General features: G+C 34.2%; 6 protein-coding genes across 12 annotated transcripts; 2 read left to right on the forward strand and 4 right to left on the reverse strand.

Moving 5' to 3' along the window:
- Window positions 1-10,789: 10,789 nt before the first annotated feature.
- On the forward strand, window positions 10,790-11,466 carry LOC148266065 (uncharacterized). The gene is made up of 2 exons (XM_088219887.1): window positions 10,790-11,150; window positions 11,259-11,466. Exons 1-2 carry the CDS (start codon window positions 10,853-10,855, stop codon window positions 11,318-11,320), a joined length of 360 nt encoding a protein of 119 aa, XP_088076013.1. The 5' UTR covers window positions 10,790-10,852; the 3' UTR covers window positions 11,321-11,466.
- An 892-nt stretch (window positions 11,467-12,358) lies between these two features.
- On the reverse strand, window positions 12,359-19,965 carry LOC110825449 (nuclear pore complex protein NUP50A-like). 2 transcript variants are annotated; one of them, XM_022055900.2, is made up of 2 exons: window positions 19,830-19,965; window positions 12,359-14,125 (listed from the first exon to the last, which is right to left on the reverse strand). In XM_022055900.2, the coding sequence occupies exon 2, from the start codon at window positions 14,056-14,058 to the stop codon at window positions 12,652-12,654; it is 1,407 nt and encodes a 468-aa protein (XP_021911592.2). In that variant the 5' UTR covers window positions 14,059-14,125; window positions 19,830-19,965; the 3' UTR covers window positions 12,359-12,651. The 2 variants fall into 2 exon arrangements, with proteins under 2 accessions (XP_021911592.2, XP_088076840.1); XM_088220714.1 differs by lacking the exon at window positions 19,830-19,965 and adding an exon at window positions 19,695-19,813.
- A 1,062-nt stretch (window positions 19,966-21,027) lies between these two features.
- Window positions 21,028-35,264, reverse strand: LOC110817907 (coatomer subunit beta'-2). 3 transcript variants are annotated; one of them, XR_015819408.1, is made up of 26 exons: window positions 35,109-35,263; window positions 34,496-34,516; window positions 34,335-34,396; window positions 34,030-34,084; window positions 33,219-33,255; window positions 32,782-33,107; window positions 32,545-32,676; window positions 32,305-32,453; window positions 31,595-31,663; window positions 28,047-28,197; window positions 27,858-27,923; window positions 27,217-27,405; window positions 26,146-26,286; window positions 25,982-26,056; window positions 25,648-25,824; window positions 25,454-25,545; window positions 25,247-25,363; window positions 24,563-24,677; window positions 24,373-24,444; window positions 23,993-24,189; window positions 23,815-23,908; window positions 23,521-23,627; window positions 23,081-23,207; window positions 22,723-22,940; window positions 21,975-22,042; window positions 21,028-21,462 (listed from the first exon to the last, which is right to left on the reverse strand). XR_015819408.1 is itself a non-coding variant. In XM_088220716.1 (26 exons), the coding sequence occupies exons 1-25, from the start codon at window positions 35,109-35,111 to the stop codon at window positions 22,023-22,025; spliced, it is 2,736 nt and encodes a 911-aa protein (XP_088076842.1). In that variant the 5' UTR covers window positions 35,112-35,264; the 3' UTR covers window positions 21,028-21,462; window positions 21,975-22,022. The 3 variants fall into 3 exon arrangements, 2 of the variants coding, with proteins under 2 accessions (XP_088076842.1, XP_088076841.1); XM_088220716.1 differs by having other exon boundaries at window positions 22,799-22,940; window positions 35,109-35,264; XM_088220715.1 differs by lacking the exon at window positions 21,028-21,462 and having other exon boundaries at window positions 21,564-22,042.
- An 8,993-nt stretch (window positions 35,265-44,257) lies between these two features.
- On the reverse strand, window positions 44,258-57,748 carry LOC110822633 (uncharacterized). Its single transcript, XM_022052787.2, has 9 exons — window positions 57,222-57,748; window positions 56,009-56,218; window positions 55,754-55,856; window positions 55,291-55,370; window positions 55,128-55,205; window positions 54,704-54,795; window positions 45,189-45,300; window positions 44,676-44,801; window positions 44,258-44,594 (listed from the first exon to the last, which is right to left on the reverse strand). Exons 1-9 carry the CDS (start codon window positions 57,495-57,497, stop codon window positions 44,475-44,477), a joined length of 1,197 nt encoding a protein of 398 aa, XP_021908479.2. The 5' UTR covers window positions 57,498-57,748; the 3' UTR covers window positions 44,258-44,474.
- Window positions 57,749-81,726: 23,978 nt separating this feature from the next.
- On the forward strand, window positions 81,727-92,380 carry LOC110807996 (RNA-binding KH domain-containing protein). 2 transcript variants are annotated; one of them, XM_088220720.1, is made up of 7 exons: window positions 81,728-82,502; window positions 84,402-84,836; window positions 85,436-85,687; window positions 88,478-88,864; window positions 89,037-89,110; window positions 91,215-91,326; window positions 91,427-92,380. In XM_088220720.1, the coding sequence occupies exons 1-7, from the start codon at window positions 81,867-81,869 to the stop codon at window positions 91,562-91,564; spliced, it is 2,034 nt and encodes a 677-aa protein (XP_088076846.1). In that variant the 5' UTR covers window positions 81,728-81,866; the 3' UTR covers window positions 91,565-92,380. The 2 variants fall into 2 exon arrangements, with proteins under 2 accessions (XP_088076847.1, XP_088076846.1); XM_088220721.1 differs by lacking the exon at window positions 88,478-88,864 and having other exon boundaries at window positions 81,727-82,502.
- Window positions 92,381-94,427: 2,047 nt separating this feature from the next.
- LOC110807978 (GATA transcription factor 28-like) lies at window positions 94,428-110,070 on the reverse strand. 3 transcript variants are annotated; one of them, XM_022033303.2, is made up of 8 exons: window positions 109,926-110,070; window positions 108,783-109,181; window positions 107,406-107,492; window positions 107,189-107,322; window positions 106,569-106,700; window positions 105,698-105,803; window positions 95,154-95,225; window positions 94,428-95,049 (listed from the first exon to the last, which is right to left on the reverse strand). In XM_022033303.2, the coding sequence occupies exons 2-8, from the start codon at window positions 109,089-109,091 to the stop codon at window positions 94,987-94,989; spliced, it is 903 nt and encodes a 300-aa protein (XP_021888995.1). In that variant the 5' UTR covers window positions 109,092-109,181; window positions 109,926-110,070; the 3' UTR covers window positions 94,428-94,986. The 3 variants fall into 3 exon arrangements, with proteins under 3 accessions (XP_021888995.1, XP_021888996.1, XP_088076849.1); XM_022033304.2 differs by lacking the exon at window positions 109,926-110,070 and adding an exon at window positions 109,363-109,851; XM_088220723.1 differs by lacking the exons at window positions 94,428-95,049; window positions 95,154-95,225; window positions 105,698-105,803 and having other exon boundaries at window positions 106,565-106,700.
- Between the last annotated feature and the right edge of the window lie 12,934 nt (window positions 110,071-123,004).

A 123,004-nucleotide genomic window follows, 5' to 3' on the forward strand; every position in this document is an offset into this window, starting at 1 on the left:
TCATGAGATCATGAAAATGTAACCACACATTGTGGTCATACACCCACATGAAAATTGTTGATTTTGTGTGATTATGATGTAGTGATGATGGCCACTTTGGAAGGTGTAAATATTCAATTTTGTTTACGTTAACCTTCTGAATTCAACCAGCTGGGAGTATATTCTCTTAGATTCCCATTAAAGGAAGCCTACATGAAGGCTGGTAATCTATACATACACACACACATGTATACATACACATGTAAATTAATACTTCGACCAGCTGGATTTGATTCCAAGGGGAAGCCTACAGGAAGGTTGGTAATAATAATAAGTGCTTCTTGACGACAATTAGATGGCTCACTTAATTCTTCATGTGTTTAATTAAAGTTATTTTAAGATCATTATCTCAATATATACATATACATATACATATATATGCTGTGTAAATGAATACTAATTTGACCTCATAAATTTTTAATGTAAAGTATATGAGATATCATGAAATTAAAGAAATTATTATATATATATTCATGACATGGTAGCAAGAGGAGCAAGAAACAGAAAATATTTAATATTAATTTTTAAAAGATTATTTTTTTGTCTATATTTAATTATTTTATAAAGACATGTTAGTAGTCATATGGGTTATAAATAAAAATATAAAAATAATTTCATGTGCTTTAACTTTTTTTTTTTTTTAATGTTACGAAGATTTTTGTAAAGGCAGACAAGCCTTGTAATACAAGTCTACTAAAATAGGAAACCAAGATGAATTTTCAACATTTAAGTTAATGCAAATGCTTTCCTGATTTCGCACTTGGAAGGTGCGTATGGGCAAGTTTTGTTTATAATACACTTTCAAACAAAAGAATCAAGACATACATATATATATATATATATACACATACATACATACATTTAATTTATATGTGTTTATAGACTTTGTACAAATCTATTATAAATAGGAAAACATCTCCAAGTTCTAAGGTTGTAATATATTCAATCAAAAGATTGATTATCCCTTTAACAGAGGTTATATACTTGTATATATAATACATCAATCAAAATATTATTAGTTGCCTAGGTAATAGATATATATATATATATATATACATACATACATATATACATATACACATATTATATTTGTTAAAAACAGATAATACATTTTAAATTCCATTTAATTATTATAACTTTATGAAAAGATATTTACATGCCGAAAATAAATAATTTTATTTTTCATTTAAAATTTAATTATATTTATGTTATATTTCCATTATGGTACTATACAATTAGAACTTGAAGAAAAGACTTATATATTATATTTTAGTGGATATAACATATATATTTTATTACAATAATTTTTTTGTATTTTATTTTGGGACGACGTGGGTGAATTATTACTGTATTATACAGTAATGATGTAATAATTATTTTATTTAATAAAATAATTTAAAAAAAAAAAAAAAAGTCTGATCACGTTACTATTTAGTCTTTATAGGATTTTTTAATTTTTTTTTTTTTAATATATAGCTTGTGTGAAAGGTATTTAAATTTGTATTTATATATTTTGAATAATTTTAATTTCTGTATGTTTAAAAAAAAATTAATTTAATTTTTAATTATTAATATACAGTAACATTGTTAGACACGTATCACATTCTAACTAGATCAATATTCATATTAAATATTATGTATTCAATAATATAACATATATTGATCCAAAAAAAGAAACGTTAAGTACAGTTAATATACGAACAACCAATTATTTTATTATAAAAATTGAATCGGTTCGATCTATAGTCATAAAATCCTTCTAAAAATATCTATTAAATTCGTTCGATTATTTTAAAGAATCAAAACTGTAAGTTATTAATAGAATTTTCTGTCGACTCTGTAAAATATTCGTTTATACAAGAACTTCAAAACACATTGTAAACTAAATTAACGTACAATGAATAAAGAAGATATAAAAAAAATAAATGTATATTATATTAAAGAATGAATTAGATTTCCAACAAAAAGGGTTGAATATGTTTTAGTGTTAGTGGATATCTTTGTATGACAGCAGCAAAGGGGGAAATTGGTGGGAAAAATAGAAAACTGTGGGTTTGTTGAGAAGGTCAACACAGGAAATATGAATGCCCATTAATTGTGAAATAAAGAAAATGCTACACACCGTTTTATGTCAAGTCCAGAAGTCAACCCCCACAATGAAATAGGAAACTTTTCTTTTAAACAATTAGGAAACTACTTTTTTGTCTTTATAAAATCCAAGATAATCTAATCTAATAAGTTTTAGTCATCCAAAAACACACTTTTGATATTGTCTGAACACACAAATCCCTATCGGGAAAGTGAGTGGTTAGTTTCCTAATTTGCCTTCCACCATTTGAGACTCACAACATTGTAGCACCTCTCTCTTGACTAGTCTCACTTAATTAATTAATTTATACCTAAAACGTCTTACCACCATAAAGTTTGCTACTTGTTTTCTCCAAATTTTATTTTAATGTATAGGAAGATAGTGGTTTGAACTTTTCTTTTCTTATTTTTTTTTCAAATAAAAATAGAGATAGACATTATTTATATTTTTTTTAATTATTATTTGAATTTGATCAAAATATTAACACCCTAGCAAACCTTTTGAAAAGTTTTATTTAGATTACGATAATTGAATTGAAATACAAACGAAATTGATAAATTAGATTTATATTAATAAAATGAGTTAGAAAGTGGGCGATGTAGCATCAAAAATATTCAGCAACGTTATAAAGCAACTATATATGTAATGCCCAAATTTAATTTAATGAAAATTAAATTAATTTATAATTATAAATTTTTTAATTTTTTATTTTAATTTAGTGAAAAATTAAAAGAAATTTGATGGAGGATGAAATTGAAAATAATTTTGAGAAAAAATGGGTGAAAATTTGAGTTCTGATGTATTTTTGAAAGAAAAATCGAAAATTGGAATTCAAAATATAATTTAAGAAAGTTGTACCACATAGGATGCCCGGTCAGTAGCCTCAACGAACCAAAACGTGACGCGTGGCAATGGACACTGACGCGGTACCATGCAGGAGGCCACGCGGGCGATTCGCATGCCCGCGATCGAACGGCCCAGATCCGTTCCCGCACGCACGGACGGCCCGGATGCGTTCCTTCTCCAAATGCGATCGGACGGTCAGATTTAAATAAGATCAACGGTCCAGATTCACTATCTATTTAATCGTGATCGGACGGTACAGATCAAACGTGATAGACGGTCTAGATTAAATAGAGACGGATATAAATAACTCTCTTCATACCAAACCCTAACCCTAGCCACCAAACCCCACCACCCCTCCACCCGCGCGCAGGAACAAAACACCCAATCGCAAAGTGAGTCGGCAGAGTCACCGCATCGAAGAACCCCGCCGCCAGTGAGTTTTGATTTTTCAATTTTTTTTGGGCCAACCGAAGTCTCTTAACGTATTTTCTCGCAGGGATTAATGCAAAACCAGCCAATTCGGCCGAAAACAGCCAACCCGAGGCGGACCGCCGTCATCGGAACACGGTGAAGCCGCCGCGTTGGAATTCTGAAATTGGCAAAAAAGGGGTCCTGATATTATTTTTTGGATTTTTTGGGATAGTTGTAGGTATTTGTAACGCGTTTTAATCTTCGAAAAAAAAATTCAGGGAACCCGGGATCGCCAGTAGGTGCAATCAACAACTTAACTTTTCGGACATCAAATTGAGTAAGAATCTCTCACCATATTCTCTGCTATGGAATTGAAGTCAAATTAACAATAATACGGTATTTTGTGCAATTTAAAAAATATCTATAATTAATTACGGGTTACTAATGGAGGCAGAACCGAAAATTATTCCCTATTGTTTTATTTTACAATATGAGTGCATGATAATGTCTGATTGATTTATTTTATGGTTTTGAATGTATGTATTTCTGCCTTATGTGACTACTGTTAAATTGAGAAACTGAGATATAATTGCATTCTCTAATGCATGTTTTGTTTATTTTATGTGATTATGGTTGAATTGGAAAACTGAAAATTAAAGGTAAATGGGAACTGTGTGATTAAGTGAATGAATAAAATGACAGCTTTACTGGATATCTTGAGAGATGGTGGACGGACCGGGTGCATAGGGAACCCTACCGTGAACGTTGTCTCATATCGGATGGAGTATTGAGACTTGATAATTTGGCGCCCATACCGGACGAGGTATGAGAACGGCTCGTTTCACTCTCATACCGGACGGGGTATTGAGATTTAGTAATTTGGTGCTCATACCGAACGAGGTATGAGGACGGTCCGTTAATTGAAAATGTTAAAAGAAAGGGTTCACATATTGTGGAGACATCTCTATGAACCCCCATGCCTACCAGTAGGCTGATAAATAATAGAAGTGTTATTCAAATCAATTACATATGAAATCATGATCTGAGTTATGTTATTATTTCTATAAGTTATTTTGTAAATCTCACTACGGTAAGTAGATGGTAAAAGATTCTGTTTATGATAAATGAATTTGTTTAATTAAGAGCTCCATTAGTTGTTTTGATTTTTCTACCAATCTTCATTTATGTTTTGGTGAGTAGTGTGATATTCTTATTAGGCTGTATAACTTGTTCTTTATTTAACCATTTCAGATCAAAAAGATTAAGATTCAGAACCCGATCTACAAGAAGGTTGCGAGTAGGATACCAATTTTATTTATTTTTCGTTTATTTCCTTTTTTTTTTTTTTGTATTTCGTTCAAAAGGTAATTCTCGTAACACTATTTGAGACTTTAAGTTTTTTGTGTAAGAAATGTAAACTTTAACTATTTATTTCGCTTCCGCACTAAATTCATAACCGTTCAATATAACACTAAAAATATACTTTTATATATATTTTAAGTAGCAACTACTTCCGAGTTTAAAACTAATGATATTTTTATAAGAGATTATTGGAGAAATCTTTTTGAACCTTAAATCACAAATTTTTTTAATTTTAGAGAAGATAAACAAATCTAAAGTAAATTTACTCTTGGTTTCCATTTTTTGTGTCATGCCTTAATAATGTGTTATTTCATTTTATTTAACATGGGTAACTCGTTAGTTTTATAAAAATTCAATAAGTTATCTACAGTCTCTCGTAGTATTCCACGTAACAAAATATAAGGTTCTTACCTTTCAAACCTGAATTAATGTAACTTAAAATAATTATTAAATGATTTTGCATTCAGATCTAATAGTTTAACTAACTTACTTTATGACAATCAAGCTATCATATATACAATTTTTAATATGATTTTTCATGAGGGCACCAAATATATTAAGATTAATTATCATTTTGTTAGAAACCAGTCTGGTCTCGGTATCAATTAGTTGATCTATTTGGCAAGCTTGTTTTTTTCTCCTTTATTTTTCCAGTTGGTATCCAAGATGACCATTCATAATCTTTTCAATCCATCTTGAGGATGAGTATTAGTGTTGGTTAGTTAATAGTTAATTAACAACTAAACTAATTAATAATCTCTCAATAATCTTATTTGTATGTATACTCTTTGTAAAGGAGAGAAATAACAGTACACGTAAAAAAAACTAGTTTGCGGTGATATATAGAATTATATATATATATATATATATTTCAATGTAGCATGTCATGGAAAATGACAGAGAGACATATTCTTGTGTTGTGTGTGTTTAAAATAAAAAGAAAATAAAAGAGTATTAATTAGAAGCTAAATAAACCTCTCTTTTAACTTTTCTAAAAAAATATTTTCTTTTTTTTTTTGATAATTCATGGCCGAAAACAAACAATCAGAAGTTGAAAAGACTACTCTGAAAATTAATTTAATTTAGATTCTATTGAAATCAGAAGCCACAAGGGACAAGGACATGGACATCTCGCACTACGCGGCGACAAGCAAAAGCTCTAAAACTAAAAATAAAAAATATACTTGTGTAAGTATTAAGCAATTTGTTAGGGCAAAATATATATTATATTATATTATACATGCAATATGTATATGTGTGTGCAGCCACAATTGATGAACCAGAATTTAAGCAGAATAGCTTTTGGGTATGGCCTTTTTTTTATCTTTCTCTCTTTCTCTCACTCAAAAGGTGAGAAGAATATTCTTTAGTGGGTGTTGGGGAAGACTTTGATAGGTGTGTGCCATAACTGGGAATATATTTGAATTTGAGTTGCTACAAATACCTAATCATGCCAGTTTCAAGGGTCATCATTCATGCATCTTTTTGAAAGACAGAAACCCTATATGTCTTTCTTTCGAGTAAACTTTAGATTGATATGTGTTTTCTAGGGGGAAAAGTTAAGTGATTTTAAGAGGGTTCATCCTAAATCTTTCGTTTCTCATTTAAAACATTATTCTTATAATGAAGAAGAAACCCTAAGAAGCTAAAAATTCCAAAAGCTATGTTTGCTCTCTTCAAAGCCCTCTCGAATTGGAAACTATAAGACCAGTTTAATAATGGCTAAAGTCTTGATCATAAAAATATTTAGCCAGCCTTTGGAATTCACAATCGCAAGACTTGTATACGTTTCTTTCTCTTCTTTCCCTTTGTCTTAAAAATCTTAAAGTAGATTTACATTATTAACATAAAAAGAATTAATTATACATTAATTTAATGTCCATACATTATCCTAACAATTACTACCATTACGTACCTTCAAAACATAACTGCTTATATATATATATATAATATTTACATATTGGTGTATGGAAATTTGGAATAGAATATCTTCCTTGCGTATGAGTTTATAAAGTTTGGACTGTATTTCAATTAAAGCAACATTCACACCTGCACACAAGGTAACCCAAGCCTTTCAAACTCTTAAAATCTTTATTCATAAATCTATATATATTGCATTGTATTAATGGGTATATATATATATATTATATTATCTGTATGGGTAACAAAAAAAAGGGAATGGTTTTTTCCTAAAGCGAAAGATAAATATACCACAGTGATCGGTTGACATTATAGTGGGCGATGATAGTACACACATACATATATACATATACATATATATACATATATATATATATATGGGGTTAGATTGTGAGAGCAGTTGGGGGAAAAGGGAAATAAGTGGGACAAGTTTATTCTTTGGAATATACCAAGTTATTGGAAGTATGTGCAACACTTTATTTGCATGTAATCAAGTTTCTGGGTTTATAATCATTACCCTAATTGACTAATCATCTCTCTCTATAATCCACACCAACTTTTACTCCCCACCACCTTTACTTAGTCATTTCCTATATATATATATACATATAATATGTACTTTTTTTTTTTTCCCTTCTTGTAGGATATATATATATATATATACACACATACATATAATATGTAGTTTTTTTTTTTTTTTTTTTTTTTTCTTCTTGTAGTATTATATATACATTCACTAGTTTCTTTTTACCTCCCACAGTGTTCAAAACAATTACATACAATCAGATTTCACATTTGGGCCAACAAACTGTAACAGGCCTGTTACTGCTTCTTCACTGAAAAGCATCCTACAACATAATTGTTACTTTGAGAATAAGAAATGTGAAATGTATCTATTTCTTTCTCCATCTCTAAAACAGTTAAGTATATAAATATATATGTATATATCCAGATAAGAAGAATTGGAAAATTTGTGGGAGGATCAAGACAACCTGACTGAACACTCTAAACCAAATAATTAAACACATGACTTTCGCATTTTGAACGTTCATAAGATCTTTTGATATAATAAATGTTTTGATTCATTAAGGGTAAATAACTATTACCTCATCGGAAAAAAAATACTTCTGAGCTATGGTACATCGCCATCGTAGCAAATTTATGTACTTCCACATGTTTCGATTACATTCCACTTCTTTCTTCAAAGTTGTTAAATAGAATTTAACAGTTCCGCGTTTGCATCTGTTTTAATTTTGTTGAGTTAAAAGGAAGAGAATTTCGTCGTACTAAAAATAATTGCAAACAACCAGTACATATAGAAAATCTTATCTTTTATGTAATAGTAAGCTCATTTAATATAAAATTTATATATTAACGTATATACGACGTTATAACCATTTGATATAGTTGTTAATTCTTATAACCATTTGATATAGATGATGTATGAGAAAGTGTATAAGTAAATGAGTTCATTGGATTGACTCGTGTAGATCCTATGCATGGAGTGTTATTTGTGGTTAATAAGCACGATTAATCCAACTAGATAATTGGCTTAGGGAATAGTAATGATATATGATCTATCTAATTACGTAGTATGTTGTAGATCACTAAGATTAATTAAAAATCTTATTGCTAATTTAGATAATTGAATTTAATGGGTCATGTCCGTTAGTCTAATTGAATTGTTTCTAAACTTTGAGTTACTAGAGAAGGTCAATCATAAATATAAGATGGGATTAATTAATTCTAAGATAATGAATTCGATTATGAGTTTTAATCAAGTATAGCTCGTTGCATACATGAATTAATTGATTAAAATTTTTTATCAGTTAAGTTAAAATTATGATTAGAAAACTTAAGTTAATTTTTATTCATCAATCTCTAAGTAACAATGAATGGATTCAACTCTAAACATTGCGTGAAAGAAAGTTTAAGTAACGATCAAAATGATATATATTTGACAAATCATTATGTTTATAATGTATTTAAAAATATTTATTTTAGTAAATTTACATGGTTTGACCGATAATACTAAATTTTTATATAGAAAAAAATATTTCAATTAGATTCTTATTTTTTTTTTAAAAAAAAAAAAGGTAATAAATCAAACTTGAAGATCTAAGAGCTTTTGACTATGATAAGCAAAAAAAAAAAAAAAAAAAAAAAAAAAACGAGCGAAAATAATTTTCTTTAAGGTTAATGTAGTGACAAAAGAGAAATCATTTTAATTTGAGATTCTCTGAATCAATTTTAGTAATAACATGTGAAATTACTTCAGTTTTTATTTTTGGAGATAGTTGAAAACTTATGGTTGAAATCAAAACTTAAAGAACTCTAGAGGATGTAAATACAATGTATATCATTTAAATGTATATAGTACGGGTTCATTTTATGTTTACATGATTGTTTTATCGTCTAGATTTATACAATTACTTTAGTATATTCATGGTGCTTAGGTTTTAAATGGATTAAAATAGAAAAATGAGATTTGATGTGAAAATTTTATGAATATGTTTATTTATTACAAGACTTGAAATTTTTAATTCGATAGTTGGTAACTAGTAATAATAGGGTAGCTATAAAAATTAAATGTCTCACAAGCAACCAAATTATATCCTTAAGTATTCATTTCATTTACGGACTAGCACAATGGAATGTTGTCGAAATTGTCTACGTTATTCAAACAAGAAGAATAATGTGATCCGAGGTTCGTAATTCAAAGAAGCGTAGAGCTTATGGTTGAAATTAAAATTTAAAAGAACCCTTGTGTACAGAGTATTATTATTTATTGACATCCTAAATAGTTGGACATTTTATTAGATTCTACTAAAATAAAAATATAAATTATGTTTAATATGTTCAAACAAGAAATTCAATTAACAATTAACTAAATGAAATTTTTGTAGATTTTACTCCATCTATCATGTTGCATGCATTCACTTTTACTTAAAACATATATATATATATATATATATATTTAAAAGAGAGTATAAGAAAAGTGCATCATTCAATGATGTATGGGCCTTTGATCCAATTGATACAATTAAGACTGTAATGTAATCTTATATATTGATCTTAATTTACTCAAAGTTTAATGGAGACCCTTTTAATTTAATCTCCAATAATTAAAATGTCCTAATTGTTTTATATCAACTTTAATTGAATATATTAAAAGATTAATTAATTAAAGTAAATACAAATATAGTTCTCAAAATAGTATGTAATAAGGTTTTTTACTTTATACAAGGAGTGATGGATTCTTATTATATTGTTCACCTATTTATATGTATTTTGAGCCAACATTTTATGGTAATGAATGTAAGTCACTATAAACTTGTAGCACTAAACATAATACTCTCACAAGTACAATTAAATGAAGCATTAAATCTAAGAACTGAGTAAACACAATTGATATGATAATTTCTTTGATTAGATTAAACAACTATCAAGAGTTCTAAAGCCTAAAATGCCTTCACCATCTTCAAGAAATATTAGAAAGAGATTTTTCAAAGAGAGGTTCAAGGGAATAATGAGAAAGGAAGAAGATTTTTTAAAAAAAAAAAGAAGCACCAAGCTAGTGTGTTTCTCTCAAATGAAATCTAATCAATTAGCCCCAAAAGAATTTCTCTCCTCAACTTCTGGCTGCAACCAAGTTTTTTAAAAGTTTTCTCTAAACAATTGGAGGTAATTAGGAGCTTACAATTTGGAATTGCAACTTGAAAGAAACTAAGTATTCTGTATGAACGCAATCGACAATTTGATTAAGATGTCATCATTTTAAATCTAGTTATGAATTATCAATGCTAGGATTTTAATAAGATTAAAATCAATTTAGGTTCTAGCTATCTTCCTTCTCTTGTTCTCATACTTCATCACACCCACCTCATAGATACACATATCTTCCTTTCATAAGCCCAAAAGCAAAAAAAAAAAAAAAACAAGAACAAAAGATTGGTGGGTGTATGAGTATTTAATGAAGGGTATTTTGGATATATACATATATATATATATGGGGGTGGTGGGGGAGGAGGATAAATTTTAACCACCCTAATTCAGGAAGTAAAAAGTGAAGAGGTCACTAAGTTTGAAGCACATGAGTAATAAATTTTTACTTGTATAAATAGAAGAAAAGGATTAGCATATATATACAGATAGATACATGTAGATGAAGCAAATTAAGAAGAAATGAAGATGGGAAAATATAGAGTTGAGTGTGAGCGGCTACTAATAATTGGCATGTTGGTGATAGGATTTAGCAGTAATTTTCTTCAAATATCAGCAGCTGGGACAGTGTCTGATAATTTCTCAGACTGCTACAAAGGTTGTTTCATCTTATGCATCTTCTTCAATTCACCATTTTCATGTTCTCTCACCTGTTTAAGAAACTGCATATTGAAAACCTCGTTGATGGAGACTCAATACTTCTGCAAGCTGGGATGTGCTTCTTCCTTGTGTTCTAATCTCAGCTCCAAACAAAACCCAAGTACTGTACTTTCTGCAACTTTCTCTTTTCTTTTCTTTTCTTTTCTTTTCTTTTCTTTTCTTTTCTTTTCTGGAACTAATGGGTGGTTCTTGTTTTGTTTTTAATCAGGTGAAGAGAAGGTTGGAAGCTGTGTGGATTCTTGCTCAGAGACTTGCATCAAAATGAAGTGATATATTTATTTGTTTCGGTATTCAGGTGAGATGTAATGTGGAAATTAAACTCAAAATTCATAAATATGTAAAGTTTTATTAGTTGGCTGTCTTTTTGTTTGCATAACCAAATCATCTAATGAACAAATTTTTAAGAGTTTTGAGTATTATGAGGTTCATATAAATATATATATACACACATAGGTGCATATTTTTGTGTTATATATAATGAAGAGAAAATAATTGTAATCCAAATTGATTCACTATTACCTTCTCAATTCTTTGTCAAAGAAAATCAAATCAGATTTTTATGTATGACTAGTTTGGATTTTAGAAAACCAGATGGAATGCGAGTATATATATATTATTGAATGAGTGAGTATATATATATATATATATAATTCCTACTGCGATCTGTAATTTTAAATACACTATTTTCAAAGAATTTGAGATAAGAAGTTAGTGATCTATAAAATGGATTGACGATTATATTCCAAGTATAAAAGTTAAAAAAGGGTCACGGGCTGGCGGTTCTATCAGGAATTTATGTATTATTTATTTTGTTCTTTAATAATGTGATGCAGAATCAATCCCAAGGGGACATGAATAATTCATAATTTTAACATATTCAAATATTTAATTTTTTAATTAACCAAGAAATTAATTACTAAAATTTTTAGAACAATTAATCATCTAATTTTAATTTTAATTTTAATGATAAATTAGTTAAGAGTTTTCTCTTAATTAATTAATTACACAGAATCAAGTCTAAATTAAAGTTTGTCTTCTTCTAATAATTCTTCCATAAATGAGTTCCATTTAACTTTTATCCTTTTTATGGATTAGATTTAGTTCTCATTTAATAATTAAACTTTTTAATTAAATATATAGATACATAATTTCATTTGAATACATCATAACCCATTAACATATTTTTGTAACAATCAAAAAGAGTTAAATATTATATTATACTTTTAAACAGAAGCAGTCAACACATAACTAATTTAATATGCAGCAGTAACTTTTATGCATCTACCCCCAGAACAGGGAACGACTATATATCACAGTAAAAAAGTCATGTTCATGGTTCTCATTGCTATGCATTTCCAAGGTTTAACCCCCCAAAAGTACATTTGGAATATTTTCCAGCTTCATGTTTGCTTACACCCAAAGTCTAACAACAAAAAGGATTGGACTCTGTTAACTATCTGCTACAATAAACCATAAGGAATACTTCAACTCTAAATTCGACCTGTCATTTTCCGCCAGGTAAAGAAAAAGAGAAACAAATTCGAAGGGCAATTCAATCGTCCAAGCATGAGTGTCCGAGATTCTTCAATTTGACGCCTTTTCTAATCATCAGAACCCTTGGGAGAATTTTCCGGTGTCTTGAGATCTGCAGCCGTTGTTCCAACTTTATGTGCCTCAACAGTCACACGGAACTCTTCAACTATAGAAGCATCCTTTAACTTCAATGCAAATGTAGAAAGACTGCCTTTCCCTTCACTAGTACTGTTTACGCAGGCAAAAGTGATGCCTCTCTTTTCCATATTTGTGAGTTTCATCTCTGGGAAAATATTTGCATTCAAAATCAACCTATAATTTCCCTTAGCTCTCATAAGAAGCCTAGCTTTTTTTGAACCCGTTGTAGCAACATTCACCTTAATCTCTCCCTTGCCGCGCTCCTTCCAGCCCCCATTTAGATATTCAAAGAGGACTGAATCAGCTGAAAAAGCCACTCGCTCTTTCTCTTCTCCAGTCTCTACAGTAACCTCCGACATGGATGGAAAGCCACTTCCCTCACTCTTTGACCCAACAGAAGCTCCCGCTGCACTAAACAGGGAGGAGTTTCCATTGTTTGAGAGGCCAAAACTGAAAGAAGGCTGCTCGTTTTTCAATCCAAAGAGAGATCCAGTAGTAGTACCCATTGCTGAACCATCCTTTGAAATAGACCCGAAGGAGAATGTGGAACTAGAAAATCCAGTTCCGGCAAGTCCTGTGAAGGCATTTTGGCTACTTGAAAGCTGTTGGAATGAGCTCAATGGGGCACCATCAACATTTTGTTCTGCATTATCAATGTCATTATCTTTCTTGTCGGCATTCTCAATCTCATCACATTTTACCTGCTTTTCACCATCTACCACAGGTTCCGGGGACTTCTCAATCTTATCAATGTTCTCCTTGACATCAACACTCTCTTTATCAGTTTCTGAAGGACTGATTTTCTCATCCTCACCCTTTCCAGCTTCCCCAACAGCATGTTCTTGAACATTTTCTGGAACTGCTTTCTCACCTTCATCCCCCTGAGTCTCATTGCTCGCATCTTTAGAAACAGCTTTCTCACTAGAAGGTAGTATTTCAGTGGAAACATCCACTTGGGTTTCTTTTGATTCAGCTGGCAGTTCTTTAGATTCAGCTCGAGTTTCTTTGGATTCTACTGGGATTTCTTTAGATTCAGCTACGGTTTCTTTAGACTCAGCAGTATGTTCTTTGCTTTCAGCAGAGTTTGCACTGGATTCAATTGGAGCAACCAGGCGAATCCCAGCAAATGGATTTGATGACGGAGCTGATGGGTTCTGACCACGACGGACTTTGACCATTCTTCTACCTGCCAGCACCTCATCACTAGCCCTCTTGAAAGTTCCAGTCTCCAGTTCACCAGAATCACCCTCATCATCAAGACCTGGGTTATCCCGAGAGATTTCCCTTCCAGCAGCCCTCTTCTTTGAAGGTGGAAGGGCACTTTCCGATTCTCCCATTGCAAAGTCAGCAAAAAGATCAAGCAGACCCTTTTATCTCAAGAGAATGAAGCAAAATATGATATACCTGTATACCATCAGAAGCGGTTTTCTAATGTGATGACAAGATCTTTAGAGTTCAAAGGACTAACCAAACTTCAAGCAAAAGATAAAAAAGGACTTAGCACGCAGAAAATAGAAATGAAAGGGTTATCTTCTCTGATGGGCATACAAACAGTTATCTGTTACCCCTATATCCAGAATCAACTTGATAAAAATCTTAAAACCATGACATGGATGGTAAGTCCATCCACACTCATGTTTCAGATCATATTTAAAACGAAAAGTTAGTCAAATAAGCATCAGTTCAGCCAAGTAAAACCTACACTTGGAACACCTAAAATACTTGCATATTGCCAATGAAATTAGAAAAATATAAAATATATGAAAACCAAAATAAGGAACATCTGAGGGTAGAAATGTACATGGTGCACTAATAAACCAGCAACTTTCAACATTCACATAAATGACAATATGGACTCAAGACTCAACAAAAACCAAGCTTCCTTAAAACTCGGAAAATGTCAGCAAAAGAATTACTCGATGTAGGAAAAATTGAGGCTACTTTGCCTATTTAGGGATTTAGCAACAAAGCTACAACTCATAGATAAATTTTCTTAGACATCAAATCTAAAAAGTTGACTGCATCATACTTGATGATTTTATTGCTTGACACAACTTAAAAATTGATAAACACTCAAAAATATTTTATTGAATAACTGACATCTGTCTCAATATTGATATTATAAAGAAATTCATAGTGTTCCCTGAGTAACCTTTCCAAGCAGAAATAAACTAAGAAATAATACTACGACTATAGTTAGAAAATACTACAAAGAATAGAATTCTAAAGTTTTTAAAGTTATAATAATTAGACTCCTAATAGTGCAATAGTTTATATTTTTAAAGAACTATAATTTCTAATCAATTTAGATAATTAAACCATCATGCATAATTCTTCCCTGGTTGAGAAGAGTTGTCCACAAGTTTTGAAGTGGTAAATAATGTAAAACACTGATCTTTGAGTTATGGAACTTAGGTAAAATTCGTACTCGATAATTCTTTTTGATACCGAAAATAATGGAAACACAATTGTTTAAAAGTCTGATATCCTTGTGAGAGGATGAAACCAACATATTAACCAAATTTGTGGTTCAACTTCATCCTTGAGTTGGATCACTAGATCCAATTATTGGATTAGGTTCCTCCTTATACTCATATAGTTCCCTTTAGGTAGTAAAAGGTAAGTAACCTCAAAATCTGTACTCTTACAACGATGTGAGTTCTTGTTTCTTGGCTTAATGGCCTCCTTCTCTTTATCATTTTCATTAATATATATTTTAGGCCAAGTATAAGATAATAAGTTTTGGTAGTCTCATCATGTTGAAAATGTCGGGCATAAAGCAGGTCAATCTAGAAGAAAGTGTGCACATTATAGGAACAAATCACACAAAATAGAATCACTATACGTACTATAACAAATAAAAACACGACTTTGTTGAGTTACTAAAGTGCTCAAATTATTTGCATTAAAAGATTAAGTCATTCAACTGCAAAGATTGAAACAAAGGTTCTTGAAACAATTCTCGAGAATAAAAAATTTTCTTACCTTTATTTCGACAATGAATAAGGGTTTAGAAAATTGAAGAATACTTCCAACCTTTCTTTACTCTAACTGCATAATTGAACTTAATTACAGTCAAGAAAGACTTATCAATGCCATATCTATGAATTATGCTCATTCTCTTCCTTATGATTCCACATATTTAAAATTTTCCCATAAAACTAAAGTTTTGAATCTTAAAAAAAGGTCCACAAAAGGCTGAACTGGTGGCAGTGAACCGGTTTGGTCGAAGTCATAAAACCACAGTGCAACTTTGTTGAAGAGGAAGGCCAAAATGAGAAGAGTAAGCCAAAAATTATTGGCAACTATTTGGAACTGCAAAAACAGGAATTGAAGAGGCCGAACTAATCTGTGTGAACTGATTTGTGCAAATTTGGTTTGAAACTTAGAGCATGAAACACAATGCTTACACGAGTGTTAATGTATATACCGAGGTTGCGCACCAGGTTCAATCACCAGATAACGTTGGGGCTCAACATTATGCTCTGCTTAAGATGTGCTTAAGATGTTGGTGCAGATCACATAACAGTTTGAGGCATGATTACAGGAAAGTCCAAGAATTATAGAAGCAGCGGCAAGCTGAAAGTGCGACTGCAAATTGTATGTTTCTCAATGGAATTTCACAGTAATGCTTTAGGGGTTCAACAATCAAGAGTCTCTCATGCCAGTGCTAACAGCTCTGTTGATGATCGCATGGTAGTTGTCGGTGATTGCAGCTGGCAGCTTATTTTTGGACTTTAGGGTTTACGATTTATGTTTTCATTTTTTATTTCCATATTTTTGCTAATAAAAGCAAAAGCAGCCCTTTTCCATGAGCACTGACCCACACCTTCTTGATACGCAATTATTTTTCTTACAAATTTTTCCATGAGATTAGTCAAGGCAAGCACAGGCAATAAAGCAAGAACATGCTTTAGGGAATTAAAAGTTTGAAGTCCTTATAGCCACTAGGGTTTTGCCAAATATGAAACACCCTTTTATGAACTTATGGAAATAGCCCATCAACTCTAAAAGCCCTCTAAACTGTTTCAAATTGTTTGGTGGTGGTCATTGCTTGACTGCTTCCCCTTCCTGTCATTTGTTTTTACCCCCTAGGAGCAATTAGATACCTGAGGCAAGAGTAGTCTGAAATACATGTTTACTTTGTATGGCATAGAAGGCATTAGTCCTCAATAGCTTAAAACACTTCTAATGCTTCTTGTGCTTCCCGAGGCTCTTCCAATAAACAAGTATGACATCAAGGAAAACAATGAGTTAATGATCTAAAAACACCATTCATAAGAGCCCGAAAAGTTGGAGTGGTTAAGCGGAAAAGGCATTACCAAGAACTCATAACGGCCTTCATGTGTTCCAAATGTCTCTTTTCAACATTTCCCTTTGCCATACGAGTTTGGTGATAACCAAGACATTAGATCAAGCTTTGAAGAAATAGTTGCAACCCTAATTTAACCAATAATTTCTCAATTAAAGGGGTTGGAAACTAGTCTTCCACCAGCCACTTGTTCAACTCTCTCTCGAATTAATGCGCATGCACCATGTGTCATCCTTTTTTCACTATGGATATAAGGAACAGTTATTACATTGATTTATCCCTTCCTCCATGAGTTCCTTCACCATTCCTTTTACTATGTCCTCTTGTTCCCAAGTTTGCTCATATGCTCACTAATTTCCGAAGATATATGAAGACAATCTAGTGATTTCTTGATATGTTTGGGGGTTCGGGGGCAACACCTAAGTAACTTCAGAAACATCTTCATATTGCTTTAACATTGTCCATTTTTGGCAAGTAATTCTTTCTCCTGTTTTTTTTCCAACTTTCTACTGTATTTGCACACAATAAACGTGAGGCACTAAACTTTTTTCAGTGACTTTGCATTTTGGTTTCAAAAATTTGTTTGATCACCATAGTAGAAGCTCTGTAAAATTGGAGCTACCTACCTCCTTTATAAAATGTAAGTATCATTCTCTTGAAATTCCAAACAATGTCATGAGAAACTTAAAGCCATTTGAATCCAGCACTATCTTTGCACACACCCCCACAATGGTAATAATAGTATACACTTCTTATTACATCATCCAACAAAATTCTTGCAAGAATATGTACACTCCAGCTTCTCTCCACTGGCCACTTCCACCAATATTGGTGTCATGGGACTTAATAGACAACCTATCATCTTGGTTACCCAAGTATGAATAAAAGTGATTACCTCCAGAATCCACTAACATATGTAATGGCACCCTTTTAGGCATTCCCACAATTTTCATCAAGTTGTATTCATTGGGACTTTTTTGTTCACACCCCTTAATGGCATATGCTGACAAATGAGGATCTTCCTTTTTGAATTCAGTGTACTTTATTCTTTCCTCCTCCGCTACACTTTTGCATTCTCCATTCCTCCTTGTCAGAAGTTTCTTGTTCTTGCACATGTGATCTGTATGGTACTTCTCATGACAAAAATAACAAAAACCCGTAGTTCTTTGGTTCCAATATCTTGAGTAGATAATTTCATAGTCTAGTGTTTGGTGTTGATAATAGGCCAGTCTGTTACTAGAAGATGGATAGATCATTGTGCACTAGTTAGGCGGTAAGATCACCTTGTTTGGTGAAGTGCGAAATCTATATATGGTAACTGTTGATGATAAGTTTGGACAGGATTTGAGCTTAGGAATAACAATTGGTGGTTGAATGGTTCATCTTTAGTTGAATAGGATTGGGAATGGGTATTTTGTTTGTATTTGCGATAAGGCTAAGGTGAAGAATAGTAAGAAATGTTGAATTATAGATTGCTTTGTCGATAACAAGGTGAAGTTAGTACATCATCTTGCAGTTTGGATAGGGATAGGAATTATGTATATTTAAGGTTCGTTGGGCACTTACTAATGCTTGAACTTCTAGTTTCAATCCTATTAGGAAATGGTTAAGTTAGGATTCAGTTAAGGAACACCCTGCATAACAAGATATCAAAAGTTCCAAAATATTTTTGTTAAGCAGGTAATAGCTTCAGATTTTTGAGTTCCAGGGTCTCCCCAATTCTTGCATTCAAGAAACCTTAGTATTCATCCCACTTCAGCCACTCATTTTTCCTTAGTTCTTACATTTACTGCCATTCTAAGGCTTTCCCATCCAAATAGCAACAACTATCTTCACTTTCCATGTAAGGTGGGGTCTCTTACATCAAAATACATTCTGCCCAATACCCCCCATCACCTAAAATTTTCCCTCTAACATCTTGGAAATTCTACCTTAGGTTAGTGGAATCCCCAATTCTGTTGCAACTACTTGTTTCCATTTCAAGTTTAGGTATCCATTATTACCTAAGTTCTCTTTTTCCCTTCTGTGTTAAACTCCCTTCTGCAACCCAGTTTCCTAATATTATTCACGTTGATCCTTGCCCAAATTCAAGAATAGTTATCTAATATTATTCATGCTATCATCTGTTTTACACACAACTTAATGGATGTTTCTTCTCGAATTCGCTACTGGTTTCATCAGCTTTCTGTGAGACTCTATCTAATATTTCGTCTTGCCACTACTAAAATTCTTGAGACTTCTGTGCCCGTGTATCCATCATTGTTGCCCAAGAAGGTCTTGGATACCAATGATATAGGTTAAAAAAAAAAAAAAAGGAAAGAAGGTTTTACATAGAAACATTTTGGAAACCAAAATAAATCTTTCCTGTGAATTTAAAGCGAGAAGAAAATTTTAAAAAATAAAAAGTCCACGGTAGAATTAAATCCCCATTTCTTCGGAAACGAAAAGCACAGTGCAACAAATAAGAACAAAAAGGAGAAAATCTAATCATTTCCTTAGTTCAAAAAGCTTTCTTCGCTACGTTCTACCAACCAAACATCCCATACGAGCTTAAAATCTGGAAAGCAAAACAAATTTTACATTTCGCGAGCTGGATCACCAGAAATGTCACGAGTAGAATCATTTAACAAGATAATTACCAATAAAACTACATAACTGTACCTCGATTAAGTAGACAGAAGAGAGCAAGTACCGAAGCAAACGAGATACAAGAGAAAGTAAAAGCGAAATTGCAGATGTAAAGGAAATGTCGAGATAATGAAAGGAAAGTAGTAGGATTGGAATAGTAAGAGATACCTGGAAGCTAAGCGAAGACAATGGAAACAAAACCCTAGCGCGAGAGCGAGAGCAGGAAAGTGTGAGAGATCTACAGATGAAAAGAATGGGTTTTAATATTTTAGGATTATTGTCTTTTTTTTTTTTTTTTCATTTTCATTGGGCCATGACTGTAATTTTAGAATATTTAATTAATTATAGAGTTTTAATTTTAATATATTGTTTATAGTTGGTAAATAGATATTTTTTATTACTTGTAATTTTGCTATAAATTAGTTAAATAACATAGTCTTAAAAAAATTTAAAAATTAGATATGTAATCTAAAAAAATAGTAAAACCTTTATAAATATATAATTAATTTAGATAAATTATAAATTATAATTAATTTTATGTTACGTCTAAATAATAGAAGATAAATGTTGAGATTTTATTATGAATACGGGAGTTTAGAAAAATTGCTGGGGGTAAAGATAATTTTTTAAAAAAAAAGGAAAGTAATGGACTCTGACTATCAATTCAATGAGTAAACTGATTAATTTATCATTCTGTGAAGTAGAAAGGGAGACACGACGACGACGATGACGACAACAACAAAAACAAATTATTCTTTATATTTTGTTGTAATATTTTAATTTTATCCACATTAACTTTTAATTTTTAAATTTTAAATAAATTAGAATTTATTATCATTTTTATGTTATGAGAAGGAAAAATAAAAAAAAATAAAAAGATAAAGAAAAATTCATAAAATAGCGAGAAAATAGAAAAGAATCAATTCAAAAACAAGTGAAATCAAATATATTTGTCTTTTTAGTCACCTGAGTAAATTTTCAATTCAATTCAAAGCTCTAATTTACAAAACTCATTCTGTGACAGGCCAATTTCATTATTTAATTTATTTAAATTATAAAATCTTTTCTTCTCGCTAAATAATATAATCTGATTATACCCCAATGTCAATCTCTATAAACTTTATAATATTATTCTGCAAATTCACATCCATACTATAAGATGATAGAAATTATACTAGAATGACAAAGGAAAAATATTGATTCCATTCTAAATTCCATCTTTGGTTATACATTCTAAATCTTACCAAATTTAATAAAATCTAAAATACTAATTTCACGTCAAACTCAATCTGAGGTCAATTATTATCATCTCCTAATAGGACTTAAACCATCCCATAATAAAAACAAATATAAATTCACAAATAAGTTCCACTTAACTTTTTATATTTGCTCCAAAATATTTATTATCTTCTTCGACTCCTCTGCATGTCAGCTATGCACAGGCCAAACCCGAAAATAAAAATAAAAGCAAACTACAAATATCTATAAACCTTAAAAAAAAAAAGGTCAAATTGTGAATCAAGTTATCAGTTTATGCAAATTTTCTTCTCTACATTCACAATGGCACAAGAAAAATTTTGGTGGGTGTCAAAAAGAAAAGGAAAATATAAGGGACGGATCTGAAAAGAATATATGCTAGACCAACAATCAAACAAGCTACTACAACTCGCAACTGAGCCTAAGTAAGGTGTTTCTGCACTATACGCTCAACTGACAAAACTCAATGCGCTCCAGAACCAAACCACCAGGAAACACAAACCGGTTCCTGCAGCCAAACTCTTTCTAGCCTCCAGCAGGAAACCTGATCCATAATTATTCAACAGTAAATTTTTTTTTTTTTTTGAAAAAAATACCACCAACGAAAATTATTTCATAATACAGAATATTACATACAATCAAAAGGACTATTCAAAGATATACATTCTTTTTTGAAATAGCTATTGAAAGAAACACATAATAGAATGTTATGTCCATGAATTTCTACATAGGCTCAAAAGTTATTTGCACCCACATCCATAAAATTCCAGATTAGCTCCAAACTACTTGTACAAAAGAAACCAGGATGACATTATGCACAAATTATCATGTTTTACGCAAGCTATAACACTTCCAAAAAGTTCAGTTCTAATGGTGCACAAAAAAATTCCATATTTTTAGCAAGTTTGATCTTCTGGTGGTACAGATGGTTTTGCTGCAAGGTGAATTTCTTTGATTCTCACTACAAAACTATTCAATGTTTCAATGTACTCGTGCTGTTGGAATTTGTGATCCCTGATCAAATCTTTATAGGTCATCTAATAGTATTTTTCTCACCTGAATCAAGGGCCTAATGCCAACTGGAACCGGACTGTCTTCAGCGAGCTAATGGTGTGGTGTGAGCACTGCCAACAAAAGAGGAAAAGAATAAATAAATCATAAACAAGAACCAAGCGACTCAAAAAAGAAACTACAAAGAAGGGTGGGCAGGCGAGATAATCTCAGAATATATAGCACTCAAAAACCATGAACGAGAACAACCAAAAGATTTTTAGGTCAAACAAAATGTCGAAAATTTATAACAGTAACAAGCTAGAAGGTTCTCACACATGCTCCATCAGTGCTACAAGGAGAATAGGACTGTAATCCCATTGGCATCAGGTAATGCAAATTTTTTTTGACAAGATATCAAATGACTACAAGTAATTAGGCATTTCTTATGTCAATCACATAACTAATGGAACAAGATTAAAATGGTCTTACCAAAGGCCGTATAGATTCCTTTGTTTTTTTCTAATTTTTTTCTATTGTTCAGTCCAGATAGATGTGAAAGCAGCAGGAGCTATGCGACAATATTTTGATCAACAAATGCTGGTACATATGGAACACAATTTCTAAATACAAATACATGCAAAACCTGTCATTGTTAGAATCAAGAACTACAACTAGAAACCATTATCTGTTGCCTTGCCTATAAAAGAACTAGTACTACAGAGTACTAAGACTTAAATAACATTAAAAAAGTTAACCAGTAGAACTTGTCACAACAGGAGTTAGAGATGGCATTTTAGAATCAATTAATCACCAGAGACAAAATTTCGATTTTCACACTGCCCCAACCAATTGCTTTTAGGCTGACGGGGTTCCTTCATTATTCGTACCCCACTCTTCTTCAGCCTCGTTACCATTAACGAGTACAGCTCCATCTGTAGAATCAGCATCCACAACAACAGCCTCCTCTTGGCTCCCATCTTCTCCATTTTGTTCCTCGACATTCGTGTCATCTCTGTTTTGTTCAGCACCCTGCAGTGAGTAAACACAAATTTCAAATGCCCAACATGGTATGAATTTTCCCCATGGATGAAACAATGATAACTTCCAAATCATTAACAAGAAGCGCAACATTGTCTCCTAAACTATATTAAGAGCTTAGGGTAATATACCTCATGATCAAAATCACCATTTTCAAACGGTCCCTCTTCAATTTGCATGTTTCTAAAAGCTTCTACAAGGGTCATGTGAGACCTATTCGCATGGTTTAGGTAATCCTCTGCAGGTGGATAAACACCCCTGCAAATCAAATAAGAGCACAATTAACACATACATTCAATTCCTGTGCTTACAAAATTTAAACTACACATGGCTTGATTCAAACTGTTAGGGATTATCAGAGGCCAAAACCAAGTTAACGAACACCTGAGTAAGTAAGAAACAATGTCCTAACAAGAAATGGACCAGGGACAATTAAAAAGGGGAAGTAATACATCTATATGAGAAATATCTGGAGCAAAAAATCAGCACAAACATTCATGCTTAATGCAGTGCATTTAGAAGCCAACAAAAGAACTGCAATATGCAAAATACATAAAACCAGTACAGGTACCTTGACTCTGCCACTTTAGATTCAACAGAAAGAGCAACTTGCCAATCCTCGAATAAATTAGGATACTCTTCTGGATCGGCCAAAGATTCAGCAGCTTTAGGATTAACCTGTTAAAAAAGTCAGTAAGGCAATATTTCCTTGTAACAGATAATATTCTACAACTTTTGTATCTCAAACAGCAGAAAATGCAGGAGATGCCAAAAAATTAATAAATAGCACAATGAAGATTCATAAAAGATTGCACAACAAGTTTGCAGCATTAGACAAGATAAGACATGGCAGAAAATGAATTACCTTGTTGAGGTCCTTTCTCCAAATAGCCACAATCTCGGAAACCTTGCTTGGAAGATATGATCGTGCCATTAAAGCAGCCTCAGGTATCCGATTGCTGCAAAAGGGAAGCTTCAATATATATGCGCTATAATCACCTGAATTAGCATTCTTTTGTGTCAAGTGATCGAAATGGAGTTACCTTTCAACTAACAACTGAAGACAATCTTCCAATTTACCCAGCATGAATAAGCAAAGGAAAGCGACATTGTTCTTTCCTTGCTCTTTAGCAAGAGATGCAAGTTTTGATATCCCTTCAGCGTCTCCTAAAGAAGAATATAGCAACAACAGACCACTCAAATCCATTGCATGCTTCATGCATTCCTCAGCCATTTCCAACTGCAGTAACAAAATTCATGGTAAGTACAAAAGATTCAGAGTAAAAGAAAAGATTCAGTTGAATGAGAAAGTCATCAGAGTAAGAAAGTAACAATTTGCTTTATCATCCATTTGCCTGTTTCAACAATTATTTCACATTTGTTGGATAGCAACACATTTGGATGAGATTGGAAGGAAGAATACCTTTCCAGTGGACATAGCCAATTCTCCCAACTGCTTCCATTTAGATTCGCTCTGCACTTCCAAAGCAATTTCCTGCCAACAAGGGAAACTTGTTATATCCAAAATTCGGCCAGACAGGGAAATGCAAAATGCTGAAAAGATCAAGAAGTCTCATAGACATTCTAGCCAATGTAATACTCATAGGACTCACCTTTGCAACCTCTAATCTGCCCAATTGTACGGCAAGGTCAAATCTGTAATCAGGGTCTGTAGCAACTTCTAAAGCATCTTCTATCATACCTCGTGATTCCAGAAAACGTGCCACACTAGCAGTTAAGAATATCTTTAGAAATTCAATAACCTCCTCAATGCAAATAGTTTCCATGTCAAATACTAATAGATCTTTTTACTATAAGTTTCATTCACAAGGGAGCAAGGGGTGCCTCCACGTAAAAAGGAGAATATATTTTAGGTGAGTCAAAAAATCTATCAGCTACATAAATACTGGTCACTGGGATAGATCAACCATACATGACAGTATGCCATCATAAAAAAGAAAAAAAAAATTAGTCTTTCTAAAGAGCCAAAAACATATATCATTACTATCATATTTTCAGGAAATGCATAAAACATCAACAGTATTCTCAATCTAAATGAAAGCCATGTTGTCAATCAAAAGCACAAAGATATTAAGAAAAAAAAATCTTTAAACACCAAAAAAAAACACTTGAAAGCTATAATATGAACCTTGCAATGATTCAGGTAAAAAAAGATAATTTTAAGAAATGCTATGATGCCCTTAAGGTATAAGCACATGGACAACCTAATGGAAACAGACCCAGTGCATTCTTCAGAAAAATAAGACAATTTACCAATTGTAAACTAGCACGTATACCTATTATGATGCTCTTTGGGAATTGAAGGTAAAACTTCACTAGCTCTTTCCAAGTCTCCACGCATCACAAGAGTCTTGTACTCAATCAAGCTAAGAAGTAATGTGTATCCCATAACACTGCATGATGTAGAAAGGAACAATAAACTTAGTAAACAAAGATCCAACAACAACAGCTGAAAACAAAGATAAATTACCAAATAAACTTACTTGAACTCTTTGTCTATCAGGTACACCCGACTTTGACTAGCAAGATAACCCAACAAGTACATAGGGCGGTCCAAATGATACATTGTGGTTACCTTGAATCATATAATATTACCAAACAAGAGGCAAACATCAAATCCATCAAAATGGACATGTCTTAGTACAGAAAGCACTTCCAGAAGGATGGAATACAATACCTCACCACCAACACAGTAATTAAGTCTCCATGAAGAGTTGTTATAAATGAAGCAATCCCCAACCCATATGCCCGTCCTGACCCGTTCATTGGTTTCATGGAGTAGTTCAAAAGCATCCTCGACACCTTGTTCATCAACTGGCCTCCCACTATCCAAATAAGAAGAAACTATGTCGCGCTGCAATATTAACATCATTTCAGTTCCACAAAAACTCTGAAAACCATTGCTTAATATCAAAAAGATATAAAAGATATGATGAAAAGAATCAAGTATCCTGCACAACTGAAGAAGGAAAAAAAATTACAGCTCTGATAAGATTCATAAGAATTCTCACATTGTATTTCAGGATGTAGAACGACGAATCGCTAGCAATTGCCACTAAATCTCCACTATCAGCCCAATATAGGTTCTGCAATTTCCATGAAGAACAATAATAGTATAAACAGGAGGCAATGTAGCAGGAAATAACAAAAATGAATTAAGGATTTTACCACTTACTTTTACAGTAACATCAATCCGCCGAATCAACCTGCATTCAGCCCAATCATAGAAACAAATAAAATCATTGGAGCACATTGCCAACAAGGTTCCCCCAAAAATGCGCTCAGCTGAAAACGTAGGCCTCACACTCCTCTTCTCCTGAATATGACACCTCTGTTAGCAACTACATTGTCGAGATAGATATTGGATATATATTTATCCAGCAATACAGAACTCAAAATGAAATCTGCTAGCCCCAAAAAAGCTTCCATATCCAATAACTATAAACACAGGATAATATTTTTTTAAAGAAATAAAAAGTGTAAATATATATATTCTGAAGAAGGTCAGTGTCTGCCCTCAAACAACTGTCATCAAGTGAGTAAGGACGCTTCCTTATCCACTAAGAGAGTGTAGAGAGTGACAATATAAATATATATATTAACAGGGTACCAAAAAATAGGGGGCACCACCCATTACAAAAGCTTTAAAAAGTAGCTAGTGCGATACTGGCATTCCCAAAATCCTCATCACTAACCACAGGATAATATCAAATTAATGCAGATCATACTTACAAATTACCAAGAGAACAAGCATTACAGTGAATGAATGTCAACCCATTACCAATCAAATCATCCAAACGCATATTTGTTTTTTTAAAAGAAAAGCAATGGCTTCATGTTGGAGTGCCTAGAAATCGTTCTCTTCCAGCCTATCTTTAACCAACCAAACACTAATGGAATCAAAGAAACAAGTTTTGATCAAGATAGAGTGCACAATAGGTGTATGAATGTCAACTCATAAACCGACAAAGATAAGTGCAGCCAATGTTCTCTAGTCCTATGCCAGGAAATTCAAACCTCAAAAGATGTCCTGTTTTCTCTACAATTGCAAAAAAGAAGAGGTGGGGAGGGGGGAAGGAAGAACAATAACCCTTCTGCAACTCTTGTCAACCGCAATATTACCCAAGCCCATATCTCAGCTCATGTCCACTACGGAACCCCCAACTATCCAATAAGGGCAAATCCAAAGAATTTTTGTTAAATAAATAATCCAAAGAATATTTTAATGAAAAGAAAGTAAAAAAACCTGGAAATTTTTACTGAAAATCTTGATCTTTGAGGAGCTTTCTCTGACAGCATATTCACCATCAGATGACCACACAAATTCCAGCGCTGAACCAAATGACCTATTTCTCCATGCCAAAGCTGTATAAATGATGTATTCACCATCTCCACATACAACAACAAACCTCCCATTTGGGTTGTGTTTTAAGCTCTGTACATAACATGAAGAAAAAGAAGCAGAAAGTCACGTATACAAGTATGCACTTAGTTATAACAAATAGAGCAACCCATTTTAGAATCAAATCTTCCTCAAATCACAAATTCCTTAATTTAAAACAGTGACAAATAATTGATCAATACACATAAAATAGTTTTCCATTATCTTCTTTAGACAGCTTTCTTAACATCACTTGATGTCAGTCCATTGAAGCTCTGGAAACTATTTATGGTTATTCAACAGAAAAGAGAAGCCTAAACTATAAAGAATTTACTATAAGTCTACAATGCGGAAAGTGAAAGCACATCCATCTGTATCCTTCCAGTATGTTCAATTAATTATCATGAGAATTTGCATAATGAGAATAAAAAAAAAACAGAAGCAGTAATTTCATGACATGGTACATCACTGAAATACTAAAATGCAGGCAGCAGAATGCAACTCACTTGTGGATAAAGATCACAGGTTCCCAACTCCTTCACGGCCAAAGGCAACCTCTCTCCATCAGTAACCTAAGATGCAATCAACACACCAAAAACGACTATTATGTTAATCATAAACAAAATAACATTTAACATTGTAATTTCCAGTTCTCTACAAGAGATGGAATAGGTTTAATAAATTCCAATCCAAACCTCAAAATCTGCTCCCACACTCTTGATATTAACAGTTTGGATCTCATTGTGCTTAGCCCATATGATCTTCCCACTGTTATCCATGCTAGCTACTGGTTCCTCGCGACCAATTTTAACCATAATGGTTCCTTCATCATACCCAATCACAATCCTTGACAAAAAATAATTGTAGAGTTAGTCCTAATGGAAGAATACAAAAAATGCTGGAGAATGAATATGAACTAGAATTCTAAGCCCATTATGTAAGCTTAGGACCTTAGTAGATTAAGTATTTTCTTTATACCTTAAATTATTTTGAAGTATTTAGCTTTCTATTAGGATTCTTTAATTATACTTAGATTAAGATTTTATATTTAAACATAACGAAATATATTCAAAATCTCAAATTTTAGATCAAGCCTCGAGTAAATAAATTACCGTGAGAGTTTTCTTAATACTTTCATTTTGATTATGTGGTGCAATCAACTCTTAGCTGTGATGTTAAGAAATCTTCCCCTTTGAGTGTGATGCCTAAGGGATCATAGGTGTGAAAAGTTGAATTTTCTGCTATTTCCAACCCAATATTAGGTGTGATATCTAGGAATCCTAAATTTATCCCAAATGCCTAAATAGATAAAGTAACCCTAATTTGTCCTACATCATTTAGTATAACAGCTCCAAAGTTCCTGTCACACAAAATCTTACATATCCCATAACACTGAAAACCCTAGATCCAAACAGTCCCAGTGTCTTGGAAGAGAAAAAAAAAACAGAAAACACAGTAAAATCCTCCTCATTGACACTAGAGACCTCCAACCAACCCATACTTAAAGCCTCATCACAAGAAATGCCAAAGCATCCGACCCTTGCCCTCTGAGACCCAAACCAGTGCTGCTCCATCATATCCCTATTCCCAGCCACAACACCTCACACCAATAATTGATCTATAACCACCACTTCAATCTAAGTCAACCACTAGAACCCTAAAATCCTCCTATGGATGGAGACCCAAGCATGGACCCCATGTGCGTGTGATCTGAAACTGAACTATCCAAAATCATGCTTTGTTTCAACCAGTTCATCCTAATTTGACCAAATTAGGTTTGACTAAACCGGCTCTGCCTCCTCCAAACCAGTTTTCACTGGTTAAAGGCGGTTTCCAAGTATTTTTTCGCATGCTCTTTCCATGTTTGCAGTTTATTTTACCAGAGTTGCACCTCAATATCCTCTTCTGCAACAATTTTACATACATAGAGTATTGGGGAAGAGAGTGAGCAATCTTCGTCAAAGGATATATCTGATACTTCTTTCTTGTCTACAGTTAAGCACAACCATATAGTTAAAAGTGAAAGAAAACTAGAAGCATTCTCCAACTTTAACCCAGCTTATTGAGGAAATAAAAGAAACTTGTCATTCACAATATGGATTAGTGTGTCAACCTTGTTCTGATCTCTCCAATTGAATGGCTTGATCTTCCAATGCAACAACAGCTCAATTTTCCAACACAACCATATTCTCGACCAAACAGACTAGCGTGGATGGAGACTACTAGTATTTTAATAACTCAAGAAAGTTTTATTTCTAATTGCCTTGGTGCCTATAGTGAATCAATCTTATAGATGCAGTTCCTAGGATATATTTTTCTATGTTGACCTTGACTTCATGATCGACATGTTCAGCATGAGGAGACTACTAATACTTCTCATCTCATGCTTGGTATGAAAAATATAGTTTTGAAGCCCATGACTAGACAAATGCATAAATACTGACATCAAGATTAGCTAGTTGTTAATAAAAAGAAGAAAGAGGGGGAAAAACCACTTTAAAAGTTGGAATAATAAATATCAAGTTTTGATCAATCTAATATAGAGGAACAAGAAAAAGAATTCCATGAGATGCTAATGACAATAAATTTTCATCTGTACTTTCATTTTAAAAAAAAAAAAGACAATAAACTTTCATCTACATAAGGTTCAATGAAAGAAGGAAGCCAAGGTACAGGTTGACTCTGTTGATGTTCATACTCCTATCCACTTTGTGTCTTTGTTGTTTTTACTTCTAGCAAGAATGACCAAGAACAAAGTTTACCAGAATTTTTTGAACATCTCCCTGATTGTAAAATTTGACACTTCGAAAACTCAATTTTTTTAAATAAGTATGGTACATATCATTAATACAAGCACTAAAGGGGTGTCAACCCATATGCAAAAATATTTACATGACAAAACCAAGTGGAGAACGACAGATAATGAATAGGAATTACATTCTATTGAATCTGAAATTTTATTTTGATGGCATGGGTAAGATTAGGACCTTACTAGCTTAGCATTTCTATTTACAGTTTAAATTCTATTAGTTTTCTTTTAGCCTTCTCCAAATATTAGTTAGATTAGGATTTTATATTTAAGCATTATTAGTACCTTTTTTATCTCACTTTTCAGATCAAGCATTGACTAAATAAATTATATGAAAGTTCTATAAATGGTTTTTTTTAAGAAATAAAAAGTATAGTATGGTCATTAATTCACAAGTATCAAAGGGGGTGCTACCCACATACAAAAAATTTTACAAATTAGTAAGTATTTCAACAAAATCCCCAAAATCCTCTATAGAATGAATAAGATGCCCCATAACCGAAAAGCCCGAATACTGGAGCCATCTGTTCCTAACTCAACCAAACTCCTCTTCCACTCCCCTGAAAAATCCTCTTGTTTCTCTCCTTGCACACCACCCATAAAATAGTAAGAGGAATGAGATCCACATATTTTCTCCCCTAACTACTATATTTCTAGGCCAAATCTTGTCTCTAGCCGAACTAGCTACTGCCCAGCTAATCTCCAACAATCCATAAACTACATCCCATAACTTATATGCGATAAGGCACCAAAGTAGGATATAATTACAAGATTTAGCTTCCCTCTTATAAAGATAGCAGTCATTCACCATAATCTTTCCTCTTCTCATTAATTTGTCAATAGTCAAGACATAACCTCACCTCGCCTCCCACGCAAAAAAAAAAAAAAGAACAAAACAAAAAATTCTGGGAGGAGCATTCACCTTCCACATCTGTCTGTGACTTCGTTCTTTACCAAGTTTTCTAAATGCTTTTGTTTTGATGCAATCAACTCCTAGCAATGATGCTTAAGGAATCATCACCTAAGGGATGATGCTCATGTGATTCTAGGTGAGACTCCTAGTTAATTTTCAGCTACTCCATCCTCATTCTTAAATTTGATATTTTAAGCTTTCCTAAATTTATCCCCAATCCCTAAGTAGACAAATTAACTCTAATTTGTTCTACATCAAAAATTTAGTTATAAAACTAGAACATGTTAGATAAACTTAGCAACCTTTTCAAGGATAACTTCTTTTACAAACAAATCAATGAGAAGAAGGAATAATAGTAAAACTTTCTTGTGCAAACAATAAAATACTTAAGAAATAATTTTATTTCAAAAAAAATATTTAAGAAATAATTGAATTGTGAAACTAATATAATATATCTAAGGACAACAATTGCCCCATATTTTGAACCATGAAAAGGAGGGGAGAAAATAAACCACACTTACCGACGTGAACCTTTCATGTAACCGATGGCCCAAACTCTCTCAAGACCATAATTCAATGTATTTTCAAGCCTGTGAATCAATGGAATTGTGTAAAATTTTAGATAATAATGATAAGGATTTGCATATTTCTATCTATGCCTAGACATTTAAAGGAACTCAAAGGATGCTACACTTTTAACATGTCCACCAAGATTGAATTTACTTCAGATTGCTCAAGCAAAAACTACTTTGGCATCACGTTTAAATAAACTAGATACTGAAAATGCTCAATGACAGATGGTAGATTTCACTATTTTGTGAACTACTCAGTTGTTTATCACTTTTATCTTATATGTCCTTAATACAACTGTAATATAAGTGAAAGAACCTAAAACTCAAATTAAATTGAATAACATGTTAAGAACATTTCAACAGAAAACAAGGCAGAAAGAAAGAAGGATAACATCAAACATACTTTGGGGAATAAGTTATTTAAAACTATGTTGCGACACTCAGAACTTCTTTTTAAGAATGTCTTAAAAAAGGTAATGAACATTTTGTATTATAATCACCAATTTTACAAAATTTAAATTTACAAGAACACAAGGAATTTTTTTTTCAAAAGTAAAAGTAGAAGACTGAAATACTAAATTTCACATAATATTAGAGATACTGCTCCTACAGAAAATAAAAAACAATGGAACTATGAAACTTTGACATTTCAGAATTACCTATATGTGGTAGCATGCCAAATGCGAACAGTACCATCCTCAGAACCTGTAATTATAATTGGAAGCTCAGGATGGAAACAAACTGCGGAAACATTATGTGTGTGGCCTTCCAGTGTTTGGACACAACTTTTAGTTTGATAGTCCCAGACCTGCATTCATAATGTTATCAACAAATAATTTAGAGCGAACCTATACATGCAACCAAAACATAGCTAACTCCAACAGAACATGGATTCTGACCTTTGCAGTGTGATCATCTGAACCTGTGATTAGATAAGGCTTATCACCACCTGTGAAGTAATCTACACAATTCACTCCTTTCTGATGGGCATCCAATGTAAAATTTGGATCTGGGGAGCCAAGATTCCAAATCTACATATGGAAAAAAAACAGAGAGAAGAAAACATACTTAGCATCGTTATCTTGTTAAATCAAGAAGGCTTGATTGACAATTCCAAATAAAAAATGTGTTCAAACCTTTATTGTACGATCAAGAGATGCACTTGCAAAAGTGTTCGTGTCTTTTGGATTAAAAGTCACTTGCATCACGTAATGGGAATGTCCCTCAAAGATCTGAGTACACACCCAACCCTTCTCCCAATCCCAAAGCTTTATGAGCATATCATCAGATGATGATAGCACATATGGAAGGGTCGGATGGACAGCCACACACCTAATATAATCAGTGTGTGCCTCAAATACTTTAATTTTATCCATTGTATTGTAATTATATACGCGAATGAACATATCGTCAGCTCCAGCTACAACCCATTGTTTTCGCGCAACAAACTTGGCTGACCTGACTGCAGTTGCAAGATTTGGCTTATAAGGAATAACTTCAGCAAGAAGAAAGATGAAATATCTTGCGCAACCTGATTGGGCAAAGATACTAAAAGTAAAGCAGATAAATGTACCTGGTAACTCAGTGACCTCAAAAGACTTCGCCATGGTCTAGAAATACATCAAAGAGAATTCAAGTTCAGTACATTGTAGAAAAAGAAAAACAATGAGCTTGCATTTAGAGAGAACAAACTATCTTATTTCTTATTAAATGCAAGATAATCAGTAAGTGTAAAAAATCTTATACAACTAATAATTCCACAAGTTATAAATAAAACCATTGTAAGTCATGAAATACAGTAATTTAAAAGAGGATTTGAATCATAATAAAGCATAATATCAGTATGTTTTCAATTAAACAAAAGGACAATTCTAGGTAATATGAAGCAATTACTTCTTTGGACTTGATGGAATTGCTGAAATTGCAAAATTAAGCAAAAGTAGCAACAGTTGTAGAGAACTCAATTTGAAGATTATGGGTTTTAACTTATCATTGTTTTCCCAGCCACTAAATGAAAACTAAAGCAGATTTAGATGATTTTACAACTAATACAGCACTGTTTATGACTGCTCATAGTATAACAAGGTTTTGACTAATTTTTTAGAGAGTAAAAATCATAAAACAGACTTAATGTTTTCCAACGAAATGATGCTGTTAAGATGATTTACATACTCAATCAAGAATTTGAATCAAATGCACAAGAATAAGCTTTTGATTACAGCTTACAGAAAAAGAGCCATAATGACCGTCAGAAGGTAATGCTAAAAACACCAAAAATGAAAAATTCGGCCACTTTTCTAGCTGTGGCATTTTCAGTATCAGGGATTATTTACTAGAATCAAAAACTGTTAGAGCACATAATATGTCATTCATTATATCCATACCTGTGTCTGGTAGTTCCAGATACATACAGTTCCAGAATATAAACTTGCAAGAATCCTGCAGCATTGTATTAAAATATGAAGACCTTTAGGAAACCAAAAGCTTTAGAATTATATCAGTCATCACCACTAGAAACATGAGAGTAGATATAAATATGTACAGACAACAGTTATATGCACTCACACACACATATAGCATTTCCTTCTCAGTACTAAAAGTAAAAAAGATAAAAAAAAAAAGGAAATATACAATCAGTTTGGGACAAAAGAGAAACTAAGTAAAAGTTATTCTTGCAGATAAGATTTACCATGGCTCTGTTGGATGGAGATCTACAGATTTTACCCGTTCTGATCTTTGAGCAAGTTTCCTCTGATCCAAACATAATTATAAGCACATTACTTCCCCAATAAAAAATACCAATTAAAAATAAAAGAAATAAGATCTAATGAAAGAAACGAGAAATAATACCTTAATGTTGAGTCTGAGAGGCTGTTAACACAAAAAAAAATAATTTCAAGAAAATTTCAGTCAGTAGCACATCAAACACCAGATCCCTTATTAACTAAACTCCCGAAGGATAAAATTGCATTTATCAGCCAAAATGAATCTTACTAACACTAATCAATCCCAAAATCAGTTAATGAATTACTATCCTCCATCTTTCTCCATTTTCTCCGCAACCAAACACCACATTAACTATATTTTTTCGACTAAACAAAATTCTGACGTCCGAACGTAAATGTACAAATGATCGTGAGATTAAGTATCCTGAATGAAACATCAGATCTCTACTAAACTCAAGTCCCTTGCAAATCATTTGCTTGTTCGCGAACCAAATCAAGTAAAATGAAAACGTTTATAATGACATGATCCTCAGGAACCAAACAGGCTGCAACTAATTTCCAACCAAGTCTCTGATTTCGATTTCAATAAATCAATAACAAAATTCATATAATGCGTTCAACTACGCGGTAAGAAAGCTACTCTCTGGTTCAATTATGCGAGAAATAAGATATTAACACCAAATCGAAGAGAATTTGAGGCAGATCTAAAGTAAAATTAGATAGATCATATAACTCACCATCTTTGAAGATTAAATCTTAAAGAGTAGACACTTAATTCAAATCGCGGCTTGTTCAAGCGCTGAGATCCAGAGAGAGAGAGGGGTTTTTGGTGGTGGAATAGAGAGAGCTCTGTAAATACGATATGGGAGGGGGATGCTTCGTATTGTAAGTTAAGCTTTAAGACTAAGGAGGAGATTTACGAACATGCCACTGGTTGAGTAATGATCCAGTGTGTGACGTCCCATGTGAGTGACTTAAGTTCGTTGATGCACCGTATGATTTGTACAAAATCAACGGCTGAGATTCAATTACTAGCATCCGACGCTGTGAGCTATTTGGCGTGTTGAAGAGAATTTGATTGACTCTGACTTGCCACGTTGGCACATTGATGCCACGTCAGCTCAAATATATGCTATGCTGTCTTTAATTTTTTGTTCTTTTAAATTTTTTGGACGCATGGTATTCTTGATTATTGATGTCTTTTTGCTAATTTTAATTTAAGATTAGGATTATAATTTTATTATTTTTTTAATTAGTTACATAATATTAATTTTAATAATAAATTTAATTTTAAATTCTTAATTAATATAACTTTATGAAATAATTAATAAAAAAACTTTCAATTAATTAATTTTAAATGACTACAAAAAGATAACATAAATAAATATATTAAAAAATCAAATTATTCTATGAATCTAAATAAATCTATTAATTGCATAAATTGAGTCTCATTTTAACAATATGCCTAGTATCTTGTAGCCAAAAAAAAAATTATAATATAAATTTTATTTGTATAACTTGTTACTAAAAAGTATGTTCTAAAAATATAATTTCTCATCTAACAATAAATCAATAAATTATAAAAAAATTATGAATCAAATGTATATATTTTTACTTCGTAATATTTTTTAAATACAATGTCTTTATCATAACTTTAATGATTTTTATATAATTAAAATTAACGAACGATGAAAATAAAATTTATTAACTCAAAACACTAAATTTTAATATCAGTTAGGTAGAAAATGGAAAGAGAAAAAAAGTAAATGAATAACAAGAAGAAATGAAGTTTTTGAATGATTTATAGATATATGTGATGTTGCGTGTTTGGAGTTAACTAAAAATAAAATTTTATTTTTTATTTAGAAAATTCAAATAGATAAACATAAATATGTATGTAATGCATTAATAATCAACTAAAAATGAATTTTTACTTTTATTGAAAAAATTAAAATAAGTAATTATTATATAATATTATTACATTAATTTTATTTTCTAATTAATAACTATTTTAAAATTTTAAAAAAATAGCTTTACTTTATATATATATATATATAATATTTTCTTTTCATATTAAATGAATTTAGAAACTGTGAATGAGAGATTCTTGGGTAGTGATCATAAATATTAATTGTTTATGAAATAAGATGGTGTTATGTGTATATAAATTAATTTCTCTTTCCAATTTGATTAACCAATATCTAAAAATTCAAAAAAAAAATAGTAATGCTTATGTATTTATGTTTAAATATAATTATTAGAATAATAATTTTTACTATCACGTGTTGGATTAATAAAAATTTTGAAAACATAAAGCTTTTTCAAAGAACAAGGAAGCCAAAAGTTTGGTTAAAATCAACAAAAAGAGATATACGAACAATGAAGAAGAACAAAATTTGAGAGATATTGAACTATTAGAAGAAAAAAAAAATTAATTGGAGTTAAGTCGATCGATAAGATAAAATTGAACTTTAGTCATTCAGTTCAAAAGCATAAAATTAGATAAGTCGCAAAGGATTACTCATAATTTATTATAGATTGATTACAATGGAATCTTTACCTTAATTGCTTTACTAGATACAATTTGAGTTTTAATCGTCCTATAACCCAAAAGAAATACAAAGTTTATCAATATAGTGTTCAAGTTAGCATTCTTGAATAGATTTTTGTAAGAAAGTATTAATATTATATGGAGCAAACAAATGATTTTGTGAAACCCAATAAGCATCTCAAAGATAATATAATCAAATTAACAAGTATGTTAGAGATCAAAGATTTAAGAAGAAAAAAAATTAGCTTGCACCATATATCAAGACCCAAGGTGTTATTTCAAATACATATATATATATATATATCAAGATCCAAGGTGAGATCAAGACTCAAATTGTAACGATCTCAAAATTTCAAATGAAATAAATCATAAATTAAGTACGGAAGAGAAATAATTAGTTAGGGTTTACATTCCTTATACAATAACTAAAAGTACCAAATAGTGTTATAAGAATAACTCTTTTGAAGGAAATACAAAAAATTAAAAAAATAAACAAAAAATAAATAAAACTGGTATCTTACTCGCAATCCTCTTATGGATCGGGTTTTAGATCCTGATCCTCTTGATATATATGTATATATATCAAGATCCAATGTGAGATCAAAACTCAAATGTTTTCAATTTTCTAGTTGATTAATGCTTAATGTTCTAGTTTAACATAAAAATAATAAATGATAATTTTAAACTAGTTAAATAACATTATATTTTAGAATTTACTATGCATCCACATTTACACTATTAATAAGTTACTTAAGCAAATATCTCATCGTTAAGATTTTATATTATTTATTTAAAGATAATAATTATATTATTTGACAATATAATATTCATATGATACTACTTAACGAACTAACTATATACATTTTAGGTATATGATAATGTCTAATACTAATTAAAAGTTTGAAAATTTTGATACTGTTTCTTTCATATCTTTTTGATATATTAGATACATGGTATTTATAGTCATATATCCAGACTTGCACTTAAAGAATAGGAGATTAAAAAATCAGAAATTATACAGAAATCTAATCACAATAAATTAGGAGATAAATATGATAATTTAATCTCCACTAATTATGAGATAATTCTGATAATTTAATCTCAACTAATTAAGAGATAATTATGACAATTTCCTACACTCCCCTTCAAGTTGGTGCATAAATGTCTTGCATGCCTAACTTGTTTAAAACTTGATGGAAGATTTTACTTGATACAACCTTGGTGAGAATATCGGCAAGTTTATTTTGAGATCGAATATGAGGAGCTTCAATTACCCTTGCTTCTAGTTTATCTTTAATAAAATGTCGGTCAATCTCTACATATTTTCTTTGATCATGCTAAACAGGATTATGAGTTATGTCACATGCGACCTTGTTGTCACAATGTAATTTCATAGGAAATGTTGATGTAATCTTAAGTTCTTGCAATAAATTTTTAATCCATAATAGCTCTCACATACCTTTAGCCATACCTCTATATTCTGCTTCCACACTAGATCTAGATACAACTCCTTATTTTTTGCTTCACCATGTAACTAGGTTTCCCCCAACAAACGTCCAGTATCCTACAGTTGAGCGCCTATCATCAATTGAACAAGCCTAATATGCATCAGTATAGCCTTCAATAAATATAACATCTCCCTTAGTGAACATAATTCCTTTACCCAGAAAAGACTTTAAATATTGTAAGATACGTATCACGACCTTCATATATTCTTCACTTAAAAAGTACATATATTGACTTACAACACTAAGAGGGTATGCCAAATCAGGTCTAGTATGTGAAAGATAGATCAACCATCCTACCAGCCTTTGATAATGTTCTTTATTCGCAGGAATCTGATCTGAAAATGTACCTAACTTGATATTTTCTGCAGCAAGTGTATCACTCAGTTTGCAAGCTAGCATGTCAACTTTATTCAGTAAATTGACTATATATTTTTGTTGTGATATGGATATACCATGTTTAGATCCTAACACTTCGATTCCCAAAAAATAATTTAATGATCTGAGATCTTTCATTTTGAATTCACTAAAGAGATAAATAAAGCTTTCCTTTCAATAACATCATTTCCTATCACAACATATCGTCAATATATATATAATAAGTATTGTTAGCTTTCCTTCATTATTTTTTTATGAAGAGTGTATGGTCATAATTACTCTATTGATAACCAAATGCCTTTATTAACTTTGTAAATCTGCCGAACTAAGCTCCCGGTGATTGTTTTAAACTGTATAATGATTTTTTTAGTTTACAAACTTGTTAACTTCCTTCAAACTTGTTACTTCCTTTAACTTGTACCTTACATCCTGGAGGTAACTCCATATAAACTTCTTCTTGGAGATCCCTGTGCAATAATGCGTTTTTTACATCAAATTGATGTAGTAGCCAATCAAAATTCACAACTAATGATAAGAGAATACGTACTATATCTATCTTGACTACATGCACAAAAGTTTTATCATAATCAATCCCATATGTTTGACTGTATCATTTGACAACAAATCGAGCTTTAAATTTGTCAATATCACCATCAGCTTTGTATTTTAGTGTAAAAACCCATCGACATCTGACAGGTTTTTTGTTAGCAGGTAAATCAACGACCTCCCATGTTGTATTTTTTTATAGGGATTTCATCTCTTCGTTCATTGCATCCTTCCACCTGGGATCTTTTATGGCTTCCTACATATTATTAGGAATATGTAAAGTAGATAATTAATTTACAAATGATTCACATGCCTTTGATAATTTATAATAAGATACATGATTATTTATTGGGTATTTAGAGGTAGAATTAAGAACAGACTCATAACTAGCTCTAGGAACTCCTCTTATGGTACGATTAGGAAGTCCATGAAGTGAAGGTTCAAGGTTTATATGAGAATTTGCATCTGATGATGAGTCGTGAGGAATAGAAACATCAAAAAGAGACAATTGTTGTTGTGATACTTCGGGTTCAACTATATTATAATGATCACATTGTTCAAGCTCAAGTACTGTTGGCTCAACTGCTGAATCTATTTGTTCAGGTGATTCAAGTTCAGGTTCAATGCGTTTTACTGGTTTAGGAGGTCCAAGTTCAATTAAAGGATGACTCATGTCCTTATTTTGATAGCTAAGAAACTGTAAGTCAATACTTTTTTGCCATTGACTTACAATTGAGGTTGTAGGAAAATACATTTAGTTTTCATGAAATTGTACATCCATAATAACATACAATTTATGAGTTGGTGGGTGGAAACACCAAAACCCTTTCTGATGGAGACCATACCCAAGAAATACACATTGGAGGGCTCGTGGTTCAAGTTTATGGTGACTATTATTTGGTATGTGTACAAAAGCAGTACAACCAAAAACTTTTGGAGGCAGTTTAAAGAGGGTGGTGAAGATAGGCTGCAGTTTAATGTCTCAAAAGGTGTATGAAAATCCAAGCTTCGGGATGGAATATAGTTTATCTAGTAAGATGCCATAGTAAGTGATTCTCCCCAATAATGAAGAGGTATATTGGCTTTAAAAAGTGTAGCTTAAACCATTTCTAGGAGATATCTATTTTTTCTTTCTGCAATTCCATTCTATTGAGGGGAATAAGGGCATGTGGTTTGATGAATTATGCCATGATAATTTAAGAATTACTTTAACTCATGATTAACAAACTCTCCACCATTATTAGTGTGAAAAGCTTGAACTGAAGTTTTATACTAAGTAGCAACCATTAAATAAAATTATTTAAAGAGTGAGTAAACCTCTTGTTTTGTTTTCATCAAAAATACCCAAGTCATGCGACTATGATCATCAATAAAAGAAACAAACTATTGTGCTCCATTCAAAGTTAGAACTTTTGCAAGACCCCAAACATCAGAGTACACAAACATAAATGGCAAAGAATTTTTGTTCGAACTTAGAGGAAAAGTAACTCAGTGGCTCTTGGCCAATTCATAAGTTTCATATTTAAATGATGTTGAAGATGTGTTTGAAAATAATTTAGGGAACAAATGCTTTAAATATCCAAATGAAACATGTCCAAATCGCTCATGTCACAACTAGATATTAGAAATAGATCTAGAACAGGTTAACTGATAATGACTAAGCCAATGTGTTTACACTAGATGTTGTGAGATCAAGATAATAGAGCTTTCCGTTTCTACTACCACACTCAATCGTCTTTCTTGTCTTGATGTCCTTAAAAACACAATATTGAGGCCAAAAAATTATGACACAATTCAAAGAAGTTATGATTTAAGAAACTGATATCAAATTATAATTAGGAGAATGAACTATTAAAACAAAATCTAAATTCATCTTATATAGAGAAAATGAACTTTTACCAATAACTATGGCTTTAGTTCCATTGGCTGTAAACACAATAAATTTTTCAGATGGTTTTGACTTTAACAAAAAGGTAGTATCAAATGACATATGATCAGTTGATCCATAATTAATAATCCATGCACAAGATCCAATAGAAGCAGGGTCGGTAAAAAGCTTACCTTGTGAATATGAGGAGGTGTGTAAAGCTGTAGCATTAGGTGGAGATACTTCATCTATAATGATAGAAATAGATGTTGCTATTGAAAGCTTGTTTTTATGTTTTGGAGCCTTAGAAGGGTCCCACCATTTAGGATACCGAATCAAGTCATAACATCGACCTTTAGCATGTCCCGTATCTCCACAATGAATACAATATCTAAATGAGCCAGACTGTTTATTTCTAATATTAAAACTTTGAGATGTCGTCCTTGACGAGGGTGGAGCAGTACCATTGTTAGCCTGACGTATAGGTGGTTTATTTTAACGAGCTAACATGACAACAAGATCATAAGCAATCAGGTCACCAATTAGGAGAGTTCGACAATTTGCTTCACGATGAACATATGCATATGTGCGCTTAAGATCCAAACTTGGGTTCATGCGAAGGATTTCTCCTCGCACCTATTTAAACTCTGTGTTAAGACCATTCAAGAAAATATGTATCCTCAACTTCTCAACATATGCTTTATACACAATAATATCATTAGAATCTTTCATTTTAACTTTGTCATGATAATTAAGTTCTTAAAATATTTCAACTAGTTCACCATAATATGTAGGAAGAGAACGACCTGATTGACGAAGAGAAAAGACACGTTGATTAAGAGCGAAGATTTATGTTTCATCTGATCCATCATATAATGCCTTAATAAGAGCAGTCGGAATTTCACGTGCAGTACGTAAATGGAGATACCTCTTCATAATCTCTGGTGTTATGAATGTGAGTAACTAGCTTTTGACTTTTTAATTTTCAGCATACCATTTGGAGAAAGATGGGTCATTTGTTTCGGGCTAAGGTGAATCACCAATGATATAGTCAAGTTTCTCACGACCAACAATGTGCATTTCCGTGATTTGGGACCAAATGTCATAATTGGTTTCGGTGAGGATTATACCAACATTGAAGCCTTAATTTTCAGATTGGATATGTATAACACGAGAGGATGATAAAGTGGTTGATTTGGTGGTGTGTTATGTTGATTCAGTAGCCATGGTTTGTAGGGATGATTTAGTTGGTATGGTATTAGGGATAATTCATAGAGTTTGCAAGGACTTAGAAACCTGCTCTGATACCATGAAAGTTTGGGAAATTTGATATTGTTTCTTTCATATCTTTTTGATATATTAGATACATGGTATTTATAGCCATATGTACAGACTTACTCCTAAAGAATAAGAGATTAAAAAATAAAAACTTATACAAATATCTAATCACAACAAATTAAAAAATAATTCTAATAATTTAATCTCCATTAATTAGGAGATAATTCTGATAATTTAATCTCAACTAATTGGGAAATAATTACGACAATTTCTTATACTAATTAATCATTAAATATGTATTAATGCTAATGGATTATCTAAATAATATATAAATATCACTCGCTATTAGTTAAATATTTAATATGTTATGGTAATCCAAGTAGATATTTAACGTTATTGCCAAATATGTGGTTATCGGCTAGCTTGATTACATAGCTTTTTTTTTTCACTTTAAGTAGTTGTCATGCACCTGCAACATAGTTGTCATAATGGCATCTTTTAACAACTCTTAATTAGAAGACATCATCTTTCTTCCCTTCTCGAAGTCTTCCTTCTTTTGCTACCCTTTCATCTTCTTTTAATCATTTGGCGAAACAACAAAAGGAATATGTTTCTTGTCTATTCTTTACACAAGGAAAGAAAGAGAAACAAGCGAGTATAAAAAAAATAAACTGAGAGAGAAAGTAGAAGAAACTTTGTCTAATTATTGCCAGTGACAGTGACGTGGCATTTGATGGCTCTTGTTCCAAGATCAACCTTACTTGATCATAAAACATCATTCCTCAACATGTCTTTTCCCATTTTCTCCCAATCCTCAATCTCTTTTGCATTATAGACTTTATCGCCAAGATTTGAATTTGTCTATTATGCTTTTAGCATAACCATTTTTCTCTAAACCAATATTTCTGTCCCAGTGCGACAGTTTCAAAAAAAATAATAATAATTTGACCCGACTAAATTTTATTTGGTTTTGGTTTAAACTCTCAACGGTCTCTTACAACACGGATAAATTTTTACAGGTTAAGAATTTTGTTATCATCCCTAGTTAAATGTACTTCATAGTTGAATGTATGATAATCACCAAAACATAACACATATTGAGCAGTGCAGTTGAATGGATATAATATGATTAAGGCTAATAGTTCACAATTGAAAGTTCTAGTTTATCGAAATTTTGATTTCACTGAAATTTTAATAAACAGGTCACTCATTTTAGACTTATTTGCTAGTCTAAAAAACACCAAGTTCGATACACATATATTTCACTATTAACCCAAAAATATATATCTTCCAATTTTCTTGAAATATGTGGGAGATTATTGCAAATGATAAAAATTAGTCAATAAATATGTATCTAAAAGTCTTGTTAGTATTTGGTATTAATTTAGATATAAAAATCAATTTAAATATTTGAAACTAAAACCATAACAAGTGTTGTTCATCACTGTTAATTGTTTCATTTTGAATGCATATAAATAGAGGAGCAAACTTTTCTTCTAATCATCAGTAAGAGCAAAACCTTCCCCCGCCTCATTTTATTAGAGATAAAATACTCACTAATCGTTTTTCAACGGAGTAATTATCTTCAACTCTGACGAATATGTCCTCAAGGACAATTTTTCTACACGCTTTAAAAAAGTCGGAGATATAGTTGCTTACTTATTTCATAACATCGCGAGGCAAAACATTGTCACAGTATAATTCTCACATTTTCAATTACTAGATATTTTTGTGTAGATATTTATTAATATAAAATTAAAATTAAAAGAAAATATTATCAGTCCATTTTATAATTTTACAATATTACATCCTAATAAAGGATTTTCTTTTTTACTTTTTTGCTTACCTTAACTTTTTCACCCATACCCAGACTTAAACCCTGATCACTTCTCCCCTTGGCAAATAAAGAAAGAGTTGGAAGAAGAAAATAGGAAACCACTACTAATCCATTATAGGAAACAACAAAAAAGAGTAGGAGTCATGACTTCCGCAGATTTTGCACTTGACCCATCTTTATTAATTTCCAAAGAGCAGTCTTGGCTTGTTCCAAGGTTTCCACAGGATGTCCTTCTTCAAAAGATAACCTGTGTACGTTGAACTGCCAAAAAAAAAAACAGAACAAAAATTGAGATCTAAAAGCTAAATGCAGACTAGTCGTTTAAAAACACGCAGCTCTTACCTGTGCGCCCTGTCGGACGCGAATGTCAACCCCCTTGCTATCGATTGATATGAGAGCAGCATCATCCACCTCGGATTCAGTGGACAAGAGCTCTTTAAGAGGCTTTGAGAACAGCAAATTAAGTTCCTAGAGTAGAGCAAGTTCAGACCCAGTTAAAGACTGCACATATGAGATTAAAATCTAAACAAATAAGTTAGACCCAGTTAAAAGCACCCAGACATTAGCTATAAAAGTCTGGACAAACGAGAAAATCTGAAAATTATATAGTGAAATCCATTAAAGTTGCTTAATTAATTACCACAACATCGTCTATTCTTTTAGAACGGGAGAGCAACTTCAATAATAGTGAGATCACGCATGGCTAAAAACAGGGGAGGAAACCATTCCATATACTCAGAAAATAAAATATTGTTGCTTCTCCAGTCAAGTTGGTCATGGAAAAGTAGAGATTGTAAATGGCAAAAGGAGAAGACAGCTTCACTACATTACGACAAAAAACTCAAAAAAGTTTACCTTCAGATATTGCTCGCCTCCATCAACTGCAATCTTGTCAGGCTGAAGTGCTTCATATTCCTTGACATCAACCCAAGCAACAGTGCCAAAGCCTCCAATGAAATATATGTCACTGCCGACCATTCAATTATCAGTCTTTAAGACACCATGAAACAGATGCACAACTAACTTGCTACAAAATGATCTTACATATTATTAAAAAGAAGTGTAAAAGAATAAACCAACAGAAAAATAAGCCATGCATGTACTATTGTGGCAATCTCCAGGAAGCCTCCTTTCAAATTTTCTCGTGTACTTCTGAAAGAAACTGAATTATTTCTATATTGATAATGAGCATATTTTATGAATATATGTAGCTGTTACAAAGAGAAAAAATAAGAAACTAGTTATAGCAAACCAAACCAAACCAAATAAAATCTCTCATATGAATGAGACATCCTAACCGGTATTATATGTTTTTAGGAAGATTAATTTCTTAATATTAAGACAAAAGATTGAGAAATTTTCCACCCCCTCAAGTAAGTGGATCATGCTCGCTTCTTTTGCACCCACTGTCTGTTTTTTGCAAATGCCAATTAAGGCTATAGGCAATATTTGGGTTTCTTTGTTGCTTTATATGAGCAATATACAATTATTGGTCCCTAAAAGGAGTCAATTCTGGTGTTGGAGGACAATGTAATCATGTGGTGGTGATGTACCACTTTCTGCCTTTCCATAAAGATCATCTTACTTGCATAAAAGTCCACTAACTACAAATCAATCCACAATCATGCTGCACAAGGTTGTGGGTAATGCAAATGACAGATTATTGCCGCAAAATAATTTCATAGACTTCTCAACTAATCCTTACATCTTCAAAAATTATCTTGAGCAATAACAATTCACAAGCTCCTTGCGCCATCACCTGAACTATGCCTTTGCATTAATTGACACATAAGGGGTACAAATCAATCCACGTTGCACGGCGTTGTGGGTAATGTTAATGAGAGATTCGTGTCGCAAAATAATTTTATTGACTTCTCAACTGATCTTTAAACCTTCAAATATTATCTTGAGCAATGATAATCCACAAGCTCCTTGTGTCATCGCCTGAACTATGCCTTTGCATTTGATTTAGTGATCATATTATGCTTCTTACTCCTCCAGGCAACAAGATAGTCTCTAAGAAAAAGTAAAGAAATCTGTAAGAGACCACTTACTGACTTGCAAGCCTACAAAATGAGCATTTGAATATGCCTCAAGGATCAATCCGGTATTCCTTTTGAATATAGAGTTCCTTTATCAAAATTAGCCTTCAGGTAATGCGTTATTATGTAGATTATATAAAGGCGAACCGCTCTCGAGCGATGCATAAATTGGCTAACCACAACCTCTCTCGAGCGATGCATAAATTGGGTAACCATGCTCCAGATATATGCAATATCTGGCCTTGTACAAAAAAGACATAAGTTTCCCCACTCATCTCTGGAACATCTCTCTATTTCCAGCTAGATCTTCATTTGTCTTTCCAGTATGTAATTTTGCTAAATTGGTGCAGAGACAAATATACATAATAACTTCCATGTCTCCCTTATGAAATCTGTTACATACTTCTGATGTGAAATAAAGATGCTTTTTTCGAATTAGCTACTTTAATTTCTAGAAGGTACTTCAACTTCTCAAGTTCTTTTATCTCAAAATCTCTGGTTAGACATTGTCTTAATACTTCATATCCTTTATTTTCATTTTCTGCTATAACTATGTCGTATATACCAAGAGAGTCATGTTCTGCTAAAAAAAATGTATGATCTCCTTGACTTTGTACTCGGCCACAAATAGTACTCCGATAGATCTTCCAAACCAACCTTTGCCAATTGATTTAGACCACACAATGATTGCTTCAGATCTGCACATTTTATTCATGAGAGGTGAATAAGCACAACCCACTTAGGTAGTGTCCTAAAGAGACTGGAAGGACCTTCTATGTTTTTCTATATATCAATCTCTTGACAAGGCTAGCAAAATAGCCACTCCCATTGCCACTCTCGCTACTCCTACTTTAATTACCATCATCATCACCACCCTATCGCTGTCACAATCACCCTCATTGTCACTAACGCTGCCACCATCATTTTCATTGTTGCCATCACTGCCACAATTGCTGCTAATATCACCACCACCAGTGCTCCATTTCCATTTCCCATACTGTCACTGCCAGTAATGTACCCATTGTTTCCGCAACCACTCCTTTCGTCATCAGCATCCCCACTGCCATTACACAAGCCGCCACAACCTCCTCAACCGTTATCGCCAACCACCACCCCCTCCGTCACTATCATTATTAAGTACCGTCGCTACCACCCCTACCCTCACCCTCATTGTTAATGCGGCCATTACTATCCCCATTTTAACTGCTATCATTTGCTACCACTGCCAGCATCACCAATGATCAAAATACTCCCTCAGCCTACTTCCCAAGCAAAGAAAGTGATTCTAGGTGAAGGTTTGAAGAATGGAAAATTCTCTTCTACTTGTCTTTTATTTCATTCTTGGTGGTGCTACAATTTATAGAAAATAAAGCAACAAAAATAACAACTTCCTAACAAATCTTCCTAACAAATTTATGAAGAGAAGGAATTGCAGAAATGGTTATAACCATTCTGAGATTCTTTCCACTAGACAAAACAGAAAAGAAACTAATTTATTTTCCTATATTTTCTATACTCCCCCACAATCTAGTTTACATAAATGTTAAGTAAACCTAAATTGGATACACTATTATCAAAGGTTCCTCTTGGTAGAGCTTTTGTTAGGATGTCCGCAACCTGCTGACTTGTTAAGATATGCATAAGGGTTATAGTTCCATCTTCTAATTTTTCCTTGATAAAGTGTCGATCGATTTCTACATGTTTGGTTCAGTCATGATGAACTGGATTCTTGACCATGCTAATGGTTGATTGGTTATCACACTAAACTTTCATAGAGGTACTATTATAAACTTTCAGTTCTACAAGTATCTTTTTCAACCACACTCCTTCATATATTCCATGAGCAAGTACTTGGAATTCAGATTCAGCACTGCTACGAAATACAACAGACTACTTTTTATTGCGCCAAGTTACCAGATTGCTCTAGACATAGATACGGTATCCTAATGTACATCTTCTATCGGTTACTGATCCTGCCCAATCAGCATCAGTGAAGATTTCAATATTTTTTTTTTCTGTTTTTTGAAAGAACAATTCTTTACTTGGAGTCATTTTTAAGTACCTCAGAATTCGATATACAACTGTAATGTATTTCTCAGTTAGTTGATTCATGAATTAGCTCACTGTACTAATTGCAAAACTGATGTCAGGTCTGGTGTGTGCTAAATAGATGAGTTTGTCCACCAGTCTTTGGTACCTTTGTTTATCAACATTTTTATCACTAATGTCAAATCCAAGTTTCACGGTCGGATCCATAGGTGTGTCAGCAGGTTTACTTCCAGGCATTCCGGTTTCTTTCAGGAGATCAAGAACATATTTTCGTTGTGATACTGAAATTTTCCTTTTTGACCGGGCTACTTCCATATCAAGAAAGTATTTCATCATTCCAAGATCTTTAATTTCAAACTCTTTAACTAGGAATTATTTAAGTCTCCAAATTTCCTCAATGTGATCTCCTGTCAAAATAATATCATCTACATAGACAATCAAGATAGTTTTTTTCCTGAGGTGCAATGGTTAACAAAAAGTATATGATCTGATTGGCATTGCCCATACCCTTCTTGTTTTACTGCTTTTGTGAAACGGTCAAACCAAGTTCTTGGAGATTGCTTCAGACCATATAGTGACTTTTTGAGCCTGTAAACTTTTTGAGGATCATCAGTTAATTCCAATCCTGGTGGGATATCCATGTATACTTCTTCTTCTAGGTCACCATTCAAAAACGCATTCTTTGCATCTACCTGACAAAGTGACCAATCAAGGTTAGAAGCAAGTGACAATAATACCCAGATTGTATTATACTTGGCTACTGGAGCAAATGTTTCTTGATAGTCTATCCCATAAGACTGAATAAAGTCTTTTGCTACTAGGCGAGCCTTGCATCGATTTATACTCCCATTAGAATTGTATTTTGTTGTAAAGACCCACTTGCATCTAACCTGACGCTTTCCTGTGGGCAGATCAGTTAACTCTCATATCCCATTTTTCTAAAGTACTCTAATCTCTTCTTGGATAGTAGCTTTCCATTCTGGTATTTTCAGAGCTTCATGAATAGACTTTGGCTCTGGTGAATTACTGTCTAGCCTGCACACAAAGACATGATGTTCTGAAAACAACTTACCAAATGAGATATAGTCCTGTATCGGATGTTTGGTGCATGTTCGAGTCTTTTTTCTCAAAGTTATAGGCAATTCATTGTCAATATCAGTAGCAGGGATAAATGTCTCATTACTTGTAAATTTCTGAGTACTTGGAGCCGGAACAGATTTATGGCAAGGCTTGTCTGATTCAGGTGCCTTCCCTCGGTTTTTGTTCCTTCTAGTGTAGAACATAACTCATTATTTGCAGGAAATGTATTTTTTGTTCCTGACACTGACTCAGGTTCTTTCTGTGTGATTTTTGGTGAAGTATTAGTGATAGGTTCAGGTTCCAGGGGGGGATGAATAGAGATGAGATATGCTAGCATCCCACTATTAATATTCTTGAGTAAAGTTCTCCCCCTGAATATCAGTTGTGGGATAAAAGGGTTGATTTCAAAAAATGTAACATTCATGGTGTTATAAAATCGACATGTACCTGGAACTAGACACTTAAATACTTTCTGATGGGCAGAGTAGCCAACAAAGATGCATTTTACATCCTGTGGATCAAGTTTCCCTCAAAGATGTGGGTGAATATGAACATATACAGAACACTCAAAAACTTTGAGTGGTAGGCTATTTACGATATGTGATTCAGGAAAGGTTTGTGAAAGTCATTTATATGGTGACTGAAAATTGATAATAAGGGAAGCCATCCGATTTGTCAAGTAAATAGCAGTGAGTATAGCCTCTCCCCAAAGAAATTTTGGGACGTGAGTGGTAAACATGATTGAGCGGGCAACCTGCAGGATGTGTTAGTTTTTCCTTTCAGCTATATCATTTTGTTGTGGAGTATAGGCACATGAGCTTTAGTGAATAATGCCATGATCAGTGAAATATTTCCCAAGAGAGGTTTTGAAATATTCACATGCATTATCGGATTTTAAAACTTAAATATTGATATGAAATTATGTTTAGATCATGGTATTGAATATTTTGAAAATAGGTCCAACTTCAGATTTTTCTCTCATAAGGAATATGTAGGTAATTCTTGTGTGATCATCAATAAAAAATATAAACCACCTAATTCCGATAATGTTAGTGACTCGGGAAGGTCTCCATACATTGTTATGAATTATTACGAATGGTTTAAAAGATTTATATGGTAAACTAAGAAAAGAATTGCGAATGTATTTTGAAAATTCGCATACTTCACATTAAAATGAAACAGGATCTTTATTCTTAAACAGTGAAGGAAACAATTTTTTTATATAAACGAAATTTGAATGTCTTAATCGATAATGTCATAACATGATATTTTGGTCATTATCTGAATGACTTATAGAAACAGAATTTGCACATACTGCATTTTGAGTTTGTCTCCTAGAAGTGTTTACTTGAAGAAGGTATAGTCTTGAAATCATACTAGCATTGCCAATCATCCTCCCCGAGTCCAAGTCCTGAAATTCACACAAATTATAGACAAATTTAGTAACACATTTATGCTCTCCATAAAGCTTGCTCATTGATAACAAATTACAGTCTAATTTTGGCACATAAAAGACTAAATGAAGTATCAAATTTGGAGATAAAATTATGGAGCCACATCCAGCCACTTTGGAGATAGACCCATCAGCAATTTTAATCAAAATATTTTCTTCAGATTTGCGGTAATTTTGGAGCAGTGACACATTTCCAGTTATATGATCCGACGCTCCAGAATCAACCACCCAAACCTGCTTTGTTAAACACACAGAGAAACCATGAATTTTACCTTTGTGTGCCACTGATGCGTTGATGGGAGGTTGATAATTTTTCTGGGTCAAAATTTTTTGAAGTGCTTCCAGCTGCTCGGGACTAAAGGGGCTACTCTCCACAGAACTCAGAGAGGCTTCTCCAGCGGACGCGTGATTGCCATGGTGGTCGATTTCTGGTCTGGGCAACTTTCGGTCGACTGATTTTCCATGGAGTTTCCAGCATTTGTCACGGACATGGCCAGGCTTTTCACAGTGGTTGCACCAAGGCCGACTTTTCTTCCCCCTCGGGTCCTGAGTTCTCATCGAGAGTGCGGAAGCATTTTCGATAGATTGGGTGAGTTGCGCATCACCCATCATCACTCTTCTTCGGCTTTCTTCTCGTCGAATCTTGGAGAAGACTTCGTGAATGCTAGGTAATGGTTTGATGCTAAACACCCGCCCTTGGATTTCATTGAAGGTGGCTGTTCAAATCTAGCAGAAATTTGAAAATATGTTTCTCCTCTACAAATGACCGAAAAGTTCTGACGTCCTTGGGACGGTTCCATCTCCTTTCTTCGAAGGCGTCCAGTTGTTGCCAGTTACGAGATAGAAGATTATAATATTGAGTTATATTTAGTTCACCTTGTCTCAGTTCGTGAAAGGTGGACTCGATTTCGAAGATAGTTGATGTATTTTCCTTGCTGGAGTAGAGTTCCCGAACTGTCTCCCAAATTTCCTGCGCAGTCTCGTAGAGAAGGAAATTTTATGCGATGTCGGGCGTCATCGAGCTTATGAGCCACGACATCACTATACTGTTGTCAATCTTCCATATTCGAGCATTTGGGTCGTTCACTGGTGGAGGTAAGAGTTCACCAATGAGATACTCTTCGCGACCTTTGCCTCGAATGAAGAGTAATATTGATGATGACCATTGAAGGTAATTGCTACCATTCAGCTTATGCCCAATGAATGATGAGGATGGTTCAACCAAGCCATGGTTGGTAGGAGAAGGATGGTAAGAGCCCGATGAAATTTCGGGTGGAGAAGATGGTAGTCTCCCGAGGCCATTTTTTGACTGCGGCTCAATCGGGATGATTATCTTGGATCAGAGTTGCTCTGATACCATGAAGGTTTGAAGAATGGAAAATCCTCTTCTACTTGTTTTTTATTTCATTCTTGGTGGTGCTACAATTTATAGAAAATAAAGTAACAAAAATAACAATTTCCTAACAAATCTTCCTAAAAAATTTATGGGGAGAAGGAATTGTAGAAATGGTTATAATCATTCTGAGATTCTTTCTACTAGGCAAAACAAAAAAGAAACTAATTTATTGTCCTATATTTTCTACACTAGGAGTCTTCATTTTCCATTTCTGCAGTGATGGGAATTTAACATCCACAACCTCATTCTTGACCAAATATTTATAGAAAGACCCCACCAAAAAAGACCCATTCGGATTGAGTGTCCAAATTGGTTGATTATCACTCTCTACTAGAACCATAGAAACAGAGCTTCCAAAACGGACTCATATTCATATACTTCTCAGTCATTCAAATTCCTTAAAACCTCCACATGCCACTCCCTCCCACTCCTGAGCACTCCAGACACCTCCTTTATCGAGGTAGCTTTATGCTTGGTGATCGTATATAACTGCGGAAATTTATCTTTAAGTGCTTCCTCACTAAGCCATGGATCCGTCCAAAAACTAATTTTCCGTCATTACCCACCCTCCATCTAATACTCTTCTTAAAAAATGTCCTTCCCATGCATATTTGTTTCCACACCCCAATCCCGTGCGATCTTAACACACTTCTAGGGTAAGAATCCCTTTCCATTCTACCAAACTTTGCTCTTATAACTCTACGCCACAAAGTCCCATTCTCATTCAAAAACCTCGTAGTCCGCTTAATCAAAAGTGCTTGATTCATCTTAATAATCAATCTTACCCTTAAGCCTCCTTGATGCAAATGTCTTTCAGAACATCTCATACCATCAAGTGATATCTCATTCTTTTCTTCGAATCACCTTATAAAAATCTACATTTGATTGCTTCCAATTTCTTTGCAACACTCATTGGAATTGTTATTAGAGATATATAAGACAATGGTAAGTTAGATAGTGTGCTTTTGATAAGAGTAAGGCGTCCTCCTTTGAATAGCAAATTCCCTTTCCACCCTACCAATCTTCTCTCAAGCCTGACCATAATTGGATCTCATATCTTCATATCTTTGTATTTTGCACCCAATGGCATACCCAAGTAGTTGATCCGAAGCTTTTCTACCTTATATCCCAAAACTTTAGCCAATCTCTCCATGTTTGCTCCTCCACCCAATCTCACCAACTCAGATTTGGCAAGATAAATCTTAAACCCTGATATAGCTTGAAAGCACAATGAAATACATATTAGATTAAGCAGAACGTTCACATCCAATTCAGAGAAAACCAACATATCATCAACAAAGAATAGATGAGTGATCGCATCCGCTTGCTCAGCAACGCCTACTTTTAGCCCCCTCAATAAGCCCGCTTCCTTTGCTCTCATCATAAAGCTTCCATTGCAACAATGAACAATAACTGAGATAATGGGTCTCTGTCTAAGACCCCTTTTAGCTTTAAAGAAAGATGATGGTTCCACCATTCACTAGTTTCACAAAAGAAGTCGTTGTAATGCAAATATTGACCCATTTGCACCACATCTCTCCAAAACCCAATCTCACCAACATCTAATCAATAAATCCTGGCTAACATGTTTATATGCCTTCTCCATATCAGACTTACAAAGAATCTCATCTCTTTTATGATATAATAGATCATCACAACTTCACTCGCTATCAATGTTGTGTGCATTACTTGTCTTCATTCCACAAACGCATTCTAATATTCACACATCATCTCCCCCAACACCTTTGCCATCCATCTAGCTAGCCCCTTTGCAATGAACTTATATACACTTCCGACCAAACTAATAGAACTGAAGTCCTTGATATTTAAAACAAGGAATATCCCTGTCTCATTAAATTTAGAGATTTCACGAATATCGCTGTCTCATGAAAATCTCTAAAGGTCTCTAAAATATGTTCCTTCATCAAATGTCAAAACTTCTGTAAAAAACCTATACTAAAACCATCAAGTCCCGACGCTTTATCCTTGTCACAGTGCATACTTCTAGCACCTCACGGTTTCTACCACCCAGTGTTCTAAAAATAATCCCACGCAGACGAGGTCTCCACTCAAACTCCTCCAGGTACAGTCTACCAAAAAAGTCTTTAATGTCCTGCCTCAACTGCTCAATACCTTTAAACATTCTATCCTCCTAAATAACTACTGTGAACAACCCATTTCCCTACCTTACCCACTGACTAAACAAAGCCTTATTATTATGGAAACTTCAAATTGAACTTATTGTGGTTCAAATGCAGCATAGCCGATTTTAACATTTCCAAAAGTAACAAAAAAGATCTCAAGACACACATCATCATATTAAGAGAGGAAAACAAGTTGAAAATAAAACCTGATGTTCTGCATCCTAAAATAGTAGAAATTTCCCCACTGTTGGGTAGGCCCTTGTTGATGTTTCGCTATATACTGCTTATGTGCCCACTCCTGGCAACACAACCAGCTCTAGGAGTTAGAATGAAAAATAACAGCATTCTCAAACACAGCAATAAGAAATAGGTAACTAGAAATCCCAGCATTCTAACATGAAATACCTAATTTTCACAACATAACTCATGTTCGAGGATAACTTGTAAAATCCCAATCAAGTATTCAACAGGCAGGAGAAGTAAAAGTCAGAAATACCCTACCCCCCACAGACACCATGAAGAAAAAAACATTCTTTTTGAAGAGGTGAAATTAAGCTAAAGAGATCCTTTTAACATTATTAAGGTCATCTTAAGTTCATTACTAATACCGAATTAATAGGAGTAAGCAACCTGTTGATGTTCTGCAAGTGGATAGACATCACCAAATATCGTTACCCTTGCATTGGATAAGCCACTCCATCCCGGTATCTGTAAATATACAAATGAATACATCCAGATGCGGGGAACAAAACTAAACAAATTATTCCATCAGATTAAAAGAAAGTAGAATAACCTGAACAACAAGAGTGCATCTGGGGTCTGCCAACAAATTCCGTGTGTGGATGGCCAGTGGTGAGAATGAAAATATTGGATCTGGATGCCAAAAAGAGTAACTATGAATCTTATCATCTGATAAGTCTAAGTATGAACTATATATCATCTAATCACCAAAAGGATGCCTGCCACTGTTTCTCAAAGAAAAAAAATCTGCCATTGCCCAGTTGTTCTACTTATTTGGTTTCTCCAAACAAAAAAAAAAAAATCTGTCATTTCCCGGTTGTTCCACTAAGCACCTTGCAAACTTCTCTATAAATCTTCATGCAAGAAAAACAATATCTGAAGTAATAGAAAAATAAATTATAAAGATCCTCAGCTACATGGCAATCCACAAAGAGTTAAACTCTGGAAATGAAACTTCCCACTGGTGGAAACAAAATTATATTCAATATCAACTCTAAAAAGTTTTGATCCCTTACGCCCAGTCGAATCTGGTGCAAAATCAACCAGAGAACCAAAGGGGTATCCTTGTCGTCTGTGGTGCATTCGAGACATAACAGTGCACAAATGAGCAAATCGGGCCTTAAAATATAAAGAAAGATAAAGTTAGATCTTCGAATTTTATCAGAAAGAAATAGAATAATAGAATAAATGGGAATCTGTTATCTTAGGAAGTAAAACCAAAAAATGTCACAAGAGAAGACAGCATTTCAAATGCAAATAATGGCCTTTACCTGCTCCATCAGATTGCGGACTGCCAAGGCTGGTCGAGGTAGCCCATGAGCTGAGGTTGCACTTTGAACTCCGCCAGAAATTGGAGTTCTAAAAAGCCCAGCTTTTGTTCCCCCACCGAACCCACAAACATGTGGAACTGCCAGAGATGCCTCGACATCTATAATTTCATTCATGTCCTCATCACTACTCTTGTTGCTATTTACATCATCCTTCACAATACGAAAGAGGTCATCACTGTTAAGCTGAAGTACCCTTTGATATACAAAACTTTAGAAAAAGGTCTAGTATCAGAAGGAGGCAAGAGGATGCTAGTCATGTATAAAAGAATAGATGTTAGGTACAAGTCAGAAGATCTATGAGGTCCACTAACTATCAAACATCAAATATAAGCAGAATTCTGAACTGTAGGTTAAAAGTCTAAAGCCGGTTGTTTCTAACTCTCAGATATCTTTGATATATATAAACTTTTCCAGGATTTGGGAACAGATGTTCCAGGCATCACAGAAACATAACAATAGGACAATAAACTCATCAAAGATTAAAACATTCATGTACTTAAGGTTCTATTTGGAGTCCCATAAAAGTAATGAAAAGATAACAATATCAGAGAGAAAAGTTGCAATCCTTGAGCTTGTCATACGAATTCAATCGCTCAGTTATTCAACAGTGATAAACATAAACGTCCAAAAGCACTTGCAGTCAATTGAAAAGATAAAGAGAATGAGTCCATCAAAGTCAGAAGAACTGTCATGTCTTTCTAAGGGCAAAGATACTGAGGTTATCAAGATCTTTCACAACATAGGGAGAGTTTTATAGAAGATCAATATAAGGAGGAACCTAAGCCAATAATTGGAATTAATGCTCAAGGATGAAGTTGAAGCGCAAATTGGTTACCATTTTAATTTCATCCTACCATTAGGATTTCACACTCATAAACAGTTACGTGTTTCTATCATGTTTGCTGCTGAAGAAAATGACCAAGCAAAAAGGCTGCTATGTTTTTATGGGAAAGCTCGAACATCAAGATTTTACATCATTTGCCACTTGTCTCCAACTGGGGAAGGATGATGCAGAATGAGTTAGCATTAGATTTCCTAAATGAATGCATCATCGGCACAAAAACGACAGCATAAATACACGGATAGATATGTCCATATAACGAATACAAAAATTTTAAAAGAAAAAAGGACACACACACAGAGGAAGACTTACTAGAGATAAAGAGAAAATATTGCCAGAAACTGACTTAAATGCATCTGTAACAGGCCCGTTTTCTTCACCATCACCTGCATCCTCACGCGTGAGAGCCCGTACACGAAGGCCAAGGGAAGTAGAACTCCCGCAGTGGAATCGAAAAGACCCGATTCGTTTATTTATTTCTTTAATCAAAGAAGATGTAGACGGGGAAAGAGAAGGTAGAGGAGTGTTGAGAAGAGGCTTTGTCTCCATGAAATTGGAGACGAACACTGAGCTTGATAAAGACTCCATTAAGGGCAAAAAATAAAGAAAAAAGGAGGAGTTTTCAGCTGATAATTTGTTGATTAAATTACAAAATAGTAACAAGGGTTTATGGAACGTTCGATTGCGGTTGTTTTGTTTTGTTTTGTTCTGTTTGGTTGAAGGAAAAAAGAGGAACTTGAGGTGAGTTCAAGAGATTACCCCGCAGCGCCGAACTCAAGTATGGCGGCCATGGAGGGTTTTGCATTAAAAAAGAACGGAATCGGAGACGGCTACGTTAACGGTTAAATTTATTACGGGTTGTGTTTTAATACTATATTTAGGAATGTTTATAAAGAGGTAAAAAATCTTATTGACTATATTATTTGAAGGAAATTATACATACACATTTTCTTTTTTTTATAATGAAATTATTTTAAGCTACGGTAAAAATTAAAACTAAAATCTGTTTATATTAAGTTTACATAAAAATTATATAAAAAATAATTTTATTTTCTAATAAATATTTATACTTAAAATCTTAAGAATTATTTTCATAAAACAAATAATTTTTGTTTTCATAGTTGTAATTGTGTTTTTTCAACTTAAAAAATAGAAGATTATAAGTAACACAAAGTTATCATGTCGAATGTAGAATCATATAAAATGTTATCAGTATATTTTTATGTAATTATTTATATTTATTAAAAATAATACATTTTTATTTAATTATAAATTGTGTGTCTATTTATTTTATGAAATATTATTTTTATTCATACACAATAGTAGCATAGGAAAAGAAAACTACGGTTTTCAAATTAGCATGTCTCTAAAACAATCACAACCAATAAATATATAATCAAGTGGCAATGTTCATCTATATAGATGGATGCGCACTATATATTCTTTGTAAAGATATTATCAATTTAGTTAATCATTTATGTAGTTGAAATATGATTAAGTGTATAGGTGATATGAAACTCATGTGAGCAAAGGAAGAATTTATGAGGTTGATGTTTTATGGGAAAGAATTAAGTCGAACGTGACAAAGATATAACAATCATATAAATAAAGGAAGCAAATTAAAAATATCTCTGCCCAAAGAGATGAGAGAGAGGAACACTAAGAATTATATATACCTACTAAAAAGATGGCATCGAAGCAAAAAATGAGTCTAAATAAATAGATTTTTAGTGTCTTTAGAAAAAAATAATATAAGAAGTAATCAAGTGAGGCAAAAATCTTGTTGTAAGTAAAGAAATTAATGAGAGAACAGCATGGTAAGGATTATATTTCATAAAAGAACTTGAATTTTTTGTTATAATTTATTTCTTAATATTTTTATTTGTTTCAACCATTTAATTTTTCTATTTTATAAAAAATAAATTTAAAATAGTTAGATTATGTATAAATATTTTAAATATGGTCAAAATACTAAGACGATTACTATATTATTTTTAGATATATAATTTATTTTATATGCTATTTGTTTTATATTTTAACTCCTGTACTTTCAAATTTTTTTGATTCAGTCATTAGCCATTAGTGCATATTAATTTTATTAGGAGATTTGTTATATGACAACGAGTTGAATATATTGTTGTTTTTCATTGAATAAATATTCATATAAATACTCGTGACATCTAACATGTAAAAATATTTTAATTTTTAATTATTTTAAAGATAACAAAAGATTGAAAACATAAAACTTTTTTTAAAAAATCTTCCGTAGCATCAAAGCTGTCATCAACCACCTTTCTCTCTTTTCCCTTCCTCTTAACAACCTTCTTTTCATCTTTAACACCATTAACTCCACCTCAACATTAAATATGATAGCTTTATATACATACATACATGTGTGCGTGTATATATATATATATATATATTCAACCTTTATCTTTTCTTTAACATTCCATTCTCTTTTTCTTCTTTCACGCACACAAAGCCTCCCTCTTTCTCTTTTTTCTTTTTTGCCTTTTTCTCCTCTCAACTTGCTTCTTCCCCATTCCAGCCTGTTATGATCCGCTATGTAAAAGCCTAAAGTATAGGTAATAAAATAATACTAAAATTTATTAAATTGCAGAAGCAGTTTAGAGTTTTTGTTACATTCTTTGTACAGTTTAATTAAAATGTTTAATAGAGTTACAGAAATGCCCTTAAAGAACATAAATAAAAAAAGTGAAATAAAGAAAACTAATGTGATCAACCTCTGCTCGAAACTAGAAAAACAGAGAAACAATCTTCTAGCTAGTTTTCTTACTATTTAAGATCCGAATCTTGATTGTCCTGATCTGAAATGTTTAATAATAAAAAGCTACATTAACTCAATAAAAATATCAACGTTTTACTACTGATATATAAAATTAAAAGTTTGTAAAAATCGTAAAACAACTAATAGAGCTCATTTTTCTTTCTTAAATAAGTTCATTTAACTAAAAATATTAATTTTCTCATTCACCTGTTAAGTTTTCAAATGCCATTTATGAAGATAAGAATCAGAATAGTAATTCACATTACCCATTCTAAAAAACTAACAGTAATTAACCTTTATCATTTACTTACTTGCTGGTACCGTTGGGGTTCTATAAGAGTCCCCACTATATGTGGACCAAACATCCATTTAGTTTATCAAACAGCCATCCCCATACCCTGTCTGATAATGGACATAAAAAATACAACCACCTCAATACCCTATTTGGTAATGAGCGTAATCAAAATAATTCTCAACCCCTTTTGGTATGGGACTTCCTTACCTCGTTCGACTGAGGTAACGTCCACAATATGGTTTACCCTATGTAACAAGTCCGTACACCCTTTCCTATGACACCCAGTAATCCTTTTAATTTAACAATGTTACTTACACATACAAGTTTTCGTTACTATCTAGTCACCAAATACGTGCAAAACTCATATTTTGCAATTACAAGAAAACAAAATCCATTCTTCAATACTTGTTAAGAGACAAGACCATAAGTGAGGATGAGATATAATATCATAATAGAATAGGGACACCATACGTTGAGATAACATAAAAAGTAAAATAAAACAATTAATTAATGAAGCGAAATAAACTAAAATCCAACGGATCAAGAAACGTGATTAAGACATTAGTTGTAAATTGATATAATAGAATAAAAATGAAAACAATTTAGATAAACTGAATAGACAAGAACAATAAAAATAAATTAAAGTACACTAAGATAAAGAGAAGTGAAGATACACAAATAAGGTAACATAACAACAAATAGACAATATGGATAAACTATGGACAATTATAAACTAACCGGTCATTGGTTCAATCGACAACCTGTATTTAATTAATCAAGGGATCACCAACCATTTATAATTTTCTTTTTATTGTTAATTTGACTTTAATTTAACCATAACAGGAGAAAGAGTGATGGATTCTTACTCTGGGTCGATATCTAGAATACCACATTTTTCACTATACTTTCAGGCAGTTCTCGGTTCCTAAATTTCTTGAATTTTTTTGCTAAAATCAAAATTTATGTCAAATAACGTGGAAATACGTGAAAAATGGCCCAAAAAGACAAAATCTCATCGGGAGTCGGTTTAGGGTTCCAGCACGGTAGTGCCACCGTGCTCCGCCGCTAGTTATGCCTTTTACGGTGCCTTTTCCCTCGATCAGGCTGGTTTCAACCGATTTTGGGTGAAAATCTATTCATTTCGAGGTTAGGCAATGTCTACCGGTAAAAAAAGAAAGACAAGCAAAGCTTACTGGTGGTTTTGGTCTCCAGGGTGGCAGTGAAGCCTCCTCCTTCGCGGCTCGTGGTTTTTTCAGTCACCTGTACCAAGAAAACACATTAGACGGCCTAGGGTTGAGAAACAGAAGGAACAAAAAAGGGTTTCAGGCTCACCAGATATTTTTTAATTTTGGGTGCAGTGGTTTAGCCGAGCTCTATCCTCTATTTCTAACTTTTCCTCGAATTTTCCTGCATCAAGAAAGGTTTTTGGTAGCTTAGAATGGAAAAACAGGACGAGCGGGAGAAAATCGCACTTACCGGCTGATTTGGGTCTTCGATGCAGAGGCGACGATGTTTGGCTTCTCCTCCCGCCACCCTTCTTCTTTTTCTACGGCGAGCTGGTGTTCGGTTAAGGTTAGGGTTTTGATGGAAGAAGAGTTTAAATACTCCCCTTCTCTCGATCTGGGACGTCCACGCCCGCATGGACCGATCTCAGCTGTCGGATCCCACTTATTCGGGAAATAAACGCGGGCAGTCCAATTGAAAGTATGCAGACTGTTCACTCGCGCCTAATGGCGGAATAAATCTGGGTTGTTCGTACACACGAAAGTGAATACAGGCCATTGAATCACTTAGCACGTGGATTGCTTGCATGGCCTCTCGCATGGAATGCGTGCTAGCATGTCTACCACGCGGCGCACGATGACTGGTTGTGTTATTGATGTGGCCGTCCTACATGGTCGTTTTCCCCATTTTTATACTTTTGGCCTAGTTTTTAATTTTTTATTTTAAATGAGTCATTCCTTATTTCTAATTTCACTCCTTCCTTTTAAAATTATTTTTAACTATATCCCAAAATACATATTTCTCAAAAAATTATAAAAAAAATTAAACTTAAATATTTATTATTATTATTGAAATTAATTTATGTCATTTTGAGTCTAAATTTTGGGCTCGGAGTGTTACAATTCTCCCTCACTTAAGAAAATTCGATTCCTCAAACTACTGCCCCCCTAGTCAAATAGTTGAGGATATCGGGCCCTGAAGTTTGATTCTAATTTTCAGGTGGCCTCGTCCTACGAGTGATTTTGCCACGGTATTTTAATAAAAGGAATTTTTTTGTTGCGAAGTACTTTATTCTTTCGGTCCAAAATACTAACTGGTATCTCTTCATAAGATAAATCCTCATAGAATGGAAGTGGCTTGTAGGACAAAATATGTGAGGGATCAGGGTTGTACTTACATAACATTGACACATGGAAGACATTATGAACTCTGCATAGTTTTGGAGGTAGTGTTAGCCTGTAGGCAGGTATCCCAATCCTGTCAAAAATCTCAAGTAGTCTAATGAACTGAAGATTCAACTTTCCTCTCTTTCCAAACCTGGTGATACCTTTAAAGGAGGATGATCTTAAAGAATACTCGATCGCCTTTTTCAAATTCTAAATCTCTCATTCGAGTATCCGCATAACTTTTCTATTTATTCTGGTTCATCTGAATGTTTTTCCTAATATTAACAATCTTCACTATGGTATCATCTATAAAATCTAGGTCAATCAATTTCATGTTGCCCATCTCTTCCCAACTGATTGATAATCTACAAGGTCGTCCATACAATGCCTCATATGGAGACATTGGTATGTTTATCTGATAACTGTTATTATAGGTGAACTCTATCAAAGATAGATGGTCATTTCAGTGCCCTCCGAAATCTAGAACACAAGCCCTGAGCATATCTTCCAGTATGTGAATAGTTTGCTCTAATTGTCTATCTGTCTTCGGGTAGAATGTTGTGTTAAGAGACAATTTCTTCTCCATTGCTTGTTGAAGACTTGTCCAAAACTAAGAAGTGAACTTGAGATCCTTGTCTGATACCACTGTCACCGGAACTCCATGTAATCTGATTATCTCCCGAATATAGATTCTAGCTATCTTGTTTAAGGGATCAGTCATTCTGATGGCTAAGAAATAAGAGGACTTAGTAAGTTGGTCAACAATCACCCAAATCGCATCGTATCCTGAGTGTGCCTTACGTAATCCTGCTATAAAGTCCATGGTGATATGTTCTCATTTTCACTCCGGGATTGGTAGTGGTTGAAATAGTCTGCTTGGGCATTGATGCTCTATTTTGATCTGTTGGCATACAAGAAACTTGGAGACGAAATTTGCAATTTTCCTTTTCATCCTACTCCACAAGAATCGGGGCCACATGCTTTGGTACGTCTTAGTATTTTTTAGATACATGGTGAATTTCGAACTGTGAACCTCTGTCATGATATCCTTTTTCAACTCACTATCATTAGTAACACACAACCTATCCTGGAACTTGAGCAATCCATCCGTAGAGACTCAAAATTTTGAATTCAAACCCTTTTTTGTGTGCTTTCTAAGAGCTGTTAGAGTTGGATCGGCCGGTTGAGCCTCTTTTATTCTCTAGATTATTTCAAATTGTACTACTAAATGGGCTAGATATATGGCCATTTTCAATTCTTGGAGCTATATCTACTGTGTAACTTTTATCATCATGCACTCAGAAACTATTATGTTAGCTAACATGCTTGCATTCTTCCTGCTGAGGGTGTTGGCTACTACATTACCCTTACCCGAATGGTACATAATCTTACAATCATAATCCTTAAAGAGTTCTATCCAATACCTCTGACGTATGTTGAGGTTCTTCTAGGTAAATATATCCTTTAAACTCTTATGGTCTGTATAAATTTTAAATGTTTTCCCATATAAGTAATGGCGTCATATCTTCAAGACGTGGATAATGGCGACAAGCTCTAAGTTGTGGGTAGGGTAATTCTTTATGAGTTTTTAACTGTTTGGACCCACAAGTTATTATCTTCTCGTGTTGCATCAGAACACAACCCAGGTCTTGGTAAGACGCATCGTTATATACTATATATCCCCCATTCTATTCAGCAGAGCTAAGACAAGTGTGGTAGTTAGTCGTTATTTAAGTTCTGTAAAGCTCTTTTCACATTTCTCATTCCACTCAAACTTAATATTTTTTTTTCGTAAGTCGTGTCAGGGGCAGCTATATTTGAGAATTCTTCTACAAACCTGCGATACTAACCTGCCATACCCAAGAAGCTTCGAACTTCCTTAATCGAAGTCTGTTCAAGCTAAAACTCACACTTACTCAAATTTGTATTGAGTTTCTTTTCCCTGAGAACTTGTAAGACTTGAGTCAGATGCTGAGCATGTTCCTCTCTACTCTTAACATAAACCAGGATATTATCAATGAATACTATGACAAACTAATCTAAGAATGGCCTGAAGACTCTGCTAATCAAATCCTGGTCATAATCAAGAATGACTCCGACACACCAAGGGGATATGTTATGTCGGATGAATCCATTATACTGCAACTCCTTAATTTATTTTATCAATTCTTCTATTTCGACACGACTCATTTGGTTGGGGCAATCGAGATGCGTTCTGTGCCAGGCTGACTATATATGGCAAATTCGAATTCTTGATCTACTGGCAGTCTTGGTAGTTCATCAGGGAATACATCTGAAAAATCTCTAATAACAGGAATATCTTGAATGCAAGTATTTTTTTTAGGTTTGTCTAATGTGGAAAAGAATAGCTGAGTTAAGGGCATTTGATAAATAATGTGGTTTCTACGTTTAAACAATATCTAAAATTTTTATTAATTTGTGAAAGACTCTTCGTTTGGAATGTTGAATATAAACTTCTTATAAAAATAGTACACAATAACGTCATACAATGCTAACTAGTTCATTGCCAGAATTACATCAAAATCCCTCGTGTCAAGTACTATCAGATATATGCTCAATTTCCTACATGTTATTTCTATGATACAGGCTTTGCATATAATATTTTCCAATAATGTCCCACTCCCAGTGTTGACACAAATAGTATAGAATCAAAACTTTTAGATAACACATTTAAATTTTGAGAAAAAGTATGTGAAACAAAAAAATGTAAAGCACTAGTATCATTTAAAACATTTACAAAGTGGTTGCAAATAGTATACGTACCATGTATCATGTCTAAGTTGGCTTCAGCATCCTGCAGGGTGAGTGTCTAGATTCTTCCCTAGACTGCGAGTCTAGCATGATTCTGATTTTGTAGACACTCTCATGCATAATGTTGGACACTCCCGCATATACGATAGGTGTTGTTGAGGCGATAGTAATATCGGTCTCCATGATCCTTACCACAATGCTGGTAAACCTTGTCGCGTCCTGTTACCAGGGCCTAAGAAGGAGTTTGAAGTGCGGGCCTTGATCTCATGTTCTGCTAGTTCAGTATAGTAGGTACTGGCCTGCGATGTGGGACCGAGGGCCTGGAGTTGTCCACTGTTAAGGGAAAAATGCAGAGGTTACTTTCTATCAACTATGTCTTGCTCAAGACTGCTGAATAAGTGCAAAGCTCGAAGATATACAATTGTTGTCTAATCTCAAGACGGAGACTCCACTCAAACCTTCTTGTCGTTCTCCCTTTATCTGTTATGCTCTCAGGAGAGTACTAGCTTATCACCAGGAATTTTTGAGCATCTACTACTGATGAATTTCTTTAGACCAGGTGTGCAAACTCCATCTCTTTCAGATGTCAAAGGTGTTATGGAAGGTACTCAACATTAAAGACTATCAGAAACTATTCCCAAGTAACTGGAGTGGGTAGAGTAGTCTGCTTCAGTTGCCACCAACGCTCTGCTTCACCTACGAGCATGTAAGTGGCAAGAACAACCTTCTGTTTGGAAACTACTCCAAGTATCGCGAAGGCCTTCTCTATCTCTGCTAATCAGTATTCAGCTTCTTCAAAAATGGATGCTCCTACAAAAGTAGAGGGATTAAGTCTCTTGTACCTCTCGATATAGTCCAGGTCCATCATAGGTGGAGTTGGGTCCTACTGAAGGGGAATTTGATTATGCTAGGAAGGAACTAGGTGGCCCTATGATGGCACCTGGTCGTATGGTGGGGGAACCATATTGTACTGTAGTGGTGTTGGATGATACTGTAGAGGAGCAGGGTTGTACCATAGTGGTATTGGATACTTTCAGTGTGGAGGTGCCTCATACTATGGTAGTGGTAGAAGGGGATCAAACAACTCCCTTCTCTTCTCTCTATCCTGCTGGGCAGAGATAAATCTCTCAAGCATTTCGAAGAGCTGATCAACATCCTTTCGAAGCAATCCTTTTCGGGTTGCTCTATTTAGCGAGGGTCTTCCTCTCCTTATGTTCTTGTACCTACATTTCAAGACAAAGATTTAAGATTCGGGTTGCATTGAATTACTCTAACCTTATGTGCAAGAAATGGTTTCGAAAAATGCGACTCTGATACCAACTGTAAAAGTTCAAAATATGGGTAATAAAATACTAGTAAAATTTATTAAATTGCGACAGCAGTTTTGAGTTTTAAGTTACATTCTTTATAAAGTTTGATTAAAACACCCAATAGGGCTATGAGAATGCCTTTAAATAATATAAATGAAAAGACTGTAATAAGAAAAGCTATGCATGGATTGAACATCCATTCAATTTATCAAACTGTCATATCATACCTTGTCCGGTAATGGGCACCAAAAATACAACCGCTTTAATACCCCGTCCGGTAATGAGTGTAATAAAAAAAATCTCAAACCTCTTCCGGTATAAAACTTATCTCACTTGGTACGCGGATTGCCCGAGTGGCCTCCTGCGTGGAATGCATGCTGGCGTGTATGCCATGCGGCGAACAATGACTGACTGTGCTTCTTACGTGGTCGTCCTACATGACCATTTTTACCATTTTTACAGTTTGGCCCCAGTTTAAAATTTTTCATTTAAAATGGGTCCTTTTTTATTTTCAATTTAACTCATTTCTTTTAAAATTATTTTTAAATATATCCCAAAATGCATATTTCTCAAAAAATTCTAAAAAAAATTAAACTTAAAATTTATTTATGTTATCTCGAGTCTAAATTTCGGGGTCGGGGTGTTGCATACTATTCCGTTATAGGAAATCCACCCTACTCATTATGTAATCTCAAATCAGCTCAAGATTGGTACAAAATCTTTTAAAAAATTGATCACCAGGTATATTAAGGTTAAGAGCTTGAGGAAATCTGATGACTTTGATTTTAATTCCGATGAAGATGAACCAAGCGCGTCAGAATTTCTGGTGGGAGTGTTAACCTTCATGCTCACTAATGAACAACTAGTTATGTACTTCCTATGCAATAAAATTCTTAGAGAAAAGACTAATCTCATCAACATGTTGATCGTTGAAGCTGATGTCTACACCTCTCCCCCAGCTGGGTTGCTGTGGGAACACCACCCCAAATTCACTGATGGTTCTCGCTATTACTTCATCATGCGTCAGAAAGTCTCTACAAACTATAAGGAAAATAGGCCAAGACGCACTATTGACTGCAGATAGTGACACTTTAACATAGGTAATAGAAAGATAATTACAATATTTCATATTCTTGTTGTCTTCTCTTTGAATTAGTTTTATTGGTGATGAGAACATTTTATGATCCATTATTCTGTTATAGAAATTCACCCCAATCATTGTGCGATCTCCAATAAGCTCAAGATTAGAAAACAAATATTTCAATAAATTGATCACCAGATAGATTGAGGTGGAGAGCAGGTGGAACTTTGATGACTTTGATTTTGATTCCGACGAATATGAGTAAAATATGTTAGGACTTTTGGCAGAAGTATTAACCTTCGCACTTACTGATGAACAACTAGTTGCGTAATTCTTACCCAACTACATTCTTGTAAAGAAAACTAATCTCATCAATATGTTCATCATTAAAGCTGATGTCTACGCTTAGCTAAGTTGCCTTGGAAACACCACCCCTAACTCACTGACAGTTATCGCTATTACTTCGTTAGGTGCCAGAAAGTTTTTACAAACTGTAAGAGAAACAGACCAAGATGCATCATTGACTGTGGATGGTGACGTTCTGACACCAGCGACAATGAGAAAAATAAAATGTTTCATATTCCTATCATCTTCTTTTATGAATTAGTTTTATAGGCGAGAGGAGCATGTTATAATTCGTTATTTTGTTACAGGAAATCTGTCCTAGTCATCGTGCAATCTCGAATCAACTCAAGATTGATACAAAATCTATCAAAAAGTTGATCACCAGATATATTGAGCTGGAGAGCTAGTGGAAATCTAATTACAACTTTGATTTTGATTATGACAAAGATGAACAAAGCACTTTAGCGTTTCTGGCGGGAGTATTAACCTTTGTAACCACTGATAAATAACTGACTGCATACTTCCTACCTAATAAAATTCTTGAAGAGAAGACTAATCTCATCGACATATTCATCGTTGAAACTGATGTCAACGCCTCTCACCCAACTGGGTTCCCCTTGGAACACCAATCCCAACTCCCTGACGATTATCACTATTATTTTGTTAGACACTGGAAAGTCTTTACAATCTATAAGGAAAAAAGGCCAAGACGCACCATCAATTTTGGATGGTGGCGTTTTGACACCAGTGACAAAGAGAAAAATAAAATGCCCAGTATTCATGTCGTCTTCTCTTGGAATTAGTTTTACAGGCCAGAGTAGGTGGAAATATGTTGATTTTGATTCTGATGAAGATGAACAAAGCACGTCATAGTTTCTTGTGGTAGTGTGATGTAATACCCGTTGATAACACACCTAAACCAGAAGAGTGCACGAAGCGAGTAAGTACCGATGAACTTCCGAGAAATAGGAAAAAGCAATTGTGAAGCAGCGATACTCCAAGCTACTCTGTTCCCGATCAATTATCAAATAACGAGACTGAATCCAGGCATTGTTCCCGGCCTAGGAGGAAACGACATCAGAAGGCACTAAAAATTTGAAGGGTAACAGACTTTATTGCTGAGGAACAACTTGGCTCGAAAATCCTAACTCAAGATGAAAGCCCAAATGTAGTATGGGTTTGGGTACCCTAGGGTACAAATGTGTTGCAATGCACGTATAGGATACTTGACCTGCACACCCACCGGTGTTCCCCGGTTCCATGGTGAGGCAGTCAGAGCGATCCTATACTCTGCAAGAAAATGGGAGACATACAACCTTCTTCACGCAGGGATCTGGAGGCCCACATGTGCACTGGATATGCGGCCTAACCCGAACGGTTCTTGAACGTGTACGGATCACACGAATGCCGCCTACTAGGCCCGTGCGGAACCAACTGCGTGCGGGCAGGTCCACAGGTTGAACGCACGCATCCCACATGAACGAGCCCAGCAAAATGGCCCAAGCCACTAGCCCACACCCACCTGCGCGGATAGACCAGCCCAACCCAATCCGGGTAGCCTAACTGGCCAACCCCTTTTTCTTTTTATTTTAAATTATTTATTTTATTTAAAATATTTTTAAAATTGCTTTTGACCTACTTTTTAAAACCCATGTATCCAAATTAATTTTCACATGGAATAAGGATAAAATTAAATTTAATATTATTTTAATATGAGTTTATTTTTATGATTATTTAATTAAGTGGGATAGAATATTTATTTTATTTTTTAATTATCCTATATTAAGATAAATTTTATCTAAATATTAAGTTTATATTTTATTATTTATCTTAAGATATTTGTACTCATGTAGATCACCCGGAAAATGCTATAAATAGACCTTTGCCCCTAGGTTATAAAATACATATTTGAGAATAAATTTGAGTAAATTCTTGAGAGTTTTGACTTTTTTTCTTTTAGCAATTTTTACTAAAATTAGTTTTTTCAAGTTCTTCAATAAACAGGAGTCTTCAGAAGTTTTGTTGAGCCAAGGAGCGGTGATCAACTTATCTGTAAGTCTGTGACATTTCTCTTTTCCTTATTTTATTTCTCTAGTATTTATTTTTTATTTTTCTTTTAGGATTGCGGATTCAATTAGAGGGAAAGATTTTATTCTAGATGGTTATTGTTTTGATAGTGCATATGTTGAGTGGATTTGAGGAATAGATTCAATCCTCCCTATACCCTCCCACGTCATTTGGTATAAAAGCTTTAGCTTCTAGAAACCCAAATCTATTTTTATTTGGTTTAGCATTTTATTCTTAAATTAGCATTTAAATTTATTTTATTGTTAATTCGTATTGCATTCTGCTTGAATTCATATATATCCATTCAATTCAAGTAGTTTGTATTATTATTCAAACAAAAATATTATCAAAATACCAAAAATATCTCAATTGCACCACATAAGGTAACTAACATGTTTGTTTGCATTTTGCATCACAAAAGCATAATAACTGCCTAATTAGTTATCGAAAATCCTTTGAGAAATCAAAGGCAAAATATGTTGCCTAACTGGTATGACCCAAAACTTTTGTTTTCATTCTGCACGCTATCTACATTTAATTTTCGAATTGCATTCTGTAATCTGCATCAACATTGCATAAAAAAACTTGGTCGGTCGTAGAGCGTAGCTGAAACATTGGGGGCAGTATAGAAAAATATACCTATCGATTATATCTATCAGGATTGTTCATATCCCTATGCATCAGTCCAAATTGTCATTCTTTGTGATTTACGTTTTGTCTTTATTTTATTTTTGTTGCATTACATAGCTAAAGCAACTAATTGATACTAGTTATTTAACACACAAGAAACACACCAGTCCTTTCTCTGTGTGCTTATTTCTGAGCTTCCATAGAAATCAGAATCTTTTAGGGTTCCTCGTTGTGTCGTAAGGACTAACATTCAAACCCGATTCAAGTGATTCTGATTCTGAATACTCAACTCAACATATGAAGCTATCAATTGAGAGATTACGAGGTAAACACGAGCGAAGGTGAGAGAGAAATATTGTTTTTATTAATTCCTTTGCAGGAATTCCACAATGTCTCACCAAAGCACCAACAGCCACCCAGACACCTTAAAAGAAAGAGTCATGGACATGTTCACCCAGTTAAGTGTCCAGTTGGGAAACATGGCTGCCCGCATGGATCCCCAGGAGTGAGGCGAGCACCCTAGTTGCGCTTGACACCAAATAGTGCACAACGAGATAGGATTGTGTGGCGACAATGTTGGTGACAGACAAGGAAGTCGTCGCGAAAAGGCAGACGGAGACCTCCATGACTTCAGGTTCTAAATACTAGCCTTTCAAGGGAAGAATAACCTCGAAACCTACCTTGAGTGAAAATAGAAGGTCGATCACATTTTCAGTTACCACAACTATAGTGAAAAGAAAAAGCTCAAGTTGGCCACCACTGAGTTTACCGATTATGCCTCAGTATGCTGGGATCAGTTAGCTCTTCTCCGAGAATGGGATGGAGACTTGCCTATCACCACATGGCAAGAATTGAGATCCATCATGATGAAGTGGTTTGTGCCAGCTCATTTCGATAGAGATATAAATATGAGATTGCGGCATTTGACCCAAGGTTCTATGTTATTGGAAGAGTATTATAAAGAAATGAAAATAACTATGATTATGGCCCGAGTTGACAAAAGTCTGGAAGCCAACATGTCTTGGTTCTTGGAGGGTCTAAATAAGATATTACCAACATCCTTGAATTCTAAAACTATGTTGACTTAAATGAAATGGTGCATAAGGCCATTAAGATTGAAAGACAATTGAAGATTAGAGGAACTAATCAGGGATATGTTAGTAATGGTCCCAAGAGACATGAGAGATGGACTCGAAGGGATGACAGTAAGAGATTGGATGACAATATGGGAAAACAACCCACTGGGAATCCAGCAGTTAATCCTAAGGCACCACCAATCACCAAAGAACCGTTTAATATTTCAAGTGTTTAGGAGTGGGGCATACTACATCTTAATGTCTTAATCAGTGTGCCATGATTTTCTGATATGATGGAGATATCGTCAATGACCACGAAAGCAGTGATGAGTAAGAAGATCTACCACTGGTGGACATCGAAAGTATAACTCGACCAGTACAAAGAAATGTATTTATGGCTCAACGAGCACTCAATATACAAGTTAAGACCAAAGGCAATAGTTACCGAGAGAGTATCTTTCATTCCAGCTACATGATCAATAGAAAAGTCTGTAGTGTGATAGTTGACGGAGCCAGTTGTGCTAACCTTGCCGGTGGATCAAGAGGGGTTGAGGTGTAGGTGGCACCCTACTCCCTACAAGTTGCACTGGTTGGATGATAGCAAAGAGATCCACATCACCCAGCAGGTATGTGTCCCATTCTCAATTAGTGACTACAATGATGAAATATTATGCGATGTAGTTCCCATGAAAGTAGAATACCTGTTGCTTGAAAGGCCTTGACAATATGACCGTGATGTCAGTCATGCCGGCAAAAAGAATCAGTACTATATCTGAATGGGTAATCACACCCATGTCTTTACTCCTTTGCTAATGAAGGATGTTTATGAGGATAAGCTAAAAATTAAAAAGTCATACGAGGAGTTCACTAAAAGACAAGCGAAGTAGGACCCCAATCCGGATCAGGACCAAAATTGGTTCTTCATTCTAAGACAACACGAGCACCAGGTCGGATGTCTGGTAAATCATCTGTCCTCATTGGCATCAAATGAAAAATTTATAGTCTTTGCAGATTTGAGGGCAAATTCTCTCGAAGAAAGGGCAGATGATGCAATACCCGCTGACAACACACCTAAGCTAGAGGAGTGCAAGAAGTGAACAAGTACTGATGAATTTTTGAGAAATGAGAGAAAACAATTGCGACGCAGCGATACTCCAAGCTATTCTGTTCCCAACTAAGTATCAAATAATGAGGTTGAATTCATCAGGCACCGTTCCCGGCCTAGGAGGAAATGACACTAGAAGGCGCCAAAAACTTGAAGGGTAACAGGCCTTATTGCTAAGGAACAACTTGGCCCGAAAATTCCAATCCAAGATGAAAGCCCTGATGTAATATGGGTTTGGGTACTCGTGGGGTACACATGCATTACAATGCACATACAAAATATTTGGCCCGTACACCCATCGGTGTTCCCTGGTTCCATAGTGAGGTAGTCATAACAACCTTACACTCTACAAAAAAACCAAAGTCAGACAACCTTATCGAAGCTGAGATCTGGAGACCCACAGGTGCGACGGATATGCGGCCCAGCCCCCATAGTTCCCGAACGCGCACGAACATCGTGCACAAAAGCCTAAAAGTGCACACGCATGCGACTCATTAGGCCTGCGTGGAACCAATGGTGTGCGCGCAGGCCCACGGGCTGAATGTGTGCATCCTGCGTAAACGAGTCTGCAGACGCCCCAACAAAACAACCCAAGCTACTAGCCCGCGATTCCGGCGGGCTTCCTCTCGTGCTACCCGCGTGGACCGGTTGGCTCAGCCTAATCCGGGTAGCCCAACCGACTGACCCCTTTTTCCTTTTTATTTTAAATTATTTATTTTATTTAAAATATTTTTAAAATGACTTGGGACCCACTTTTAAAACCCATATGTCAAAACTAATTTCCGCATGTCTTTTTAAATGAATTTCAAATGGGATAAGGATAAAATTAAATTTAATATTCTTTTAACATAAGTCTATTGCTTAAGATTATTTAATTAATTTATTTAGGATAGAATATATATTTTATTTTGTAATTATCCTATATTAAGATAGAATTTTATTTAGGTTAATAGTTTATTATTTATCTCAAGATTTATGCAGATCACCCGGGAAAGGCTATGAATAGACCTTTACCCTTAGGTTGTAAAGCACACATTTGAGAATAAATTTGAGTAAATTCTTGAGAGATTTGGCTTTCTTTCTTTTAGCATTTTTTGCTAAAATTAGCTTTTTCAAGTTCTTCTAGAAATAGGAGTCTTTAGAAATCTTGTTGAGCTAATGAGCAGGGATCAATTTATCAGTAAGTTCATGACATTTTTTCTTTCCTTATTTTATTTCTCCAATCTTTGTTTTTGGCTTTCCTTTTAGAATTGTGGATTCAATTAGAGGGAGAGGTTTTATTCTAAGTGATTTTTGTTTCGATATTGCATAAGTTAAGTGGGCTTTAGGAGTAGATTCGATCATCCCCATACCTTTCTGCGTCAAAGTGTTAACCTTCGCATGCACTAATGAACAATTGGTTGCGTACTTCCTACGCAACAAAATTTTTAGAAAGAACACTAATTTTATCAATATATTGTCGTTGAAGCTGATGATTGTGCTTCTCACTTGGTTGGGTCATCTTGGGAACACCACCCCTAACTCACTGACGATCATCGCTATAACTTCATTAGGCGCCATAAAGTCTCTACAAACTACAAGGGAAATAGGCCAAGATGCACAATAGATTGTGGATGGTAGTGCTTTGACAGTAGCAACAAAGGGAGAAATAACGTGTTTTGCATTCTTATTGTCTTCTCTTTGAATTAGTTTTATAGGTTGTAGGAGCCTTTTATGATCCATTATTTCGTTACAGGAAATCCACCCTAGTTATTGTGTGATCTCGAATCAACTAAAGATTAATACAAAATATGTCAAGAAATTGATCACCATATAGAATTTAGTCAGAGAGCATGTGAAAATATGATGATTTTGATTTTGATTTTGATTTTGATGAAGATGAATAAAACACGTTAGGGTTTTCGACGGGAATGTCAACCTTCACATCCACTGATGAACAATTGGTTGCATACTTCATACGCAACCAAGTTCTTGGGGAGAAGACTAGTCTCATCAACATGTTCATCGTTGAAACTAATGTCTACATCTAGCTAGGTTGCCCTGGGAACACCACCCCTATCTCACTATCGGTTATTGCTATTGCTTCATCAAGCCCCAGAAAGTCTTTACAAACTACAAGGGAAACAGGTCAAAATACACATCAATTGTAGATGGTGGCGATTCGACACTTATAACAAAGAGAGAAGTAAAAGTTCTCATATTTCTGTCCTCTTCTCTTTGAATAAGTTTTATAGGCGGGAGTAGTTTGTTACGATTTATTATTTCATAACAAGAAATCTACTCCAGTCACTACACGATCTCAAATCAAGTCAAGATTGGTACAAAATCTATCTAGAAGTTGATCACTAGATAGATTGAGATGAAAAACAGGTGAAAATATGATGACTTTTATTTTTATTCTGATGAATAAGAACGAAGCACGTCAAGGTTTCTAATGGGAGTGTTAACCACACCCACTGATGAACAACTAGTTGCGTACTTCTTACGTAACAAGATTCTTAGAGAGAACACTAGTGTCATCAACATGTTTACCATTGAAGTTGGTGTCTGTACCTCTCATCCAACTAAGTTGCCCCGGGAACACCATACCTAATTCATTGACTATTATCGCTATTACTTTGTCAGATGCCAGAAGTCTCTACAAACTACAAGGGACAAGCCAAGACACACCATCAATTGCGGATAGTGGCGCTCTGACACCATCAACAAAGAGATTGTTCGATGCGATGCGGTCGTTGGTCTCAAGAAAAACCTTTCTTTATTTCTTTACAGTATCAAGCCAAGAAGTGGAATGAAGCTTAGAGAAGTGGTTAGATTATATATGAATATCGACTTGTCGGTGGGAAGAATTTCAAAAATGGTATGTTTGTAAGCTTTACAATAAACCCACCAAAAAGAAAATGGTTTATGAGACTACAACAATTCTGTTTGCAAGCTTTACAATTAACCGACAAAAAAAAGGTTTGTGAGACTGCAACAATTCACCCCCAATCAACTTTACCTGAAGTTAACCATCCTCAAGGCCTAGAAGAGTATACATTATTGGAAAATGCTAAATATATTAAAGAGATGGGTAATTGATTTTGTGAGTTTATGCATAGCCAGGAGCAGATGATGGAATATGACATTCACAATTATGGTAATATGATGTCATCCCAGTTAGTGTAAAGTCGACAATTTTCTATTGTTTATTGTTGTTGAAAGTCCACAATATAATATTATTTTAATTGATTAAAGAGAGAAATAAAATACCTCTTGGAATTAGTTTTTTTTTTGGCTATTTTTTAAATATATATATGTATATAGAGAAGAAAATATATATGTATATACATGTATTAGATAGGGTATTCTAGGATCTAATTGATGTAGAGAGTACCCACCAAAGAGGAATCAAGAAAAAAGAGGAAGAAGAGAAGAAAGAGAGAGGTGGGTTGAGGAGCGTGTAAGAATTTTTTAAAAAATATTTTTTTAATTTTTGTGTTATATTAAAAATATTTAAAAATTAAAATATTTTTAAACAATCAATTTTTTTTTAAAATAGAAACAATTACATATCCAATTCATTATCATGTAATAGATCCATTAGTATTATTTAATAAGAAATTAAATTAGAAAATTTTGAAAGTATATAGACAAGAATTAAAAAATGTATAGTATTATTATGAAAAGATATTACAAATCAAATTATATCATGCTTATATTTTTGTAATTTATCATTATATATATTTTACATATATTTTTATTATGTATATTATGGTGCATATTTTTGTATATAATAATATTATGATACAAATAATAATTTAAATTTAAATTTAAATTTTTAGTTAATTTTACATTATTTTAATATACACCACTATTTTAACCATATATAACAGTCTTTATTTTTTTATATTCATTTTAATGATTTTAATATAAATAATGTTAGCAATTTAATTTTATTATAATTACCTAGAGAATAAATTTATAAATTAAAAAATACTCAATACTTTATTGATAGAAAGAACATAAATTTTACAACACTCACAAAACAAAATTTCACAACCCAAACACATGGTGTATTACCTTGTTGTAGCTAATAAATCTCATTTAATTTTTTTTACCTCACGTCTCAATTGTTTTTCCTTTCCTCGCACTTGTCTGTATTTTCTCTTTTTCTAAACCTATTTATATAAGTAGAAAGGTTGTCATTTTGCCTTCACCTTCTTTATTGTTTTTGTTCATTTCTTTTTTTTATTGTTGCCGCTTCACGTTTGCCTCTTTATTATAAATTAACTGAAGTTTTAATTTCAACCATTAATTAAATCAAGTTTAATTATCCAACATCCTCCCTTAAACTTGATTTAACTAATCCTAACATCTTCTTTAACTTGATAAATATATCTGCTTTAAGTGGCTTTGTAAAAATATCTACAATTTGATCTTCAGATGCACAATACTCGATCATAATCTCTTTATCTTTTACTAAGTCACGAATGTAATGATGTTTGATGTCGATGTGTTTGCTACGACCATGAAACACTAGATTCTTTGTTAAGATCATAGCTGATTGATTATCCCAATAGATGATCATTAGATCATCTTGTTGATGCTTTAACTCATTAAGCATTCTTCATAGCCAAACTGCTTGAGCAACGCAACTTGCAGCTGCTATATACTCTGCTTCTACTATTGAAAGTGCTACTATTTGTTGTTTTTTAGAGGACCAAGAAAATACATCTGAACCAAGATTAAATACATAACCTGAAGTACTTTTTCTTTTTTTAGTATCACTTACCCAATCATTGTCTGTATACCCAACTAATTCTATCTTGTTAGTAGTTGAATAGAGAATGTCATCATCAAACATTCCTTTAATATATCTTAATATTCTCTTTGTAGCTTGCCAATGAGACTGTCTTGGTGATTTCATAAATATACTTATAATACCAACTCCATGAACAATATCTGGTCTAGTTGTTGTTAAGTATCTCAAACTTCTAATAAGACTCCTGAAATTTGTTGCATTAATCAAATCACCACTTCCGTTTTTTATAAGCTTTAACCTTTCTTCCATTGGTGTTAATATTGGTTTGCAAGCTTCCATTTTAATTTTCTTCAAGATATATTCTGCATATTTCTTTTGAGAAATGAATATGTCTTTATCTGTTTAATTAACCTCAATACCAAGAAAGTAAGACATTAATCCCATATCTGACATCTCAAAGTGAGAAATCATATCCTTCCTAAATTCTAACAAAAGTCTTGAATTATTTTCGGTGAAGATAAATCATCCATATAAAGGCAAACAACAACAATATCTCCTTCCTTATTTGTCTTGATATATAGAGTATGTTCGTAAGGACACTTTTGGAAACCATGATCAAGAAAATAGGTGTCAATATGACTGTACGATGCCCTTGGCGCTTGTTTAAGCCCATATAAAGCCTTTTTCAACCGATAAATTTTATATTCTTCACATTTCTTTCCATAACCAGGTGGTTATTCAACGTACACTTTTTCTTCAAGTACACCATTTAGAAATGCTGACTTCACATCCATTTGATATATTTTCCAATAATTTTGGGTAGCAAGTGAAATAATCATACACATAGTATCTAATTTAGCAACAGAAGCAAATACTTTAAAGTAATCAGTGTCTGACTTTTGTTTGTATCCTTTTGCAATTAGCCTTGCTTTAAACCGTTCAACTTCTCCATTAGGCTTGTACTTTGTTTTGTATACCTATTTGACTCCAATTGGCTTCTTTCCATTCGGTAGAGTAGTTAATTCCCATGTATTATTCTTCTCAATAGCAAAAATTTCTTCATCCATCACTTTAATCGACCAATCATCCTTATACGCTTTTTCAAACACTATTGGATCACAATCTGCAAAGAAAACATAATGAACAACATCTCCATCATCAGCGTGATCATTACTAACTTCATAATCCTTTAAATAAGTAGGTGGATGATGATCTTGTTGTGAACGTCTTAGTACAGGAGGAGATGAAGATTCTGGAGTGACACTAGAAGATTCTTTAAAAACTGGAGGAGAAGACTGCTCACCAGTGCGATTACTTATTTCTATTTCATTATTTACGAACACCAGAACAGATAGTGATATCTTTTCTTTTTCAGACCATTTCCATACTCCATATTCATCAAAAGTAACATCATGGCTAATGATTACCTTTTGGGTCTTTAGGTTGTACAGCTTGTAGCCCTTTGTTTCCATGCTATAACCAATGAAGATGCATTTATCTGCTTTGTCATCAAATTTCTTTTTTAACTCATCTAGTACATGTGAATAAGCAATACAACCAAACACCCTTATATGGCTTAAATTAGGTTTTTATCTACTCCACACTTCTTGTGGTATTTTATCATGAACACTTTTAACAGGATATCTACTTAAAATATAAACTGCACAAACAACTGCTTTTGCCCAAACTCTTCAGTAACTTCTTATAATGGATCATGCTTCTCACCATGTTCGTGATAGTTCTATTTTTTTTATGCTACTCTATTTTGTTGAGGAGTATACCTAGCCATTAACTAATGTTTAATTCCATGTTTTCTTAAGAAATCATCACAAACAATATATTTCGTGCCTCTATAATTTTTTAAAATTTTGAGAGAGTAATCACTTTATCTTTCAATATATGCCACGAAAATCTTAACGATTCCACATGTGTCTGATTTATGCTTCAAAAAATATACTAATGTCTTTCTACTAAAATCATCAATGAAAGTAATGATGTACTTGTTACTTCCATTAGAAGGAGTGTCCATGTAGCATAAGTATGAATACACAAGCTCAAGTGGGCTTTTGGCTCTCCATGCTTGCTTTGTAAGGAATGGATCTCTATGCTTCTTTCCCAAGACATAATGCTCATAAAGTTGATCAGGAACTTGAATAGCTGGTAAACCTGAAATCCATTCTTTATTTGTAAGAAATTTAATGCTCCCAAAATTCAAGTCCCCGAATTGCATATGCCATAGCCAATTATCATCGACAATCACAGAATTATAGTTAGAAGCATTACTATAATTAATCTACGTTAGAAATAAATGGTTGGATGACATCTTTGTCTTCAGGATCATTTCTTTCTTTGTGTCACTTAAAGTGCACCCGTGTTTGTTGCAATACAAATCATAACCCTTTTTTGCTAGTTGTCCCACGCTTAACAAGTTTTGACAGATAGTAGGAGCATAGTAAACTTTAGAAATATAATATGTAGACTCATTGTTTAATTGAATGACAATTCTTTCTTTTCCTAAAATTAGGACTTCATGGTTGTCGTCTGGTTTCACCGACGAACGAAACGATTTATCTAACTTAAAGAATACTTCTTTATTTTCACTTAGGTGATTGTTACAACTTGAGTCTAATAACCACCGACTATTTTTACTTCTATCATTATCATGAGTAGTTATTAATAAAGTCTCTACACTATCATTTTGGGCTACCCGACCTGATTTTCTCTATGTTCTGATCTCTTTGCACAACACTCTTTACTTTAATGACCATATCTTTTGCAATTATGACACTAAATATGTGATTTATACTCTGATTAATAGTGACCATATTTTTTGCATTTATGACATTAGACGCGAGATTTACCTTGAGGAGATTCATTCTCTGTTGCTCATTGTCTTGAAGTCGTTATGATATTTTCTCCTCCTCTACCTGTGAAATTTGATCATTTTTTATTATGTTGTGATCTAGGCATCTCATCCTTTAAATTTAATTTAGCTTTTAAAGCTTATTCTATTGTGCTTGAAGATCTTTCATTCATCCATATCTCTCGTGACTCTAAAGAAGCTTGTAAATCATTAAGGATCATGGTGTCCAAATTTTTGGACTCTTCAATAGTTGTTACCACGTAGTCGAATCAACTTGACAACGTACACAAGATCTTCTCCATGACATCTCTCTCATTTATTTGATCTCCGTTAGTTTTTATCTCATTTATTAACTTCTCCATTCGTAAAAAATAATCACGAATATTTTTGTCGTTACGTTGCTCTGTTAGCTCAAACTGTCTTTTCAATCCTTTTAGTCGTATTTGTTTGACTGAATCTACATCTTCATATGTTTTAAGTAAAATATTCCAAGCCTCTTTTGCTGTTTTGGCATGAGATATTTTTTTAGGACTGACAACTCCACAAACTGACAAATTAAAAATGAAGCCTTCTCGTTTAATGAATGATCACGAATCAAGTCTTGTAAACCTCATGCTGACGACTTTTTCTTTTTAGCAAAACTATTATCTAAAATTTCACCATAACCATTGCTTCTCAAATACAGCTTCATTAAATGCTTCCATATCGCAAAATTATTTTTACCATCAAACTTAAAAATTAATGACTGCACTTGTTGAATTTGGACTCTTGTTGTTGAACTATAAGTCATATTGATAAAACTTTACGACTTTAATGCCAGATGTTAGCAATTTAATTTTATTATAATTGTCTAGAGAATAAATTTATAAATTAAAAAATACTCAATACTTTATTGATAAAAAGAACATAAGTTTTACAACACTCACAAAACAAAATTTCACACCCCAAATCCTTTGTGTTACCTTGTTGAAGCTAATAAATTTTATTTAATTTTTTTTATCTCACGTTCTAATTATTATTTTTTTTCCTCACACTTGTTTGTATTTTCACTTTTCCTAAACCTATTTATATAAGTAGAAAGATTATCGTTTTACTTTTATCTTCTTTATTGTTTTCGTTCATTTCTTCTCTTTATTGTTGCCGCTTCACATTCGATTCTTTATTATAAATTAATTAAAGTTTTAATTTTAACTATTAATTAAATAAAGTTTAATTATCTAACAAATAATTATTTTTAAAACACAATTTTTAAGCTAATAATTTGTTTATAATTATTTTTACAATACATAATAATTTTTTATTAAAAAGATATTTTAATAACACTTTTATAACTAAAAAAACGTCTGCAGAAGAAAAAAAAAAAAGCACCACTTACGTTTACTTTTGGAGACACACAGTTTCAAAACTGTCAAAATGATAGTCGACTGAGTAATGATCAAATTCATGGCGTAGCAGAAGTTTCACCTCTATCTCGGTCACTGCAAATTCTTCATGGACACTTCCTTCAAGCGCCCAACGATTGAACCAATCCAATTCTTGCTCCTTTGCCCATCCTCAAGAACCGGCGCCATCATCGGCAAGGGCGGCTCCGTCATTCGTCACCTGCAGTCCGTCAGCGGAGCTAAAATCCGTGTCCTTGACGACCCTTCAATCCCTTCCGACGAACGCGTCGTTTTAATTGTCTCTGATTCCTCCGCGGCCAAGCTTTCCGCTACAACCACCGCCAAAAACTTTAGTGCCGGCGATAACACCAACAGCGGCGACGCAGAAAACCCTAGCCATGATAAGGGAAATGATCGTTCGGAGTTGAATCCTAATGGAGATTGTAACAGTCGCGAGCAGCCGTTGTCACCGGGGCAGAAGGCGCTGGTTATGGTATTGGAGAGGATAGTGATAGGGGACGATGCTGGTGGTTGCGGTGGTGAGGAGGGTGGGAATCATGAAGAGGGGAAGAGGGATTGCGAGGCTATATGTAGGATTCTGGTGGGAGGTAATCAGGTTGGTTGTATTCTGGGGAAGGGAGGGAGGGTCGTGGAAATGATCAGGCAAGAGAGTGGGGCTAACATTAGGGTTCTTCCCAAGGATCAGATTCCCGCTTGTGCTTTTCCTGGGGACGAGTTGATTCAGGTAATCTTTTTTTAGTATATGTAATGTATGCAGCTTTGCATTCATTTTTATAGTGTCTCTGGTTGATGATTTGGTTATTGTTTACTTCAATCCCCTGCTGAATTTTTGCATTCCTTCCTCTCTTTTTGTTAATTAGCATTACGAAATCACAATTTAGTCAGTAGAACTCTTTGCAATTGTACAAAGAGTTTCATGTATGAGAGCACAACTTTGTTTGAATGAGTTGATGGCAAGAGTTTCACGAAACTTGTCTCTAACCGGCCTATTGCCATCTTTGGTCATGCTAGTTTCAAGATTGTCAATAATTTGCTTCATATAAAATGTAGAACCAAATAGTGAAGTGGATTTGGGATGCAGAGGCGAGGAGGGATTGTTTGATGATGGGATTGGAATGTTATAAGAAGTTGTTACAAACGGAGAGTAGTGACAATGAAGCTCATAGATTTGTTGCTAATGGAGGAGGTTACTCAGACACATATCAAATATTTGGCTTCTAGAAAGTGAGTATAAGTTTCTTCTAATCTTGCAAGCCACCATAGACGTTGCAACTATGTTGACAAAGTGGTGGTGGAGGGTAAAGTTTTGAGGTAAAGGGTGTCTTAGAGATGTAGTGATTATCATAAGGAGTCTTTCAGTTGCTGGCCATCCTTAGATGGCTTGGTTTTTACTCTCTCAAAAGGTGAGATTGAGATTCGCTTGGGAGACTTTTCTTTGAGGAGTGGATTCTTGAATCCTTTAATGAGTTTTGGGGGATAAAGCTCCAAGCTTAAATGAATTTTCCATGGTGTTCCTTCAAAAAAATTGCAATTCTAGAGATGATATCGTGGCGTTTCCAAATTTTTGAGAGGGAAATTTTTGTTTCTAGCTTCAACTCTATTTTATTTTGTTTTCATCTCTGAAGTCGAAGATGCCATCACAATTTTTTTTAAAAATAAAAAGTGTGAATATGTATTAATAAAATACCAAGGAGCAGCACCCATGTACAAAAAAATTACAATTATGTTTGTATGTTAATGACATTTCCAAAATTTTCATTCTAATAATGTCATGTTTTAATAAAATAGATTTAGAATAGTGAAATAATTTCTCTCTCAATCTATAACTTTCTACCTCTTTATTCTCAAATACTCTCTAGTTTCTCTCTTTTCATTGGACCCAAAAAATGGTCAACGGAATCAATTTTACAAACTCTCTCTTTTTATGTAATTCATCCCAAGCCCAAAATTCCTTTTTGACTGACCTCGCAATGACCTAATTAATTCTCAAAAGACCATAAATCATGCACTACAAATCATAAGCTGTGGGGCACCACAAAGAAGATGCCATCACATTGTGGCCTTCTGCTTGCAAGAATATTCCCTGTTTGTTGGAAAGCTCAATGAGAAGCCAAAAGTGTAGCAGTACTACAGGTTCAAAATTCATGCTTGCTGAAGATGTGCATGCTTCTGCATATGGGTTTTAGTTTTATGGAGGTGTTTAAGCATTCTAAAGTTTGGGTGCTACATGAGCAATATAGTGCAATGTTTGTGAAGGAAATAGGGTGTAGCTTCTGGGTTCCCTTACTAGTTTACTTGCAATTATTTTTAATCTGACATATTAAAAACCAGAGTTATCAATTGAACTGTTATTGTGTCTATTATGAGGAGCTTATTAAACTCATTAATCATTCTAAATTCCATTTTTTTATTACCCGCTCATTAACTCAATAATATTTAACTCTTAAATTTCCAGTACAAAGTTTCTTAAAATAATCATCTTCTTATGTATAGAATATTCAACAGTTGAATTCTCTCTTATGATATTTATGAAGTATGTTCCTTATGGATATCATATTCATATTTTTGTTTTTTGTTATCTATCTCATGCCTTCAATCTAATATGAAGACCATAATTTTGCAGATGTCAGGGAACTTGTCGGCTGTAAAGAAAGCACTCCTGTCCATTTCTAGCTGTCTTCAAGATAACCCTAGGGTAGATATGGCAAACTCTGGTCATACCAGGCCCTCTTTGTCAGTGCCTCCGGGAAATGCTATGCATACACAGGTGGATCCATTTTCTCCACGGAGTTATGCATCTGGGCTTCATGCTATGGATTATCAACCAAGGGGTTTTTCTTCTAATCCAGGGTCTGAAAGTATAGGAGTCCATAACAGAATGTTTATAGAAGAAGAGATTGTATTCAAATTGTTATGTCAGGCAGACAAGGTCGGTAGCTTGATAGGGAAAGGTGGATCTGTAATACGGGCCCTGCAAAATGAAACTGGGGCATCTATCAAGGTTACTGATGCTGGATTCAATTCAGATGAGCGGGTTGTTGTGATATCTGCACGAGAGGCATGGAAACTTGACTTACTTTGATTTATAATTATTTACTACTTAGTGAAGAATTGTACTCTTGCACTTGGGTAATCATGGTGCTTTCTGATTCTGATTGTCCCTGCATAACAATTTGGACCCTTAACTCAATTTGTAGATGTTATTTGTATAGTGTATCTTGACCAATGAATGCCAAGTAAGTTTTCTGTCGATTCAGTTTTAGCAGTGCTGTCCTTTCCTTTCCAGCAACCTCTTTTTTTTTTTTTTGCACAATTACTGCAAATATGCTTTTGGGCTATCTTTGAAGGTAAATTTATTACTGCACTCACCTGGCGGGGGGGATATGGACCTATCATACACTAGATCTGGTTAATGGTTAAGGTCTCATATGCAATTTGTTCAGATTATTCGTGAGATTCAATTTCTTTTTCCTAGATCATGCTCAGTCTTCTGTATTGACCATATAAAGCCCACTGAGTCCCACACCCTTGCACTAAAGAAAAGAAAGATCATGAATGACTTTTTTCTTTATCCAAAATGTGCTTATATATTGTAAATTTGCAAAAGTTATTGCCTCTTTACTTCACTAAAGATCTCCGTGTGTTAACCTATCACAGAACACAGAGCAAAGACATTCTCCTGCACAGGATGCTGTAATTCGTGTGCAAACTAGAATTGCAGAAATTGGATTTGAACCTGGTGCTGCAGCTATTGCTCGACTCCTTGTACATCCACAGCAGGTAGGTTGTTTACTGGGTAAAGGAGGCCACATAATAAACGAAATGAGAAGAGCTACTGGTGCTAGCATCCGAGTGTTCCCAAAGGAACAAGTTCAAAAAGGTGGATCCTCACATGAAGAAGTTGTGCAGGTAATGCAGAAGCATCTGTTTTGGTTGCTTATTTTTATTTATCTTCCATTTTAATGCTCCCATCGGTGCTGAATCTACAAAAGATACAGTTTGACTAATCTTACATTTCATGATTACATTGCTTTATTTAAAAAAAAATGATTAAATTGCTGCTGAGACATTCTTAACTCTGCTTGAAAAACTCTCCTTTGCAGGATATCATGGGTGACTATGTTAAGAAATAAATTAGCCTTTTCCTTTGTCAGTTGACACAATGTGTGTGATGAGTATCTATTAGCTTGAGCTTGTTAATTTGGGAGAACAGGATCAAACAGTACCTATGAAGAAATGTTAAATTGGGGAGCACTAAGAATCAAACAATCAAACAAGCTTGTTATAATGTTCTGTTCTTATCAAATTTGGGAGAACTTAGAGTCATTAAGTGTCTGAAATAAGCTCTAAGTGAAATAAGGTGCACATTCAAACATGGAGTTGTCTTGTTCATTCGATATGAAGCAAGTATGGGATATATATAATATATTTTTTTTGAAATAAAAGTATGAGATGTAATAATAGTAGGCACCAAGGAGATGTCGCCCGTTTACAAAAGATTTATAGGTCAATAGGTATATTTACAATAGAACCATAATCATCGATGCTATCAAGGTTGTGTCCAAGTACAATAGATTTAAAAAGATGAAACCATTTATCCTTGATAGCAGCAAAATTCAATTCTTTTCCCTCAAAAGCTCTACTATTCGTTTCTTTCCAAATAATCCAAAAAATAACTAGAGGTATAATTTTATGATTAGCTTTTCTCCTGTAAAGGCCCTCCCAGGTAGTAAGTTCATCACAGACAGTCCCAGCAGTAACCCGGGATAAATTCATGATGCTGTAAACTAGAGATCCGAGAGAGTGAGAATAAGGGCACCAGAGGAGAAGGTGGTTGCAAGTTTCCAAATCTGATTTACAAAGATAGCATCTATCCTCCATAGTTAGAATGCGTTCTTTAGCAGCTTCCCAAGCGAAGAAGGAAATTCTGAGTGGGGCCTTTGATTTTCAAATAATATTGGCTGGAAAATTCCAACTGGCAGAGCATCACAACCTAATTTATAGTTTTTGGGAGGTTAAAAGTTTGGAGCTCCTAAGGCAGTGTTTGGGTTTCTGTGAGCATCACAACCTAATCTCCTTATTTGGTAAACTAAAGTTCTTTATGAGCACTTATTTGCTTAGTGCTTTAAGCACCTTTTAAGCCTAAAAAAGAAAGCATCCTATGGCGACTTTTTGCACCTTAGCTTAAACTATTCTTTTAACAAGTTCCTTTACCTATTTATCCTTGTTGCTTCCCTTTATTTGACAAAATATGTAAAGGAAAAATTACATTTACCTTTGTAGTTTTGCATTATTTAAAATTTAAACTTTATGAATTTTTTATACAGTTCATTGCCTAAGGTTGTTGGTCATTTTGGAAAATGCCTTTATTTTTCTAAATGATGTCTTTACATATTTGTGTTTTTATAAATGCACATGTGGAAGCCCAAGACTAACTAATTTATTCCTAAGTTATTATTTATATTCTAAATTTGTTGCGAGTTATTTTCCTCTTTAGTTAAGGATTCTATAATTAGTTTAGTGCTGGATTTCTTATTTAGTAATCCTTGTTCTTTTGGGATTAGTACAGGGAACACTATAAATTTGTAAGTCTTATGGGTTGTAAGATGGAAATTCAGTTTTTAACAAATTTTATATTTTCTTCAATGAATATTACTGTTTTTGGTGGATTCCAAAATTCTTATCTTTTTGGTGGATTCAAATGAAACCTAGTGGATTCTAGGTTATTCGTGTAGGTTTGACATTATCAAGCACCTTAGTAAGCTTGCTGGAGATCAAGCAGATCTATCTGCTTTCATTATCTGTGATTTTGCCCCTATTTTATTGTACTCTTCCTTTTTATTATTTATTTTTACAGTAAACATTTGTACCTTAACATATAACTTTGTATTTATTAAGATTCAATACCTAATTGTTTTAAGTTGCTCATAAGGCACCTAGCATTTCAATGATCTTTCTTCTAGCAAAGCCAAACAGAATGACAGTATAGTATGGAGTGATTGAATGGAAAACTTATACTCTTTGGGCAAGACTATGTAACTTTTTTTGCCACAAAAAATACATGTTTAATTTTACATGACCCATTTGAATGTGTGAACTTGCTGTAAATTGTATTTTTTCAATAAAATATCATTGTTTGCAGGTATATCCTAGAAATAGAATGAGCTCAATTACTTTTGCCTCAGCAAAACTCCACTGTAAATTTTGAACCCAACTTATTATCTTCTGTTTGATGTTGAGTAGCATAAACTCTTGTTATTTCTCTCATAGTAACAACTTTTATGCGCGTTTTAGTATTCTTTCTGTCAGCTAGCTAAAAAATATTAGAATTTTCTATTGAAAATTGATGTTAGAGTTGAATTGAGTTTATTAGTTGAATAAATAATTAGAGGTGCATTGAGTTTCTTAGTTGAATAAATAAATGTTTTATGAAAATATTACTGTACACTCTGTTAACCCCTCTTCTTGGTGATATTATTACTGTGTCAGCTGAAGGGAACAAGTCTTAATTTTGTTTCTTTCCCTGACCAAAAAAAATTTGTTTCTTTTCCCGAATATTTCAGATGCCTATTCTACAACTTTATCTTGGACTTGTATTTGCTATCTCATTGGAAAGATTAGTCTTGATTCATTTGCTATCATTGTCTATTATATTTTTTAGGATGGTATTTTCAGTGGGGAGTTGGTGCCTTTTGTCAGGTTATTGGCAGCTTGCAGTGTGTACAGGATGCTTTGTTTCATATAACAGGCAGGCTAAGGGAAGCCTTATTTCCAATGAGACCTTCCTTTCCAACTGCTACTGGTCCATCCTTCTTACCTCCTTTTCCAGACATGCCACCTCCTCCTTTTAGGTCAAGACATTACCCAGTGTCTCCACGTCCATACACCTCTTCAGCTGGATCCTTTCCCAGTATTGATCATTCTCCTGTTCCTTCCCAGTCCCTTGATCATCATCACCAGCTTACCTTTTCATATGGCATGGGTCCTCCTAATTTTGATTGTGTCCCCTATTCATATGGCAGTGAGAGGCCTGTACACGGACTGGCGCTGGAGAGGCCACCCTCTCCAAGATCTTGGACACCTCAGGTTGGTAGGTTGGGCATTGAAAGTTTCATTATGTTATTAAGATAGTTGTGACAGAGATATCCTGATTGATATTTTTTTGGTTTGTGTTCCTTCCCTTTTGTTTCTAATCATCATAATTATGTGGAGGATTTAAGTTGCTTGATTCAAGGTTTCTCTTTTCTGTTTTCTCCAGGCTGTCAGGGATGGTACCCCTAGGGGAATGACTGATGTTAGTTCTGGCTTTGGTGTGAGAAACATTCTGGGAAGGTGATCCTTTTCTCCTATCTTGTTCTCTCTAATTCAATTTCTACTAGCAACGTGACAACCTACATATGTATATAGGTGTCTAGGTACTAACTGGTCCTTTGCTTTGGCTTATTTTTTGTTGGCTTATAAGCACATAGCGCTTATATAGTCTCATAAAGCTTATAAGCTCTTGAAATTAGTAAAAAATATGTTTGGCTATTATATTTTTGTTTTACTTATAAGCTCTACATAAAGCTCGACTCTTTGGTAAAAAAGTATAAAACGTACTTACAAGTTGAATGTTGATAAAATTACAAAAAGGAACACATGAAAGAACAATAGTTAATTTATAACGGGGACACTTTGGCAAAAAGCATAAAAAATAACATATGTTTTATTGCATGGCTTATAAGCCAAAAAATTAAATATATTTTAAATTTTTTTCCTTCTTATGCACCATTGTCTTATAAATCAAAATGGCTAAAACAGACATCTTTTTCTTTGGGTCAAACATGCTCATGAATTGAGTCGACCAATACCAAATGTTGTCAGAATATGATACTAAATATTAGGAGAAACATACACCAAAGAGAAATTCTAAATAAAACAAAAAATAAAAAGCCTAAACGAGTAGTATTACTAGTTTTGTGATAGGGAAGTATTATTACTAGATTAGGATAGGAAAGTTGTCCTATTCCTATGAGAATACACTGCCCAATTCAGTGCTCGTGATCAAATAGAAAGAGAGCAAGGCAGATTGGAGAGGGAATATGACAGGGTTGCTTTTGAGTATAAAGGCTCTTGACTTCAAGGTAGATTTCCTGCATGCTTGAGGAAGAGCCTGCTTTTGAGTGAGGGAGTCATATGTTGACCAGACCAGTAAAGTCATGAAATTCCTTGAGGAAAGACTAATGGATTTATAGTAATGACATACACATGGAGACAAGAAGAAAAAAGTGGATCTTTATGCAGTTCCTAGACAGTTTCTAGTAGATTTAATTTGTGGCAGTTCTTAGGCAATTTTTGTGTTAAACTGTATGTTTTTGTTTTTTCTAGATGTAGGAAGAGGTTATTGACAGTTTGGGAGTTATCGGGAAATTCAAGGGCTATCTCTTCCTTCCGGGATAGCTTTAAGATCTTATCTTGTCTCTACACATGTATATAAATTTGCAGTACCTATGAATAAAAAAAGGTAAGTACTTGTTCCAAAAAATATAAGTTTCTTTTCTAAACTCAGAAATGAAAGGTTCACTCTAAACAAGCCCTTAACGAAAAGATTTAAAATGTTCTTTCTTAATGAGCACTATCATTAAGAGACCGAAGGTTTCTCTCTTAATAAGCCCTTATCTGCTTTCCACAACAAATCATAACTAGAACCAATTTGGGGCCATAACATTGTTTTTTGTTCAAAATTCTTTTGTAATCAAAATAACCTATGATATATTCTTTTGTTCAAAATTCTAAAACAAAGTTTATAGTTTTGACATATTGAAAAGGATAATCTATGATTTTGATACAATTATTTGTTAGGAAGAAGAAACCTGAGAATTTTAATTTTTTCCAAACTTTACGGAAGAGTTTTAAAGCCTGTGAAGATTTATGCTGTGATTAAACCAATGGGTTTATCTTATTGTCTAATAGTGAAAGTTTGAGGTAGTAAACTATTACAAAATAAACAACAGAGTTTTTGTGTTGCAATGTGCCAAACTGCAAGTGAAACTGTAGTTTATTCTAAATATTTATATAGAGTTAGCCTGCCCAAAGTCGTGCGAGATCTGGATCTGAATCAATGTTTTAAAAAATCAATTTGTAACTGTCCTTTGAGCTTTAGCTGTTAACAACGACCTTCCCCCTTCTTCATATAAAACAACAAAGAAACTGTTATTAGTAAAACATTATCTGGTGATACTGGTTATGCTAAAACATGATACTGGATGGTGTACCATTGCATGTTAGAAACACTAACTGATAATACGGGTAACCAAGTTGATGGTCCCTTCTGTCTTTTTTTTTTTTCATTTTTGTTTCTCCTTTTTAATTGTAATATGTTTTTGTAGTCAATTTTATTGATTTGAAAATTTGAAGGTACTCTTTTTTAATTATTTTGTTCTTATACTGTAAGCAGTGAAAATCAAGCAGCAAATTTGCCAAGTACAACAGTTGAGCTCAGCATTCCTCAAGCATACCTTAGTCATGTTTATGGGGAGAATAATAGTAATCTGTCTCAAATCAGACAGGTCGGTACATTTATGTGCATAAAGCTACTGGTTTTTTCTTGCAAATTGCAATTGATGCACTACTGTATAATTCTTTAATTCTGGCAACTTTTTATCTCAGGTTTCAGGTGCAAATGTTACTGTCCATGATCCAAAACCTGGTGCTGCCGAGGGTATTATTGTTGTATCTGGTACATCAGATCAAGCGCATGCTGCCCAAAGCCTAATTCATGCCTTTATACTTTGTGGACAGGCTTGACAATATGCCATAATGTTGAACAGAGAAGTGGGGACACAGTAAAAAGAGAAAAGAACACGCGACAGATCTGTTCTCGAGTCAGATTCACCAACCTTTTAAGTTATAGTGGTTTTTTTGTGTGGAGGCTTGGGCATTTTGTGTATCCCTTCATGATGGAGCTTTATCTTTTTATATAAATTATCTTGTTGGACTTACATGAATCACTGCTTCATTCACATTCTCTATGCACACAAGTACTTAATTCAAGCCTGGGAGAATCTTTGCTGTAATTTAGAGGAAGACCTATATGAATGACAATGATGAGAAAACTTGAAGTCTTTAGAATATAACTCTCCAAGTTACAGAGCAATGGCTGCGTCATATATTTCATCAAGTGGTTTGATATAATTTTCTCCTAGTGTGTCAAGTTTCGTGCAACAGCAAATGTGGATTAGTCTTATTGTTGAAACTGCTGCGATCTGGCGAAGCTCCGTCATCTCGGGCCAGTCCTGCCCATGCCATTAACTTGATCTAAGTTATAAGTAGCAGGTGTACATGGGTTAACTTATATACAGAGTGCATGTGTGCATAAACCATTTCCAAGTTTGAGATAAGCAGTAAATGTAATTCTGATTATGAAATTCTAGGCCTTGGTGCTGACATACTCCTGCTTGCCATGTTCTTTTGTACTATTTGGTCTGTGTATTCATTTTGAACTTCTTCTAAAACTAGTCAAGGTATTTTGTCTCGGTGACTTGATCTATAACCAAGACATTGTTTAAGATTTCTTTGACTTCTCAATAATAGGTTTAAATGCTGGTCATTGAATTTAAGCTATTTTGTGGCAGCTGGAGGGAACTTTTTGGATCTTTTTCTTACATTTGCTGACATGAATGAAATTTAGGATGATTTATAGTACCATAACAAATGGATTTGGGTATTTTAGATCCAATACATGTAGTTTATTTTTTATGTTTTCAGTATTTTGAGTTGACTATAATTAGTTAGGTAATATAATACTATTAGTTTGACTTACATAGATTATGTAAACTAATCATTTAATTGTCCTTTTATTTTTTTTTGGAGAAACTTCAAAAAAATTTATTGATTTTAGTGTACACATTTCTCTCTCTCTCTCTCTCTCTTGTTCGATATGCATACATGTGTGGGAATCTTAATTTGTAATCATATGTTTAAAACTCTTTGGTGGACTCAACTTGGTAATAACCAAACTATTTATGTATGTTTAATGAAGGATTAAGTCAAACTTCATTACTATTATTTTCTTTATTCCTTGTTTAAACGCACACAAGCTATTGAGTATCATGCATTTTAGGCTCTTGTGACAAAAAGCATAATTTACCATTTATCTGGGTGACTCTCACACCTTTACTATCAATGACTTTTGTACCCATTGTTCGAGTAGACTTCTTGGACGAGGTAAGGACTATCCTAATTTGATTTGAATTTATCTCCAATGTGACTCTTCATGATTATGGGTCTTCATCAACTTGAAATGATCAAAAGCATACCTTTGTTAAATGCTTTTGATAAAAAAAGCTTGATCGCATTCAAAGCATTCTTCGATTTGAATTTATTTGAATTCGATTAAAATTTATTTCCAATGTGATTCTTCATTTGATGGGTCTTCATAGAACTAACACCAAATCATTAACTTGAAATGATTGAAGGTATACCTTTGTTAAATGCTTTTGATAAACAAGCTTGACAGCATTCAAAGCATTGTTAAGCTTCTAATCTAGCTTGATCAAGGGCTTTTAATTCTCAAAGTTGATATTTCTATAATGATTTCTTTTTTACAATTGATATATATATATATATAATGTATTTTAAAGATAAGTACTTGTATAATTTTATTTTTTTATTTTTACTTTTTTCAGTTCTAAACTATATCACACAGAGAACTTATCGCAATGACACTTGAATTCTTAATTTTTTGAAAAAAGATGACGTACATCACTTGAACTAAAATCATTTATTGCTTTCATGTCATTGCCAACAAAACATTTGCAGTTTCCCATTAACAAAGGATTTGATGTTAATTTAGAGACTCATGTTAATGATCCATCTTCCATTCAATACCCTTGAATGATTATTACTATATACTGGAGTTGTAAAATGTTTTATGCTGACTTTGTAATCTAGTAATAGCTTTATGTGTATAGGTTCATAGAAAGAGATGATTCCTTAAAAAGTCATATCATCTTACGAGATACATAGTGACAAAGATGATGATCATATGAGATCTAATGATTTTTTATTTTCATTGATTAATAGAACGATAATGATAGTAAATAAGATGTAAGATAAAGAAAAAAAAATAGTGACAAAATGTAACATTATGCAAAATGCCTTTTTTCTTAATATGAAATTTTATTTTTTGAAACATAACGAAGAATAAAACTAAAATTTGAATAGTCATTTTGCAATTAAAGAGTTTTATTTTTTCAATTATATGGTTCTTGTGATTTTAGTATGAAATTTGCATTATCATATGACACATATAACTTTTGAATACATATGTAAGAAAAGTGAGATTCAATAGTAAAAAGCATACTACTTGTAAATCTCAATGAAATTGGTGTAGAGGAGAAAAAGAGATTACATGTAGAATAAAGAATGGAAATCAAAGAACTCATGGCAATTACACAAGCAAATGGTAAGCGGTGGATTCTTGCAAAATTTGAGGAAATCATAACTCATGAATTGACAACTCCATAAACAGGCACAATTTAAGATCTCAAAGAAGATAACTCCTAGTCAAAAGAAGTTATGATTCAGAATATGCATTCATTTAAAATTCAGATAATTCTTTTGATGAATTTTCTTTGCATTGAGAATTGAGGAGTTCAGGAAAATCAGCTTCACAAAAAAAATGCAAAGAACTTTTTAGCTACAAAATGCAAAAAAGAGCTCACATATTGTTGATATATCCTTCTACAGTCTACTCTCCAAAAAAAGCAACCAACCTATTGGCCATTTTTTAACCTACCTGCAGCATAAAACCTGAACCTCTTTGGAAAGAGACCAGAGATACACAACTGGACTAGAAGTCAGCGCTCACCCAAAAGGCAGTTTTCTTTGATGAATTAGCTATTAGACTAAAGTTTATCTAGTAACCACTTCACATGTCAATTTTACAGAAATTACTGCTTTGAAAAGTACAAAGAGTATGAGTAAATGGGAGTGGATTGTCACTGCCTGCATCTTACTCATTTGTCTCTATTCTCGATGGAAACCAGTATGTCAAAAAGGCCAGAACACAGAAACACTGGTTAACTTGCTCTTTCCACAGCAATTCTATGTGGTGATATGCAGCCAACATTATGTGGTTATGTAGAGCCCAATGAAAAAACTTAACTGCCCAATCACTCCCATTTCCATCAAATTCCTCCGGATGAGCACTAAGCCAAAAACAGCCATCATGAGGGGTCACTAACATTTCCCGCAAGTCTAACCATTTGATCAGCCTCAAAATTTCCACCCTGCAGAGCATACAAGTTTTTGAAGCAGAAACCAGAGTGCTGAATTCTTGTTGGAGCACAAAGTTTCATGATAAACAAATAAAACACACTGATCAGTTGCTCACCTCCTCATTACTATTCAAGGAAGAAGTTTGTCCAGTTTGAGATGCTGTCTTGGAGAGGTCCCTCAGAGTTCCCTAAGTTCAGATTGTTAAAAGAAACAGACAAGAAGAGGATAAATGCTCAGTTAGTCCATTAATGGTCCAAATTCAGATGAACAACAACTACATGCAGCAGATTAATGATAAAGCTAGTATCTAAAACAACCAGTAAACAACTTGATGGTGGACAGTAGAGTTTGAAACCAACTTATCCCACCATACTAAAAGAAATAAGAGGGTTTTTTTTTTTAATAGGAAAATAAATATATTAGACAAAGAGAAGACCTAAAAGAGGATACGCAATACTCCATAAACTCAAGGCAGAAAACAAACAAACAAACATTAGAGTTTAAAACAAAAGGGAAAAGAGAACAGAAGAATATATGTAAAGTAGTAATACAATCGCTTTGATTTGGAGAAACAGAGATCCCCTTAAAGAAAACATGCACTTTAGCCCAAAAAGAAGCTAAACACAGAAAAGGAGTGCTGCTTGAAAATTGAGCATTTCTCTCGAACCAAAGGACCTAACCCATTTCAAACGATGAAAAAACCCTAATACGGACCTCCCAGGCCTCCTCAAAGTGAAAAAAGAAAAAAAAAACATGACTTGTTCTTTGGCTGTCAATCACGCAAGAAGAGAGCAATTTAAGGTTAGCAAACCTGAAGCAAGTCGTTAGTGTAAATTTTCATCATTACCTAAATAAAATTCTAACCTTCTCCAAAAAGAGAAGGAAGAATAGTGTACTACCAATGCTACTACAAGTGAGATAATCAAAGAGAGATTTGCAAGTATAAGATCCTGAAGAATCAAGTGAACAAATTTTAGAATCAGGAAGTGGAATAGGATGATAAAATTCCAATAAAGACACCAAAGTCAAAGTTTCCCAGTCATTGATGTTTATCAAAAAGAGGAAATTCCAAGAACTATAGTATTCAAGAAGGGAGACAAAGGAAGCAATTGGAGGGTTATATCTAGTAGAAAGCTTGTAAAGACGAGTTCAACAAACTGGCCCCATGATCTCCCAGTCTCCTCCTATTGCAATTTGTAGTACCAAAGTTGAGCATTGCCTAATAAGTGGAAGGCTGACAATCCAACATTTTCGTTGTTAGCCATTCTTTGATTAATACAAAATTGTTTGCAACAATGGAGCCAAGCCAACCGGTCATCCGATCCATCGTAGATGGAAAAATCAAGTTTTGTATAGCGAGGAATACATCCTTTGTTATGCGAATTGATGTTGGATTCTTCGCGCCTTGGTTTAGTGTGCTACCTTTCCCCTTTCTGATTCCGATTTAAACCACCATTATCAATTTATACGTTGTCGATTTCTTCTTTTTCTTGGACTTGGGCAGTTCAATTGAGAAGAAGTTTTAATTACTATGTGATTTGGTGCAAACTCTCTTTTGTTGCAGCTTCAAAAGCCGTCATCCGAGATTCTAGATTCCACAACTCTTTGCGTAAACTTTGGTCGCCCATGGTATCTTACTATGATACCAAATTGTTGTGTTCCCTAATTAACGATTGAGTCACCAGGCGGTTAACTACAAAGTCGTTTTCAAGTAAAGGGTTAACACCATTGTTCTTATTACGAGAGTAACCTATTTTGTGAAAATAAATTACAGTTTAGCAAAAAGAGCTGTTACTTTGGATCTCGTTAAAGAGAGTTCCAATCTTGTACTTTAAAATAATATTCATACTTTTCTTTATTAATATCAACCATACCTTTTTATATAGAGGTTACAATTCTTATTTAGAAATGTTAACCTAATTTGAAATTTAAATCTAATTAGAAATGCTCTATTGAGATATTGGAAATCCTACACTATTTAAAAATCAAGTACTAATGAAAAGTATATATATTATTTAGAAATTTAATACTAATTAAAATTCTAACTATTTAGGAACCTAATACTAATTAGGATTTCAACTATTTAACAATCTAATACTAATTAGGATTTCATATTTATTGAACGTCAATTTCTTATTTTTGTTGCGTCTTCTATATTTGCATCCATAACATATGGTAGTTGAACTAGAAGAGAAGAATAAGAAGAAGAAGAAGAAGAATAAGAAGAGAAAATCCAAAAGAGAATAATAGGAATTTTTATTACTCTGATCTGATGATGCTTACAAGAATTGGAAGATGGCCTTTATAGGCCTAAAAACAATAAAGAAAAACGTTTTCCGTGGCCAGAATTGCTCGGTTATTATGAGTGCAGGTGGCCGCGAATTGGCGATGTCCCTGTCCGGAAGGTGCGGTGGCTAAGATCTCGGTCCCTCTTCTGTTAGGGTTTAATTAGGTTAACCCTAACCCTAATTTTACATGAAAAGATTAATTTGTCCTTTTTTTGTTATTTTCTTTTTTTACTCTTTAATATTCTGACAATACTCTCTCCTTAAACATCAACTTTGTCCTCAAGGTTAAGTTGTGGAAAATTTTTCTTCGAGAGTCCCTTTCAGAACAATTTTCTTCATGGTCATTACTGTTTTATTTGTGTAATGGTGCCCTAAAAGGTATTGATCCCCACACTTGTAGCAAGTAATCGTTGCTCTTTTAAGTTCCATATTCCTTCGAAGCGATTGGTCATAATTTCTTGTTTCAGATACATTCGAGAATTTAACAACTTTACCAGTAAGATATGAATGTTGGACAGTTCTATTGCATATTGTTCCCGAAGTAAGGCCTATTCGAATACTTGATTAAGTGTTCGAGCCTTGAGAAGCCTCATCATGGATTATAGTTCTGGTTTGAGACCACTAAGAAAGGTGAATATCAAAAATCCTTTTGAAATTTTTGGGTTATCTACATCTACGAAAGAGCATAAATATTCAAATTATTCTAAATAATCGAGAACAGTACTTGTTTGGGATAGTTTAATGAACTTCTCTATGAAATCTTTTTGTGAGGGTCTCCTGAACTATCGTCAAAGTTCTTCCACAAAATATTTTCAGTCTAGAGTATCAAATTTAGTTTGCCACGAGATGGCTTTGTACATGACAAATCAGTCTAGATCCACATGAGGTCGGTCTAGAGAGAGTGCAAACGAAGCTATTTGCATCGGAATTAGAAGGCCAAAGAGGAAGAATCTGTGGTGGCGGACACCAGTTGTGAGAAGCCAGATCTGCGATTTTTTTAGGTATTTTTGGCACAATTTCACGATATCCGTACCGGATTTGAGCGCACGAAATGTCTGGGGTGATTTTCGTTCAATTTGAGGCGACACGCGGTGGTCCGACGACAGTGCACACGGCGGCGTGTGGTGGTCTGGCGGAGGTGCGTGGAGATGCGCGAGGTTGTGTTCTACTTACATGTAGCGTTCTTTTTACGCAATGGTGTTTCCCTATGAGTGGTTGCTTAGTACTTGACAGCAGTAATTCTCTCTATTTAGTTTTTTCATTTGCCTTGAGCGTCTCTGCTTGCGGGGTTTCTGGGTAATTTTCATTTGACAATTTAATTCTTAAATTAAAATGGATGATAATATTGTCTGCTACTACTGTCGTGAATATGGAAATATAAAGCAGTACTATAAGAAATTGTAGAATCGCAGTTGAAGAACACAGGACACTAATATTGTTTCAGCTACTATTATGTCATCTTCTAAGAGAACTGTTATGATTTCAGCTAACGAGTACGCTAGATTCTCTCAATATCATAAATTTCTAAAAAAAATTCCTACTCTTACTTAATTAGGAAAAAATGTCTTTATCTTCTCCTCGAACAAATGGGTTATTGATTCAAGTGCTACAGATCACACGACAAATAATTCTAATATCTTTTTTACCTTTCGATCATACAAAACACCGTCTCTAGTAATCATTACTTATAGGTCAACCTATAACATTGTGGATTCTGGGATCATAAAACCAACTTTATTTATCACTCTATCATCTGTATTAAGTATATCTAAACTTACTTTCAATATGATTTCTTTTAATAGACTTACTAAAAATCTTAATGGTTGTATTACATTCTTTTCTGATCAGTTTTTTTCAAAATCTTGTGACAAAACAGATTATTGATGAAGGATATGTATAAGATGGTTTCTACATTCTTAATATTTGAATATCTCAATCGGTTGTCTACTCTAGTGTCGTTTCTCCATTCAAAACACATTGTCAATTAGGACATCATTCTCTCTCTGTGTTGAATAAGTTATGTTTTCAATTTCATCATGTACCTTCATTAGATTGTGAATCATGTCAATTTGCGAAATATCACCATTGTTTATCATATCCAAGAGTTAAGAAACGAGTTGAGTCTACTTTTGAGTTAGTCCATTATGATATTTGGGGTCTCTATCCCGTTCTGTGTAAAATATAATTTAAATATTTCATTACCTTTGTGGATAATTTTCTCGAATGACTTTGATATATTTTGTAAAGAATCATTTTGAAATATTTTCTCACTTGCGCTTTTTGTATTGAAGTCAAAACTCAATTCAATATTTTTGTACATGTATTGAGAAGTGATAATGCTAAAAAATATGTCATACTCATTTTAAAATTATATGACTCAATAAAAAATTCTCTACCATTCCTCTTGTGTTGACACACCCTATCAAAATAGAGTAGTTGAAAAAAAAAAACAGACATTTACTTAATACTCTCGAGCCTTTTTGTTCCAAACATAAGTCCCTAAGCAATTTTGGGCTGATGTTGTTTCTAGAGCCTGCTTTTTGATTAATTGTCTGTCATCTACAGTACTTGATGGAAATGTTCCTTACAATGTTCTTTTCCAAACAAATTATTATTTTTGGTACAGCCTCGAGCATTTGGTAACACCTGCTATATTCGAGATGTGCGACCTAATATTACCAAGTTGGATACAAAAGTCTATAAGTGTCTTTTTGCAATATTTTTTCTTTTAGAAATGATATCAGTGATACTCTTCATATCTCAATAAATATTTAGTATCAACTGATGAGGTGTTTTTGAAGAATGCACTACTTTCCTCCTTGTCATCCAATTCCATAAGCCAAGGGGGGAACGATGAGTGACTCATCGATGAATTCACATCAAGTGTCTAAACTGAGCAATCAGATAAAGGTGTGTTCCTTCTTATGATATAACTCCAACTCTAGTTGAGCAAGCTGATGATAGTGTACCTCTGACCCAAATACAACTGTCAATTATTTATGTTATTTCAGAAAACAACAAACTAGTAATACATGTATTATACCAACTTTCTCATCATCTGATCTTGCCTCACATGACCTTTATATTCCTATTAATCTTTGTAAAGGTAAACGTCAGTGCACCTTTCCTAAATTTACATATCCCATTATTAATTTTATTTCATATGATCACCTATCTCATTTGTCTAGCCTTTAATTATTTTTATATATTCAATTTTCATATTTAAAACAATTAAGAAAACTTTGAATCACCCTACTTGGTATGATGTAATGCTTGAGGAGATAAATACTCTAGATAAAAATCATACCTAAGACTTAGTGGATTTACCTAAAGGTAAAAAGGTTGAGGGATACAAATAGATATTTTTAGTTAAAGTAAATCCAAGTGGCTCCGTGTCAAAACTTAAAGTCACCCTTGCAGCAAAAAGTTGTATTCAGATTTGTGGGGTGGATTATTTTGATAGCTTCTCTCTAGTGGTCAAACTTACATCTGTCTATTTATTCATCTCTATTGAGACATCTCGAAACTGGTTCTTACACCAGTTGAATATCAAGAATATCTTCCTTCATGAGGATCTCCTAGAAAAAGTGTATATGAAGTAACCACCTGGATTTGTTGCTTAGGGAGAGTACGAAAAGTTTGTCATTTGAAAAAATCTTTATATGGTTTGAAGCAGAGTTCTCGTGCTTGATTTGGCAAATTTAGTAAAATAATTTTGGAATTTGGGATGAAAAAAATAAGTGTGATCACTCGATCTTCTATAAACAATCAAAAACTGGTATTATATTTCTTATTGTTTAAGTTGATGATATTGTCATTACAGGAGATGATTGTGTAAAAATATTTTCTCTCAAGTCATTCTTACATACCAAGTTTCACACCAAAGACTTGAATAAGTTAAAATACTTCTTGATAGTAGAAATAACAAGAAGCACGAAGGGGATCCTCTTATCTTAGAAGAAGTATGAACTTGATCTATTTGCTAAAACCGAAAAGTTGGAAGTTAAGCCATGTAGCACACCAATGGTACCACATGTACATTTTACAAAAGATGATGGTGATTCCCTTAATGGTCCAGAAAAGTACAGCCAATTAGTTGGAAGATTGAACTACCTCACAGTGACTCACTCAGATGTTGCATATGCTATCAGTGTTGCTACTCAATTTATATATGCACCTGCACTCAAACATTGGAAAACTTTGAAACAGATTCTATGCTACCTAAAAGGAGTTTCAAAACTTGTCATATTGTTTAGAAATCATGAACACGCACACATTCAATATTTCACAAATGTTAATTAGGCTAAATCTAAAATTGATACAAGATCCACTACAAGCTATTACGTATTTATTGCTAGGAACCTAATATCATGGAAAAATAAAAGTAGACTGTTGTGTCTTGGTCCAATGCAAAGTCAGAGTATAAAGCTATGATCCAATCCACATGTAACATCTTATGGATACATCTCTTTCTAGTCGAGGTGGGTTTGAATCCCTTATCACCAACAAAACTCTGATGTGATAATCAAGCTGCCCTTCATATTACCTCAAATCTAATGTACTATGAAAGAACCAAACACATCGATATTGATTGTCACTTTATCCATGAGAAAATTCAAGAAAACTTGATTTCTACTAATTACGTGAAAACATGAGAACAACTAAGTGATATATTCACAAAGGCTTTAAATGAAACTCAAACTAAATATTTTGTAACGAGTTGGGTATGATTAATATTTATGCTCGAACTCGATGAGTGTTACAAGATTACATTATTTTTTCTTGTAATTGTTGGTAGTTAACTTTCCATATATATTAGCATAATTATAGATAGTCAATTAATAGGCTAATTTATGTTAGTTACTTTACATAAACGCTTCTACATGTATATATATCTCTAACCTATTGGATTGAAATCATCATAAAATATTCCTATACTTTTCCGTTTTATTAAAAAAACTGCAACATAGTTCATCCAAACACCGGGCAACAGCCAAAGTGGTACCTTGTCTCTCCAGAGTGAGGTTTGAACTCTGACCAATAGCATCTAGCCTTTACCTCTACCTTCCCCAAAAAGAAAAAAGAGCATACTGATTTTTTACTATAAAAACTCCCTAGGAAGTCCATGAGAAGCTTGAATGTGGGTAATCCGATGAATTGGTCATTTTAACTCAAATACCTCAAGATTGCAAGAGCAATTTTTCTCAACCTCAATAATGGTCAAAATTGGTAAATGCTCTCTAAGTAAAGCTCTAAAAAAACTAGTGTTTAGAGCTTTTCATTTTGAGTTAAAAAGTTTGTAGCTTTTAGCACTTTAGATGTCTTGACAAACACTGTTGCCATTTTTTTTTCAAAATGTCCTTTAAGTTCCTTTGACCATAGACAATTACCAATCCAAACAAAAATTATCTCTGCTGAGCAGGGAAGCCATTGGAAATGTATTAGAAGCAGAAAAAACTGACTTTTGGGTGGGAGCTGCACCTGGAGAAATGCAAAGGTTGTTGTCAGCATTACATCACCAGCACAAGAAAGCTGATAGTTATTTACAGAAACTCAACATGTGAATTGATTTCATACTATTTAATAACTTATTACAGATCCAAATTTTACCACAGTAGTAAATATGTACAAGGTGAGGGGTAAAAGTGAGCTGGTGCTTTTATGGGTGTCTTAAATGTTACAAGGTGAGTCTTAATAATTATTTAGCAACAAAAAGATACAGGAAGTGAAACTACTGCTTGTCCAGAGTCCTCCACGTAGACAAGTCAGGAGTACCTGCTATTGTTGGTAAGCGCCTGGAAGGTAATGCAGAGCACGGAAAGTCGTTGGAAAATTAATGGAAGAAGAACTAGCAATCATCTCACTGTGAAATAGCTTGGAGATTTGGTATCGGATTGTTATATCTTTGGTGTTTCTTGGGTTTCTCCGGATATAATTGATAATTTTCTTTCTTCCTTGTCATAGGTGCAAGTATGAAGGCGATTAAAGCTCTCTGGCATGGGATTTTTTCACTAGATCGTTGGTGATATGGTTGGTGAGAAATGCTAGAATTTTCAGGGATCACATTTCACTTTTTCATTCTATGGGATTCTTTCTTGATAGCCCTTTTGGACTAAGGTTCATAGGCACTTTAATGCATAGCTTTGTCAATGATTTTAGAGAAATTGGTTAGCAATTCTTTCCCAAAATTAGTTAGTCTTTCTTTCTCCTTTTTTTGGTCTTATTTTCTTTTTCCTTTGGGAGGAAACCTAATCCGCCTCCTCTTATATTACATTCTCTCTTAATAATACCCTTTCCTTTTCTTATCAAAATAAAAAACTTGACGACTTTCAGGTGAAAGCAGCACCTCGAGAAACCTGGCAATTTTTGTTAGCAGCGTTACATCCCCAGACATGAATGCTGCTGGTGATTAACAGAAGCTTACCACGTGATTTGATTTTCATGCTATTTAATGACAAAATATATTCAAAATTTACCACAGTAGTAATATGTAAGAGGTGAGTCTTAAGAGCAAGTTGGTCTTTGTACAGGAGATATCCGAGATCGAGAATTCAATGTAGTTTTCATGAGATGAAAAGCAGATAAGATCCTTAGCAGGTATGACCTGCACTTTCTCAAGAAAGTATAATGATTTTCATCATACCAAGTGTATCAAATGTCTAACCATGCTTATAAATATTTAGTCTCTTAAAATTTACAATTTTTTATCTTCAAACTCCTATAGAAGCACTAAATTATTTTATTCCATAACCCAATAATCATTCTCTAAAGATTGTATCCTCTACTATTTTTATCTCTGTGCTTCCCTCACCACACATGGAGATCCATGTAAAAATCCATTGTACGCAGAAGATCTTTGAGAACGCAGGGCCCAAACTTCACATCAGTTTTTGGTAGGCAACCTCACCAGAAAGCTCTGTTATGAAGAGGTAGCAAGGGGTAACACTAATAACCTCTAATTCACATAAGTGTCTTGTACAGTTAGGAACAAGCCAAAAGACATACTAGGTCTACAAATTCTCTTTCATATTCAAGTACAAACATTCAGGCAAAGGTTAAGAGTTTGAACCCAGTAGTCCCAAACCTATAGAATTTCTCACTCTCCAGTTTAAAAAGAAAATAGACGGGAATTAAAGCTTTCACCTGCTGTCCACCTCCAAGTTCTAACCCATACCTAAACCCAATTTGAGGAAATGTCACGAGAAAATTATACCACCAAAGTTAGAACTGAGAATTTTCAATTAATTATAAATCACTTTCTATTTCTAAAATATCTTCCATATTAATCACCTATCCAGGAATTAAACCGCAGTTGTGAAATACTGTTACATGTTGGTTTTGAGAGATGTCCAACCGTCAAGTCCATTGGTTGGGATACACATCATAAGTTGATGTCACTAGCGAATGATATTTTTTTTAAGCTGAGTATTAATGACATTTGGGAGACATGTTTCTCGAAACAAAATATACATTCTGCGGGACAAAGTAGAATAGTCATGTTATTAAGACCGTGACCACCAAAAAATTACTTTTCCTAAAAAAATGACTAGCAAAAAATTAAAATGCATCCAAATGAGCACAGACACAAATTTTATTGATATCCATCTATTGACCCAAAATTTGCCCACGGAATATGCAACAAAGAGGAACAACCACAACCATTTACATATCATCTAATGTGAGAATCTCCACACTAATGGTTTTTTTTTTGTTTTGAGAGAAAAAATGGCACCCAGGTGATACCCACCCATGTACAAGGCTACGTATTCTACAAAAGAGAGACACAAAAGAAAAAAAGTGCAGATCAGTGTCTGGCAGGGGACAGTACCAATAGACACATTTTTATTAATGAAGAGGCCATATAAATCAATCTATGTTTTAAAGTTTAACTAATATTACTTATTGTTAAAAGAGAAAGTAAATCAAAGTATTAAAGAGGAAATAAATGAAGATAAAAGGTGTAATAGTTAAAAAGGAAGTAAATTAGAGTGTTAAAGAGTAAGTAAATCAGGTTAAAGAGTGTAACAGTAAATTACACCCATCATAGTCAATTGTCTATTTCCCTTTGTCATCCTAGAAAACTTATATGTATAGGACCATAATATTTAATAGAATGCACATCAAACCATTCTTAACACTTCTATATTTTTTAATAGTATACTTCTTATAATAGTATAGAAACAAAGAAAGTGCGGTTCAGTGATTATTTACAATTATAGTGGTTGGTTGGCATCGTGTTTTAAAGAAACTCACAAGACTATACGAAATGGCATCCTGCGTAATATCCCAATCGGAATATAACTAATATAACAAATAACTAAATAAGTACATGTTACAAGCTAGAGTAAATAAATGAGCCCGTAGTGTTCACCTTGTTTGCCCACATAAGCCCACAAGCATTGCAAAGTGTCCTTGGCCCTTCAGGCCCACGTCGCATCATTGGTGTAGACTTCTCACTAATGCCACAATGTCGACAACTGACATGACAAAGAAACATAAAAAATAAATTACAAACATGATAACTGCACAAAACCTATTATTCTATACAAGGCAAAACATATCTATTAAGACGTAAAGTGCATGTGGAAAAAAAAACATTCCATGAGGTACTACACAGTTCACCCTTTTCAAAGCCGTCCTAAATTGTGAGTTGTACGTGAAAGGGAGAGCTGGAGATAGAACAAAGTTGACGACTGTTAATCTGCAAAATTTGCCTGTACTTTACATGCAGTTTTCTTCTCTGTTCTCCTCCACCACTTACGCTACCAAATATTCACTTTTTTTGAGGAAAAGCAGAAAAAGATTAAAGGGCACCAAGCGAGTGCAATCCAATTGACCCAACAGATAGATATGGAAAGAAGTGCCAAAAACTTTCCCAACACTAGGAGGAAGAAAGACCATTCTGAGCCCCAGTTCATCCTTGGTCAAGGCACTGACCACCCAAATTGCACTTCGACAATAGAGGAGAACCTGCAGTAGCTCTGAGCTACTAGTCTAGTTTCCATAGCTCCATGGTCAAAATTAGGTAGAAAAACCAAATCTAGGTTTCCACAGCTCTTTGACAGAAGCTGCAATAGCTCATGTGAGCTACTAACCTAGTCATTCCCAGTTCCATTTCAAAGCCAATACGGAGCCATTTTACTCTGGGAAGATTTCAATTTCCCAGCAGAGGAGAAAACACCTTCCAAATTTTCCAGTACAGGTAATCAACAGTAATTAGTAAACATCATATATCAACTTACACAATCTCTTGACTCTGAGAGCCAGTGCCATCCACACTCCAGCCCTGGTCCGAGGCCCAGCCAGATGCCCCTGATGCAGAATCATCGTTGTTAGACTTTGAAGATGTAAATTGACCTTTGTTTCGTTGCATCCTGCAAAAGCAACAGAAAAATTAGTCACGAGGGAAGTGAAAAAGAAAATTCAGAACATCATATCAGCAACAAGAAGTTTTTAATAATACCAATAATAATAATAATAGTAATGATGATGATGATGATGATGATGATGACAATAATAATAATAATAACAAAATTGAAAGTCTAAAGCGGGAATGAGTACAAACACATAAGGAAATAGATAAGATAGCATATATATAAGAAAAAAAATTAATTCCTTAAAGTCATGCCTAGTATGCAAATGACATATCTTTAATAAATGTCAATCTTTTAACCAATCAAATCATTGCACTTGCATCACAACAAAGAAAACTCTTTATCAATCCTAGAATATAAACTACATTGGGATAGTTGAAACTTCCAAAACTAAGTACATACTCCTGTAGTATATATATCAACCCATGGATAATCCCCTTAGACAAAATAAAATGTTAGATCAAGGTAAAACAAAATAGGTGACATACCTAAGTGCTACCTCCTTACGGATTGTATAACGAATTTTCTTATCAAAATTTCTTTCTTTTCGCTTCTCACGGAATCTGATCAATGAGGCCAACCGCTGGGGAACACTAAACCGTTGTGGAGTAGCAGATAAAGCCTAGTTCAGTGGTAAGTCAGTAAAATGCAAGAAGAGAAAAAAGAACTTTGTCAATCAATTTGTTATTCAATAATGACCAATACCCTATTGTTATGATGAGAGTTCACTGGGATAGCAGATAAGGTCTGTGGAACTTCACGGCCCCCCAACAACAAAAGCACAGCTTGTACCTGCAGAAGATGTTCAAAAAGGATAACAGAAAGTATCTAAGATGGCACAAAAAGAGAAATGCCACCATATACAAAAAAAGCGGAAATGTAAAACATGTTTCACGTTTTGCATTTATTGGTTGCTATTATAGTAAAAACTTCATAACAAGCGACAAAAGCATAGTGACTATATTGTAGCTATCAAGTTTCCCAATATTAGTAAAAACTTTAATGAATCATTTCTATTGGATTCTACAAAAAAAAAATAATTCTTTATAGAAAGGGGGGGGCAAATAAATAAGAAATAAGAAATAAGAAATAAGAAACAAATACCATGACATATATGATACTTGCAAGAAAAAGTGTTCCTGCGCACAAACAGAGAGAACACATCTCTTGCAGAAGAATATTATATTCTACCCACCAGAATAATAATGCATGATAATGTTTATAAAGTGGCTCAATGTTTTTCTTCCAAGATAGTGCAGTAGGATGAGAAAATGATGAGAAAGAAATATGGGAAGTAATTCTACTGCCCTATAATTTACAAGAAGGAAAATGGAATTGAGGGTCCAAGAGCATGATATCTAGCAATCTTTAACTCTTATTCATGGATGAAAAGGCTAAATCAAATACGGGAGGTGTACAGATCTTGCATTACTTGTTAATGTTAATTCCTCCAATTTTCTTCACCAAGAAGAAAACTGCATGACCTTCTCCTATTCATTTCACCCATTTCTTTCAACCAAATAGAGTCAAAGGCTCTGCTTGGTACATGAAAGTCATTTTTAGTTTTCATTTCTAAATTCATATGTGTTTATTCATAAATCTATATAAGAGTTGCACACTTTCAAAAAAAAAAAAAACAAAGCACAGACAAACCATTTTCTAGAAAGCACTAAAAATAAAATTTTAAGATTTTTTAACCCTATCATCATTTTTGTTATTGTTCTCTTTATTGTTAACTAACTTGTATAGTTTTGTTAGTGAATTATATATAAATTTAGAATATTAAAACTAGGATACACTTTCATCTATCAAATGGAGCCATAATTTTTCTTCACTTGCATGACACTTACAACATGATGTTCATATTGCAATCAGAAATTATTAAGTCATACACACAAAAAATTGATAGTACCCAACTACTTAGGTTTATGCAAACCTTGATAACAACTCAAAGAATCCAAAAGGATTTATAATAGATAAATATCATTAACACATTCGAATATAAATTAAAATTTAAAGCTTCAAGCACATAATAAAGGAACATTATTTAAGGTGCTAACTAAGAAACAACTAAAGAATCACCTTTTCTGGTGAGACAGAATCAAACACATAAACCTGACCCTGGAAAGACAACGTCAACTGGTCCCCATTTTCATTGCCGTGGACAACAATTTCACTATGGTTATCAGAGAGATTGCCAGGATGAGATCCCATGTCCCCCTCCATTCCCTCACTCACTCCTCCACCACCACCATTACCATCATCAAGCTCATTTCCCATCACATCCCCATTGCTCACATGTTGCAGACTGTGATGTTTGTAGTGGACATGCATGGGATGTTGAGCATCACTCATATGCATTTGGGCATTGCTCCCGTGAATATTGTCCATGTTACTCTTCCAGCTAACCCAATATGTAAAAGGTGTTAAACTGTTCACATATGTTGGTATATAAAATATATATCATCAACTCACTTGCACCTACATGAAACAATTCAAGTATAAATTAAACGGTTACTACATTTGTTATAAGGTAACAGAAAGGAAATATTATACTTACAACCAACCTAATTAACTAACAGAGAAAAAGCAAAGGAAAGTAAAATAATCAACATCAGTGAGAACATCCAACTAAAAAGCAACCAAGCAGTTCGGTTGTTACCAGAAAATTCAAAACGAAGACACTCAAATAGCAGCAGTGCTTCTCGACTACTTCATAAGCAAAAACCACTCTTCTTTGTCAGTAAAACCCCCATGGTGCTTAACCACCTACACAAGCATAGCCTACCGAATCTAAATTCTGAACCATGAGGACTCTGAAATGCTCTCTCATCAATAACAATTAATTAATTGTGCCAAATTTCCGTATCTCACTTAAACGTAAGTATTCACACTCAGCGCTGACACAATGCAACTAAAACCAAACGCAACATATGAAATAAAAAGAAAAAGGAATCGTTTATCTTCGACCAATTTACAATGCAATTCACAGATCGTCTCAGCATTTCAATTCATCGCGAGGAAACAAAATTCTGGTTCTTCAACAGCCTAACCCTAAAAGTGTAAAAACAATTAGACTTCGAATTCTCTCCGATATTCCTCTGATAGTGGCAAAAAGTAGAATACGGTGAAATCGAGACAGGTAGATCTATCTAGAGAGAGAAACACACACACACACACATATATATATGTATATGTATATAGTGGAAGCCATCCCGCGATTACCTGGTTCCTCTAAAGCTGCTGTTGGGAGGCTCTGCCCTTACACTCTCGTTCCTTGTCTTTTTGGTTTAAGGATGATATGATGTTGAAATTTTGAAATAGTTCTTCACCGTTATGCATTAATTTTTAAAACAAAATGAAAATTGTGTACAAGAACATTAATATTTAATTAAAAACTATGGGTTATTTATCTATATATATATATTTAATTGTATTTCTTTATAAATGAAATTCCTAAAAGTTTAAAAGTATTTGATAATTTTCTTCAAAGTTAATGAAAAATTTGTGTTTTTTTGCTTTTGAAATATTTTTTAATATGTTTGATAATTAATATAATTTTTTGTTTATTACATAGAGATATCTTTAAGTTTTTATTTCTTAAATTTATGAAAGTTTTTATTTTTTTAAGACCAATATTATTTTTTAAGAGATTTTTAAAGGATTTTCCAGAGAAAAAATCTCCTTAAGCCTCAAGTGAAGAGTTTCCTAATTTTACAATAAAGATAAATAATCCTAAAATGATTTTGTCCATTTAATTTTTTTATTTGAGTCGCATTTTATATTAACTCAAAATCTCACAAAATATTAACACTGGAAAATAAAAACTTAATAGAAGGAATATCTATTAAAATAGTGGAAGTAAATAATAATTAAATTTTATATTCATTATACAATAAATTAGAATGTTCAATAGAGTTACGGGAATGTATCTTATATATTGATTTATAAAGAAAGCCAAACAATAATAAAAATAAATAAAAACATATTCTAAGGGGTTAACCTCCACTAATACTTGAAATGGAGTTCGGGAGGTGATCTACTCACAACCCTCTTACTGATCGGGATCTGAATTTTGGTCTTCTTGATCTAAAATGGTTAATAAAAATGTGAACTACACTAACCGAGTAAGAATATTACACTAATCATTGATACGAAAAATCGAATGTTGGTAAAAATTACAAAATAACTAATAGAGCCCTTTCAAGTAAATATATTTAACCTTAAAACATTTTATTTCATACTTACCGTTACAGATATTTTCAAAGTCAACCTATAAAGACAAATAATCAAATGATATTTTAATTTCATGTATAAGATCAATAATTCTTTATTTTTAACCTACTTACTAGGACCTTGGAGGTCCATATGGATATCTCACTACTCTGAACCCAGTATCTCGATTTGACAATTAATCTGAACGTCCCCATACCTTGTCCGATAATGGGCGCTAACATGTCATCCTCTCGATATCTCGTCCGGTGTAAGGTGATCCATATTTCTCAAACCATTCTGGTAAAGAACTTCTCAACTTTGTCCGACTGAGGTAATGTCCACAGTAGGATTTTTTATGTACCGAGTCTGTCCACCATTTTTCAGGGCACCCAGTAAGCTTTTATATACATAGATTCTCATCGTTCAAACAACTACCAATTGCATATTACATATTCATATATTAATTTAAACGACATTTTAAGCAAACGTACAATTTACTTAATCGAATAATCAAGTAACCAGATAATCAAATAATTAGTATAGGAGAACCCAAGTAAACCAAATAACTGAGAATACAATTTAAACTAGTAATATAATGCACACAATACAATAGTAAACATCTTAAGCAACATATGAGAAAATGAATAGTAAATCAGGGCAATCGTACACTGACCAGTTCCGACTCCATTAGTGACCTATAATTATTGTTAGAATTTTTTTAATTTTTACAAAATATGAGATTATTGATTATTAAGCCTCAATTTATCGTAACAGAGAATAGGGTAAAGGATCCTTATCCAGATCGGTGTTTGAAACGTCGTGCTACTTACTGCACCTCCTGACAGTTCTCGGATTTCCTAAATTTTTTCTGTGAAAGTTAAAATACTTATCATGTACCTAAAAATACTCCAAAAGACCAAAATTGGTGTCAAAACCTTTTTCGACCAATTTTAGGATTTTGACACGGCGCCGCCACCATGCTTCGGCATCGGCTCTGCCACCCATGGCGACGGTTCACCTCAACCTGACTGATTTTGGCCGATTTTACAAGTACTCCTGTGAAGAAACATGTTAAGAAGCCTTGGTTGGCCAAAAAAAACCAAAAATCCGAACCTACCTGAAATGACCCGGAACTAGAAGGAAAATAAATTCATAAATTTAATGCGGAAGCGTATAATAACTTTAGAGTTTACATTTCTTACACATAAATTTGGATGCTCAATAGGGTTACGAAAATGTCCATTTCATAGCGGTGCATAAAAAAATGAAATAAACATACGAAAATAGTAAATAAATATTGTGGGGAGGTTAACCTCCACTACCTCTTGATAGGGTCTGGATGACACCTACTCACAGCCCTCCTACAGATCAGGATCTGAGTCTTGATCTTCTTAATCTGAAATGGTTAATAGGGATGAGCTGCACGAGCCCAATAAGAATAGCACACTACTCACCGATACAGAAACTAAAGGTTGGTAAAAAAAAACATAAAATAACTAATAGAGCTCTTAATTTAAATAAGTTCATTTATCACAAAGAAAACCATTTATTGCATACTTATCGTTATGAGATTTTCAAAATCAACCTATAAAGACAATAACTCAAATGACATTATGATCTCTTATACAAGTGAATAAGAACAACAACTTTTCCTTTTTTATCTGCTTACTAGTATTTCTGGGGATCCATAGGGATGTCTCCCTACACGTGAACCCAATATCTAAACTTGTCGTTTATCCAACCGTCCGATACCCCGTCTGGTATGAGTGCCAAAATATCATCCCACAATACCCCATCCGGTATGAGGGTGAACCGGGCCATTCCAATACCCTATCCAGTATGAGCGCAAAAAATATCATCTCTTGATACCTCGTCCGGTATAAGGTGACATTCACGATAGGGTTCCCTATGTATCTGGTCCATCCACAATCTATCAAGATATCCAGGAAGACAATTATTTATTAATTCACATCATCAAACAACTTCCCATCTATATATTAATTACATGTTTCACAATCAATCATAACTCACACAAAGCAAGCGATATATGTATCAAGAAAACACAACTGAATCATTTAACTATTTTAATATATTATCATGTATCTAAAGCTGTATGAGCAAGTAATCAGTTAAACAAGACAAATAAAGAACTAACCGGTTCTGACTCAATTAGTGACTTATAATTATTCTTAAAGTTTTTTAAATTCTACATAAGACCATATTATTGCTTTTTAAGGTTCAATTCTATAATAGAGAAGAGAGTGAGAGATTCTTATTCGAATCAGTGTCCAAAATACTATACTTTCTACTGCACCTCCTAGTGGTCCCCAGATTTTTTGAATTTTTCTACGGAGATTAAACACTCTCCACATACCTAAAAAATACCTTAAAAATCTAAAATTGATGTTAAAAATTCCTTCCGACCAATTTTAGGATTTTGGCATGGCAGCATCACCGTGTTCCGATGATGACACCGCCGCCCACGGCTACAATTTGCCTCAGTCTGGCTGTTTTCTGCTGATTTTGGCCGGTTTTAGCCAACTTTATACATATTTCTACGAAAAAATACGTTAGGGAGCCTCAGTTGGCCAAAAAAATTAAAAAATCAAAACCTACCAATGGTGGAGTTTTTGGGTGCAGCAGCTCCACCGACGCTCCTTCGCGGTTGGGATTCCTCCTTCGGTCAACCTACAGAAAATAGAACAGTGAACACATAGGTAAAATAATCGTACAAAACGGGAACTGAGAAGGGGCTCATTGGAGGAGATTGGGGGTTTTGGGCCGCAGCGGCCCCGCCGGGCTATACCCGCAGTTTTTAGCTTACCTGTCGTTTGTTTTGCTCTAATATGATTGCAGAGGTACTCAGAATCGAATTATGAGTGGATAGAAGAATTTTTACCTTTTTTGGCAGTCAAAGGTAGCTCCGGTGCGGCGGCAATCGGCGGTCGGCTTCATTCTCCAGCGTCTGGCTCTTCTTCTCTAATGGGGAGGCTGGCTGCTAAGGTTCAGATTCTGTGTGATGTGAAATATTTATACCCATCCCGTATTAATTTGGGTTGTCCATCGCGATCGATCTCGTCCATCTGATTGCGTCTAAGGAAGAAACGAATCTGGACTGTTCATTATGTTTGATCTCGACCGTTCGATTACGCCTAAGGGAAAAACGATTCTGAACCATTTATCGCATTTAATCTCGACCGTTCGATCGCACCTAAGGAAGAAGTGGATCCGGACTGTTCACGCATGCGAGAAAGATCCTGAACCGTCCGATGGCGTCAACGTCAGTGGGTCTGGCCACGTGGTGCGCTCTAGTTCGTCGAGACTGTTGATTGGGCAGTTCTACATGGCCGAACTTTCTCTAATTGCATTTTGACCTCCTGTTTTTAATTTTTTTGAAAAAACACCACCCGAACTCAAATTTTCACTCATTCTTCCCAAAATTATTTATAATTTCGTCTTTAATTCGTTTTTTCTCAAAAATTAAATTAAATTAAATTAAATTAATTTTTTTTAATAATTATATATATATTCATAATCCGTAAACATCATACTGGGCCAATTTTTGGGTCCGGGTGTTACAACTCTCCCTCCTTAAAAGAAATTTGATCTCTTAAATTTGTCACCTTTTTGCTAGTCAAACAGCTGGGGATATTGGGCCCTGAAGCTTGATTCAAGATCCCAAGTAGCCTCTTCCTACATATAGTTCTGCTATAGTACCTTGATGAATGAAATTTCTCGGTTACGGAATACTCTACTCTTTCAGTGTTTAATGCCTACCGGTACCTCTTCATAGGATAAAGCCTCCTTGAGTGAAAGGGGCTCGTGGGATAGGATGTGTGAAGGGTCTGGGTTGTACTTGCGTAGTATAAATACGTGAAATACATTATGAACCCTGGATAGCTCTGGAGGTAGTGATAGTTTTGTAGGCAATCATATCGATCCAGTCTAAGATCTCAAATAGTCTAATGAACCGGGGATTAAATTTTGCCCTCGTACCAAACCTACTGATCTCTTTAAAGGGAGTGACATTAAGAAACACTAGGTCACCTTTCTCAAATTTTAGATCCCTCATCCGGGAGCCTGCAGAACTTTTTTACCTGCTCTGACCTGTCTGAATGTTCTTTTTTATTTTAACTATCTTTGTTGTAGTCTTCTCTACAAGATCTATACCGAATAATTTTCTATCAGTCATCTCTTCCAAACAGATCAACAATTTGTATGATCGGCCATACAATATCTCGTACGGAGCCATGTCGATACTTGTTTGGTAGCTATTATTGCAGGCGAACTCTATTAAAGGTAGATGATCATCTCAATGGCCTCCGAAGTCTAAAACACAAGTTCAGAGTATATCCTCTAATATGCGAACGTTCTCTCTGATTGTCCATCAGTTTGAGGGTAGAATGCGGTGCTAAGGGACAGTTTTGTTCTCATGGCTTGCTGAAAACTAAATCAAAATCGATAAGTAAACCTGGAGTCTCTTTCGGATACCACTAACATTGGACTTCAATGTAACCTAACTATCTCTCATATACACATTTTTGCTAACTTGTCCAAAGGGTCGGTCATCTTAATAGCCAAGAAATGAAAAGACTTGGTGAGCCGTCGACAATTATCCAAATGACATCATGTCTTGAGTGTGTTTTAGGCAACTTTGTTATGAAATTCATTGTGATATGTTTCTACTTTCACTTCAGGATCGGTAATGAGTGAAGTAGCCCACCTCGGCGTTGATGCTCTGCCTTAACTTGTTAGCATATTAGACACTTGGTAACAAAGTCAGCTACCTCCCTTTTTATCACGCTCCACCAAAATTAGGATCGCATACTTTGATACATTTTAGTATTTTCAGAATGTATGGCGAACTTGGAGCTGTGAGCCTCTGTCATGATGTCTCTTTTTAATTCACTGTCATTTGGAACACATACCCTGACCTGAAACCTGAGCAATCCATCGGCAGAGACTCAAAATTCTGGATATACTCCCTCTTCTACATCTTTTTTGATGGGGACTATGATAGAATCAGTTAATTGTGTTTTTCTTATTTTCTGGATCAATTCGGGTTGGAGAGTCAAGTGGGCCAAACATGCATCTCTTTTTAAGTCCTAAAGTCGTATCTGTTATGCGGCTCTTATTACCTTGCATTCAGAAACCATTAGGTGAGTTAACATACCTGCACTTTTTCTGCTTAACACGTCAGCTACCACGTTGCCCATACTCGGGTAATACAAGATATTACAATCATAATCCTTGAGAAGCTCTATCTAACACCTCTAATGCATGTTCAAATTCTTCTGAGTGAATATGTGCTTCAAAGTCTTATGGTCAGTAAAAATATCAAAAGTCTTCCCATACAGGTAGTGACGCTAGGTCTTCAAGGCGTGGATAATGGTAGCAAGTTCCAAGTCATTGGTGGGGTAATTTTTCTCATGACTCTTCAATTGTCTGAACCCGTAGACTATGACCTTGTCATGCTGCATCAGAATACAACCCAGCCCTAAATAGGAGGCATCACTGTACAATGTATAACCCTTTGTCCCACTCGATAAGGTCAATACAAGTGCAGTAGTCAATTGCTTCTTGAGTTTTGTAAAGCTCCTTTCGCAGTCTACGTTCCATTCAAACTCAACGTTCTTCTTTGTGAGCCGAGTCGATAAAGTAACTAGACTAAAAAATCATTCTACAAACCTACAGTAATAGCCTGTCATTCCCAGAAAGCTGTGAATCTCCTTAACCAATGTTAATTTCTCCCATCCAAGTAATGCCTTAATTTTTTCGGGGTTCATTGATACTCTATCCCCTAATTCGATGTGCCCTAAGAAGGTAGTTTGCTTGAGGCAGAAACTATACTTGCTGAATTTGACATACAATTTCTTCTCCTTGAGAACCTGCAAAACCTGAGTCATATAGTTAACATGTTCCTTTCTTCTCTTTGAATAGATCATGATATCATCGATAAACACAATGATGAATTGATTCAGGAATTGTTTAAAAATCATGTTCATCAAGTCTATAAAAATGGTTGGAGCGTTGGTTAGTCCAAAAGGCATGACCAAGAACTCATAATGTCTGTACCTGCTTCTAAAAGCTGTCTTGGGAATGTCCTCTACTCTGATCTTTATCTAGTGGTAACCCAAACGCAAATCTATTTTGGAGAAAACCTGAACACCCTGCAACTGATCAAAGAGATCATCAATTCTGGGGATGGAGTACTTGTTCTTGATCGTGACCCTATTTAATCCCCTGTAGTCAATACATAATCGTAATGCCCCGTCATCTTTCTTTACAAATGTGACTTTGGCACCCCAAGGAGATACACTATATCGGATGAACCTACTGTCTTGTAAATCATTGATCTATTTTCTCAATTTTTCCATCTCGATATGGCTCATGCGGTAAGCGGCCACCGAGATAGGTTGGGTGTTAGGCTGGAGATTTATTGTGAACTCAACTTCTCTATTCACCGGCAGTCTAGGTAGTTCATCAGAAAATGTATCAGAGAAGTCTCAGACTATCAGAATCTCTTGAATGCAGACTTCTTTCTTAGGTTTGCCTAATGTAGAGAAAACTACAGAGTTAAACATTATGAAATGAGGAAATTACATTTAAAATTTTCATTAACTTATAAACAGCTCTTGGTTGAATACAAGTTTTTTTGTGGAAGTAATCTACAGTGGTGTGGTACGCCGCTAACCAGTTCATCTATAGGATTGCATCAAAGTCCCCCGTGTCAATCTCTATTAGATTCACATTTAATTTTTTATCTATTATGTCTATGATACAAGCTCTATATATATACTCCCCTAGTAGTGTCCTACTTCCACGAGTGGATACAAACAATACAAAAATAAGTCTTTTCGGTGATACATTTAAGTTTTGTGCAAAATTGTATGAGACAAACGAATGTGAAGTACTAGTATCAATCAAAACATGTGCAAAGTAATTACAGATAGTGTACGTACCATGTATCACGTCAGGTTGGCTTCAGCATCCTGTTGAGTGAGGTTGTAAGCTCTGCCCTGGATAAAAAGTTTGGCCTGATTTTGATTCCCCAGACACTTTCTTGCGTAGTGTTGGGTATTCCCACATATGCGGCAGGTATTATTGAGACGATAGTAGGGTCAGTCTCCATGATCCTTGCCACAGTGTTGGTAAGTCCTACCGCGTCCTGTTACTGAAGTCTGAGTAGGAGCCTGAGTCACTAGTCTAAGCCTCTTGTTCTGCTGAGTCAGTGCAGTGGATGCTGGTCTATGGTGTGAAACTGGGGATCTGGGATTCTCCATCACTAGAGAAAAGATGTGAAGGTTTCTTTCCACTACCTGTGCCTTGACTAGAACGGTTGAGTAAGTACTGAGCTTGAATACGTACAATTGATGTCTGATCTTAGGGCAGAGACCCCACTCGAACTTCCTTGTCTTTCTGCCTTCGTTCATCATGCTCTCAGAAGAATATCGGCTCAACTCTAGGAACCTTCGGGTATACTCTGACACAGTCATCTCACCTTAGATAAGGTGTGCAAACTTCATCTCTTTTAAATATCGGAGGTGCTATGGGAGGTACTCTACATTAAAGGCCATCAAAAACTATTTTCAAATGATTGGAACAGGTAAGGTGGCATGTTTGAGCTACCACCAGTGGTCTGCCTCTCCCACAAGCATGTAGGTGGCAAGTATAACTTTCTATTCGGGAACCTTCCCATGAGTCGCGAAGGCATTCTCTGTCTCAGCTAATCAAAACTCGGCCTTTTCAAAAGAGGATGCCCCTACAAAGGTAGATGAGCTTGGTCTCTTGTATCTCTCAATGTAGTTTGGGTCCATCATGGGTTGAACTGGGTCCCGTGGAAGATGAATTGGATTATGTTGGGGCGAGACTGGGTGGCCCTATGGCAGTGCCGGATGATATTGTGGGGGCACCAGGTTGTACTGTGGCAATACTGGATGATGCGGTGGAGGCACCAGATTGTGCTGTGGTGGTGCCGGATAGTATGGTGGAGGAGTAGCGTCATATTGGGGTGGCTCCGATTCTTTCTGCTGCAAGGGTAGCTCAAATCGTGGCAGTGAGAGAGGGTCAAACAGTTCCCTTCTTTCCCCCTAGGCCTACTGGACAGATATGAGTCTCTCAAGCATCTTAAAGAGTTGATCGACATTCTCTCAAAGTGAGCCATCCCGAGCTGCTCGGTTTAGTGGGAGTCCTCCTCTCCTCATTTTTTATACCTATATTTCACAAAAAAATGTTGAGTGATAATTTTATATTTGGTATTTTTAAGTCTTTGTATAAGAAATGGTTCCGAGGAACGCGGCTCTGATACCAACTGTAATAACTCGGAACTATAATGGAAATAAATTCATAAATTTAATGCAGAACCATATAATAACGTTAGGATTTATATTCCTTACACATAAATTTGAATGCTTAATAGGGTTACGAAAATGTTCATTTCATAACAATGCATAAAAAAATTGAAATAAATATACGAAAATAGTAAAAAAATATTGTGGGGAGGTTAACCTCCACTAGTTCTTGATGGGGTCAGGGGAACACCTATTCACAACCCTTCTACTAATCAGGATCTGAGTCTTGATCTGAAATGGTTAATAGGGGTGAGCTACATTAACCCAATAAGAATATTATAGTACTCACTGATACGAAAACTAAAGGTTGGTAAAAAAAATATATAAAACAACTGATGAAGCTCTTAATACCGTTATGAAATTTTTAAAATCAACCTATAAAAATAATAACTCAAATGACATTATGATCTCTTGTACAAGTGAGTAAGAACAATAACTTTTCTTTTTTTATCTGCTTATAGGTACCTATGGGGGTCCATAGGGATATCCCCTTACGCGTGAACCAAATATCTAAACTTGTCGATTATCTGCCCGTCCCTATACCCCGTCGGATTTGAGCACCAAAATGCCATCCCTCGATATTCTGTCTTGTATGAGGGTGAACCAGGCCGTACCTATACCCTATTCGATATGAGCGCCAAAAGTATCATTCCTCGATATCCTATCCGGTATGAGGTGACGTTCACGATAGGGTTTCTTATGTACCCGATTTGTCCACCATCTCCCAGGATATCTAGTAAGACAACTATTTATTAATTCACATCATCAAACAACTTTTCATTTGTATACTAATTTCACGTTTCACAATCAACTGTAAATTATACAAAACAAACGATATATGTATCAAGGAAACACAACTGAATCATTTAATTATTTTAAGATATTATTATGTATTTAAAACTATACGAGTAAGTAATCAGTTAAAAAAGACAAATAAATAACTAACCGGTTCCTGCTCCATTAGTGATTTGTAATTATTCCCAAAGTTTTCTAAATTCCACAGAAGATCATATTATTGATTTTTAAACTTCAATTCTACAATAGGGAATAAGATAAAGGATTTTGACCCAAATCGATATTCGAAATACTGTACTTTCTACCGCGCTTCCTAGCGGTCCCTAGATTTTTTGAATTTTTCTGCGGAGATTAAACACGCTTTACATACCCAAAACATACTCTAAAAATTCAAGATTGGTATTAAAAATCCCTTCTAGCCAATTTCGAGATTCTGGCACGGTGGTGCCGTTGTGCTCTAGTGACGACACTATCACCCGCGATTGTAGTTTGTCTCAGCATGGCCATTTTTAGCTTGTTTAGGCTTGTTTCGGCCAACTTTACACATATCTCTACGAAAAAACACATTTGGGAGTCTCGGTTGGCAAAAAAAACTCAGAAAATCGAAACCAACCGGTGGTGGGGTTTCCGAGTATGGCAGCTCTGCCAGCTCTCATTCGCGACTGGGATTCCTCCTTTGGTCAACCTGTAAAAAACAGAACGGTGAACACAAAGTGAAAAAATCGCACGAAACGAGAACTGAAAAGGGGCTCACCAGAGAAGGTTCCGGGTTTTGGGCCACGGCAGCCCCGTCGGGCTTTACTCATAGTTTTCGACTCACCTGCCATTTGTTTTGCTTCGATATAGCCACAAGGGTGTTCAGAATAGAATTCTGAATTGGTAGGAGAATTTTTACATTTTTTGGCAGTCGAAGGTGGCTTTAGTGCGACGACGGTTGGCGATTAACTTTCTTCTCCGACGGGGGGGCTGGCGGCTAGGGTTCGGGTTCTGTGTGATGCAAAATACTTATACCCATCCCGAATTAATTTGAACTGTCTGTTGCGTTCGATCTCTCCGTCCGATCGTGCCTAGGGAGGAAACGAATTTAGACCACTCATCGCGTTTGATCTCGACAGTTCGATCACCTCTAAGGAAAAAATGAATATGAACCGTTCATCGCGTTTGATCTCGACCGTTCAATCGAGCCTAAGGGGGAAGTAGATTCGGACTGTCCATGCGCGCGAGATCGATCCTAGGCTGTTCGATCGCGGGGCACGCGGATCGCCAGCGTGGCCTCCAGTATGGCACCAGCGTCAGTGCGCCTTGCCACGTGGCACACTCTGGTTCGTCGAGACTGTTGACTCGACGGTTTTACGTGACCGAACTTTTTCTAATTATACTTTGACCATCTATTTTTAAATTTTCTTTCAAGAACATCATGAACTAAAATTTTTACCCTTTCTTCCCAAAATTATTTTCAATTTCATTCCTAATTTGCTTTTTCTTAAAAATTCAATCAAATTAAAATAAAATATTTTTTTAAAAAAAATTATATATATATATTCATAATCCGTAAACATCATTCTAGGTCAATTTTTGGGCCTAGGTGTTACACTACTAGTAAGAGGGGTTTCCAGGTGCGGTGACTCTGTCAGTTCTCCTTCGTGGCTGGGGTTTCTCCTTCGGCTAACCTGCACAAAAAGGGATGGTGAACACAATGGTCAAAGAATTATGTGGAACGAAAAATAGGAAGGGACTCATCGGAGGAGTTTTAGAATTTTGGCCACGGCACTTCGTCATGTTTTGCTCGTAATTTTTGACTCATCTGCCGTCTTTTTTGCTCCGATATGGTCAAAGGGAGACTCAAAATCAAATTTCGAGCGGGAATGAAAAAATTTTACTTTTTTTGGTAAGCAGCAATGGCTCCGATGTGGCGGTAGCTAGGGGTCGATCTCTTTCTCCGACATCTGGTTCTTCTTCTCCAACGAGGGTAGGTGCAGCTAGGGTTAGGGTTCCCTGAGGCGCGATGTTTAAATGCTCATCTTGAGTCGATTTGAGTTGTCCCTCCGCATCGACGTGGAACGAGAAGAGTTGTTCGATCGTTGCCTATTTAGGTCAATTCCATAGACGAATCTGGATCGTTCATTGTAATTGATCTCGTCCGTCTGATTGCGTCTAAAGAGAGAATGCATCTGAGCCATTTGTGCGCGCGAGACGTGATTGGGATCGTCATATCACTAGGCATGCGGATCGCCTGCGTGGCGCCGATATCAGCGTGTTTTGCCACGCAGCATGCTCTGCTTCACTGTGGCTCTTGACTTAGCTGTTTTACGTGGCTAAATTTTTCTATTTTGTATTTTAACCCCATATTTTCAATTTGTTTTTCAAAAATAGTATCTGAATTCAAAATTTCACTTTTTTTTCTCTAAATTTACTTTCAATTTCGTCCATAATTCATTTTTATCAAAAAAATTAATAAAATTAAATTAAAATAAATAAAATTACTTATTAAATATTTTTTAAATAAAAAAAATCATCTCGGGTCAATTTTTAAGTCTGGATATTACATAACATACAAGGTTCAAGCCCAACATAATGTTTTTGTCGTTTGTGTTCTTTCCGATCTTTACGCATTTTATTACTCCATAAAAAATTCTCTTTACCCCTGTCGTACTCCAGTTTGATAGTTTTCACCGCTTGTTTAGGGTTGAGCCCTGAAATTTAATAGTGGACTTAAAAAACTAACTACAGATGCTTTACACCCAATTATTTTGGATAACGATTTTTTTATTTGATATTTGTACTTAATGCGGCTTTATTCTTGTTTTTTTTTGCTTGTGTTTCAATTCACTACTATTTTAATTAATAGTATTAACTATCAATTTTATGTTATTATTACTATTATTGTTATCACTAATAATTTTTTATTTTGATCAAACTTAAGAAAAAAGCGCAAAAATAAAA

Source organism: Carica papaya, chromosome 5 (genome assembly GCF_054855325.1).
Source record: "Carica papaya isolate Zhongbai chromosome 5, ASM5485532v1, whole genome shotgun sequence".
NCBI lineage: Eukaryota > Viridiplantae > Streptophyta > Magnoliopsida > Brassicales > Caricaceae > Carica > Carica papaya.

Coding starts and splice junctions, on each gene's coding strand:
- LOC148266065 (XM_088219887.1), top strand. CDS start 10,853: ATGAAGATGGGAAAATATAGAGTTGAGTGTGAGCGGCTACTAATAATT. Junction 11,151..11,258: donor CAGCTCCAAACAAAACCCAA/GTACTGTACTTT, acceptor GTTTTTAATCAG/GTGAAGAGAAGGTTGGAAGC.
- LOC110825449 (XM_022055900.2), bottom strand. CDS start 14,058: ATGGGAGAATCGGAAAGTGCCCTTCCACCTTCAAAGAAGAGGGCTGCT.
- LOC110817907 (XM_088220715.1), bottom strand. Junction 34,085..34,334: donor CTCCATCCAACAGAGCCATG/GTAAATCTTATC, acceptor ACAATGCTGCAG/GATTCTTGCAAGTTTATATT. Junction 24,190..24,372: donor TGGCTATGTCCACTGGAAAG/GTATTCTTCCTT, acceptor TTGTTACTGCAG/TTGGAAATGGCTGAGGAATG.
- LOC110822633 (XM_022052787.2), bottom strand. CDS start 57,497: ATGGAGTCTTTATCAAGCTCAGTGTTCGTCTCCAATTTCATGGAGACA. Junction 55,371..55,753: donor TGCACCAGATTCGACTGGGC/GTAAGGGATCAA, acceptor TTTGGCATCCAG/ATCCAATATTTTCATTCTCA. Junction 44,802..45,188: donor GAGGCGAGCAATATCTGAAG/GTAAACTTTTTT, acceptor GCTCTACTCTAG/GAACTTAATTTGCTGTTCTC.
- LOC110807996 (XM_088220720.1), top strand. CDS start 81,867: ATGGACACTTCCTTCAAGCGCCCAACGATTGAACCAATCCAATTCTTG. Junction 88,865..89,036: donor CAAGATCTTGGACACCTCAG/GTTGGTAGGTTG, acceptor TGTTTTCTCCAG/GCTGTCAGGGATGGTACCCC. Junction 89,111..91,214: donor GTGAGAAACATTCTGGGAAG/GTGATCCTTTTC, acceptor TACTGTAAGCAG/TGAAAATCAAGCAGCAAATT.
- LOC110807978 (XM_022033303.2), bottom strand. CDS start 109,091: ATGGACAATATTCACGGGAGCAATGCCCAAATGCATATGAGTGATGCT. Junction 107,493..108,782: donor ATTCTGTCTCACCAGAAAAG/GTGATTCTTTAG, acceptor CATCTTCTGCAG/GTACAAGCTGTGCTTTTGTT. Junction 106,701..107,188: donor CGTAAGGAGGTAGCACTTAG/GTATGTCACCTA, acceptor TTGCTTTTGCAG/GATGCAACGAAACAAAGGTC.